At 42.9% G+C, this 112,239-nt stretch overlaps 2 protein-coding genes and 1 non-coding gene across 3 annotated transcripts; 2 read left to right on the top strand and 1 right to left on the bottom strand.

The window, feature by feature from the left end:
• Nucleotides 1–24,809: 24,809 nt before the first annotated feature.
• Nucleotides 24,810–24,916, bottom strand: LOC126008498 (U6 spliceosomal RNA). Its single transcript, XR_007495825.1, has one exon. It is a non-coding gene; the product is annotated as a U6 spliceosomal RNA (small nuclear RNA).
• Nucleotides 24,917–40,781: 15,865 nt separating this feature from the next.
• On the top strand, nt 40,782–41,273 carry LOC126006773 (40S ribosomal protein S15-like). Its single transcript, XM_049772295.1, has one exon. It carries the CDS (start codon nt 40,799–40,801, stop codon nt 41,234–41,236), a length of 438 nt encoding a protein of 145 aa, XP_049628252.1. The 5' UTR covers nt 40,782–40,798; the 3' UTR covers nt 41,237–41,273.
• Nucleotides 41,274–62,721: 21,448 nt separating this feature from the next.
• RRAGD (Ras related GTP binding D) lies at nt 62,722–111,736 on the top strand. The gene is made up of 7 exons (XM_049772262.1): nt 62,722–63,159; nt 83,732–84,027; nt 92,783–92,982; nt 94,236–94,350; nt 96,907–97,049; nt 105,138–105,286; nt 111,573–111,736. Exons 1-7 carry the CDS (start codon nt 63,027–63,029, stop codon nt 111,626–111,628), a joined length of 1,092 nt encoding a protein of 363 aa, XP_049628219.1. The 5' UTR covers nt 62,722–63,026; the 3' UTR covers nt 111,629–111,736.
• The last annotated feature ends 503 nt before the right edge of the window (nt 111,737–112,239 follow it).

Below are 112,239 nucleotides of genomic sequence, written 5' to 3'. Positions count from 1 at the left end.
GGGCATTCTCCATTCACCCCTTGATCTACAGAAGACATTTACAAAACATCCAAGGTTGTATATAACATCACCTGGTGGCATTCCTGTACCAGGAAAGACCCTACAGCTGCTCTGACATCTACTCAAAAGAAACACCCCTTAACACTGAGAAGACAACAAGAACAAAGACCTGCTTACTGGACAGGGCTTGCTGTATTGCCCCTTAATTGTGAGGTTTGTCTATAACATCACCTGGAAGCAATCCTCTACCATGGAAGACCCTACCACTGCTCAGACATCGTCCTGCTCAAAAGAGACTTCCCTTAACACTGAGAAGACTTAACAACAACAACCTGCTTACAGGAAAGGGCTTCCTGCATTGCCCTTTCATGGTGAGGTGAAACGAGAAGGCACTCCACATCATGACTTCAATGTAGGACATGCAGATTCCAGAATCTTTAATACAGAAACATGAGACCAACAACAGAGACTGTGTGAAAAGTGTGTTGGCACTACAGACAATGTCTTGGATCGAACGATAACTTTCCTGAGGCCTAGAGCTGGTCTTATGCCAGGAAACTTCAGGGGTAGGATCTCTTTGTATTTAGGCCAAGGTTATTCCTTTCCATGCCTCTCATATTTTGGTGGGCCTATGCAAACAACAATTACCACTCTAACACCATTTTTACTGTGCTCCTTTGACTCTAATCCTTAAAACGCACCCACTTAAAATTTGAGGTTAACTTAAGCTAATATGCATGTACATGGAAATGTAAAAAATACTATGCCTCTAATGTTTAAGGAGTTACGTAAGTTTGATGGCTTTAGATTGCCTTGTGTGCTGTTAAGAAATATTATAATGTGCTACAATCTGGGGACTTGAGGGACAAAGTAATTGCACATGGATTCTGTTTTATTTATCTTAACTTTCTTTGGTGAAAGTTCAAAGTTAAGATATCAGCAAGGGGACTTCTTCTGATAATTATGCTATGGGTGATTGTCCTTCCACTGTAACTTTACCTTATCCTCTTTCTTTGCATCTTTTGTTCTCATAATTCAAAATAAAAAAATTATTAAAAAAATATCAATGCAGTGGACATAATTCTCTTAATTGTGCAAAGGTGTTTATCAAAGCACAAAAGAGTTAGATAACTTGGGGAACCAGATACTGAAGAGCTTGCCTCACACATAGTTTACCTCGGTTTGATTTCTTATTCCACCTAAGCACTGCCAGCAGTGACCCTTGAGATTAGAGCCAGGAGTAAGCCCTCAGCACAACTTGGGGAAGGAGGCCAGGATGAAGTTCAGTGATAGAGTCTATGACGCCTAGTTTATATGCTTCCCAACACACACACAAACACACACACACACACACACACACACACAAACACACACACACACACACACACACCTGTCCAGCTAAAAGGCAGGGCTTAGGAGTGAATGCAGAGCTAATTCTACGGTCTATGCTCTGTGGGACTATCCTCTCAAAGGATCATTAGTACTCATACAAAACTATTACATCTAGGCTAGAGAAACACGCTTAGCAATAGAGCATATGTGTCACATGAGTGAAGCTCTGGCTTTAATACTCATCATCATCATCATCCCAAGTAATCTTTTTATTGTTGTTGTTTTGGGGCCACACTTGGTGGTACTCGGGATTACTCCTGGCAGACTTGGGGGACCATATGGGATGCTGGAAATCAAACCCAGGTCAGCCACGTGCAAGGCAAATGCCCTCCCCACTGAGCTATCACTCCAGGCCCAGTAATCTTATTTTTAACCTTAATTATTAAGAGATATAGTTATATGATTGGGAAGGTAGCTTAAAAAAACTGGAGTATCTGCTTTGCATGAAGAAGCCCTTGGTTGTACTGTTGGTACCACAAGTTTTCCAGTGCTCTAGGAGCAAACTTTTGAGTATGGCTTGGTAAGTCCCTAAATCAACAATAAAATAAAATTACATCTCTCAATATAGCATTCCATCTAATTTCTGGTGAAGATTAGTAACTGCTTTTTTGGCAAGGAAAGTTTTCTTGTTTTCTTGTAGGACTTTGACACTGCAGTGTCAATTGTGGGATCATACCAAACTAAGATTCACACCACCCCAGGGATCTTTATCTCAGTTACCTGTAAAATAAAAATTCATGGGTTGTGAGATCACCCCAGGCACCATATTTTAAACCTCACACAGCCAGGTCTGAAGAAGCAAGGAAGAGGCAAAGAAATAATACACCAAGGAGTCAGGAAAGGATGATCATGATGTCCAGGGCCTTTTGCCTCATGCTGTCTCCCTTAACCAAAAAGTCAGAACTCTTCTTTCTTTATTACTGGGAAGTTCCAGATATTTACTGAAAGCAGAACAAAAATGTCCCAGGAAGGGAGATGTGGTATTTGAGAGAAATAGGGGAAGGGGGGGATACTAGCCAGTGGGCTTTTACATATCAAAGGAAAAGGAAAAGGTTTAGGGAAGGAGGAACTTGGGGGAACATCTTTGTTTGGGGTTAATAGCTTGGTATCATCTTACAGCTATCATCACCCTCTTCTGCATTCAGCATTCTTTGGATTAGTTTGTTCTCAGAGGGTGGCACCTGCCTCTGTGACCCTCTGACTACAGCAACTATGAATGACCCTATTTCTATACTCTGAAAAGAAAGACATGGAAAAAGATCTCAAGCCAAACACAAAGCCATGAGCAGCTCTGCACGGGCTTTGCACAGGATTAGGGAATTCACAGAGGAAAAAAGCTCAGCTGTATCCTAGTCAGGTGCCCATATCCAACCCCATGACCTTGCCTGGCCTCACTCCACACAACAGGGTTCAGTGCTGCCTGTGAGACACCAAGACTTCAATATCAGTGCAAGATACTATCAGTTCAACACAGAAGAATACTAGAGATGAGAGCTAGAAGAAATGCAGTGAATCCTGTCCTGGCACTTTTTTGGAGAGGAGGCCTCTGACATTGAGGTCCGACTGATTTTTCACAGAGCTGGTGTGGCTGTCTACCCCATATAAACATTTGAATCACCTAGCATCTGGGTTCTACAACCATGAGTGCCTCTATACACTGTCATTTAAAATGTTCCCCTATTATATAACTGAAACCCAATCACAAACAACTTTATAACTGTGTATCTCATGATGACTCAATTTTTAATTTTTTAAATAACTTAATAAAATGCTCCCCTTGGGCTGAAGTGACAGCACAGCAGGTAAGGTATTTGCCTTGCACGTGGCTGACCTGGATTCAATCCCAGTACCACATATGCTTCCCTGAGTCACACCAGGAGTGATCCCTGAGCACAGAGCCCTGAACACCACCAGGTGTAGCCAAAAAACCAAAATGGATTAATTAAAAATAAAACAAAATAAATGGGAGCCTTGGGGAGCCTATGGTACAATGAGTAGGATGCTTGCTTTGTGTGGCTAACCAGAACTTAATTCCTGGCATCTTTCTATGGTCCCCTTTGCCCTCCAAGAGTGATTCGATCCCCTGCGCCCTCCAAGAGTGATTCCTGAGTGAAGAGTGAAGAGTAAGCTTAGAGCAATGCTGGATATGATTCAAAACAAAGTAAATAAAATAAAATGTTCCCAGGGCCAGAGAGATAGCACAGCGGCATTTTCCTTGCAAGCAGCCGATCCAGAACCAAAGGTGGTTGGTTCGAATCCCGGTGTCCCATATGGTCCCCTATACCTGCCAGGAGCTATTTCTGAGCAGACAGCCAAGAGTGACCCCTGAGCACTGCCAGATGTGGCCCAAAAACCAAATAATAATAATAAAAATAAAAAATAAAAAAAATAAAATGTTCTCTTTGGCACTTGCCTTACATGAATCTTGTTCAGTCCCTGAACAGCAAATGGCTCCCCAGAACCACCAGAAGTGATCTCTGAGCTCAGAGTGGGAATAAGCTCTGTGTATAACTTAGTGTGACCTGCAAACTAAAATGAATAAATAAATTAAATTATATGTTCCCCTTTAACTATTTCAAATTTGGGCCCGGAGAGATAGCACAGCAGTGTTTGCCTTGCAAGCAGCCAATCCAGGACCAAAGGTGGTTGGTTTGAATCCCGGTGTCCCATATGGTCCCCCGTGCCTGCCAGGAGCTATTTCTGAGCAGATAGCCAGGAGTAACCCCTGAGCACCGCCGGGTGTGGCCCAAAAACCAAACCAAAAACAAAACAAAACAAACAATTTCAAATTTGAATGAAGTGACACTGTCATCATTATTTGGCAGCCACTGTCCAGTCCATCAATGAGATACAGAAACAGGACCTCAGGCCCAAGGCCACTGAACAACTAGAGCTCAAGCGTCAGGCATTGTACTGTCTACCTGATTATGTTCTTTAGAGCAGGAAAAACTTCAAATGTAAAAGTAGGATTCATACTTAGTGATAGGACTTAAGGATCTAAAACTAAATGAACTTTTTTCAGCCTCATTTTAGGTGATCTACTATGAAAGCATAATTTTTGTTACTATAACTACTTTCAATGTGATAAGAGGGAGACAGCACAAGAGTTAAAGCACCTTAACCATCCCACTCTCCAATTCCTGTTCAAATAGCATTACATTAATTCCCAGGTATTGCCAGAGCCCCTGAGTGTAGCTGGGTAAAGCCCAACATAGCCTCACCCTCAAACAAAAACAAAACAAAATGAAACATGAAACACAAGAGCTAGAACTCCTATACAGCGGGTGGGGCACTTGCATGAGTCCAACACAGGTTCTATTCCCAGAATCCTATATTGTTCCCTCAACCCTGCCAGGAGTGATCCAGGAGCACAGAGCCAGGAGTAAACCCTGAGCATCGCTGGATGTGGCTCTAAAATAACAACAAAAAGATACATTGTGGGGGTCTAAGCAGTGGCCCAAGCAGTAGGGCTTTTGCCTTGCACACACTAACCTAGGACGAACCGAGGTTCGATCCCCCGCATCTCATACGGTTCCCCAAGCCAGGAGCAATTTCTGAGAGCATGAATAACCCCTGAGATCACTGGGTATGGCCCAAAAAGAAAAGAAAAAAATATATTGTGTAGCAAATTCATACAGCAAAGAAAGAATATCTAAAAGGTTTTGGGTAGAGAGCAGGATGGAGTGGAAGAGTGAAAGAGACCATAAACATTGACATTCAGCTCTAGGACAGACATTCAGAACAGTACTGAGTGAAATAGACAGGTTCTACCAAATAAAACCTTTTTTATTCAAGATATTTTTTGCAGCATTAGGAATCCAACTCAGGACCTCCCACACACAAGGCAAGAAAAAGCTCTACCGCAGGACCACATCACCAGCCTTTGATTTAAGACTTTCAAATTTCAAGATTTGCCTCTAATTCAATCTATTATACATTCTGAATGTGGAACCTGAATTTTCATTTAAAATAATGACAATAACAGAGAAATACAATGCCTGTCTCAAAGACAGGCAAAGGATGGGGGAGGAGGAAAATGGGACACATTGGTGGCAAGAAAGTTACTGGCAAAAGGGAGTGGGCATTTGATGGAAGAAACCCAATTGCGAACAAGTTTTGTACCCATGGTGCTTAAATAAAAAAATTACTTTCATCAAAAAAATAAATCAGGGGCCGGAGAGATAGCACAGCAGCATTTGCCTTGCAAGCAGCCAACCCAGGACCTAAGGTGGTTGGTTCGAATCCCAGCATCCCATATGGTCCCCCATGCCTGCCAGGAGCTATTTCTAAGCTGATAGCCAGGAGTAACACCTGAGCACCGAAGGGTGTGGCCCAAAAACCAAAAACCAAAAAAAAAAAAAATCTAGGGGCTGGAGCGGTGGCACAGGGCATAAGGCATCTGCCTTGCGTGTTCCAGTCTAGGACGACCTTGGTTCAATTTCCGGCGTCCCATATGGTCCCCCAAGCCAGGAGTGATTTCTGAGCGTATAGCCAGGAGTAACTAACTCATGAGCATCACTGGGTGGGACCCAAAAAACAAACAAACAAACAAACAAACATCATAAACCAGGGGTCTCAAACTTAATTTACCTGGGGGCCGCAGGAGGCAAAGTTGGGGTGATCCTTGAGTGCAAAGTCAGTAGTAAGCCTTGAACATTGGGGGGTGTGACCCAAAGAACTAAAACAAAACAAAACAAAAAAAGAATCCTCTAGGGCAGTGCCACAAAATGTTGTAAGGCGGGCCGTGAGTTTGAGATCCCTGTAACTCAGTATTTTACATAATGAATATATAAATAATAATATGTCTTTCTAGTTTCTAAAGAACTTGCAAACAATCATGTCAAACACAACATACACAGGACCACATGCAACACCACATGGTCCCGGGAACACCTGAGGAATGACCCCCAAGTACTGAGACAGGAGTAGCCCCTAATCATCACTGGCTATGGCTCCCAAACCAAATGAAGTAAGTATAACAAAGCATAAGCCCTTTCCAAGTATGAAAAGAACAGTTGCCACTTACTGTACAGTTTACAGGTCATAGTAAGGGAACTAATTATAAAAATTCAATGGTGGGTTAGTCATGATTCTTCTAATGGGCTATAATTTTCCCTTCACATCTTCAACTTGTAACACACACAGTGGTCATTCTTTTATGAGTTATACACAGTTGGCTATATCACTCCAGGGAACAAAGAGGGAAGAAAGAGAAGAAAGGGAGGGAAGGGTGAGCAGGATAAAAGAAACACACAGACTAACGGATAAAACTGTCATGCACAAAGTTCACGCAAAATTAAAAACTAACTTGAACCATGCATAAAATCTTGTACCTCGATAAACTTAAGCGTGGGCAAATGTGATTCTGTGTTTCTCCTTACAAATAATCTTTTGTCATTTCACAAAGGTCTCTAACCCAGTGCTTTCCAAATAGACAACTTCTCCTGCAATTGAAGGAAGAACTTGCCAGTCCACATAGTCCAAAGGAGAATACTTTGACAGCAACACAAATTTGGGGGCTTACCTTTGCAGCCTCATTCATAAGTCCGCACAAAGGCAAAGGCAAAGCCAACAAACCTTGGAATCAGTTTTGTAAGCGCCAGGCCAGGAGCTGTTGGAGAGTCCCCCTTGGGCCCCCTAACCATTTACATGTCAATGGTCAGAGCAGAGTTCTTCGGATCCTCCCAGGGAGAGTCCATGCTCCCTTGCATCAGCCAGGCCAGGCTTTGTCGTCCCCGTCCCCCCCCCCCCCCCAGCTCCCCAGCTACTGGCAGGCATTTGGCAAACTTGTTAAAAAGGATTTGTCACCCTTTTCAGAACCCTGAATTTAGGTAAATACATCAGCAATAGTTGGGCAGGCTTTTCAAATTATGCAGAGACACCATGCTGGGAGAGATGAATGTTTTAGATAAGACCCAATAGAATCAGAATTCCAAATGGGGTCGGGTAGAAAAATGAACTGAAAGAAAAAAAGCCTTCAGAGGGAGACAGAGAGAGAAAAAAAAAGTTCATTCTTTCACTTAGACTAGGAGTAAACTATGAGCACCACCAGGTGTGGCCCAAAAGGAAACAAGCAAAAACCAAAATTAATCATTTTAGGGTTCATTATCAGAAAGACAGAACTGTAGGTAAAGAGCTGGGTGAGGAGAGAGTGGATCCTGCCTGAGGAAGAGATGAGGAGGAGAATGGGGATGGAGGATTGGCCATCCTCCTCACAACTAAGTACAAAGAGTTGATTGATTGTGGGGGCTACAGAGAGCAGAACAAAGGATTGATGGTTGGGTTCAGTGAGCCCCGCACGAGTGGGGAGAAATTTTGAATTATGCAAAGATCAGCCTGTCTATGGACAGGAAGTATTCCCACAGGACAGGAGAGGCACATAGAGGGAGCTGCACAGGACTGGCAGAGGATATTTCCATTCTGGTCTCATGGTCAGCTGGTTTCCTACCCTTGGCATCTACTAGAAAACCACCTACATATGGTATCCAGATTTTTAGAGCCACACAGAAAATGAAGTAAAATATTAATTATGAAAAATGACCGAATCGGCAGAATATCGAGAGGAAATATTTATGTTGGGTTGGTGGAGGGTTTCTGCCAGGATGATGTCTTTTATTGTGTTCACAAATGATACAATCATTTTATAAAAGCTGTCCATGACCCACTTATTGTGATTTGAAAATGGCAAGATTGTCTCTCTGGATTCTATTCCCTTCAATTCCTTTTCCTTTAGCTCTTCATTTTCCTAAAAGCTTCTGATTGAAGCTGAGCCACTTACAGCACTTGCATTAGCAAATGTTTTATGGTCAATTGAATTTTGTGAATATTTCATGAGGTAGAATCTCACTGCTTATCTTAGGAGTCAGAAGCAGAAGAGAAAATGTTTTAGGGAGTATTCCTTCGAAGGGCCTGCAGGGGGCTCCACTGCTCCCATCTTAAGAAGGACAATGGCCAAACTTTCCCCAAGGAAACAACAGACTTTCTTGCCTGTGTAAACAGTCTGAGAATTGCTTTGATCCACTCTGCCTTTTTTACTGTTCTATGTACAAAGTGGGCTGTGACACTACTTTATCAAGTCTCATACAGAAGACAAGGGGCTGGAGAGATAGTATAGTGGGTAAAGTGCTTGCCTTGCACACACATACCAACTTGGGTTTGATTCTACCATCCCGTATATCTCTGTATAGTCGTCCCCAGAGAGCTGCAAGAAGTGATCCCTAGGGCCGGAGTAATAAGTGATAAGGCGTTTGCTTTCCACTGGCTGACATAGGATGGACCCAGGTTCAATCCCTGGCATCCCATATGGGTCTCCTGAGAGGAAGAGGAGGAGCAGGAAAAGGAGGAGGAGAAAAAGGAGGAGGAAGAGAAGGAGGAGGAAGAATATGAAGAGGAGGAAGAGGAGGAAAAAGAAAGCTAAGGACACTGGTGGCAGGAAATGTCCACTAGTGAAGAGATCGAGATGGCACAAATGAAAAAATTTCAAAAAGGCATTGTCTCCTAGGAGCAGCTGAGACTCCCTGATTATCCTGTTGGAGACTGATTATCCAAAAGCCCATCCTTAAGATGATTAAAATAAACTCTCCTGGATGGTCCTTTGATCTCAGTGGGTCCTGATGGCACATATCCTGTCATCAGACACCCTCAGGAATTTGGACTGGGGCCAGAGTTTCAGCAACTCTGCACATGCTCTGCATGCAGGAGGCTCAGGATCCCTGCAAAGGTCACTCCATTTTCCCCCTTTACCCCAGCACAGAGCAGGGAATAGTCCGAGTACCACTGTCCCCACTTAATGTGACCACTCCCCAAAAAACAGCTATTCTATTTCATTAAGAAAAGTGCAGCCGGTGAGGTGGCACTAGCCAAGGAAGGACTGGGGTTCGATCCCCTGGCGTCCCATATGGTCCCCCCAAGCCAGGGGCAATTTCTGAGCGCTTAGCCAGGAGTAACCCCTGAGTATCAAACGGGTGTGGCCCGAAAAATCAAAAAAAAAAAAAAAGAAAAAAAGAAAAAGAAAAAGAAAAGAAAAGAAGGGGGGGCAGAGAGATAGCACAGCGATAGGATATTTGCCTTGCTTGCAGCCAACTCAGGACAGACCGAGGTTCGATCCCCCGGCATTCCATATGGTCCTCTGAACCAGGAGCAATTTCTGACTGTAGAGCCAGAAGAAACCCCTGAAACAGAAGAAACAGCCGGGTGTGGTCAAAAAAAAAAAAAAAAGGAAAGAAAAGAATTTGAGCCCGCAGGAGCAATTTCTGAGCACAGAGTTAGGAGTAACCCCTGAGCACTGGCAGGTGTGGCCCCCAAAACAAAAATATAATAAAGAAAAAAGTTTGCATGTGTGTGGAGGGATAGTATAGCAGGTAGGGTGTTTGTCTTTTTTTTTTTTTTTTTCCCTCCCTCCCTCCCTCCTGGGGTGTTTGTCTTATACCTTATACCTTCTACCTGGCTAACCCAATTTTGGTCCCCGGCACCCCATATGGTTCCCAATCCAGTCATATATGGCTGGTATGGTCACCTAAAGACTTTTTAGAAGACTTTCTGCAATAATCCCTGTTTACTGAAGTATTAAGTATAAAAGTGAAAAACTGGAAGCCATCTAAGGTTTCAATGATATAAAAATTTCTCATAAATTGAAATATATACATCCACAGAGCAATCATTCCTGCCCCACACAGGAATTCTCTTCAGAGGCAATCAGAATAGCACAGATACTTTGCCATGGTTCCAATATTTCTACAAATCCCACCTTTCAAGTGATCTGGATACTGACCATTATGAATTCAAATCACAAAACTGTGGGCTTTCCATCCCACAGAATTAGGGCCTATCCACATTAAAAGGTCTTGATCAATATAGAACATAAAGAATTCGACTGACTCTGTGAACTTAAATATAAATACATTGTCCCGTAAAAATTAGGGGCTTGTACACAATGGAATGTTATGCAGCTGTCAGGAGAGATGAAGTCATGAAATTTTCCTATACATGGATGTACACGGAATCTATTATGCTGAGTAAAATCAGTCAGAGAGAGAGAGAGAGAGAGAGAAAAACACAGAATGGTCTCACTCATCTATGGGTTTTAAGAAAAATGAAAGTCATTCTTGCAATAATAATTTTCAGACACAAAAGAGAAAAGAGCTGGAAGTTCCAGCTCACCTCAGGAAGCTCACCACAAAGAGTGATGAGTTTAGTTAGAGAAATAACTACATTTTGAACTGTCCTAATAATGAGAATGTATGAGGGAAATGAAAAGCCTGTCTAGAGTACAGGCGGGGGTCGGGAGGGGAGGAGGGAGATTTGGGACATTGGTGATGGGAATGTTGCACTGGTGATGGGTGGTGTTCTTTACATGACTGAAACCCAAACACAATCATGTATGTAATCAAGGTGTTTAAATAAAATATAAAAAAAAATCGGGGCTTGAAGAAACCCTTGGTATAACAGAAAATATTAATCATAATGTATAATCAGAATGAATGAAAACATTCCAGTCACAAACACAGGCCATAAATCAAACTCTGACAACCATAAATAACTTACCAACTATCTTATATACTCAAAAAGAAAACAAGAGATCCATATTGTGTCTATAATATACTTTGCATTCATATTACAAATATGGAATGATTTCCATTTCTCTTTTAGAGATCTCATGAAGCCTAATAATTTATGATCAACTAATCTGAGTATTAGATTAATTAGTATATTGGTGCTGCCACTTCAATTTGTGTTAATTAAACCATTTCAAGGTGGCCCACTGCAAGTATGAACCAGCTCAAGGTGTTTTAGTTGTTGAAATTTTTTTCTTTGGGCAAAAGAATCTTAGGTCAACCAATCTGAGTTTTACAATCTCAAGATTTCTCACTAATAGATAGCTTTCAAGATGAATACTTTAAAAATATACACAAGAAAAAATATAAACACAAGAATGGGGGGGACCCTGAAATAACACAGCGGCTAAGATATTGCCTTGCATGCTGCTGACCAGACTCAAGCCCCAGCATCCCATTAATTCTTGTACTTTTTTGTGTTGGTGAATGTGAAAGGAGGAATACCCTGCAGTGCTCAGGGGCCTCCTCTGGCCCAATGATGAGGGGCCACATCTGATAGTCCTTAAGAGATCATATTAGGTGCTGGGATTTGAATCTTTGTACCTAAAATCACATGCATGGCAAGTGCCCTATCTCTGTATTATTTCTCCTGCCTACCTATGGTTTTCTTTTGTGTGTGTGTGGAGGGGATGTATTTTGTTTGTTTTGTATTTTTGGGCTACACCCGGTGGAACTCAGGGGTTACTCTTGGCTCTGTGCTCAGAAATCGCTCCTGTTAGGCTCTGGGGACCATATGAGATGCCAGGAATCGAACCTGGGTCTACATCCTGGGTTGGCTGCATGCAAGGCAAACACCCTTCCATTTTGCTATCACTCTGGTCCCAAGTATAAATACTTTTGTGTGTGTGTGTGTGTGTGTGTGTGTGTGTGTGTGTGTGTGTGTGTGTGTGGTTTTTGGGTCACACCTGGCAGCGCTCAGGGGTTATTCCTGGCTCCATGCTCAGAAATTGCTCCTGGCAGGCACGGGGGACCATATGGGGCGCCGGGATTCGAACCGATGACCTCCTGCATGAAAGGCAAACGCCTTACCTCCATGCTATCTCTCCGGCCTCAAGTATAAATACTTTTAAATTCAGAAATTCTATTTCTCTTCAAGAAAAGTAACTTTACTTATTTATTTATTTATTTTTGTTTTTTGGGTCACACCAAGCAGCACTCAGGGGTTACTCCTGGCTCAGAAATTGCTCCTAGCAGGTTCAGGGATGCTGGGATTCGAACCACTGACCTTCTGCATGCAAGGCAAACATCTTACCTCCATGCTATCTTCCAATCCCCTCATTTGTCTTTTTTGTTGTTGTTGAGGAAAAGTAACTTTAAATACAAGATTACAAGATCAAAATGAATAAAAATGTTTACTGAAGCATTAAATGTCAAAGTGAAAAACTGAAAGCCATCTAAGGTTTCAATGATATAGAAAAATCTCATAAATTGAAATATATACATCCAGTTGGCATAAGTTTTCTTTCTAAAGATAATAATGTTAAATTTTATAGTGTGGGACATGCTTGTGATATATTATTAAGATGCAAATTAGCATGCAAAATTAGAACACCAATTTTATTGTTGTTTTGTTTGTTTTTGGGCCACATCCGGTGACACTCATGGGTTACTCCTGGCTATGCACTCAGAAATTACTCCTGGCTTGGGGGACTATATAGGACACTGGGGATGGAACCAACCAATTTCTTTTTAATTTTCATTTTGATGATAATGGCTTACATATCTTTCACAGTAGTATTTTAGGTACATATTAACACTGAATCAGGGGAATACCCATCACCAAATTTGTCCTCCCCCCATCCCCGTTCCCTTTCTGCAATCCATATACTCACCATCACCTCCCCGGGCTGCTAGAGTAGGTGGTCCCCTCTTTGTCTAGCTTACTATTAGTGATCCTATATCTGTTTGGTCCTGGTACCTCCCTTGTTTCCCCCTCTATTTAAGAGGCAGAGCTAGATAAATCGAGTTATGTGGTTTTGCTTGAAGGAAAGAAAAGCAATAGATTGGGGTACAAAATAGGAAAAAAAAAGTCAAATACGCTGAAAATGGGCAGACTCCTTCTAAAGGCTTTCAACCTCAGTTTGGGAGAGGATGTTAAAAAGGTAATTGAAACACCACAATACAGAAAGAAATATCAAATTAAATATCCAGTGAGCACTACAGCAATAAAACAAGCACCACACAATAGTCTCAGTTCTGAAATCAAATCATGCTGGAGTACAAAAAGAAAGAGAAAGATAAGATAAAATAAAATAAAATAATATTGGAGACATCAACTTCAATATCTACACCAAAATAAAGACGTCAAAAAAATCGATCAATCAATAAATAAATATGTGGAAAAATTATTGTTTTGTGCTTTTTTTTTTCTTTTCTTTTTCCCCCTGCATAGGCACAGTAACTATTGGGGATATTATAGAGGGAATTCCCTTGGCCTAGGAGATACAGGGTTTCTCCACCCCTGAAGTATACTGTCATGGTATTAACTATAGACTCCTTGCATGATCATTTACTCTCCCCTCGGTACTTTCGTGGTGTATGGAAGACTTCTGCTTTGTCTTGGATGGTAAAATCAGACCTCTGTATCTAGAGATCTTGGTGACTGTGCAGCTCAAGGAATGGAGCTTATGATGAAGTCTTTCTTTGTGGTTCTAGCAGTTCTGCTTCTGCAGTGCCGTTTTAATTCGTCTTCTGTAGTTGGTGGTCTTGGTCATTATGTTGCTCCTAGGATGGAGCCTGGGATAAAGTCTTCCGTTATGTTTCCGGAAGACCCATTCAGTTACAGGAACCAACCAATTTTTTTAAAATAAAAAATACTCAAGACCATAGAGAAAGTTCAAGAGGAGTGTATGCTTTGCATGCAAGAGGCTTAAATTTGATTAGCCAGGAAGGTCTTGGTGTAGCCCCAAAACATGTATGTGTAAAGATCTATATAGAATACATGCTTATAATGTAAGTTATAATATAACCTATATTATAATAGGTATTTACTTATAAGTAGAAAAATTAGGGAGTCTACTTTTTTCTTCATTTTTACATTATCTTTTTCATAGTGAATATGTATTTGGTTTTTTTGTTTGTTTGTTTTTGGGCCACACCCGGTAATGCTCAGGGGTTACTCCTGGCTATGTGCTCAGAAGTTGCTCCTGGCTTGGGGGACCATATGGGACACCGGGGGATCGAACCGAGGTCCGTCCAAGGCTAGCGCAGGCAAGGCAGGCACCTTACCTTTAGCGCCACCGCCCGGCCCCTGTATTCGGTTTTTTAGCTAAGTTAAACCATGACAACTCATTGAAGTAGATAAAAATATTATCACCATTTTAAATATTACTAGATAAAGTCATGGAGAAGCCAAATAACTTGTCCAAGGTCACACACTAAGATGTCATAGAGTCAGGATTTATCTCAAACTACAGAGTCTAATTTTTTTTTGGTTTTGGGTCACACCAAAAGTGTTACTCCTGGCTATGCACTCAGAAGTCACTCCTGGCAGACTCAGGAGACCATATGGGATGCCCAGGATCAAACCTGGACCCATCCCAGGTTGGCCATGTGCAAAGCAAACAAATATCTTACCACTTTGCTATCACTTCGGCCCCTAAAAAATATAATTAGAATGCCAGATAATTGGGGCCGGAGAGATAGCATGGAGGTAAGGCATTTCATGCCTTTCATGCAGGAGGTCATCGGTTCGAATCCCGGTGTCCCATATGGTCCCCCGTGCCTGCCAGGAGCAATTTCTGAGCCTGGAGCCAGGAATAACCCCTGAGCACTGCCAGGTGTGACCCAAAAACTACAAAAAAAAAAAAAAAAGAATGCCAGATAATTGACAATTGCATGTACTATAGCTTCTTAAAGACAAAAGATATTTGAGGGAGAATTTTGAGTGGGATCAGGGGGGCACGTGATAAAAAGTGGAATTATCTCCTTTCTCACCAAATGCACCCCTCTTCTCACAGTTGTCAGAGCCACAGCCAGCTAAAGGGTGGGAGCCACATCGAGCTTGAGGTGCAGGAGACTCAACCCAGAACATGTCTTCTGCCTGTTGAGCCACATCTCTAGCCGTTACCAGGTTGTCTTTCTTTTGTTTCACATACAGCAGTGGCTTGGGGACTTACTCCTGTCTCTGGGCTCAGGGCTTAGGGGACTATGTGCGGTGCCAGGGATCAAACATATTACAGCTGCATAAAAGGCATGGTTCTACCATTATGCTATGGCTCCTGCCCTAATTTTTAATTCAAAAACACTTTGTAACATGGCCTATTTCTTCCTCTATCACCATTGTGTCTCCTCTAGACACAGGCATAAATTATTAAAATCACATGCTGCAATTGGTAGCATTTCCTGGCCCTTTCCCAGGCCATCACAATTACCTGAGAAAACCTGTATTTCTTCTGGAGGTAGTGGTAGTGCTATTGAACCATACCTTACGAATGCTCAGGCCTTACTCCTGGCTCTATACTTAGGAATCAGTCCTGATAGGGTCCAAGGACTCATATGTGGTGATGGGATTGAATCCATGTCAGCTGCATACAAGGTAAATGCCTTACTCCTATGCTGTCTCTCCAGTCTTAGGAATTTCTTTTCAGCTCCTGAAAACCAAGGTAAGTCCCCCATACAAATCATCTCTCAAGGTCTGTGCAGACATATTAAAATTGAACTATTCAGCATATAATAAAATAATTTCCATTTCACATATAAGCAGAAATTTACAGTTTTTTCTCTAAGGAAGTTATAAAGATGGAACCAATGTTTAGTTTTTGGAAAGGTACAAAGTACAAAAGGCTCTTGTCAGGACTATGGTGTACCACATATGAATAGGCAACAAGATCTCTTCCTGTATCATGTGACATTCTTGCTCTGGCCTCTACACAAAAGCCTGACAGATGTAAGTGCTTGTAGATAGCACTCTGAGCCAACCAGGAGCACCAAGATTTCTGTAAGATTGCACAGATGATCAAATTGCAAGGAACTAAAAAACATCCTCTGTACCTTGAAGAAAAAAAATATTACTAATCACTCTGCAGCAAGCTTCAGCCAACTGTTGTTTAAAAATTGGACACTAGATCAGGTTAAAAAGAAATGAAGTTCCTACTGGTGTAAGTAGGATTTAGACTACTAGATAAAATATCACCAGCAGTGATGAAATTATCTTATTAAAAAACAATGACAGCTTTTAACTTTAGGGACTGGTGATAGATCTCCTCAGTTACAGTTCATAAAGTTGTATTTTAGTCTGTTATCTCAGACTTATTTAAGACAAGCCTCTGAAAAGCTGTAGTCTCCTACCTAAGTGATGAATCATATACTTGTAGCACATAGTAGTGTACGCACATTACAGATCTATAAGTTCATACCGTGGTTTTACAAAAGTGAACTTCATAAACTACTGCCTCATCAATTAAGGACATTAGTTAGTTAGCATGAACTTTCTTAACAGTATTTATTTTATATAAACAAAAACATTACCACCAAATAAACAAATCTTTCACTGGAATCCCCAATGGCCTCAAATAACCAAAACAACTGTAAACTGTTTAATTTCAAAATGTATTACAGTATCACCAGTTGTAATTCAAGTGGCCTCTAAACTTTGCTGAGGCTGCCCTGGTGGCCTTAAGTATTAAACCCTCAGTTTTTCACTATCAAATCAAGCACCACCAGAAGCAGCATGAGGTCCCCAGCATGCTAGATATGACCCCTAATTAAAAAATCACCTCCATGATTGAAGCAACATATTACTGGCCTAAAAAAAACAAAATTATAGACCAATCAACCAGAATATAGAGCCCAGAAATGTATTTTGACAAATCAAAAACACATGAGGGAAGAGGCATTTTCTTTAATAAACAGGACTGTGAGAACTGTTCCCAAGCAGAAAAATAAAACTAGACTCTTATACCATCAAACATCACTTATAAATGAATTAAAAACGATGGAATTTGAGAGATATCACAAGAGTAAAGGTATTTATTTGCCTTGTGTGCAGATAGACCTGGTTCAATCCCTGGCACTGCATATGATGATTTGGTATGCCCCCAAACTGTTGCCCTCTAAATAAAAATAAACATAAAATACTTAAATGTTGGTGTTCATTCTATATAACTATTATGAGGAAAACTAAGCAGGGCTAGAGAGATAACACGGTGGGTAAGGTATTTGTCTTGCACATGGCTGACCTGGATTCGATCTCCAGCATCCCATAAAGTCCCCCGAGCCTTCCAAAAGTAATTTCTGAATGTAGAGCCAGCAGTAACCACTAAATGCCACTGGATGTGGCCCCAAAACAAAACAAAACAAAACAAAAAGGAAAACTAAGGGAAAAATCTTGACATTGGCCTGGGAAATTATTTTATTTGGATATATTCCCAAAAGAACCAGTGACAAAAGCCAAAATAGATAAATGGAATGGCATGAAACTAAAAAATGTCTGTATAGCAAAAGGAAATAATAGTGTGACGAACCAAGCTAGAGATGTGGAGAAAATGTTTTCAAATCATTAAAATATATGCTACTCAAAAACTTAATACCCAAGGAAACAACTCAATTTTAAAAATAACAAAAACACTGAACAGACACATCTCAAAAGCAGATATACAAAAAGCCAAAAGATATATGAAAAGATGTCAACATGGAGAAGGTTCTCTGGAACATTCAGGCATCCCTAGATTCATTAGCAAATTAGTAATAAGTGGCCTAGAGTACCTCCTAGCTGAACAAAAGGTAGTTTGTGCTGTCCTCTGTAAAAACCTGCTGGACTTAATACTAGCTTAATTAAAGACAAATTGAAATCAATAATAAAAAAAAAAGAATTTATAAACAGACAAGGGAACAAAGAAAGAAATGCCAGCCAAGTTTAGTTCAGAATCAAGAGTACTCTCCTTGGGGTCAGAGCGGTGGCACAAGAGGTAGGGCATTTGCCTTGCACGCACTAACCTAGGATGCACCACGATCGATTCCTGGGCGGCCCATATGCACCCCCCCCCAAAGCCAGGAGCGATTTCTGAGCTCATAGCCAGGAGTAACCCCAAGCGACACCTGGTGTGGCCCAAAAAGCAAAAAAAAAAAAAAAAAAAAAAAAAGTGTACTCTCCCAAAGGGCACCCTGATTTGCAATTCTGCTGCTATGAAATTTTGGCCCTTAACCTTTTAATCATTTGGGAAATATGTCTCCTCCAGGTTGGAAACTACTGCATAAAAAATGGTGGTTAGGTAAGAGTTTGAAGCCATTTTCCTGTTCATCTAGAGATGAGTTACACCTCTGCCTTTGGCACCCTCCACCAGGTGTCTAGCAATTTGTACTGATCTACTGATAGGAGAGTCTTATGTCCAGAGGACAGAAGGAAGCAGGAAGTCAATATATCTCTGAATGCCCTCTTAACAAAAAGGAAGGGCAAATCCTACTGAGAATAAGGGAGCATAAATAGAGAACTGGGAGTATGTGGTTTCACAGTCTGTACTCTTCTCTGGCTCAGCAGCATATGTTTTTCACATCTGACAACATCAGTGAACTTTGAACTGGCCTGAGAGACAATGTACTCTGACTTCCGTTCCTCTACAAAAAAACACTTACTCTCTTTTTTGTTTGCTTGTTTTTTGTTTTTTGTTTTTTTTTTAATTTATTTTTTAACCACAACCAGCAGTGCTCAAGGCTTACTACTGGGTGCTACTGTGCTCAGGGGAACATATGCAGTATTGGGGATAGAGTCAGGGTCAGACAGGCACAAGACAAGCACATTACCCACTATAAATGACGCTGGTGAAGTCAGATCCCAAGACGTGGAAGTCCCTGGTAAGGTCAGATCTCAGGCAAGTAGAGTACTTACAAAGAAGCATCCACCAGCCACTTTGGGAGAGTAACTCTTTATATTGTAGACAGGAAATGGATTTTTCCCCTCTGCCCCACCCTGGGAAACAGATATTTATATTAGAGGAAAGTAGGGTGTGGACTCTGTCTCAGCCAATCAAGTAGAATGTGAGAGGGGATTAAAATAGGGTACAAGTTCTGTGTTTAGGGAAGTCAGGGTAAGGGGATTAGGGAAAGCAGGTGTGTGCTCCGGGTGTTAAAACATGATGTGTGCTTAAGGTGATTAACTACAATCCACTATACTATCTCTCCAGCCCTTTATTTTCCTCACTATATCTTAACTATAATATGTTTATGTATATATATATATATATATAGTATGGCAAATGACATATCCATCTATGCTATGACAGTACAATTCCTACAGTACCCCCTGGATGAAGCTTTTTTTTTTTGTTTTTTGTTTTGTTTTGTTTTGTTTTTGGGTCACACCAGCAGCGCTCAGGTTCTTGGCTCCACACTCAGAAATTGCTCCTGGCAGGCTCAGGGACCATAGGGGATGCCGGGATTCGAACCAATGACCTTTTGCATGAAAGGCAAATGCCTTACCTCCATGCTATCTCTCTGATCCCATGGATGAAGTTTTCTAAGAAAAAGCTCAGAGGTGTAATTCCATATCCTGAAAAATCTTCAGAAATCATGAATAAACTTTCCCTTGCTCTGAATATAATCAAAGATGGTCAAGGCTGGAGAGATAGTGCAGTGAACTGCAGCATATGCTCTGCATGCAGAAGGCCTGGGGTCTTTGTTTGCTTTTTGTTTATTTGTTGTGGGGTTTCACCAGGTGGTGCTCAGGGTTTTAATCCAAGCTCTGTACTAAGGAATGACTCCTGGTGGGCTCAGGGGACCATATGGGATAGTGGAGGGTTTGAATCTGGGTGGACCATGTGCAAGGCAAGCACCCTACCAGACATCCTATTGCTCTGTCCCAGAAGGCCTCAATATTATGCCCGTCTTGCAACCTTCATCACAAAAACAGAAGTAGCCCCCTCACTGAAGTAAAGGTGGTGTAGCACAAAAACAAAAAATATGATCATAAAAGAAAGTGAAATTCTTCTAATGGTATCTGCTTGGTTTCTTTCCTCTTTCTACTTCCCTTCTGCCAGATGAAAGTCCCTTTCAACAAAGTCTTCTTGCACTATGTTTCTTCTCTTTGATTTCTATTCCAGGGAAATACAAGAGTTTCCTGGACCACATAACAGCTCAGTTGATAAAGCACCTGCCTAGCAATCATGAGGCCAAGCATTCACAGTCCCACCACCCCCTACTTCCTGTGACCCTTTGGCACTATCTGCAACCCCACAACAGCTCCATAACAGAGATGCAGTTTCTGAAACACCATAGCAAAGAGTGCACAATCCCCAAGAAATGACACAACCACATGTGTAGCCAAGCACCACAACCAAACATGTGATCTCCAAGTACCACCATCAAAACCTGAGAGAAGGTACCGGGGTTGAGGTATGCAGTAGGACCTAGCTTAATCTTATCACCACCACACATCACCAATATGGTCCCTCAAGAACAGAGTTAGCAGTAGGCTCTGCATCCCTGGGTATGCCCAGTTTCAAATAAAAAGTACTACAACCAAATATCTGGGCACTGCTTCTACATGTACAATTCCTTGTTAGCACAAGAACAATAAAAGAAAAATGAAATAGGTGCCAGAGAGATAGCATAGCAGTAGGGCATTTGCCTTGCAAGCAGCCAACCCAGGACTGGCGTTGGTTCAAATCCTGGCATCCCAGGAGCAATTTCTGAGCAAAGAGCCAGGAGTAATACTGAGCACCGCTGAGTGTGGCCCAACAACAACAACAACAACAACAAAAGTAAAAAGAGAAATGAAATAAATGTGAAACATTTGTCAGCAGTAAAGCATAGGCTTGGAAATGCATGAGGTGGCAGATCTGATCCCCAGCACTACAAACAACAAAACCTACCATATGATTCAGCAATTCCATAGGTATTTATTCACAGAATAGGAGATCGATTCAAAAAGATACATGTACTGCTAAATTCATTGCATTGACTATTCACATTAACCAAGACATCAAAAAACCTAACTGTCCATAGCCAGAGGAGTAGAGAAAGGAGAGGCAGTATCGATACTCAGAGGAATAAGACTTGGTTATATACATATAATAAAAGAAAAGATAAAGTCATGTTTTTTGAGACAACGTGAGACTTGAGGTGATTATGCCAACCAAGGTAAGTCAAGGAGGAAAGACAAATACCAAATAACTTCATTCAGAGGTGAAATGAACTAACACAATGAAAACAGCATAGACTAACACCACAATGGTAGTTACCAGAAGTGTAGGAAGGAGGGGAACAGGTGGGGACTCCTCACCCTGGACAGGAACAGGGCCAGGAACTGGCAGAAGGGTTGTTGTGGTATTGGTGACTAGTTTTAGAAGGATGGTGGTGGCTGCAATGTGTGTGCATTTAGCAAGGTGTGAAGCTTCACTATGGGACATAGTATTGTAAATCATTGGCAAATGAAAGAGACAGAGGAAAGAAGGGAGGGAGAAAATGAACAGCATTAGGCAATAGCACAGACTAGAATGTAGGAGCAACCAGAGTCAAAGAGAAATTTTAGCAGCTGGTGAGAATTGAGCAGTGAAGAGTCAATATTCATCCATAGGAGGGGAAGGAAACCCAGATTAGCAATATAATAGTGACACTTGTAAGAAGAAACGACTGTGCCCTGCAAAACCTTGAGAAGATTTGGGATATAGGCAACTCGGTACTGCAGGAGCTACAAACAAGTTGGGTGCCAGAGAGATGGATCAAAGGACTGAACCTAGACTTTAGACTTTGCATGCAGTAGATCTAGGTTTGATTCCTTGCACCTCATGCCCCACCAAGCACCACTGATATTTACTTTCAAACATCACTGTGTGTGGCCCTAAAACAAAATGACAAATTAGGGAGAAATGGAAAGTCTACCATTACACATGGTATCTGTGCCTCACACTCAGATTCATTATGATGCTCAATGCCTAAAACATTTTAACATTAACAGTTTAACATTTAACATTTTAACATTAACATTAACATTAACATTAACATAAGGAGACAGTTCAAAAAGCTAAATGGGAGCCAGAATGATGGTGAAGTGAGGAGGGCTTTTGCCTTATACACAGCTGCCCTGGGTTTGATCCCAGTATCTCATTCAGTCCCCAGAGCACCTCCAGAAGTAATTCCTCAGTGCAGTCACACACTGCTGAGTGTGCCCCCCCCCAAAAAAAAAAAGATGCCAAATGGGTTCAATCATAGTGCTACATAGTCCCTCAAGCACTACCAGCTTGGTCCTTAAGTGTGGAGTCAGGAGTCACCCACTGCTGAGTCTGACCCAAAAAAAGGCAAAAAAAAAAAAAAATGAATTTTTTTTTAATGTTGGAGTGCATGCTTTGGTGTAGGAGTCTAGGTTTGATCCTCAGCATCATCTAGTCTCTGAAGCACACCAGGAGTAACCCAGCACCAAGTCAGCACTTCAGGGTATGACTCCAATCCTCCCATCCAATAGAAACCCATACCTGCAAACATGTGATCAATTCAGGAAATGTAGGCTGGGGGTAGAGGCATGTGCACCTCCTCCTGAAGAAATAACCATGCCACAGATCATTCAAGGGGTCATGGGAAAAAGATTCAAAGCCTCCCCTCGCCAGCACACCAGTGATACCTGATCTGCCTTGGGAGTGGGTCTTCCTGGTAGCTGCAGCTGAATCTAACTGGAGTCATCAAGAGATCAGACTTTGAAGTCCTAGCTAACAATCATTCCTGTCAGGGTTTTTTTGTTTTGATTTGGGGCCACATCCAGTGCGGCTTACTTCTGGCTCTACACTCAGGGACCACTCAGGGATCACTCCTGGTGGTGTTCAGGGAGTTATATGGGATGCCAGGGATTGAACCCAGGCCAGCCAGATGCAAGGCAGATGAGCTACCTACTGTGCTGCTGTTCTTCTTTTATTGGGGGGGGGGGCACACCCAGTGACACTCAGGGGTTATTTCTAACTTTGTATTCAGAAATTGCTCCTGGCAGGCTCGGGGAACCTAATGGAATGCCGGGGATCAAACCTGGGTCAGTTCCAGGTTGGCCTCGTGCAAGGCAAACAACCTACCTCTTTGCTTCCCCTTCCATGGAGCTGAACCTGCTTTGGTTCCAAGCACCACATTACCTCCAACACAGAGCAGAAAGTAGTTTCAGAACATTGTTGGGTGTGTTTCCCCAAAACATAAAGATCAAGTAACATAGAAGGTGAAATTTCTGGGGTGCTGGCTAATAATTGATTTTTCTCTTTTTTGATTTTGGTTTTGGGGCCATACCAGCTCTACTCAGGTCTTACTCCTCTGTGCTCAGGGATCACTCCTGGCAGGCTGGGGAACCATATACAGTGCCAGTATCAAACCAGGTTGACTGTGTAAAGGGCAAATACTTTAAACACTGTACTATCTCTTTGTTCTGGAGATTCTATTTCCTGACCAAAGTGGCAATTAAAGCATTTGCTGTATATTAATTTGCTTGGAAAAAATGTTTCTGGGACTCAAATCCATGGGAGCAGGGGACAGACAAGTCAATGAGGATCAGTCTGAAATCAGGACCAGTAAACACCTTGTCAGAGAAATGCAAAGGAAAGCCTCAAAGTAGGTAAGCAACTTGGCAGCAGGCACAAAGGCTGCTGTCAGCCTGGAAACCAGAGCCTCAGCTTTCCTGGCAGTCCCTTCTGTGCTCCTGGCTTTTGCAGCTGCCAGGATCCCAAGGAGTAGACTTCCCCTAAAGGGTATCTCTATTGTCCCTTCCCAAAAGAGGTCATTCTGTAGCCAGATCTGAAATGCAGAAACCTGGGCTTTTAAAATACATTACTTAATGATAATCAGAAAGAAAAAGACAGAGGAGGCCAACAAGAATCACCAAACTGAATGAACTTCTTCTTCTCCTTTTTTTTTTAATTTTCCTGGTGGAAAGACTAGGCTTTGTATAGAGCAATGAGCCTCCCTGATCTGAGGGCAGCAGAGTATTGAAACTTGATAAATGTCACTTGTTCTGTAGGACAAGCAGTGCTACCATGGATTCATCAGACCTAGCTTACTACAGGCAATACCTAGTCTTCCCTTCTAGATTCAGGATGAGTTACCAGGACCTGCACTGTGCATACCAGCAGGACCCCATCTGCTTAAACAAACAGGCATGGCACACACACACACACACACACACACACACACACACCATCCCCAGGTCAGATGTGAAGCCCAGAGACATGGCTTCACAGGCAGGCAGCAGCAAGATGATCACTTTCATAGTTTCCCCAGAAATATTCCTGGTAGTGGAGAAGACTCTGACAGTGACCTACAAAAGATGCACCTCCAGACTACAAAAGGAACCATAGTAAAGCAGTGCAGAACCCCACCATGAGTAGTGGGCAAAGATTATAACTCTGAAGACTCAATCACTGCTAACCTTCTATATTATCTCTGAAAAGAATTTCAGAGTGAGAGAATAACATTTTCCTCTAATTTAATACTCTAGAGATAGTCTCTGCTGTTGCCTTTTCTAGCTCACATTCTTTGGAATGGCATGGCTTCTCTCTGGTAACTGGTTTAAGGAAAATACTTTCTCGCAAATATATACAGTTTTCCCCAATACTAACAAGTACACCAGACATAATTTGCACACTGACTTCCACCCAATTGAGTAGGCTAGGAAATTCTTAGTGAATACTAAAAATCCCTTCCAATTCATTCTCTTATTTCAGGTAACAAATGACCCTGACAGGCAGGACATTTCAAGAGGATGAGGACAGAGTCACAAGACAAAAAACTGTACCACTATTCTGGGGCAAAAATTCAATACAATGTTTATGTTCTATTTTCAGATGCACAGAATTTTTATCACTTTTAATTCTACCAGTAATTTTTATTTTTTAATTTTTTTCTTAAAATATGGAACACTTCACAAATTTGTGTGTCATCCTTGTGCAGGGGCATTGCTAACCTTCTCTGTATCATTCCAATTTTAGTATATGTGCTGCTGAAGTGAGTACTACCAATCATTTTTAAGAGTGGTTTTAGTTTGATTTTTTTCTTCTTTTTTTATTTTTGTAGTGTACACGCACAGTGTTCAGGAGCTACTTCCAGCTTGGTGCTCAAGAATTAGCCCCAATAGTTCTTGAGGGGCCATGTGATGCTGGGGGTTAAAGTTGGAAATTGTGGGAATCCTGCAGAGTACAAGCATGCTTTTGATCTTTTATCTTTTTCTCTGGCCAAGATTTTAGTAGGTGGAGAACGCCACATCTGGTTCTTCTAAGGAGTTTTTCCTGGCTTTTCACTCAAGAATTACTTCCAGTGGTACTTGGGGGACCATATAGGACACCAGGTATGAAACCCAGGTCAGCCATGTGTAAGGAAATCACCCTACACACTGTATCATCATTTCACTCCCTTAAAAAAGTCTTAAACATGCAATTATTATATCACTACTACATGTGGAATCATGCAATATGAGAGCTCTAATTCAGAGATCCTGTATCAGGGCTCTGAACCATCACCCCTATCTAATGATTTTTTAAAAAAGCTGCAACCAGGGATAAAGAGGTAGTACAGCAGGTAGGGAGCTTGCCTTGTGAATGGCTGACCCAGGTTCAACTGCAGGAACCCCATATGGTCTCCTAAGTACCAAAAGGAGTAATTTCTGAGTGTAGCCAGAAGTAATCCTTGTGCATCACTGGGTATAACTCAAAAACAAACAAATGCTACCTGTTTAGTGATGAATATTATTAGGCTCACTGATGATCATTTTATAAAATAAAGTGACTCATGATATATAATTGAAATATGTTATATCAATTATATCTCAATTTTTTTGTTTTTTTGGGGGGGCCACACCCGGTGACATTAGGGGTTATTCCTGGCTATGTGCTCAGAAATCACTCCTGATTTGGGGGACCATATGGGACGCTGGGTTTGTCCTGGGTCAGCTGCATGCAAGCCCCACCACTGCGCTTTGCTCCAGCCCCTATATCTCAATTTTTAAAAAGAAAAAAATCACCCATGGTCTAAAATAACAAAAAGAATCAATTTTTAGGGAGTAGAGCAGGAATTACACCTGGTTGTACTCATGGCTGACTTCTGGTTCTATGCTCAGGGATTACTCCTGGTGGGAGTAATATATGGGGAGCCATATATAGTCCTGAGGATCAAACCATGGATTTTCACATGCAAAGAAAGTATCCAACCCATTGTACTATCTCTCTAGCCCCAAGAATGTAAGCTTCGGCTGAGAATGAAGCAATGGTAGAGTCATGCCTTGCATTTATGAGGCTCTAAATTTGATTTGCAGCATTATACTTAAAAAATTTAATTAGAAATTAATTTTTTTTTTGGTTTTTGGGCCACACTCGGCGGTGCTCAGGGGTTACTCCTGGCTGTCTGCTCAGAAATAGCTCCTGGCAAGCACGGGGGACCATATGGGACACCGAGATTCGAACCAACCACCTTTGGTCCTGGATCGGCTGCTTGCAAGGCAAATGCCACTGTGCTATCTCTCCGGGCCCCAGAAATTAATTTTTTTTTTTTTTTTTTTTTTGTTTTTTTTTGTTTTTGTTTTTGTTTTTGGGCCACACCCTGTGACGCTCAGGGGTTACTCCTGGCTATGCGCTCAGAAGTTGCTCCTGGCTTCTTGGGGGACCATATGGGGCACCGGGGGATCGAACCGCGGTCCGTCCTAGGCTAGCGCAGGCAAGGCAGGCACCTTACCTCCAGCGCCACCGCCCGGCCCCAGAAATTAATTTTTAAGAAAGAGAAAGTTTTTAAGAAAAAAAGGAAGGAAGGAATAAGGAAGAAAGGAAAGAAGGAAGGAAATAATAAAGGAAGGAAGGAATAAGGAAGAAAGGAAAGAAGGAAGGAAATAATAAAGAAAGGAAGGAAGGAATAAAGAAGGAAGGAAGGATGGGTGAAAAGATGGATGGGTGGAAGGAAAGAAGGTAGGAAAGATGGATGGAAGGAATGAGATGGAAGGAAAGGAAGAAGGATGAATGGAAGGAAGGATGAAAGGAAGGAAGGAATAAAGAAGGAAGGCAAGAAGGGAGGAAGGAAGGAAGGAAGGAAGGAAGGAAGACAAAGAGGGAGGAAGGAAGGAAGGCAAGAAAGGAGGAAGGGAGGAAGGAAGGAACTATAGATAAATAATCTTATGTATTTGGTGGGTGGTAATGCACTAAAGCTATCATATGTGTGGGATGGAGCTTGGCTTCACACCCAGCAATGCTCAGGGCTTAGTCCTGGCTCTGTATTCAGGATCACTACTGGTGGTACTCAGGGAACCATATATAGTGCTGGGGGTCAACTGGTGTCAGTCTCATACAAGGTAAACACCTTAAGCCCTGGATTATCTCTCCATGCTCTAAAACTATGATTTTAGGAGAGATAGCCCAAGAGTTAAGGGGCTTACCTTATATCAAGCTGACCTTGTATGGGTCCCCAGCACCACATACAGTCCCCCGATCCTGACCAGATGCTGTTTATTCCACTACTTCATGAGAAGGTATTCCATCTCTTCAAGCAATGGTGACTATTGAAAGCTGAAAGGAGAGTTCACTTTGAATTTTAGGATATATCAACTGCCCTGGGGCCAAGAAAGCTCACTACTTAAAATAACCCTTTGATAATATCTTACAGGATTAAAAAAAATCCCATTGGGGCCGGGCGGTGGCGCTGAAGGTAAGGTGCCTGCCTTGCCTGCGCTAGCCTTGGACGGACTGCGGTTCGATCCCCCGGTGTCCCATATGGTCCCCCAAGCCAGGAGCAACTTCTGAGCACATAGCCAGGAGTAACCCCTGAGCATTACTGGGTGTGGCCCAAAAACCCAAAAAAAAAAAAAATCCCATTAGCCTATGTTTTGAAATCAGTGTCCCTAGATGTCTCCCAAAAGGAAAGAATCTAATTAACTGTAAGTCCTTCATTGGATGATAAAGTGTTCACTTTACTTACATTCCAACATACAAAATAGCCTGGCTTATATCCAGCCAAACATGCAGATTCTATTTCAGCAGGGTGCCAAAGATGAAAAATATTTAAAAGCATCTGTTCCTCCATGCTAAGGCTTTGCTTGTACATGGCTTCTGCAAAGTACAGATCACAGCGAATACTGGAGGGGTGATTTTCTTTGATTCATCCCTTAAATTTTCATTTTTAGTTTGCTTTTCAATGTTAGGTTTCTTGGGAAGGCCTTTTTCTTTTCCTTACGGTATAAAAATCTAACCGGTGCCAGGATTTTGCTATTAGTCATTACTGGTTTCACAGTTCTTTATTAAGTTTTCAATAGCAAATGGAAGGAAGCAAGGCTTTGTGAGCAAAGCCACTCATTAAGTGTCACATAACCCCAGACAATACAATCTGGAGATTAAGGAAATTATAAACAGTTAAATAGACATCCACTCTGAAAGCAAGTATAAAGTACCAAGAATTAGGTGCTTCCTCTCATGCTAATTCTGTCTGCCATTTCTCCCCCCCCACCCCCACCCCCGTTTTTGGGCCACACCCAGCTGTGTTCAGTGGTCACTCCTGACGCTGCACTCAGAAATCACTCCTGGCAGGCTCAGGGGACCACTGGCATTGTGAAAGCCTTGGTGACAACTTTCTTCCTATCTCCATTGCTATTAGGAAGCAACATCATTCCTAATGTTGCAGGAATGATGGATTTACAGGAGAAGCCCCATACGGTCTCTGGTCTCTTATACATGAGATCAACACTGATGTGATGGGATTAGTCTAGAATTTCCTAGTGGACTCCAGCAGGCAAGGTTACAGATGAGAGAGGGAGACTAGATGTTTATCTCCAGATGGAACTATCCTGGAGAACAAAACCTCAATTGCCACAAGGACTGAGAAAAGTGCATTAGAAATCTAAGGCACTTGTTATACATGCACCTCCTGGAACTTACTGAAACAAAAACTGAGTGAGGGTCAAAAGTTAAATTTTGATAGGTTCCTCAGATGATTCTTACACATGAAAAGTATAAGCCCTTTTCAAGGGCTAGGGAGATAGTACAGCAGGTAAGGCACTTGCTTTGCAGTTGGCCAATCCTCATTTAATCTTAGATACCACTTAGGGTCCCCTGAATAAGGACTGCTGGGAGGGAACCCCCAAGCATCAAGGAAATGGTCCCAAAGCCCCTCTAAACATAAAAATAAATATAAACCCTTTTCACAGAGATTTCATATCCAACGAAGCTATACTAATTCCAAATTCAGTGAAGGGGTTGACAGACTTCTTCTGTGAAACACTTAAGAGAAAATAGACCAGCTGCTGTGGGCCTCACGGACTCTGTGAAAAGTGTGCAATTCTACCAGTGTGTGAAAATAGCCCTAGGCAGAGTGCAGTGAATGAGATAGCGGTGTGTCAGTCTAGCCTTAGGTACAGGTAATGCACACAAGCAATAAATAGGCTTGCTATCATCCACGGCTATATTTTCACCCTGACAGTATATTGCATCTTTTCTTTTCTCCTTTTCTTTTTCTTTCACTTTCTTCCTTTCACTTTTTCTTCCTTTTTCTTTTTTTCTTTTGGTTTTTGGGCCACACCCGGCGGTGCTCAGGGGTTACTCCTACCTGTCTGCTCAGAAATAGTTCCTGGCAGGCACGGGGGACCATATGGGATCGGCTGCTTGCAAGGCAAACGCCACTGTGCTGTCTCTCCGGGCCCTTTTCTTCCTTTTTCTTTCTTCCTTCCTTCTTTCTTCCTTCTTTCTTCCTTCTTTCTTCCTTCTTTCTTCCTTCTTCCTTCCTTCCTTCCTTCCTTCTTTCTCTCTTTCTTTCTTTCTTTCTCTTTCTTTCTTTCTTTCTCTTTCTTTTTCTCTCTTTCTTTCTCTCTCTCTCTCTTTCTTTCTTTCTTTTTTTTTTCTTTCTTTCTTTCTTTCTTTCTTTCTTTCTTTCTTTCTTTCTTTCTTTCTTTCTTTCTTTCTCTTTCTTTCTTTCTTTCTCTCTTTCTTTCTTTCTTCTTTCTTTCTCCTTTCTTTCTTTCTTTCTTTCTTTCTTTCTTTCTTTCTTTCTTTCTTTCTTTCTTTCTTTCTTTCTTTCTTTCTTTCTTTCTTTCTTTCTTTCTTTCTTTCTTTCTTTCTTTATTATTTTCTTCATTCCTTCCTTCCTCCTTCCTTCCTTCTTTCCTTTCCTTTCTTTTCTTTCTCCTTCCTTCCTTTCTCTTTCTTTTTCTTTCTTTTCTTTCCTTTCTTTTCTACCACACCCAACAGTGCTAGGGAGCTACGCCAACCAGTGGTCTCCAATGTCATTCCCAGTACTGATCAGGGGAGCATACAGAGCTGAGAATCAAACCTGGGCCTCCCACTGAGTTATCTTTTTATTGTATCTTTAACATAAACATCATGAAATAGAACCTTTATAAAAATAAAAATTGGGTCTTAGGGGCTAGATGGATTGGACAAGGGTTGAGGTGCTTTCCTTGAATTCAGCTAACCCTAATATGATCCCTGACATATATGATCCTGACATTCAGGAGCAATCCCTGAACACTGAGCCAGGAGTAAAAACCAAGTACCACCAGATGTGCACCAAAACATAAAATGAAACAAAAATTGGGAGTTAAAAGTCATAGAGATGGTACAAGAAATAAAGCCTTTACTTGCCTTATACCCAACTGACCCAATTCAATCCCTAGCACTACATATGGTCCCCTGAGCACTACAAGTGTGACCCCAACCCCCCAGATAAATAACTCTAATTAGAAAAAAAGTGGGCCCGGAGAGATAGCACAGCGGTGTTTGCCTTGCAAACAGCCGATCCAGGACCAAAGGTGGTTGGTTCGAATCCTGGTGTCCCATATGGTCCCCCGTGCCTGCCAGGAGCTATTTCTGAGCAGACAGCCAGGAGTAACCCCTGAGCAATGCCGGGTGTGCCCCCCCCCCCAAAAAAAAAAGAAAAAAGAAAAAAAGTGCTTACAATGTGATTATATTAGTTATTATAACTTTGTTAAAGTTGCCAAATCCTAGTAGCAATAAGTAAATGAAGTATTAGTCTAGTTAGTAGATATTTTATGGTTATAAACCATTTTTCTCCAGCTGGGCAATGGAATTTTTTCATGCGATCTCTTATTCCTCCCTCAAAATGCTCTATTTATAACTGTCAGATGTTGGACAAAGCCTGATGGCACCCTTCTAGGCAGAAACTTAGCAAATATGATAACAGTTCCAAATCACAACTTTAGTTTCCCTTAAGAGCAAGTAAATAAAAGTAATACAGATGTTTTGTAATTTTGTAATACATTCCATGGCAAGAACTGCTTTTATTTGGAGGGAAAAAAGTTTCATGCTAGCTCTTAACCACAGTTTCGAATAGCTTTAAATTGTTACAATAACACTTACAAAGCCAATAAAACAAGCATATTCTTGTTCTCTGGTAATCTTCCCCCATTCCATCTTTCTCAGATGTGCAGCAATTCTCCACATCTGAATTAGATGACTCTGAGCAAATCAAGTAGACTTCATACCCGAATGCACATACACATCTAAATGGCTTCACCCTATTTTTCATCAGCTCACATGGGAATTGTTATAAAGTTTTCACTTGTTTGAAAGTCTTGCCCATACCTTGCCATATAAAAATATAACACTTCACATATGAAGCTTGGAAGTAATAAACAAATTGCATAAAGGCAGTTACACTTAATCAACCAGTTATTTGTCTAAGAGTCCCAGGGCCCATAGTTTAAGAACCCCCATGGGCCGGAGAGATAGCACAACTTGCCGCTTGCAAGGCAAACAGCCAATCCAGGACGAACAGTGGTTCAAATCCCCGCATCCCATATGGTCTCCCATGTCTGCCAGGAGCTATTTCTGAGCACAGAGCCAGGAGTAACTCCTGAGCACCACCAGATGTGGCTCAAAAATAAAAAAAGAAGGGCCTGGAGAGATAGCACAGTGGCGTTTGCCTTGCAAGCAGCCGATCCAGGACCAAAGGTGGTTGGTTCGAACCCCGGTTCCCATATGGTCCCCTGTGCCTGCCAGGAGCTATTTCTGAGCAGACAGCAAGGAGTAACCCCTGAGTAACGCCGGGTGTGGCCCCCAAAAAAATCAAAAAAGAAAAAAAGGACCCCTGTATCTAGACAAGGGTCTAGATATATCTTTGAGTAGCCTCCAAAGATGCTGTATGCACTCCCAAAATAACTTATCTTGGTTTGGAAACAGCTGCCCAGACAAGATCTAATCTCCCAACTTCCTTAAACTAAGCTTGCTCCCGGCCACTGGAATGAAAACGGAAATAACATGTTTCATTTGAAGGGAGCTGGTTCCTTTAGCAAGCCTTCTCATGGGCTCTTCTGTGTTGACACTAAAGACCACACATCTGATGGTAGCATCATTTGATGGAAGGATTACAGTCACTTGAAGGAGGGTAACCAAGTCAGTTGCCTAACCAGGAATATCAGATTAGAGCTATGTATGTGCTACAAACAAATGCTGACTATATGATGCCACTGAGGTGTACCCATATATGTTATATCATTTAGCTTATCTTAATAGAATATATTGAAGAATATTTATATGGATTACTAAAGTATTTCTAGGATAAAAATATTGGTGAACTAGGGGCCGGAGAGATAATATGGAGGTAAGGCATTTGCCTTGCATGCAGAAGGATAGTGGTTCGAATCCTGGCATATAGATATATCCTGGTCCCCCGAGCCTGCCAGGAGCGATTTCTGAGTGTAGAGTCAGGAGTAATCCTGAGCGCTACCAGATGTGACCCAAAAGTCAGTGTGTGTGTGTGTGTGTGTGTGTGTGTGTGTGTGTGTGTGTGTGTGTGTGTGTTTCTGTCTCTGCTCCCTTTCCTGTTTAGCACCAGTTCTGGACCCACAGTGTGCTTGTGCGGGATGTGTGCCTCCAACTCCCTCCTTCTCTCTATCTCTCACCTCCTCCTCACAGTCTCAAACTACTGCCCGTGGTCCACTTAAGTTGATTTTAAAAAAAAAACAACAAAAAACTATAGTCCAGCCCGCCAACGTTCTGAGAAGCAGTTAACTCCCCCCCTCCCCCCCCCCCCCCCGTTTAAAAAGTTTAAGGACCGGGGCCGGAGAGATAGCACAGCGGCGTTTGCCTTGCAAGCAGCCGATCCAGGACCTAAGGTGGTTGGTTCGAATTCCGATGTCCCATATGGTTCCCCGTGCCTGCCAGGAGCGACTTCTGAGCATAGAGCCAGGAGTAACCAACCCCTGAGCGCGGCCGGGTGTGACCCAAAAACTAAAAAAAAAAAAAAAAGTTTAAGGACCGGGGCCAGAGAGATAGTATGGAGGTAAAGCGTTTGCCTTTCATGCAGAAGGATGGTGGTTCAAGTCCCGGCATCCCATATGGTCCCCTGTGCCTGCCTGCCAGGGGCAATTTCTGAGCATGGAGCCAGGAGTAACCCCTGAGCCCTGCTGGGTGTGATCCAAAAAACAAAAACAAAAACAAAAAAACAAAAAACAAAAACAAGACAAAAAAAAAGTTTAAGGACCTAAAATATATCTAGAATATCCCAGTCCTGGATTGAAAGATTTAGAACAGGAGTTAGGGTGCTTGCTTTGCATATGACTGACCTTGGGTTTGATACCCGGCACTATTTGGTGCTGAAATTCTTCCAGGAGTGACGTCTGAGCTCAGAGTCAGCAATCAGTGTGGTCTGCCCACCTCCCAAGTGCCTCTCTCCTTACCCTGAAAATTAATAGAAAGTTCATCCCCATTTTACTGACAAACTGAAGTGTAAAGAGAGTATGTAGATCATAAAAAAATTTACAGTAAAAAGATGGCAAAGCCACACATCAATGCCCATAAAATTGGTTCTGAAACCCTTGACTCACATTTTAGGGTGGGGATCCCCACACCAGGCACTCATTCTTCGGTTTTACTCCACAAAACTGCTTTCCTTCTTGTTGGGTTACACCTTACTGGAAAAAAAAAAAAAAAAAAGATCATCCCTGGTTTCTTCAGATGTTTGTCTACAACTTGGATTTACCCCCAGAGATTCCCTTACTTGTAAACCTGGGTGAATTTACTACTCCACCCAGGGTATCCCTGTAGTCAATAAAAACGGCAGTTCTGGCAGGCATCTTGCTCTCCACATGAGGTAGAAGTCTGCCAGACTATACCCTCAGCCTGGTCTGGATTATTTCTTCCTTGACTCTGATTTAGACTCATTCACTTGGGGTTGAGATCCAGCAGTGGGGTGATTTTACTTCTTAGGAGCAGGAAGACTTGTGTGGTGAGATTCCTTGCTTGAGTGCTTGATTACCTGAACCTGTTCTTAGACCTTTCACTGTGTAGATTATTTCCTGTGTCAATGTTTGCTTCCAGACCCAGATAGTCATTTTGGAGCCTAGGGCTCCCTTTGTACCTTGGCTCACTTTTTTGTTTTGTTCTGATGCTCATGGGCTGCTACCTGAATCAATGCAGGAAAACAACCTGAGCCTCCCAAAGCATGTGCTTAGCCCATTTGAAATCTCCCCTCAGACTCTAAAGCACTTTTTTTGTTTTGTTTTGTTTTGTTTTGATTTGGTTTGGTTTTTGGGTCACACTCAGCAGCAGTACTCAGGGGTTACTCCTGGCTCTTCACTCAGAAATCACTCCTGGCTGGCTCGAGGCACCATATGGAAAGCCAGGATTTGCACCACTGTCAGTCATGGATTGGCTGTGTGCAAGGCAACCGCCCTACCACTGTGCTATCTCTCTGGCCCCTCTGAAGCACTTCTTAACCAAAGGCTTCATCTAAGAATATATTGGGCATATCTAGAATATTCTAATGCATTTACAAACATCTACTCAAGTAATCTTCTCTGGATACTTGAATATTTAACTATAGATATCATATAAATGACATATACTGCTTCTCAGCCACCTGCTAACACTGGACTAAACTCAAAATTTCATAATAGGATTCATAGTTCAATTGGCATTTTCTAAGAAAAACATTATTTAAAATCTTGCATAACAACTGGGAAGATAGCTCAAAGGGTCTTTCTTTTTGTTGGTATTGTTTTATTTGGGGTCCACACCTGGCATACTCAGGGGTTACTTCTGGCTCTGCACTCAGGAATCACTCCTAGGGGGCTCAAGGGACGAGGTGCCATTAATCAAACTAGATAGATTGGTGCAAAGCAAATACCTTACCTGCTGTATACTATTGTATACAAGTGGCTTTTCTTGAGGAGAAACTCAGATTCATTCTCTAGTACCATGTGGTCCCCCAGTCAATACTAGGGAGGGACCCCAAGATTTGAGCTGAGAATAACCTTAAGTACTGCTGAGTGGCCCCCAAAAGAAGAAAATGAGAAGTAGATCAAAAACAAAAACTCCCTGTAAACCATGTTTTGTTATTTGTAATGTAGTTTCCTATTTATCTAATTTTTGTAAACACCAAATCATAAGATTTTGAGTATTATATAAATCCAGTCTAACCCAGGCTCTGATAGAGATCATTCCTGGTAGTGCCTAGGGAAACCCAGGTGGTACTGGTATTAACCTAAGTATCCTGCATGCAACACATCTTTTCAGGCTCAATTTTATTTATTTTTATTTATTTGGGGGGGGGGTCACACCCGGCAGTGCTCAGGAGTTACTCCTGGCTCCATGCTCAGAAATAGCTCCTGGCAGGCACGGGGGACCATATGGGACAGCGGGATTCGGGATTCGAACCGATGACCTTCTGCATGAAAGGCAAAATGCCTTACCTCCATGCTATCTCTCCGGCCCCCAGGCTCAATTTTATAAAGGAAAATAAAACTCTCTCTCTGGGGCTGGAGCGATAACATAGCGGTACAGCATTTGCCTTGCACATGGCTGATCCAGGACAGACCTTGGTTCATCCCCAGCATCCCACATGGTTCTCTGAGCCAGGAGCGATTTCTGAGCACATAACCAGGAGTAATGCCGAGTGTCACAGGGTGTGGCCTCCAAAGCGAAACAAACAAACAAAACATCTTAACATTAGAAACCAAGGTAAACAGAGTGGGGCAGGAGCAATAGTACAGGGGGGAAGGCACTTTAGAGGGAAAAGTGCTTGCCTCACATGTGGCTGACCCAGGGTCCATTCCCCAGCTTCTCATATAATTCCTCGAACACTGCAGGAGTGATTCCTAAGTACAGAGCAGAAGTAACCTCTGAGCACCACCAGTTGCGGCCCCAAAACAAAAAAAATCCAAGCAAAAAATAAAATTTTATCTATTTTGTTTGTTTGTGGTTATTTATGTTTTGTTTTGTTTTTGTTTATTTTTTGTGGTTTTTGGGTCACACCTGGCTCCATGCTCAGAAATTGCTCCTGGCAGGCACGGGGAACCATATGGGACGCCGGGATTCGAACCGATGACCTTCTGCATGAAAGGCAAACGCCTTACCTCCATGCTATCTCTCCGGCCCCAGTTATTTATGTATTTTTGATTGCCAGGGTTTGAATCTATGTCTTCAAAGGGGAAGCCTTTGCTCTGATTCTTAGTGACATCTGTGGTCTGGTGTCTAGCAATATTCATGCCTATTGGGCTGGAGCGATAACACAGCAGATAGGGCATTTGCCTTACACATGACCAAACCCTGTTAGATCCTCAGCATCCCATATGGTCCCCTGTGTACCACCAGGAATGACCCCTGAGCTCAGAGCCAGGAGTAAGCCCGGAGCACTGCTGAGTGGCCCCAAAACAAAGTAATAACAACAACAAAAAACCTTCTAGGGGCCGGAGCGATAGCACAGCAGTAAGCTGTTTGCCTTGCACGCAAGCAATACAGGACAGACAGAAGTTCGAATCCCGGCATCCTATATGGTCCCCTGTGCCTGCCAGGGGCTATTTCTGAGCACAGAGCCAGGAGTAACCCCTGAGCACCGCTGGGTGTGACCCCAAAACAAAACAAAACAAAAAATTCTAAAATACATGCATGATGTGGGTCAAAGAGATAGTACAGTGGTTAACGTGTTTGCTTTGATCATTGGAACCTCATATTGTTCCCCTGAGATTGTCAGAAGTAAGCCCTGAACACAGTCAGGTATGGAAAACCACCCCCCCCCCCCAGCAAAAAAAAAAAAGTAAAGTGCATGCAGGCAAATTACTGTTTTTCCAATTCTTAGGGACTTGAGCAAAGCTTCTAAATTACAGCCTTTAAGCCTTACTGGAAGGCACTGGCCTCTGTACACAGAACACAGACAGAACACACCAATGAGGCTGTGCCATGAAGTCTCATGGTCAGCAAAAGGGCCCCAGGAGATGCCTGTAAGCAGGCACAGAAGCAACTCCTCATGTCTTTTCTTCTCTCTCCTTTTTTTCCTACACTTGGTGATGCTGAGGCTTACTCATGGCATTGCCCAGGGCACTATAATGCAATGTAAAACAAAGAACCCTGGACAGCTGAAGACAAGGTAAATACATAAACCGCTGTACTATCTCTCCAGGCCCCTGTGCTTTTTCTTATACATATATAACTTTGATAGTGTACCTTGTAAGTTAGGTAGAGAAAGAGATGAAGAAAACTTTTAATAAAGTAGAAGTATAACAAGAAATATGAAAAAAAAAAGAGGAGTTTTTCAATGCTGAGATTAAAGCACATAATGTGTGTGTGTGGGGGGAGGGCAGGGCTATAAAAATCCTGTAGGGCATATGTGGCCCCAGCTCTGACACTCTCTCAAAATATCATACTGTCCAGAACACTGTGGACCATGGATAGCCAAAACCTCGGAAGGAAAAACCTCAGAGAATGGGTATCTTCTTTACAGACTTATCTCAAGGGTCTCTAAGAAGCTAAAGGATTTAAGTACAATGCTAATATTAATTTTTTGGTCCACCACAAAGATGTACAGGTTTTCTGGTTTCTTAGAAGAAACCAGTGGTAGCCCAGTGGTAGCGCAAAATCCTCCAGTGTATGAGTCCCGGCATTGATTCTACCACCAGCATCACCACAATAAAAGAAAAACAAAACAAAACAAATAAGGAGCCAGAGAGACAATGCAGGAGATAAGGAGCTTCCCTGCACTGGGCAGATCCTGATTCGAGTCCCAGGCACTGAAAACAGTCCCAAGAACTAGGGATCACTGCTCAGCAGCAAGCTGGGAATGTCCCTGAGTACAATGGGTGTTGCCCCAAAACAAAAACCAAGCAAAGAGATGAAGAAGACAGACTTGCTGCACTCCCAAAACCATAAAGCTGACTTCTGTCTACACCTGAAGCATCTTTGGGGGCTCCAGGGGAAACTTGGGAGTCCATGTGTGAGCCCGTGGTGCCAGATGTGGTGTCAGGCTGTCCACCGGAAAGGAGCTTCAAACCCCTCTGGGGCAAACATTCTCAACCCACATGCAAGCTGCACTCTGGTTGCAAATAATGCCTCCCCCCAACCAACTACTGCGTGAACCCCCAATACCCAAGTGTGGGAGAGGTGGTGTCGGAATGCAGAGGCACTTAGGATCTAGGGAATATAGACAGGAGGCCAAATGCAGCCCAAGCTACAGTGGACCTCAGTGGTAGAGGTTGGGAAGGTGGGAGGGAGGGGGGGTCTGGCAAGGTTAGGGAAAGGCCAGCCCAGAGGCACTGGGGGACAGACAGGACCCCTCCCTTCACACATGCACTGCCCACCATCAAGGTTGAGGCCCCACGACCCTCAACCCCAACTTCTCCAAACTCTTCTGAGTTCACTGCATAAAGCGGAAGGGGGAGGGGGGTGAATAAAAACAAACACACAACAAAGGTGTCCTGCTCCCCACCTCCCAGTGCTCTTTTTTTTTGTAAAAAGAAGGCAGAGGAGAGGCAGAAGGGAAGAGGTGTCGCAAGACTCCCCACTCCCACGGACTTGACTCCCCAAAGGCCCCAGACAGGGAGGGCTCAGAGGGCTGGACGCGCGTCTCTGGCCCTTGCACTCGGGGATCTGGGAGGGCACAGAGGCAGACACACAGCACCCCGACAGAGCCCTGCAGGCCTTGGGGGGCTGGGGGCTGCCCTCGGATTCCAAGTGGCCCGGGGACCGCACGATCAATAGATACCTTGTTTCGCTCAGGACGTCCGCGCGTGGGGGGCAAAGCGTGAGGGTGAGAAGAAGCGAGGGCAAGTGGCTCCTTTGGCTCCGACGGCTCCTGGGCCCCGGGGCTGCCCCGCGCCGCCCCGCGCCGTGCCTGCAGCTTCCCGCACGCCCGAGTCCCCGCAAGTACCTGGGACCGTGTCCTCGCGGCCCAGCGCCCGCCCCGCCAAGCCAAGCCAAGCCAAGCCCGCTACACTTTGGCCACAGCGCCTCCCGGCGGATGGTTCGGGCACTGCCGGGCCCTGCAGGTCCATAGTCAGCTCCCAGGCCCGCTATACCTTGCTCCGTCTCAATTCTGCCCCGTCCCGGTGCCCATCCCGAAGAACGGGAGGAAAGGAGTTCTGCTAGGGCCGGAGAGATAGTGCAGCGGTAGGGCGTTTGCATTGCAGGCAGCCGACCCAGGACCAACGTGGTTCGAATCCCGGCATCCCATAGGGTTCCCTGTGCCTGCTAGGAGCGATTGCTGAGCACAGAGCCAGGAATAACCCCTGAGCGCCGCCAGGTGTGACCCAAAACCGAACAAACAAACAAACAAAAGGAGGTTGCTGTGGAGAAGGACTTTTCCAGCTGGGTTGAAAGAACTTTACCGGTGGGAGAAGGAACACGGCAGGAAAAGCCAGCCCCACCGTGCCAGCTAGTGTTTTCAGTCTTCCGGTAATTCACTTACTAAGGCACAAAGAGAAATAAATGTTCTAGGATCCGCCAAGACATGGGTCTGTGAAAAGAAGCTGGTCACAACCATCCCCTGCGAAAACCCCAAAAAGGCAGTGAGCGTTCCTGATGACAGACTAAAGAGACTTTACAGACCATCCACTCGAGGTAGATTTTACTGTTATTTTCACTTATTTATTTTATTTTATTTTTATTTTTGGTTTTTGGGCCACACCCGGCGGTGCTCAGGGGTTACTCCTGTCTGTCTGCTCAGAAATAGCTCCTGGCAGGCACGGGGGACCATATGGGACACCGGGATTCGAACCAACCACCTTTGGTCCTGGATCGGCTGCTTGCAAGGCAAACACCGCTGTGCTATCTCTCCGGGCCTATTTATTTATTTTAGCATCTGCAAGTTTCCCTCTACATTGTAAATTCTCAACAAGTCAGGACTGACTTAGGACTGGAGAGAACTCAATGGATTGAGCAGAGGCTTTGCACGCCCGAGATACAGGTTCGACTTCAGAGTGGTTCCCTAACACAAAGCTGCGAGTAAACCTTGAGCAGTGCAGGATGTGCCCCCAAATTTAAAATAAAAGGTTTTATTGTTATTATACTAAGTAATGCAGGTGTGAGTGAGGAGTGAGATAGAGCAGCTCTCTCCAAGATTGAGGATTTGAATCCTAGAATGAAGTTTCAGCTTTATCTAAGGGTTAGAACCAGCTGGTTTTATTTACTTAAATATTTTTTAGTTTTAAGGCCAGAACAATAATAGTATAGAGGTAGGAAGCTTGCTCTTGCAAACGGCATATCCCAGTTCCATCAGTGCTACCACATACATCACTCCAGTACCCTAGCCCACTGCCCCAGCCCACCAAGAATGATCCCTGAGCACAGAGACACAAGATACCTGAGATGCTGGCTGTGCAAAAACGATCTTTTAAATTAATTTTATTTTAGTTTCAAGACCACACTCTGCTACGTTCGATGTCTACTTTGCTGTGCTCATGCATGGCATATGCAGCGGACTGTATGTAGTGCCAGAGATTAAGCCAGAGTTGACCACATACTAAGGACTTTCCTCCCTGAGCTATTTCTCAGGTCTGGAACCAATTGATAGCAAATCTGACTTTTCTTACCACATTAGAAATAGGCCTGGTTTCCTTGTGGGGAGGAGGGCAGGAATCATCATTATCTTTTGTACTAAAACTTATTTAGAAAATGAGCTTTCCTTTCCGAAGAGCCGGCAAGATGGCGGAAGTGGAGCAGAAGAAGAAAAGGACCTTCCGCAAGTTCACGTACCGCGGCGTGGACCTAGATCAGCTGCTGGATATGTCCTACGAGCAGCTGATTCAGCTGTACAGCGCCCGGCAGCGTCGGTGCCTAAACCGGGGCCTGCGTGGGAAGCAGCACTCCCTGCTCAAGCGCCTGCGCAAGGCCAAGAAGGAGGCGCCACCCATGGAGAAGCCCGAGGTGGTGAAGACGCACCTGCGTGACATGATCATCCTGCCCGAGATGGTGGGCAGCATGGTGGGAGTGTACAACCGCAAGACCTTCAACCAGGTGGAGATCAAGCCCGAGATGATCGGCCACTACCTGGGCGAGTTCTCCATCACCTACAAGCCTGTCAAGCACGGCCGGCCGGGTATCGGGGCCACCCACTGCTCCCGCTTCATCCCCCTCAAGTAAAGGCCTCAGTGAGGCTGCACATGGGGAAAAAAAAAAACTTATTTAGAAAATGTGAGGGGAGAGAAAGAAGTTGGGCCGGAGAGATAGCAGAGATGGGGCATTTGCCTTGCAAGTGGCTGACCCAGGACCAACAGTGGTTCGAATCCCGGCATCCCATACCTTCCCGGAGTGATTTCTGAGCAGAGAGCCAGGAGTAACCCCTGAGCGCCGCTGGGTGTGGCCCCAAAACAGAGAAAGAAAAAGAGAGAGAGACAGACGAGAGACAGAGAGAGGAAAAAGAAGAAGAAGAGAAGAAGAAGAAAAGAAGAAAGAAGAAGAGAGAAGAAGAAGAAGAAGAAGAAGAGAAGAAGAAGAAAAGAAGAAGAAGAAGAAGAAGAAGAAGAAGAAGAAAAAGAATAAGAAGAGAAGAAGAAGAAGAAGAAGAAGAAGAAGAGAAAGAGGGAGGAAGAGAGAAGATAGAAGAAGAAGAAGAATAAGGAGGAGAGAGAAGAAGAAGAAGAAGAAGAAGAAGAAGAAAGAAAGAAGAAGAAGAAGAAGAAGAAGAAGAAGAAGAAGAAGAAGAAGAAGAAGAAGAAGAAGAAGAAGAAGAAGAAGAAAGAAAAGAAGAAGAAGAAGAAGAAGAAGAAGAAGAGAGAGAAAAAGAGAAGAAGGAGGAGAGAAGAAGAAGGTATAGGAGGAGGAGGAGGAGGAGGAGGAGGAGAAGAAGAAGAAGAAGAAGAAGAAGAAGAAGAAGAAGAAGAAGAAGAAGAAGAAGAAGAGAAGAATAAGAAGAAGTATGTGTTCGAGAGTCATCCCAAGATGGAAATAATCAAGGAAAGATGAGAGAGAGAGAGAGAGAGAGAGAGAGAAGAGTGAGAGAGAGAGAGAGAGAGAGAGAGAGAGAGAGAGAGAGAGAGAAAAGTATGTGTTTGAGTCTTCCCAAGGTGGAAATAAGCAAGGAAAGAACAGAGACAAGCAAGCAAGATACATGTTCAAGGGGTGGTACAGTGGCTTGACTATCTTATGTTTCCACTATCTTTTCCTCCCTCCTTCTGAAAGCAACTTCAAGGCAGGAAAAATACATATTGCTCTTGTCCACACCAGGGAAGGTAAGAGCTTGAAATTCCACATAAACCTTTCCCCTGTACAAATATATAGCTCAAATTTTATTTGGCAGAGTTTGAAACTGCCTTTTTTTTTTTTTTTGGTTTTTGGGCCACACCCAGCGACGCCTCAGGGTTACTCCTGGCTGTCTGCTCAGAAATAGCTCCTGGCAGGCACGGGGGACCATATGGGACACCGGGATTCAAACCAACCACCTTTGGTCCTGGATTGGCTGCTTGCAAGGCAAACGCCGCTGTGCTCTCTCTCCGGGCCCCGAAACTGCTTTTTTGAATTCACTTTGCCTTCTCCAAATTTGTCACACACACTTAAAGCTGTTAGAGTTTATTTCATCTCATTGTCCTGTCCATCAGTAGCTAATAGGTCATCCATCCTTGATTTCTACATGAAACCTCCCACCACGTAAAGGTATGTGACACAGGGCCCATCACTTAGGGAATAGTTTGCGCCAAACCTGCTATACTCAGAGACTACTCTTGCCTGTGTTCAGGGGTCACTCACTTCTAGAGGGGCCTCAGAGGATCATATGCAGCAATGGGATATGTTTTATCTTTCCAGACTGACCCTTTGATATAATCAATTCTTTCTTTTTTTTTTTTTTTTTTTTTTGTTTTTGGGCCACACCCAGTGACGCTCAGGGGTTACTCCTGGCTATGCGCTCAGAAGTCGCTCCTGGCTTGGGGGACCATATGGTGACGCCGGGGGATCGAACCGCGGTCCGTCTCCTAGGCTAGCGCAGGTAAGCAGGCACCTTACCTCGATCGCCCACCGCCCGGCCCCTCAATTCTTTCTTTGACTTTTTCAGAATAAGGAGTTTTCATCTGTATCTTGTTTTCATAAAGTGCCAAAGAAACTGAGTCTGCCACTCTCATAAGGAGGCTTTTATAACACCGACCACCAAGTTGAAATGAAGTGGCGTTTTAAGTTTCATTTGTGGGCAGTCAGAGGCTCACACATCAGTTCTGCTGAAAGGAACAGGAAAACCCAGCAGCTCCTGGGAACTGATAGGCCTGCAGTTGTTCCCAGACTTTGATTAATGAGAATTCCTGGCATGGGGCCTCATGAAGCAAGAGCTTGGGGAGGCCCTTGGAAAGGTCTTGATCACTCAGCTCCAAGTGAATGCAGACTTCCTGGGCAACACATGAAAAGAATCATCGAAACCTCCCTGTCTTAGAGAAGGGCTCCTAGTTGCCAGTTCTGTACCTGCCCCTCTGCCAGAATCACTGCTCCCTCACACATCTCACTACCTTCTTCTCACCTCACGAGAAAGAAATCTGTTCTGGTCCAATAATGTTCACTGTACTGTGAGATCATAACCTGCTGACTTGGAGAGAATACCTTTTTTGTTTGTTTGGTTTTGTTAGTTGGTATTCAGGGCTATGTGCTCCACATTGTTCCCAAGCTGCCTGGAGGCCATGCATGAGATGAAAGGATTGAACCCAGGCTTCCCAGAGTGTGAAGCATGCACTCCAGCCCTTTGAGTCATCTCCCGGGGCCCTCTAGCTAACCTCAATTAATGCACTAGTTAACTGCCTCATCTGCTGCAATCCATCCTTCAGTGCCCGCTGCCATTCTAGTCTCTATCTCTGCCATTTCATGAAATTGTCTTTCCTAAAGTTTCTGCTCAAGAGAAGAGCCATTCCATGGTTATACTCAACCTCTCTCTCTCTCTCTCTGTCCTCTGTCTCTCTCTCTCTCTCTCTCTGTCTCTCTGTCCTGTCTCTCTGTCTCTATGTCTCTCTCCCCCTCCTTTTCTGCCACCCCCTCCTTTTCTGCTACCACCACCCCCACAAATGTTAAATGTTCTGCATGATTCCTATGAACCTGGCTTTTTATTTCAGCAGTCTTGGGTCTCTGGTTCTTTTTAGTTAGTTTGTGTTTGTTTTTCTGCTTGGGGAGGGTTGGGGGTGTGATATACCTGGCGATGCTTAGGGGTTACTCCTAGATCTGCACTAAGGAATCTCTCCTGGTGGTATTTGGGAGATCATATGGGACATTAGGGATCAAACCCAAGATGGTATTGTTCAAAAAAGCCTTGTCTGCTACATTCTCTCTCTAGACCAGTTTGTTTGTTTTTTGTGAGGGCCACACCTTATGTTGTTCAATAGCTATTTTCAACTGCTTTTAGGGATCACTCCTATTGATGCTTGGGGTACCATGCAATACCAGGAATGAAACACAAATCTCTTGCGGGTAAAGCCTGTGCCCTAGCCCTTTAAGCCATCTCAGCATTCTTTTTTTTTTTTTTTTTTCAGCATTCTTTTATTTTTTTTTAGGTTCAGTTATTTAATTTATCCATTGTATAATACTTTATTATAAAAAGATACTGCATATTGTTTACCCAAGCTATATTTGAAGATTATGTGCTTTTCCTAAAATAATGCTACCATGGACTTTATTTGCCCTTCCTTTCTTTTTTCTTCTTTTCTTCCTTTTCCCCTCTTTTTTTTCTTCCTGTTTTTCAACCATACCCAGTAGTGCTCAGGAGCTATTTTAATTTCAGTGATCAGGGAACAATGTACTGCTTAGTATTTTTGGTTTGGAAGTAACCAACAGCAGAGTGATGACACTCCTCACTCAGTGCTCACTGGTCACTCCTATATGCTGCTTGGGGTAACCAGGTGTGCTCAGGAATTGAACCCAGGACTCTTATTGAAAGCACTGTTTCAGCCATTTACATCATCTTGCAAGTACCTGAATGGTCATATTTGTGTACCTATTTTATATTTTATTTTTTTTTATTTTTTATTTTTTTTGTTTTTTTTTGTTTTTGTTTTTGTTTTTTTTTTGGTTTTTGGGCCACACCCAGTAACGCTCAGGGGTTACTCCTGGCTATGTGCTCAGAAGTTGCTCCTGGCTTGGGGGACCATATGGGACACCGGGGGATCGAACCGCGGTCCGTCCAAGGTTAGCGCAGGCAAGGCAGGCACCTTACCTTTAGCGCCACCGCCCTCGGCCCCCCTATTTTATATTTTAAGTTATGTTCCTTATCCTAAAAACATACAAAATTTTTTTTCTTTTTCTTTCTTTCTTTTTTTTTGGTTTTTGGGTCACACCTGGCAGTACTCAGGGGTTATTCCTGGCTCCATGCTCAGAAATTGCTCCTGGCAAGCACGGAAGACCATATGGGACGCCGGGATTTTGAACCAATGGACCTTCTGCATGAAAGGTAAACACCTTACCTCCATGCTATCTTCTCCGGCCCCTCTTTCATTTTTATTTTTGATCCAGACCTCACAATATTCAGAAGATATTCCTGGCTCTGTCTGTGCTCAGGAGTGAGCCCAAAGGGTCATCAGGGGACCATATGTAGTCCTGGGGATTTCAAACTTGAGTTGTGGCTTCTGTAGCCCCATTTGAGGAAGGTGTCTCACCTCCTGTACTGTCTCTCTGTCCTCTTTCTTATGTTTCACATTTAATTTCACATTTCATCTTAAATTCATTTCTTCTCTCATTTTACAATCTTTGAATCTTGTTATAATGGCTTTCTATGTATACATGAGACTGTCTTTAGATGTGCTACTTTATTCTACTTGCTTCCTGAAAGATTTGTGGTTTCATATTAAATCTAGATTCTAATCATAGAAATCATCATGAATTCTTTTTAAAAATCCCCTCATTTTATATTAATGTGTGTGTGTGTGTGTGTGTGTGTGTGTGTGTGTGTGTGTGTTACAATCCGGCAGCACTCAGAGTTACTCCTGGCTCTGCTCTCTGAAATTGCCCCTGGCAGGCTCAGGGGAGCGTATGGGATGCTGGGATTTGAACCACCATCCTTCTGCATGTAAGGCAAACACCCTACCCTCCATGCTATCTCTCCTGCCCCCTTTTATATTAATTTGGAAGGATATATGTATAACCTATGCTCATTACAGTGCTTAGTACAATAGCCAAGTGAGAACAACCCAAATGCTCAACTATCAATGAATGAATCAAGAAGTTATAGTCAGGGGCTGAAGTGATAGCACAGTGGCAGGGTGTGCTTGCCTTGCACATGGCTGATCCAGGATGGATCCGGGTTTGATTCCTGAGCACCACAGGGGTAGCCCTCGAACAAACAAACAAACAAAAGCTATATGGTCTGTTTTACATAATAGAATAGTATGTCGCTCTAAGAAAGGACAAAACCATACAAACTGCTGTGTCAGGATAGAACTAGAGGATATTGTGATTAATAAAGTCAGAAGGAATGATACATATACAGAATGATTTTTCATATGTGAAACTCAAAAATACACAGAAGGAGAATTGACTCACACTGAGTTTGAGGGAGCTGGGGGGTTAAAAAGGGAGGAAGCTATACTGTGGTGGTAAATGGTGGAATTTAATACATGTGAAATCATTATTAACAATATTGTAAATCATAGTATCTCAATTCATAACATAATAAAATATTCTTTCTTGAGCCAAAAGAGATAGAATAGGAGGAAAGGTGCTTACTTGTGGTGAACCCTGCTTTGATCCCTGGCACTACATATGGTCTCCCAAGCACTTCCAGGGTAACTCTTGAGCACAGAGCTAGGAATAGCACCTGAGCACCCAAACATCCCACCAATGATATATAGATGGATAGATAGATGGATAGATATAGATAGACAGACAAATGAACTGACAGATGGACAGATAGATAGAAGTAGTAAAAGAGTGATAGAGTGATTAATAAAAAACTCCCCTCTTTTTTACTGATGCAACAATAATATCTGTGAATATGACTCAGTAGTAGAGCACTGACTTTTCATGTGTGAGGCTCTGGGTTCTATTCCCAGCAGAACAAACAAAATATAACAAAATAACACAAAACTTGGGCCGGAAAGATAGCACAGTAGTAGGGCATTTGTCTTACACGCAGCCGACCCAGGATGAACAGTGGTTCAAATCCCGGCATCCCATATAGTCCCCGAGCCTTCCAGGAGTGATTTCTGAGTACAGAGCCAGCAGTAACCCCTGAGTACAGTGGGGTCTGCCCCACCCCCCAAAAACACCCCCCCAAAAATAACAGAAAACCTTGATTGGTGCAACATTATTTATATGCCATAATTTTGCGTACCATAAGACACACTCCCCTCAAAAAAAGATGGGGACGGGGCCGGAGAGATAGCATGGAGGTAAAGCGTTTGCCTTTCATGCAGGAGGTCATCGGTTCGAATCCCGGCGTCCCATATGGTCCCCCGTGCCTGCCAGGAGCAATTTCTGAGCCTGGAGCCAGGAATAACCCCTGAGCACTGCCTGGTGTGACCCAAAAACCAAAAAAAAAAAAAAAAAAAAAAAAAAAGATGGGGACAAATGTCTGTACGTCCTATAGAGCAAATGCCTCTTGGAGCTGAAGCCTGGGTGCAGGGGAGGAGAGCATATACTAACCACTTGACATCTGCAGTGTTCTGCCCCCCTTTATTGCACAGACATACCACATAGTACAAGTAATCAGGTTAGTGCACTTTCACCATCACATGTAGACCTTTTGTTTAAGATTATTTGATCTCTCTTGTCTCTGAGATACTGTTAAAAATGTCTTTCATTTTCTTAAAGCCCATAGATGAGTGAAACCATTCTGCGTCTTTCTCTCTCCCTCTGACTTACTTCACTCAGCATAATAGATTCCATGTACATCCATGTATAGGAAAATTTCATGACTTCATCTCTCCTGATGGCTGCATAGTATTCCATTGTGTATATGTACCACAGTTTCTTCAGCCACTCATCTGTTGAACTATCATAACAATGTGAATGAATGAGGGAAGTAGAAAGCCTGTCTCGAGTACAGGTGTAGGGGGGGTGGGGAGGGAGGGAGATCTGGGAAATTGGTGGTGGGAATGTTGCACTGGTGAAGGGGGGGGTGTTCTTTACATGACTGTAATCATACAACTATAATCATGTTTGTAATCACGGTATTTAAATAAAGATAAAAAAAAGTGAATGACAAGGTAGAATATCTATAATAGAGACCACATGCTTCACAATATAAAATATTTGCAAGTTGAAAAAAAAGATTATTTGATCACTGCTATGCCTTTTATTTTTTATATTAACAAAAAGTATTTAAAAACTGTTTTTTTTTTTAACTTTTCTGATGTAAAAAAAGTTAGGTTAATGTGTCTTAACCAGCTGTGGGCCAGGTGTATTGTAAATATACTTTGGCCTCGTAGGTTAGTTGTTCTCAGCCATCGTCTCCTGGTAGGTCTCCTGATGTCTCTTGTTTTCCTTGTCTAAAAAACTATGTGTGTCTTATGGTCCGGTGAATCTTATAGAGTGAAAAATATGGTAAGTTTCAGGTGTAGTGCATTATTCAACATCTATTTTCACTATATTCTAATCATCTGCCAAACTATTTGCCATCTACCAAAATACACTTGGCCTTCTTGACCCAATTCACGTATCTCCAGACCCTCTTCCTACTCAGAAACTAAAGACCAAACAGCCCAGTTTAGAAATAGGTCAGAGGGCCTGGAGAGATAGCATAGCGGCGTTTGCCTTGCAAGCAGCCGATTCAGGACCAAAGGTGGTTGGTTCGAATCTCGGTGTCCCATATGGTTCCCCGTGCCTGCCAGAAGCTATTTCTGAGCAACGCCTGAGCACCACCGGGTGTGGCCCAAAAAACCAAAAAAAAAAAAAATAAAAAAAAAAAATAGGTCAGAGAAAAATACAGTGAGTAGGGCATTTTCCTCGAAGGCAGCTGACCCAAGTATGATAACTCATACCACAGATGATCCCTTAAGCTCCCACCTCTGAACACAGAGGCCAGGAGTAACCACTGAGCACTGCCAGATGTGGTCTCTCCCCCCTCCCAATTTTTTTGGTTTTGTTTTTGGGCCACACTCAGGGTGGCTCTGCACTCAGAAATTGCTCCTGGCAGGCTCAGGGGACCATATGGGATGCTGGGAATAGAACCCAGGTCCTTCCCGGGTCAGCCACGTGCAAGGCAAATGCCCTACCATTGTGCTATGTCTCTGACACCCCCCCCCCATTTTAAAATAGATATAAGCAGAGAAGCCAAATAAACGTTTTACCAAAGAAGACATACAGTCCATAGACACATGGAAAGGTACCCGTGATCACTTATTGTCACGGAATTGCAAATCAAATTTCCAATGATTTGTCATCTCATCTTCATCAGAATGACTGTTATTGTGGTCTCAAGTGCAAAAAAAAGAAAAAAAAGAACAGAACTATATATCCAAGTAAAAGTCAACAACATTAGAATCAACTAAACTTTAATAATTTAAACTTAAATGGGCCTGTTGTACTGGCAGGCCAGGGGGCAAAGGATGGTGATATAGGATGCACTCTGGGATCATTGGTGGAGGGAGGTCAACACTGGTGGTAAGAATGGCCCTGATTCACTGATTCAATTATGAAAGATCTTGTAGATCACGATGGTTTCAATGTAAAAAAATTAAAAAAAAAAAGAATGACTGTTTTCAAAAGGACCAGAAACAAGTGTTGTCAAGGAAGTGGAGAAAATCCTTGTACATTGTTGACAGAAATGTAATTTGGGCCCAGAGAGATAGTTCAGTGGGTATTAACTTACCTTACACACAGCCAACTCACATTCTTTCCTCTGCACCACAATGGTTCCTCTAGCACTGCCAGCCCTGTGACCCCTGAGGACAGAGCCAGGAGTAATCACTGAGCATAGTCCCTGTACCCTAAGAAAATAAAATAGAAATACCATATGAGCCAAGTATTCTGCTTCTCCATTCTTACACAAATGATACAAAACTCATTCATTTGAAATGAAATATTTTGAACACCCTTACATTCATTGAAACACTATAGTAGTGCAATAGGAAACAACTTAATAACCCATCATGGATAAGTAATATGTAATATACTATATATATACACAATAGAATATATCATATATATGCTATATATACAATAGGATACTATCGAACTACTTTGTCTTTTATTGTTATTGTTTGTGATTTTGTGCCACACCAGAGATGTTTGGGGGTTACCCCTGTCTCAGTACTCAGGAATTATTCCTGGCCATGCTCAGGGGACATATGGATGCAGGGGATCAAGCCTAGGTGAGCCCCATGCAGGACAAGCTCTCTACATATTGTGCTATCACTTTGGGGACTACACAGCTATTTTAAAAAACAATAAAAAAAATGTCAGTTTTTTGATTTTTGGGTTACACCCAGCAGCGCTCAGGGGTTACTCTTGGCTTTGCGCCCAAAAATCACCCCTGGCAGGCACGGAGGACAATATGGGGATGCCGGGATTCGAACCACGGTTGGTCCTGGGTCAGCCAGTTGCAAGTCAAATGCCCTATTGCTGTGAAAAGCATGTCATTTTTGACACTATGGAAGGAGCTTGAAAGAATTGTGCTAAGTTAAATAAATTTGGAGAAAAACAAATTTTATTTAATTTTTAAAATAATATCTTGGGGGGTGAGAGGAGGAGGGAGAAAAAAATAATATCTTTGGGGGACCAAAGAGATAGCACAGCAGTAGGGCATTTGCCTTGCAAGCAACCTGAGTGTCACCTAATGTGGCCCAAAAAACAAAAACAAAAATAAAATAATATCTTTATTTAAGCACTATGATTACAAACATTATTGTAGTTGGATTTTAGTCATAAAAAGAACACTCCTCTTTTACCCCCTCCCTTTACCAGTGCAACATTCTCACCACCAATACCTTCTCTCCCTAGTCTCTCACCACCTTCCTGTATTTGAGAGAGGCATTCTACTTTTCTTTCATTAACATTGTCATGATAGTTGTTAGTGTAAGTTATTTCTCTAACTGAAATCACCACTCTTTGTGGTGAGCTTCATAGCATGAGCCAGTCCTTCCAGCCCTCATCTTTAGGTCTCTGGGCATTATTATAATAAAGTCTTTTATTGTTGTTATTATCCATAGATGAGTGAAACTATTCTGTGTCTATCTCTCTCCTTCTGATTTATTTCACTCAGCATAATAGTTTCCATGTCCATCTATGTACAGAAAAATTTCATGACTTCATCTCTACTGATGGCTGCATAATATTCCATTCTATATATATACCACAGTTTCTTTAGCCATTCATCAGTTGAAAGGCATCTTGGTTGTTTCCAGATACTGGCTATTGTAAATCATGCTGCAAAGAAAATAGGTGTGCAGAAGGCATTTTTGTATTGTGGTTTTATGTTCATAAGGTATATTGCTAGGAGTGGTATAGCTGGATCATATGGGAGCTCAATTTCTAGTTTTTTGAGGAATCTCCATATTGTTTCCCATAAAGACTGAACTGATTAGACAGCATTCCTACCAGCAGTGAATGAGAGTTCCTTTCTTCCCATATCCCCGCCAGCACTGATTGTCTTTGTTCTTTGTGATGTATGCCAGTCTCTGTAGCATGAGATGATACCTCTTTGTTGTTTTGATTTGCATATCCCTGATGATTAGTGATGTGGAGCATTTTTTTCATGTGCCTTTTGGCCATTTGTATTTCTTCTTTGAGAAAGTGTCTGTTCATTTCTTCTCCCCATTTTTGTATGGGTTAAATGGTTAGGTTTTTTTGTTTTGTTTTGTTTTGGTTTGGTTTGGTTTGGTTTTTGGGTCACATTCAGTGACGCTCAGGGGTTACTTCTGGCTGTGTGCTCAGAAATTGCTCCTAGCGTGGGAGACCATATGGGATGCTGGGGTTCAAACCGAGGTCCATCCTGTCAGCTATGTGAAAAGTAAACGCCCTACCGCTGCGCTATCGCTCCAGCCACAAGGGTTAGACGTTTTTTTTTTCTTGTTAAATTTTATCACTGCCTTGTATATCTTAGATATTAGCCTTGGATTTGATGGGTATTGAATGAATAGTTTCTCCCATTCTGTGGGTGGCTTTTGTATCCTAGTCACTATTTCCTTTGAGGTGCAGAAACTTCTCAGCTTAATATTGTCCTATCTGTTTATCTCTGCTTCCACTTGTTTGGAGAGTGATGTTTCCTCCTTGAAGGTGCCTTTGGTGTTAATGTTGTAGAGTGTTTTACTATATGTTGTTCTATATACTTTATGGTTTTGAACCTGATATCAAGGTCTTTAATTCATTTGGATTTGATCTTTGTGCATGATGTTAGATGGAGATCTGAGTTCACTTTTTAGCATGTGGTTGACCAGTTGTCCCAACACCATCTTGTTGTTTTTTGGCCACACCCGTTTGATGCTCAGGGGTTACTAAGCTAAGCACTCAGAAGTTGCCCCTGGCTTGGGGGGACCATACGCCCAGGGATTGAACCGCGGTCCTTCCTTGGCTAGCGTTTGCAAGGCAGATACCTTACCTCTAGCACCACCTCGCCGGCCCCATCAACACCATCTTGTTGAAGAGACGTTTTTTGCTCCATTTTTTTTTTTTTTTTGGTTTTTGGGCCACACCCCTTTGACGCTCAGGGGTTACTCCTGGCTATGCGCTCAGAAGTCGCTCCTGGCTTGGGGGACCATATGGGACACCGGGGATCGAACCGCGGTCCGTCCTAGGCTAGTGCTGGCAAGGCAGACACCTTACCTTTAGCGCCACCGCCCGGCCCCTTTTGCTCCATTTTTTATTTCTTGCCTCTTTATCAAAGATTAATTGATTGTATGTCTGGGGAACATTCTCTGAATACTCAAGTCTATTCCACTAATCTGAGGGTCTGTCTTTATTCCAATATCATGCTGTTTTAATGACTATTGCTTTGTAATACAATTTTTTGGTTTTAGCCACATCTAGCCATGCTCAGGGGTTACTCCTGGCTCTATGCTCAGAAATTGCTCCTATCAGGCTCGGGGGACCACATGGAATATCGGAATTTGAACCACCATTCTTCTGCATGCAAGGCAAATGCCTTACCTCTATGCTATCTCTCCAGCCCCTGTAATACAATTTTAAGTTGGGGAAAGTGATGCCTCCTATATTTCTTTTCCCAAGGGTTGCTTTAGCTATTGATGGGTATTTATTGTTCCAACTGTATTTCAGGAGTGTTTGATCTACTTATTTAGAGAATGTCATGGGTATCCTTATAGGGATTGCATTAAATCTATACAATGTTTTAGGGAGTATTGCCATTTTAATGATGTTGATCTTCCCAATCCATGAGCAGGGTATGTGTCTCCATTTCCTTGTGTCCTCTTTTATTTCTTGCATCAGGGTTTTGTAGTTTTCTTTGTATAGGTCTTTCACCTCTTTAATTAAGATGATTCCATAAATACTTAGACAGTCTTTAAAGAACAATGATGATGATCAATGAACGCAAAGAAATGATAGGACAGGTAGTTAGCAAAATACAACAAAGTAGGGGCTGGCATGATAGTGCAGTGGTAGGGCATTTGCCTTGCATGCAGCTGACCCAGGATGGACCTTGGTTCAATCCCTGGTGCCCCATATGGTCCCCCAAGCCAGGAGCAATTTCTGAGTGCATAGCCAGGAGTAACCCTGAGTGTCACTGAATGTGGCCCCCCACAAAAATAAAACAATCAAAGTATGAGTTAAAAATTAAAAATAACCGGAGAGATAGCATGAGATAAGGTATTTGACTTTTATGCAGAAGGACAATGGTTCGAATCCCTGCATCTCATATGGTTCCCTGTGCCTGTCAGGGGCGATTTCTGAGCATAGAGCCAGGAGTAACCCCTGAGCACTGCCGGGTGTGACCAAAAAACCAAAAATCAAACAAAAAAAATTAAAAGTAAGGGGCCGGCAAGATAGCATGGAGGTAAGGTGTTTGCCTTCAATGCAGAAGGACGGTGGTTCGAATCCAATCATCCCATATGGTCCCCCGTGCCTGCCAGGGGCAATTTCTGAGTGTAGAGCCAAGAGTAACCCCTGAGCACTGCTGGCTGTGACCCAAAAGACAAAAATCAAAAAAATTTAAAAATAAAAACCCACTAAAACAGAAGTGACAAAAATTAAGAGCATAGTAGGTGATATAAAATATAAACTCAACAAAAGCTCAGGATAATAGCAACTGAGCAAAAGGTCTAGGAATTCCAAGAGGAGAAAGAAACAGCTAGAAAAAAAACTGAAGGTGAAAAATAGTCTGAAAAGAAAGGAACAACATAGCAGAGAACTATGGAATGAGTTCAAAAGGAAAAATATAAGGATCATCAATACTTCTCAGCCGTAAGAAAAGATAAAGTCAGGCAATTTGCAGCTGCATGGAAAAATCTGGGGAGTATCATGCTGAGTGAAGTTATTCAGAGGGAGAGAGACTGACCCAGATGATCTCTTAATATGTAGGATATAAAGAAACATAAAGGTGGAATAATGGAAACCTAAAGACAATAGAAATAGAGAACAGAAACAAAGAACATGAGAACTGATATTTAGTAAAAAAAAAAACAAAAACAAAAACAAGCCCCTTCTTTGGGGAGGGTGAGAGGGAAACTGGGGACATTAGTGGTGGGTTATGTGCATTGGTGAAGGTTGTTGTACATTGTATAACTATAACTCAATAATGAGCAACTTTATTTGTGGAAAAAGGACAACCGTATTATGAACAATCTTGTAACCAGGGTGTTTTAACAAAAAATAAAAAATAAAAAAAATTTGGGCCTGGAGAGATAGCACAGCAGCGTTTGCCTTGCAAGCAGCCGATCCAGGACCAAAGGTGGTTGATTCAAATCCCGGTGTCCCATATGGTCCCCCGTGCCTGCCAGGAGCTATTTCTGAGCAGACAGCCAGGAGTAACCCCTGAGCAATGCCAGGTGTGGCCCAAAAACAAAAACAAAACAAAACAAAAATTTTAAATTTAAATAAGATAAAAGAAAAATGTAAAAGAAAATAGCCCCTTGAGGAGGCTGGAGGATAGGACTGGGGAGAATGGAGATGGAGTAGGTGAGAAATGCTATGATGGAGGAAAATGTTCAACCAGAGGAGGAAGTGGTGCTACTTAGGTGGTAAAGTGTTATGTCTGAAGCTCTACCAGCAACAGTACTGTAAACCACTGTGCAAAACTTTATATGTATATAAAAACTGTACCTCTTGTAAAAGCAGACTGATAGAAGACACATGGGGTGCGAGAGGGATTGTTAAGGGGATTGGTGTTGGGATTGGGATTGAAATATTGTATTCAGTCTGAAGCCTAATTATGAATAACTTTGAAATTTCATGGTAGCTATATAAAAATAAATTTTTTGAATAAAAATATATAAGAATCATCAGAGTTCCTGAAGAATAGGAAAGCAAATGTGATAAAGAAACAATAGTTAAGAAATAATCAAAATCAATAAGAATTCTCCAGTTGAGGAATAAATGCACTAAGTTTCAAGAGGCCAAAGAGTCCCAGAGAAAACAAACCCAACTAGGAAAACTCTAAGACATATTATACACAAAGTGATAAAATACAATGACTGATACAGAATATTGAAAGCGGCAAGATCAAAAAGGAATTTATATACAAAAGAAAACCCTTTAAAATGCAGCAGATTTTCATTGTGTATCCAATGATGACACTACAAGCTGGAAGAGAATGAAGGATATAGTACAAAATCCCAATGAAATGAACACCTCACTAGAATTCTCTATCCAGCTACATTATCATTCAAATTTGAAAGAATGATACAGAGCATCATGGACAGGCAACAATTTAGAGAATTTGTAGCCTTGAAACCAATTTTTCAAGAAACCTTAAAAGAGCTCCTTTGAAGGACAAGGAATAACTTTCCAGTGTGTGGCCTTGAGTATGTCACCCACTAATGGTGCAGAAGTTTGTTTTCTACTAGATTAAGTAAGATTAAAAACATATAGCAATTGGGCTGGAGAGATAGCATGGAAGTAAGGCGTTTGCCTTACCTGCAAAAGATCGGTGGTTTGAGTCCCGGCATCCCATAAGGTCCCCCCTCCCCCCCCCACCCCTGTGCCTACCAGGAGCGATTTCTGAACATAGAGCCAGGAGTAACCCCTGAGTGCTGCTGGGTGTGACCCAAAAACCAAAATAAAATAAAATAAAATAAAAATATATAGCAGTCAATCATCACAAGTTGAGTTTTATTGATTTATTTTTTTGATAATTCTTTTTTTTTTTTTTTTTTTTTTGGTTTTTAGGTCACACCCAGCAGCGCTCAGGGGCTACTCCTGGCTCTACACTCAGAAATTGCCCCGGGGGACCATATGGGATGCCGGAATTTAAAGCACTGTCCTTCTGCATGCAAGGCAAACACCTTACTTCCATGCTATCTCTTAGGCCCTATTTCTGATAATTCTATTTCCCATTTCTTTAAGTTTTATTGGAGTAAGTAATTTGACAAGGGGACAGGCTGGGGAGTGAGAGAGAGAGCTGTGAAGAGAAGGGGACACTGGTGATAGGATTGGAACATTGTATACCTGAAACAACTTTATTATTAACAGTATTGTAAATCAATATATATTTTTTTTGGTTATTGGTTTTTGGGCCACACCCAGCGATACTCAGGGGTTACTCCTGGCTATTTGCTCAGAAATAGCTCCTGGCAGGCACGGGGGACTATATGGGATTCGAACCAAGCACCTGGATCGGCTGCTTGCAAGGCAAACACGACTGTGCTAGCTCTCCGGCCCCATAAATCAATATCTTAATAAAAATTAAACAACAACTACCAGGGGCTGGAGCAATAGCACAGTGAGCAGGTGTTTGCCTTGCACATGGCTGAACTGGGTTCAATCTCTGGCATCCTATATGGTCCCTTGAGTCTGCCAGGAGTAACCCCTGAGCGCAGAGCCAGGTGGAAAATAAAACAAAATAAACAAACAAAAACCATTAGAAATCATATTGTGGGTACTGGAGAGCTAGTAAGCTGGTAAAAGCCTTGCATATGACCAGCCCAAAGTTTTGATCTCCAGCACCTTAAATGGTCCTCTGAGAGTGATCCCTGATCAGAACCAGGAAAGAGCACTGAGCACACATGGGTGTGGCAAACAAACAAAAAACACAACAAGAAACACCCCACAAAACCCTAAAATAAATAAAGAAACAAAACAAGAGGCTATTGTGGGGGCTGGAGAGCTAACTAAAAGCTTTAGTTAACTATCCTGGAAGTCCTGTTGCAATGCTGTTGTGGCAAGAAAGAAAAGTTTTTTTGTGGTAATCCCTTCAAATCTGCTATAGGTGTAGCTTTCAAGACATCAAGTCTTGTCCATCAACTCATTCCTGTTCTTGTAATTCCCAGCTCTTTTTTTTCCTCACTGCAGTGCATCTCAAAAGTTTCATACAAGTAGATAATTTAACTTCTCTTTATTCCTGAAGTCTTCCTCTAAAATATGTCAGGTTTGTGTAACATACGTTATCTCTCTTCCTTCCCTGTTTCTTTTCACTCATTTCATAATCTTATATTAGGCACTTATCAGGTCAACGTACCATGGTTACAAACAATAGCTGAAATGTCTGTGGGCAGCTCAGAGACAAATCCTCACATTGTTGAGATCATTCTCTGACCGAGATTTCGCCAATATAGACTTGAACTTTAGTCCTGAGGGCAACCAACTCACCCTGACAATCTGACTTCCTCAAGGTTTTTGTTTGTTTTGTTTTGTTTTGGGGCCACACACAACGATCTCAAGGGTTATTCCTGGCTCTACGTTCAGAAAACACTCCTGGCAGGCTAGGTGGACGATATGGGATGCACGGGATTGAACCCTGGTCCATCCTAGGTCAGTGGAGTTTGCAAGGCAAAAAGCCCCTACCCCTGTGCTATTGCTCCAGCTCCCAAAAGTTTTTTTGTTTTGTTTTGTTTTTTGTTTGGGCCACACCCGGCGGTGCTCAGGGGTTACGCTTGGCTATTTGCTCAGAAATCGCTCCTGGCAGGCACGGGGGACCAGGTGGGACGCCGGGATTCAAATTACCTTTGGTCCTGGGTCGGCTGCTTGCAAGGCAAACACCCTACCGCTATGCTATCTCTCCGGCCCCCAAGTTTGTTTTTATTTAAATTTAATTTTCTTTATGGGGCCGGAGAGATAGCACAGCAGTAGGGATTTCCCTTGCATGCAGTTGATTCAGGACAGATGATGGTTCGAATCTCGGCATCAATATATGGTTCCCCGTGCCTGCCAGGAACAATTTCTGAGTGCAGAGCCAGGAGTAACCCCTGAGTGTCGCCGGGTGTGAGCCAAGAACCAAATAAATAAATCAATTAATTAAATTAACAAAATTTAATTTTGTTTAAATTCCAAATTAATCTACATAAAACTTTGGGGGGGAGGTTGGGCCACACTGGTGATGCTCAGGAGTTACTCCTGGCTATGCACTCAGAAATCATTCCTGGCTTGGGGGACCATATGGGACTCCGGGGATCAAATCCAGGACTGTCTGTGTGCATGCAAGGCAAAGGCCATAATACCGCTGCGCTATCGCTCCAGCCCCTACATATGACTTTTATTTCTGGGCTGGAAAGATAGCACAGAAGCAGGGCGTTTACCAGGACAGACTGGGGTTCAATTCCCGGCATTCCATATGGTCCTCTAAGACTGCCAGGAGTGATTTCTTTTTTCGGTTTTTGGGTCACACCAGGCCGTTCTCAGGGGCAGGAGCGATTTCTGAGCGCAAAGCCAGGAGTAACCCTGAGTGTCGCCAGTGTGGCCCAAAAACAAGCAACAAAAGCAAAACAAAAAAGAACTTTTATTTTTGAGGCCAGAGAAATAGTATAGGGTAGGGTGCTTGCTTTGAATGTGGATGACCCTGGTTGGATCCTTGGCATCCCATATGGTCCCCCCAGCTGACAGGAGTAATTCTTGAGTGCAGAGCCAGGAACAACCCCTGAGCACCATTGAGTATGGCCCTAAAACAATTTTTTTTTAATTTCTAAGAAGCTTTTCAACATATCCCTTATTTAAACTTTTGTTATTTTGTTTTGGGGCCATACCTAACAGTGCTTGGAATTACTCCTGGCTCTGCACTCAGGAATTACTCCTAGTGGGCTTGGAGGACCATACAGGATAGGGTCTCAATCCCAGGTTAGCTGCCTGCAAAGCAAATGCCCTACCTACTATTCTATTGCTGTGACCCATATCTCTTATTTGAAAGCTGACCATATTAATGACAGCAAGAGAAGATAACAGTGATACTTTGGGTTTTTAGTTCACCTGCGGGGTTGAGTGTTTGGGTCACATTTGGTGATGCTATTTTTTTTCTACTTTGTTTACTCAAACTTTATCAATACTCTACCTTTCTGAAGTGACAGTAAATGATTTTAAATCCTTTTTGTTTGTTTTGTTTTGCTTTTTGTTTTTTGGGCCACACCCTGAGATGCTCAGGGGTTACTCCTGGCTGTCTGCTCAGAAATAGCTCCTGGCAGGCACAGGGGACCATATGGGATGCCGGGATTCGAACCAACCACCTTGGAACCAGTCCTGGATAGGCTGCTTGCAAGGCAAAAGCCGCTGTGCTATCTCTCCGGCCCCATAATCTTTTATTTATTTATTTATTTGGTTTAGGGGCTACAACCCAGCAGCACTCAGGGGTTACTCCTGCAGGCTTGGGATGCTGGGAATTAAACTCAGGTCCATCTTGGATCAACTGCATGCAAGGTAAATCCTACCGCTGTGTTATCTCTCTGGCCCCAAGATTTTAAATCTTTTAAACCTGGATCTCATTCCTCTGTCTACCTTAGGTAAAATGTAATTGAGGATTTGGCTTTTATTGACTTTTGGGGGAATTTGTTCTTTTATTATTCCTTCTACAGTATGGTCCAACTCTGAGCTGTCTTAGATGTGCTTCAGTCCAGTACTGATGTTTGCTCCTCATAGTCTCTCTTCTTGGCAAAGGCAGAGAATCATCAAATACTTTTTTTTTTTGCCTATTTAAAAAAAACTATGCACTGTGGTTTAGAATACTGTTAACAATAGGGCTTTATGCTAGTACAGTCCCTAACCACATCATTCCCCAAAGTCTCCACTTCCCTCCACCACTAACCCAGTGTTCTTTCTCATCTTAACACCCCTCCCTCCACACACACTACTAACCCTCCCATAGGAGGACTTTTGGTTTAAGATTGGCAATCAGCTCAGAAATGTTCTGATTGTCTGGGCTGAACTTGAGCAAGCTTCTAGAACCATTAAGTAGGGCTCTGCGTTTCCAGTTTCCATGCTACTGGATCAGCCCGTCTCAAAGCTGGATCCCAGCTGCTGGATTTGTTGTGGGAAAGCTGAAGTCTTTAAAATAAATCTCTGTCATTCTCCTTGGCTCTTCTCTTAGGTATCACAGAGTGTCCCTTGAGCACTTCCAGGAGTGCTCCCTGAGCAGAGGGTCAGTAGTAAGCCCTGATTTTTGCCAGTGTGGTCCCAAAACTAAAAAAGGAAAGAAAAAGGGGGTGCTGAAGCAATACTATATTTATCTTGTACAGGGCTGATTTGGGTTCAGTCTTTTTTCTTTTTTCTTTTCTTTTCTTTTTTTTTTTTTTTTTTTTTTTTTGGTTTTTGGGCCACACCCGGTGACGCTCAGGGGTTACTCCTAGCTATGAGCTCAGAAGTCGCTCCTGGCTTGGGGGACCATATGGGACACCGGGGATCGAACCGTGGTCCATCCAAGGCTAGCGCAGGCAAGGCAGGCACCTTACCTCTAGTGCCACCGCCCGGCCCCGATTTGGGTTCAGTCAATCTGTGGCATCCCATAAGATCCCCTGAATCTGCCAGGAGTAATTCCTGAGTACAGAGAAAATTATAAATCTGGAACCACACAATGAGGAAGGAAAGAAGGAAGGAAGGAAGGAAGGAAGGAAGGAAGGAAGGAAGGAAGGAAGGAAGGAAGGAAGGAAAAAAGGAGTCAATATATCTTTTATTTGGGGATGGGGTAGAGAGACTTGGAAAATGCCAGCATTTTGGGAGCTATTACTGGTGGTGTTCAGGGGTCCATACTGTGCCAATGGGGATCGCAACATACAAGGCAAGATTTCTACCCCTAGGGTTGCCTCCTGACCCTAGAGGTCAGCTCATTTCTTCCCATGGTGTGTCTGCGTGTTACTCTGGTCCTTTTCTCATCAACTGTTAAGTCCTATTTTATTCCCACTTTCTCTGGAGATGCCTGCACCCTTCCTTTACAACTACTGGTTTCTGGGTTGCAATCTCTGTCACTGTTGCTAATTCACCAAACTCTGCCCACATCCCTATAGATTTTCCTCCTAGGGAAAAAAAATCTTCCGTTAGAGTCTTCACCTGGGGATCACAAAGATCTCTTCAATGAGAAACAGCCGGATCCCCAAGTCCCCACTTCCAGAGGGCCTGTCTCCACCGCAGTCAATACCCTCCATGACTACAGCACTCAGGATGAGTGACAGGTTCTGCTAGATTCAGAGCTTGCCCCGCACGGGAATATTGGCCCCAGAATCTTGGACCCTCACCTCCCGGCCCACCTTAGTCGAGGTCCTGGCAGGGAGCGGGCGCTCAAAAGTCGTTCCCTGCAAGGCAGCACCTTTGGGCGCTCAAAGCCTTGAGCTAACTCTGCTTTCCTCTTCTCCTCCCCCCACACCACCTGCTGAGCTGCTGGCACCTGTAGGATCTGGTTCACCATGCTGGCCAGCTGGTTTATTTATTTGCTTGGCAGAAGGAAGTGCATGCACGTGATTTTTTGCTTTATTTGTCAGCACCCCCGAAAGGGTGGAAATAGTAGAGCTTGTGCTGGAAGGCTGGTGGAGGAATGGCTAGCTTCACCTAGCTTCACCCCTTCACTGCTGTGTGTGAGAACAGTTCCCCCTTTCTCCACCAAAAGGAAAAAAAAAAGGCAAAAAGCCCCACAAAACCTTGGAACGTTTTATTTGGCAATAAGGGATTCCAATCTCGTGGCACCCTCATCTCTCCCCACCCCACGCGTGAGTGTGTTGGACACCTGAGACCTTCCCGAAGGGCCGCGAGAAATGATGATGAAGAAGAAGAAGAACACCAAGAGCGTGCTCTTTCTTTAGAAACACACACTTGAGGATAGGCCTGAAGTGCGGACGGACGCGTAGGATGGGAAACACCGCAGTGGGCTCACACTGGCAGGTAGGTGATGGTCATGGAGCCTGCTCCGCAGCCGCTATATCCCCCGAGTTCTCCCTTAGGGCGGCTATTCCAGCCTCCCAGAAGTGATCTCGGCCGCTCCGGTCCCGATTGGGGGGTGGGGGACGCTGCAACCTCCCGGGTTGCAACCCTGTGCCCGGATTGAGAGCTGGAGGGTGTCTCAGGCGCGTGCAGGGGGCATGGGGCGTTCTCGCTTCTAGCTCACCAAGACTTAGCAGGAACGTTGTGTTGCAGCAGGAGCAGCACCCGTGGTTTTGGCACGCGTGATTGTTTTTGGGTGGGCGCTCGAGGCTGCGTGGAGGAAGCCGGGGCGCCCGCTGCTCCAGCGAGCGAGTGCGTCCTGCGCCCCAATAGCGCGCGCGCGCGCACCCGTGCGGGGAGTGCTTGTGAGTGTGTGTGTGTGTGTGTGTGTGTGTGTGTGTGTGTGTGTGTGTGTGTCAGGTGACTTGGGTCACGCAGTCTTTCTCTCTCTCCCTCTCCCTCTCCCTCCTCGGGGAGGAACTGCCGCGCTTCGGCTCCTTCTCCGCCGGCGGGCGGATGGGCAGGGAGGCTCCGGGGTCTCCGGGTACCGCGGGACCCGGACCTGCACCTGGACGACCCCCCGCCGCCGGCGACGTGCAAGCCCCACCGAGCTCCAGAGCAGAAAAGAATTCATCATAACCATAATAATCAAGTCCCGCTCCGAGATCGGTGGCCGGCCGCAGGTTCGGTTCGGCTAGGTTCGGTCCGGAGGCTCAGCCCCGACCCCATCTCCTCTCCGGGCCAGCCGGTGGGCGCGATGAGCCAGGCGCCGGACAAGCCGCAGCCGGACGACGAGGACGATGACGAGGACGAGCTGGTGGGCTTCTCCGACTACGGGGACGCGCCGGACTCCTCGGACGCCGAGCGGGACAGCGCTGCGGAGGAGGGAGGTGAGCGCGGGACCCCAGCCCTGTGCCTGTGCGTCCTCTCCCTGCGCCCCGGCTCCCTTTCTTCCCTCGGGGTCCTGCCGCCGACTCTGGGGGTACCCAGAGGAGCAGAGTTGCTGGGTGGGGGGCCGGAGACGCTGCAAAACAGGCGCAGCAAAATAGGGTCACCAGGGGGTGCAGGCGGCTCTGGGGTGGGGGAGTATCTGGGGTGGAGGGACCGCGTGCTCTATCCGCATCCCCGCCAGATCGGGACTTGGGGGACGAGGTAGGGGGGGGGGCGGCCGGAGAACCCAGGGACTTCTCCCCAAGCAGCAAGCTGGGGTCAGATGTCTTGGCTAAAATAGGCAACGGGCGGCAGAGTGACTGGCAGGGACGTCGGCAGCTGCGGGTGTCAGTCTCGCCTTGAGTAATCTGGCAATCCGGAGAAGTAATCCGGGGAGAGGTTTCCCCCCCCCCCTCCCCAACTCTTCGGCTGACATGGGGGTGGGAGATGCACCCAGGTGATAATGGAAGTCGCCGAGGGTCCGCCTGTTTCTTTAGGCTGCTCCAGACACACCGTCTGCACGCCGGCCACCGCCCGGGCCATGCAACGCAAACGCGGGCCTGGAAGTGCGCGCGGGGTGAGGGGCGCGAGGCCACTTGGGAAGCCAACTCTGTTTCCTCTTCTCGACTTGGGGTGTAGCAATGGTTCAGCAGTGGCGCTGCGGCCACTGAGGGAGTGTGGGGGGATGGAACGAGGGGGGACTCCTGCATTTAATTTTTGGGACCTAAGAAGAGCTCTATGATAGTTCATAATTTTGGGTTTTATCCCCCCCTCCCCCGCAGCGCCAGGAGCAAGTTCTGCACTGTAAGGTCACTGGAAAGGTCAGTTGGAGGCAGTTTAAAAAAGGACTTGCGTGAAGTATTGTGTGAGGGCCGAAAGTATCTTTGTGACTTGGATCTGAAGGAACCTGATTTCATTCCAACAGATTTCGTTGAATTTACTTTCAATTGCCAATGCAGGGCCTTTCTGGGACGCGCAGTTTGTCTTATTGGCCGGCTCGGCTGGTGGGAGCTCCTTTCAGTGAAAGGGAAGAAAGTGAACTGAGCGTTGAGTTTGAGACTGGCGGCAGTTTTCCTAGAGCCTGCTTTCAGAGAGAATTCCCGATTTGCTTAAACCGGTGTATGCACATGTCTGCGCCTCTCCTACATGCCCGGTAATTGGTCCCACAGTAGAGCATGTGGCCACATTTTTGCAGATAAAGACTTTTAAGTCTTTTGTAGGACTCTCTAGGGTTACCTTTGATAATTAAATCTTTTGGTGGTGGTGTCTTTATTATTCAAATGGCTTTGGCTAGCTCTGCCTAGATTCTTGGGAGGCTTCAGAGAAATTCTGAATGGGGATGTGTTTGCAAGGTATTTGAAATGGTAAAAACATGCAGCAGAACACACGTGTGACATTCCAGATAGAGCAAAGAAAATAAAGAGCTGATATATGAAAAAGAGAAACCCTGTGACTTGAGACTGGCCCGGAGGCCCAAGAGGTTCCAGGAAAAAGCTCTTGCCCTGATTGTTTATTCCACCTTTTTTTTGGGAGCACTTTAACTTTTGTTATCTATTGTGGAGACTTGAAATGTTAGTAAAGTTAATGCTGGGTGGAAGGGGGGGGTTCTGAACATAGAGCTTCCTGAAGAGCCCCTCTCTGGGGTGTTCCATATGGCCTAAGCTAAAGAAGACCCACCAGTCATTTGTCCTTTTTGCTCTAAGTTCAGTAAAAATCCTCTTCCCATTCCATCTTGGGAATCAACTTGGAAGAGTAGGTAAATATTAGAAGTATATTTATGTGACAAGATGAGCAACAAATGGTTATTTGGTCCCCAAGGTGCTACTAAAAATTCTACCTTCTGCTCCAGGGCTTACTGTGTGTCCTTGGTGACCTGAGAAGACTCCATGTTCACAGCTCTGCCTCCTGTGGGTAATAGTCTCAATCAGGAAGTTCACTTTCTCTATTCCCATTGGGGGGGGGGGGGAGCGAGCCAGATTGGGAGTCCTGACTTGCATTCCTTCCTGGTGCCACCAAAGGTCATCTCTATTTTTGATGGGCTGTGGACCTGTTTGGTGTGATAACCCTATGTTATTTTTGGTGAAATTTTTATTTACCCACTATCAAACCTGCGAAGTGTAATGCAGGGGAGGGCGGGCCTTGTTTATTCCAAGAAAGAAAGCTAGCTGAGCTGCCCTTTGAACCACCATGAGTTAAGAGCATGGCCTTTTTCTAATAACCCCTCTCCCTTTCCACCTTCCAAGGAGCTGTGGTTTAGTTGATCCACTCAGTAGAGGCCTGAGCTTTTTCCACGAGGTTCAGAGAAATCTCCTGAGGCAGGGAGGATATGGCTTTGACTAGCTTGAGTAGGTAAATTGCAAAGCAATTTGTCTGAGCTCTATACAAGTCTGTGGATTGAAGACAGCCAGTATGGTTTTCATTTCCCTAGTCTACTAAGGAACTTCTGGCCTTCTTTTTAATTTGAGAGTCTTAGAAGTTTTGCCACATTGTGCTGAGTTTCAGAAAGCTAGTGCAGCTAAAGGTTAGACTTAGATTGTACTTCTCTGGCTTCCAATTCAGATTGTTTTCATTAGTAAGTAGTAGGAGTGTTCTCAGGCACTTTAATTCTGTTCATGACAGATTTGGGCACCTGTCAACATCCCTTTCAGGAATGTCAATTGAGATAAAGAGTGTGTCTCACCTTCACTTTCCACCTCTAGATAAAACTACAGATAGAGAAGGGGGTAATAATAAAGTAAGCTATCAAAAACAATTGCACTGAATATAATAATAATAATAATAATAATAATAATGATAATAATAAATTTTTGGGTAACACCCAGCAGCGCTCAGGGGTTACTCCTAGCTCTACACTCAGAAATTGCTCCTGGCAGGCTCAGGAGACAATATGGGATGCTGGGATTCGAATCACCATCCTTCTGCATGCAAGGCAAATGCCCTACCTCCATGCTATCTCTCTGGGCCTAATAATTATTTTTATTTATTTATTTATTTTTGGAGGAATATACTCAGTATTGCTCAGAGTTTACTTGTGGTTCTGAGCTAGGGTCATTCCTGGTGGGAGTGAGGGACCATAAGTGGTGCCAGGAATGGACTCAGGTTGGCTACGTGCAAGGCAAGAGCCTTCCTCACCTGCTCTATTATAGCTCCAGCTTTTTAAAATGATTATTTTCAGATTTATGGCTTTAATCTGTGGTAAAGTACTGTGCTTTTATTTAGTTATTTTTATTTTTGTTTTTGGGCCATACCTGGCAGTACTCAGGGCTTACTCCTGGCTCTGTGCTCAGGGATCCCTTCTGATAGGAATGCTGGGATGCTAGGAGATTGTGTTTAAGGCAAGCTCCTACCTGCTAGTTTATCACTCTGGCCCCAAGCGGTAAGGAAGGGGGTAAAAGATTTGTATAAGTGCTTAAGGCATTTGCCTTGTGTGTCCCTGTTCAACAAACCCTGCCATACCCAAGTTCCTGTGAACACCATCAGGTCCAATGCCTGAGCTCAGAGCTGGTAGTAGCCTCCAGCACCCATCTCCTCCTTCCAATCCTCAATATAATAAGAATGAAGGCAATGAAAAACTCATTGAACAGTTTTGTCTTGTTTTCCTTTTGGGTTTGAGCCACATCTGGAGGTGGGCATGGGTTACTCTTGACTGTGCTCAGGGATCACTACTGGTGGTGCTCAGGAAATTATAAGGAGTGTAGGATTAAATCTGAGTCAGCCATGTGCAAAGCAAAAGCCTTACCTGCTGTACTATCTCTCTGGTCCCTGAACAGATAGTGTTTACTGTTCCCTCTTCCCCTTCCCTTAGCTGTTGTTACCGTGAATTGACAGGAGTTGTTCACACCTGGCTGTGAGTGGATCATACCTTGGTCATGGGGTTTCCTGAAGCCTGCCCTCTTTCAGCTGTGAGATTTGCACTTATAAGTGAGATCCACATTCTGATTAAGGTGCTCACATAGTGCTTTCCAGAAATTGCACTTGGTTTATGGTGGGAATGGATTGGGTCATACCCTGTGGTGCTCAGGGGAACAAATGTAATGGTGGAATCAGGGCATGCAGAGATCAGCATATGTGTATGTCCAGTGCAGAGACAACCTGTATTGACCATGGTGCTTACACGTCTTTTTCCTGGTAGTGTGTTCTAGGTTTTTGTGATGGCCCTCTTTGTGATGCTCAGATACTTCATATTGCTGTACAACTGGAAGGCATTAGTGGCACTGGGGCTTGTAGAAAGCAGAGCCACAGGGATCATGTTTAGCATGTGTGGAACACCAGGAATAGAACTTCTGACCAGAAAAGGTTATGTAGCAAGTCCTGAAAGTCACTGGAATAGTCCTCTAGGCCTGACAAGATCACATTTAAGCAGAAAGAGAAATTGGTTCTCCCCAGAGATGTTCCCAGTTTTTAGTGGAACCATCTAAACAAGTGGTTCACTTACAGTGCAGCTTAACACGGTCTCATTTTCATACTGGCCTGTGTGCTCTGCATCTCTGAGGAAGTGAGTTTAGGTGGTCACCACTGGAGCACAGAAAGTTCAGGGACATCTGGTGATACTTCCCATTAAGTATTGAGGTGGTTAATTGAGCAGCTAAAATTTATAAATGAGTAAGGTCAATTTTTTGGGAAGTCAGTGCTCAGAAGCTAGTTCTGGCTCTGTGCTTAGGAATCATTTGATGATGACCAAGGGACTATACACAGTGCCAAGTACCAATTAGCGAGTGTCTTAATCTCTGTGCTCAGAGATCACTCCTGGTGGACTTGGATAATCATATATATGGTGGGGATAGAACCTGGGTCGTGGTGTATAAGTCAAGTTCCCTACCTGCTGTACTATCTCTCTTGCCCTAGAGAGCTTATTTTTATATAGATGTTTCATAAACATGTTTCAGTGACTCAGGATAGGATGGAATAGAATCTTGATCCTCTATGCTTTCTAAAATCTCTCCCATTTCAATATTAAAGTGAAATAGGATCAGGTAAAAGATGTCTGACAGAAACAGTAAGTTCTGAGATTCTGGGTACAGACAGGGTGTGGTTCTGAGTTTGGAAAATCCTTTGCTCCTCCCAGGTGACAGTGACTGCCCTCATCCTACCTGACCCTAAACTCCCACAGGATTATGGGAACCATGATTTTTCTTCTTACCACTGCTGACTCTTTCTTGCTCTTTTTTCTTGAGGGATGAATGTTGGGGGTAGGGACATTCATTCCATGGCGGATGTGCCCACATTGTGCTGGAGACAGAACTCAGGTTGCCTTTATGCAAAACATCTGCTCCAATCCTTTGAATTTTCTCTCACTCCTTTGCCTTTTTTTTCCTTGAAATTTTTTCTTCATTACTTTTTATTCTTGTAGTCATTAGCTTTAAAGGGGAAGAAAGCAGCCCTTTTTATTCTCCTTTCTCTAGGAAAGTCTTAAAACTTCCATGTGACAGGACTTTTCTATTTCTGCTGTGATACCCCAAGATAAATAATTCTGTCATTACCTTCTTACACTGTCTCAGGAGTGGGTTGGTTGTCTTCTTTTGAGGCTCTCTGGTGAAAATATCAGCTTGACTTATTGTGTTTGAAATAGATGACTACCTGAAATCAATCTGTATTGTTCTAAAAATGTTTACATTTTGTTGTTATTGTTGTTTTTAAAGTTTTCCCCCCTTGGGTGGGAAAATGGCCTAAAGGGCCAGAGTGAAAATTTACACGCTGAAGACATGGGTTCAATCCCTAGCACCACAGGGTACTTCAAACACAACTAGGAATGGCCTCCATACACTGAGCTAAGAATAGTAATCCCCAAACAGCACCCAGTATGGCTCCCAAATCTGGAAAACAAGTTTATAAGAACATTTTCCTCTTGCAGAAGTATTAGTAAATCTAGTGTCAGTGAGGGGGCTGGATTGATAGCACAGCAGAGAGTTTGCTTTGCATGTGGCTGACCAGGGTTTGATCTCCAGCATCTCATATGATTCCCCGAGCCTGCCAGGAGTGATTTCTGAGTACAGAGCCAGGAGTAACTCCTGAGTGCCACTGGGTGTGAACCCAAAACAAAAATAAGTGAAAACTAAAGAAGTGTCACTGAGGTCAGAAATGTATCTCAGTGGTAGAGCATTTACTTGGCATGTGAAGGCCTGGGTGCAATTCCTGGAAACAAAATAAAAAAATAAAAAGTATTGGGAGCTAGTTGGGCGCTAGAGTAGCCTCTCTGCATATATGAGGCACTGGAATCAGCTTCTAGTACTAAAACAAAACAAAACAAAACAAAACAAAACCCAAATAAGTACAGAAACAACCCCAGAGGACATGGTTATATACCTTAGCATCCTAGCACTTGCTTTGCATGTATAAGGTCCAGGAATCCTCCACCCTTTGAGGATTGAACAAGGTGTACCTCAGAGTGTGTGCTGCCTCCAAATAAGAAATGTACTGGCGGGCCCGGAGAGATAGCATAGCGGCGTTTGCCTTGCAAGCAGCCCATCCAGAACCTAAGGTGGTTGGTTCGAATCCCGGTGTCCCATATGGTCCCCCGTGCTTGCCAGGAGCTATTTCTGAGCAGACAGCCAGGAGTAACCCCTGAGCATCGCCAGGTGTGGCCCAAAAACCAAAAAAAAAAAAAAAAAAGAAAAAAAAAAAGAAATGTACTGGCCAAGAAGCTTAAAGAACTAAGCATATACTTTGCCTGTGGGAGCTCTGGGTTCAATCCATGACATCACATGGTCCCCCAAACACCAATGGGAATGACACCAGCACAGAGCCAGAATTAACCCCTGAAGGATAGGCCCTCCAAACAAAACAAAACAAAAAGTTATTGATTATATATTTTTGAAGATTTTTTTTTGGTGAAAGTCCCTCAAAGCAGTGTACTCAATCCAAATTCAATACAACAATTGATGGAGGATGAGATGTTGCTCAGACCCTGTGCCACTGGTGATGATTTGGATCACTGCAGGGGCCTCTAGACCTGCCCCTAAGAATGTTAAGGACCATTTAATGAATGAACTGTTGTTGGACCATACGCTGCGGTGCTCAGGGCTTACTCCCCTGACTCTGTGCTCAGGGATCATTACTGGCAATGCTCTGGGGGCCATAGTGGGGTGCTGGGAATTTTAGATGTGTGCAAGGCAAGTTTAATCTCTGGCTGTATGCCACCTTTATAGGGAATGAAAAGGGTAGAGGAACACTTCTGGACAACAATTGACATGTTTTTGTTTTTGGGTCACACCCGGTGACGCTCAGGGGTTACTCCTGTCTATGCGCTCAGAAGTCACTCCTGGCTTGGGGGACCATATGGGATGCTGGGGGATCGAACGGCGGTCCGTCCTAGGCTAGCGCTGGCAAGGCAGACACCTTACCTCTAGCGCCACGGCGTCGGCCCCAACAATTGACATCTTGAAGGGCAGTGGAAAAAGAGTTCTTGTGAAGAAGGGAATGGGGACAGCTCTGCAAACTGGGAGTCCGCAAGCAGCAGACCAGGCTTGATCTCTAACAGTCAAGTGCATCCCTAAGCACCGAGCCAGGAGTGCCCCTGAACCCTGATTAATGTGGCAAAAAAAAAAAAAAATCTTATGAGGCCGGAGAGATAGCATGGAGGTAGGGCATTTGCTTTGCATGCAGAAGGATGGTGGTTCGAATCCCGGCATCCCATATGGTCCCCCATATTTTCCAGGAGCAATTTCTGAGAGTAGAGCCAGGAATAACCCCTGAGTGCTGCTGGGTATGACCTAAAAACCAACTCCCCCCCAAAAATCTTATGGAAAACAAGTAATATTTTAGAAAGAGAAATGGGCATGTAGGAGACTAGTTGGGAGATAAAATATTTTGTGGGGGGGAAGTGGAGTTTGGGTCATGTCTGGCAGTATTCAGGAGCAACTTCTATCTCTAATCAGGGCTCACTATTGTCTGGGCTCAGGGGATCATAGACAGTGCATTATTTGCAATATGCAGGCTAAGTGCCTTAACTCCTGTACTGTCTCTCTGCCCCAGAGAGGTGATGGATTTGTGACCATGTCTGGAGGAGGTATCAACTTTCTTCTTTTAGACTTAGTCTCTAATAAGAGACTCAAAGCTGCTTCTGCTAAGCAGGTATATAGCTCAACTGTAGAACACTTATGCTGCATATGTGAGACCCTGTGTTCAATTTTCAGCACCTTAAGAAAATAGTAGAGCTGCTTCTGGAGAAGAGGTCTGTAGCCATTGAGTTCTGCGGGAAGGCTTTGTTTTAGGCACTTAAGGAATTGCAGGAACTCAACAATTTTTGCTTAAAGTCCTTGTAAAAAATAATAGAACCAACCTAGCAGTGTTGGGAGATAGGACCAGAGACTGAGTTGGCAGACTACCTGTGGGGGAGTGTGAGAGGAAGGTGTGGTGTGTAGTGTTGAGGTAGTGCTTTGATGCTGGGGAGAAGTGGATGGCAGGGACAGGATTGAGCTCAAGTCCTCTGACCTGCGAGGCCTATGCTCTGTCCCCACTTGGAGTCATATTCCCAGCCCTTAAGTAACATTTCTGCTACTTTGGCTTATTGTGGATCTGTTCATGGTCTCCACATTGACACCCATCAGGGACATTATCTTGGAAATGAGCATATTAAAGCGTCAGTTTGATTGTGTTGATCTCCCCATAAAATCCTTTGGGATTGCCTCCTGGTTTTCAGAGTATTTGTCACTTCCTCATACCTCATTCATGGGCCTCTCTAGCTGCTAATTTATTCAAAGATAGTTATTGGATGGATGCCACTTCCTTCATTGTATTTTACATTTGTGAGAGCAACAGAATTAGACAAGAAGACAAACCAAAATCGAAAAGAAAAGATCATTTCCAGTAGTGACAAATGCTATTAAGATCAGGTATAACTGGGAGGTAGTTCCAGGTGTTGGAAGTTGCAGTAGTTGAGCTGGAAGTAGTCAGGATCTGAGAGAACCAAAGGGCAGATGAATCAGGACAGGATTAATTATTTTTCCAAGGAGAAGGCATTTGCTCTTATTCTATCTTTTTTGGGGGGTGGGGGTGGGGGTGGGATGGGGTGTTTGGTTCACTCCTGAAGGTATTCAGGGCTTACACCTGGCTTTGTGCTCAGAAATCACTCCTGGTGGGAGTCAGGAAACCACACGTGGGAACTAAATCTGGCCTGGCTGTGTGCAAGGCAAGCACTGTATATGCTTTGTTCTCTCAGATACCCAAGTATTATTTGCAATACTATGGAAGCCATTTTAATACGGCATACAGCTCTCTCTCTCTCTCTCTCTCTCTCTCTCTCTCTCTCTCTCTCTCTCTCTCTCTCTCACTCTCTCTCTCTCTCTCTCTAATTGTCTAATTTTCTTGTATTTCTCCAGTCAATGGCTAAAATCTGAATCTTTTCTTGGTGCTGGAAGCCCCTGGCTCAGCCCTGTCTAGCCCTTGGCAGGCATCCAGGAAGCCTTCATGAAAGGAGAATAAACAGGCCTGACCACTTCATTCTGGTCCCATCTCACTCCTGCAACTTTCTCCAAGGCCCACTGATACTTTTAAAGAGCCCTCTCTATTGTTCCAGTGCCTCTGGGGTTCCTTTCCGATTTTAATTTTAAAGGACAAGCCCTTTTCAAAACAGCTGATGCCTGCTTCCCTGTCTTTCACACTCTCCAGGTTCGTGGAGACCTGAGTGACTGGAATGCTAAGGGAATAGGTACTGAGATGAGCTGCCTAGGAGGTGGGGCTGGGAGCTCCTCTACTAGGTCATTTTTTTCTCTCCCCCTTCCCATGTTCCCAGAGGAAGTGAATTCTCTTAGGACTCCCTGGGGCTGAAGACCTGGAACCCTGAAGGGGAGGGTAGAGAAGACTAGAAGGGAGTTTCTGTCAGTGACTTTTCAGAGATAAGAACACAGTTATTGATTTTCTTGTTTTGCTTTGTTTTCTGGTCACACCCGGCAGTGCTCAGGAGTTACTCCTGGCTCTGCACTCAGAAATTATTTCTGGCAAGCACAGGGGACCAACCATATGGGATGCTGGGATTTGAAATCCCCATCAGTCCTGGATCAGCTACGAGCAAGGCAAATGCCTACTGCTATCTCTCCAGCCCCAATTATTGATTTTTTTTTCCCACTGTGGCCAATGGTAGAAAACTGCTGTGTAGGTTGTAAGAAACCTGAGTTTGGAATCAGAGTGATAGTACATCAGAAGGGTGCATGCCTTGTATGTGGTCAACCCAGATTCAATCCCCAACATACCATATGGTCCCCAGCCCTCCTAGGAGTAATTCCTGAGCCCAGAACAGAAGACCTGAGTACCAACAGGGGTAACCCCCCAAGTTTATTTTTAATAATGGCTTGTTAGTTTTTTTTTTCTTTTTTCTCTTATTTTTGGTTTTTGGGCCACACCAGCAATGCTCATGGGTTATTCCTGTCTCTGCACTCAGAAATTACTCTTGACCATATGGGATGGTCATACAGGTTGCTGAAGATTGAACCTGGGTTGGCCATGCACAAATATGCCTTATTCAATGTGCTCTGCTCTGATTTTAGAATTCTTTTTTTGATTGTTTTGAGGCCACATCAAGTGATGTCCAAGAATTAATTTTGATTCTGCATGCTACAGTTACTCCTAATGGACTCGTAACCGTATGGGTTACTGAGGATGGGACCCAGAGCAGCCTTGTGCATGGCAAGCGCCTTATCTGATGTTATATCTCTCTGGCCCCAGGTTCTTAGAATTCTTTACAATGAGTACACATCCTTTATTAGATATGTGACATGCAAATATTTTCTCAATTTTAATTAATCTTTACATTATAATTACATTCTTATTAATTTTAATAAGGTTTAAGTTATCTCAGGAGAATATTGTAGATAAGAAATCTGAGACCCGAGGATAACAGTTCAGTGGTAGAGTGTGTGCTCAGAGCCCCTTGTGTGCCCCAGCACCACAGAGAAATCTTTGCCTAACACAAGGGCATTCTTAGTTTCCTCTAAAAGTTACATAATTAAAAAAATACCACAAGGGCCCGGAGAGATAGCACAGCGGCGTTTGCCTTGCAAGCAGCCGATCCAGGACCAAAGGTGGTTGGTTCAAATCCCAGTGTCCCATATGGTCCCCCGTGCCTGCCAGGAGCTATTTCTGAGCAGACAGCCAGGAGTAACTCCTGAGCACCGCCGGTGTGACCCCAAAACCAAAAAAACAAACAAACAAAAAAACCCACAAAAAGGTACATATTTTAGACCTTTGATGTATGTATTTATAGATAAATAAATAAATATGGGGCCGGAGAGATAGCATGAAGGTAGGCACTTGCCTTGCATGCAGAAGGACGGTGGTTCCAATCCCGGCATCCCATATGGTCCCCCGAGTCTCCTGGGGTTGATTTTTGAGCATAGAGCCAGGAGTAACCCCTGAGTGTTGCCGGGTGTGACCCAAAAACCAAAATAAATAAATAAATAAATAAATATGACCACACCTGGTCCATGAGATGGACCATGAGATGCCAAAGATCAAATTTAGGATGTGGCATGTGTGTTTTACCATATTATATTTTTAGCCTCAGGATGGTATACTGATTTAAATTTTTTTTTTCTGTTTGGGGGCTAAACATCACAGTGCTCAGGGACCACTCTTGGCATTGCTGGGGGTCAGACTGGGGTTAGCCACATGCAAGAAAAGTGCCTTAACTCTTGTACTATCTCTCCAGTCTCAGGATTTTTTTTTAAGATAGTGATAATTCAACCTTTTTCCTCCTTCTTTATCTTTTTCTGGGAGGAGGTGGGAAAGGGGGCATTGGGCCACATTAGTCAGTGCTCAGGACTTACTCCTGCCTCTGCACTTAGGAATCATGCCTGGCAGCGCTTAGGGGAAGCAGTTAAAAGTATCAGGGATCAAACCTAAATTGTATGTGTGAGGTAAGCACCTTCCCTGCTGTGCTATCTTTCCAGCAAATTTTCAATATGTTTGTGTTAAAAAAAAAAACCAAAACCAAGAACCTCTAGAAAATAGTTTAAAGAAAAATGTGGAATTGAAATCACAATTAATATATTATTTAATATTTTGAAATTTTTTCAGGGAGACTGCATTTTTAAATTTCAAATATATTGTTTGGTTTTATAAGCTAAATTAAAATATTGTATATATTGTTTCTAAATATGTTCCTCATATGTTATATTAAAATTTATTTTAATTTAGGCTCCATGATTTACAAAACTTTTGACAATAGAGTTTCAGTATACAATGCTGAATTTATTTCTTTATGAAACTTACTTTAACTGCTTATGAATGTGTTTCCTGGTTAAAATTAAACCTAAAATTTTTTTCTGGTGTTTTGAAATGATTAATTTTTAAAAATATGTTTTTCTGGGGCTGGAGAGATAGCATGGAAGTAGGGCGTTTGCCTTGCATGCAGAAGGACAGTGTTTCGAATACCGGCAACCCATATGGTCTTCTGAGCCTGCCAGGAGCAATTTCTGAGCATAGAGCCAGGAGTAACCACTGAGCACTGCTGGGTATGACCCAAAAACTAAAAATCAAAAAAAAAAAAAAAAAAAGAAAAAAAGTTTTTCTGGTGCTGGAGAGAGAGCACAGCAATAGCAGTAGGGTGTTTGCCTTGCATGTAGCCAATTCAGGAAGGATGGTGGTTCAAATCCTGGCATCCCATATGGTCCTCCATGCCTGCCAGGAGCGATTTTTGAGCCTGGAGCCAGGAGTAACCCCTGAGCGCCTCTGGGTGTGATCCAAAAAACAAAAAATCAAAAACAAAAAACAAAAACAAAAAATATATGTTTTTCTATAGAAATGTGATGCATGCACATGTGTGTGTTTCTGTATGTATATGGTTCTACGATGGATGGAGGACAGAATCTCACACATGAAAGTAACATGCTCCACCTTTGAGCTGCATTCCTTACTTAAAAGCCATAATGTTCCTTTACTTTTATAAACCTCTTTCCAATATACTTTGTGTTATGTGAAGTTTAGACTCAGCTTTTTTTGTTTTGTTTTGTTTTTGGGTCATACCCGGCGGCGCTCAGGGGTTACTCCTGGCTCTCTGCTCAAAAATTGCTCCTGGCAGGCACAGGGGACCACCTGGGATGTTGAGATTCATTAGTCCTGGGTTGGCTGCTTACAAGGCAAATGCCCTACTGCTGTGCTAGCTCTCTGGCCGCTAGACTCAGCTTTTTAATTATAAAATGGATCTTCATCAGAGTTCAGAGAAATAGTATAGTGGTGAAGGCACTTGCCTTGCACGTGACCAATCCAAGTTCGATCCTTGGCATCCCATATGGTCCCTTGAGTATTGCCAAGGAGCCAGGAGAAACTCCTGAGCACCATCGGGTATGGCCTGAAATAAAAAACAACATAAAAGACTTCAATGCTAATGTTAATTTAATTAAATTGAGCCAGAGAAATAGTACAGAGGGTAAGGTGCTTGTCTTACACAGAATTGACCCTGTTTTCATCTATAGCACTTCACCTGGTCCCTTGAACACTTCCAGGAATGACCCTGGAGTACCTGTCCAGGAGGAAGCCCTGAGCACTGCCAGGTATATCCTTCCCCCCGCCCCCCCCCAAAAAAAGTGGATTTCAGTAACTTTTTTTTTTTTTTTGGTTTTTGGATATTGGTTTTTGGGCCACACCTGGCGGTGCTCAGGGGTTACTCCTGGCTGTCTGCTCAGAAATAGCTCCTGGCAGGCATGGGGGACCATATGGGATGCCAGGATTTGACCCAACCACCTTGGGTCCTGGGTGCTGCTTGCAAGGCAAACACTGCTGTGCTATCTCTCTGGCCCTGATTTCAGTAACTTTTACTGCTTTCCTTTTCTTATTGCATTGTATTTACATTTGGTCAATTTTCTTTCAGGAGATTATCCATAAGTAATTTGAGACCCTGAATGCCTGATCATATATTTGAAAAATAGGATGACTGGCATATAAATCTGGATTGAATGGTATTTTTCCCTTGGGGCTAGAGAGCTAACTCAAAGGGCTCTAGCACATGCTCGACAACCAGGAGGCTAGGTCAGCCTAAGTTGTTCCCTGGGTACTATGAGGGTTGGCCCAAAAATTAGACCCAAAACCCCCCAAAAAAACAAACAACAAAAAAAGATATTTTCTTTTAGTCCTTTAAAGATATTCCTTTTGTGTGACCGGCGAGGTGGCGCTAGAGGTAAGGTGTCTGCCTTGCAAGCGCTAGCTAAGGAAGGACCTCGGTTCGATCCCTTGGCGTCCTATATGGTCCCCCCAAGCCAGGGGCAATTTCTGAGCATTTAGCCAGGAATAACCCCTGAGCATCAAACGGGTGTGGCCCCAAACCCCCCCCCCCAAAAAAAAAAAAGATATTCCTTTTGTGTTCTATGATGTCTGTGTGATTCCTTTGAAGTTAGGAATTTTTCTTTTCTGATCATATTTTTAGGGAGGTGTCGGGTAGATGATTCGTCAGTGCTTACTCCTTGCTACATGCTCAGGGTTACTTCTGGCAGTACTCAGAGGTCAATTCTTCAGCACTGCTAGGGATTGAAATCAGGCTTCTGCTTGCAAAGCGGGACTTAGTTGAATTCCTCTTTGGCCCTCTTTTTATTTTTTTTAACAGTTTCTAGAATTATATTATCATTCTTGATGCTTTGAAATATTACCCAGGTTATTTTAGATGTGGGCTTAGATTGACTAAAATGTCTTTTTGCTTTGCAAATTTTTATTTGGGTTTTATTTTCTCTTAGTTTGGAAAGCTTTATCTATTGACTGGTTAATTACTGTTTTTCTTATATTCTGTATTTTCTCCATTAGATCTTTGACAGATAATGGGACTTTTGAATATTATTTCAGGTGTTTTTTACCTTCACTTCATACTTGGCAGCACTTTGTCCCTTTCTACTGCGTTCTGAGAGGACTTTCTGGTTCACTGGTGCCCCTTCATCTGTGTGTATTTGAATTTTCAGTCCATCTACCTTCTCACTCTTCCCACTCCATTATTTATTTTTTATATATATTTTATTTAAACACCTTGATTACCTACATGATTGTGTTTGGGTTTCAGTCATGTAAAGAACACCACCATCACCAGTGCAACATTCCCATCACCAATGTCCCAAATCTCCCTCCTCCCCACCCAACCCCTGCCTGTACTTTAGACAGGCTTTCTATTTCCCTCATACATCCTCATTATTAGGATAGTTCAGAATGTAGTTATTTCTCTAACTAAACTCAACACTCTTTGTGGTGAGCTTTACGAGGTGAGCTGTAACTTCCAGCCCTTCTCTCTTTTGTGTCTGAAAATTATTATTGCAAGAATGTCTTTCATTTTTCTTAAAACCCATAGATGAGTTATTTATTTATTTATTTATTTATTTTTGTGTTTTTGGGTCACACCTGGCAGCACTCAGGGATTACTCCTGGCTCTATGCTCAGAAATCGCCCCTGGCAGGCATGGGGACCATATGGGATGCTGGGATTTGAACCACCGTTCTTCTGCATGCAAGGCAAACACCTTACCTCCATGCTATCTCTCTGGCCCCTCCATTTTTATTTCTAAAATCTTTAAGCCACTTGCAGTATGTTCTGAAAAAAATTTTTTTTTCTTTTTTTGTTTTTGGGTCATACCAGCTGCGCTCAAGGGTTACTCCTGGCTTTGCGCTCAGAAGTTGCTCCTGACAGGCTCGAGGTACCATATGGGATGCCAAGATTCAAACCAGGGTCAGTCCTGTGTTGGCTGTGTGCAAGGCAAAACCACTGTGCTATCGCTCAGCCCCTGTTCTGAAAGTTTTTTATTCTTATTCTTTTTTTTTTTTTTTTTGTGGTTTTTGGGTCACACCCGGCAGTGCTCAGGGGTTATTCCTGGCTCCAGGCTCAAAAATTGCTCCTGGCAGGCACGGGAGGACCATATATGGGACGCCGGGATTCGAACCGATGACCTCCTGCATGAGAGGCAAACGCCTTACCTCCATGCTATCTCTCCGGCCCCCTTATTCTATGGAAGTTTTTTATTATTATTTTTTATTCTTATTCTATGGAAGTCATACTTTGATCTGTCTCTTGGTATTTTACTTGTAGTTGAATTTTTTCTCTGGTTCCTTCATGAGCTCTGCTTCTTCACACACACCTAACTTTTAATTTGTTGATTGTTTATTGCCTTTCATAATCTTACTTTTTATCAAATGTTTGGCATTTGAGCAAAAGTGTGGAATGGTGATCTTGTTGCTTGTACCTGTCCAGACACTGCAGTGAGAGTTCAGGTAGGTTGGAATGCTTAGTGGGGGGCTGCATAGTACCCCTTTCTTTGTGAGCCTCATCTGCCCTTGGCACATGGCCTTCTCTTGCATACTCATCTTCTGTTATCCACTAATCCCACCTGGAAGATATTCTAGATTCGGTGAGCAAGTGAAATATTAGGTCCACAGGCAATGGGACAAAGAGTGTATCTTCTTGATAATTCATATTCTAATCTGCCAAATAGTGACCATAAGACTGTCTTAATCTCTCTTCTTGTTTGGCCTGCCACCACTGAGGGTGGTATGAGCCACACCCATTAGTGTTCACAGACTATGCCAGGCTGTCTGCTTAGGACTGGCCTGCTGGCATGATGCTAGGGATGGAACCAGGGTTAGCTGTGCCCAAGGGAAAGCTCCGTACCTACTATCCCATCTCTCTAGGCCTGATTTCCTCCATTTGTATTCTCTGTTGCAGAACTCTGCAAGGTATACTCAAGGGTCACAAGTCAAGTTCCTTCTTCAGCCTCATCTGTGAGTTTCTTAGCAGTTTTTGGCTTTTAGCTCAGCTAATATTCAAGTATGAATATGTTTGCATCTATTTGCTAATTGGTTATACCCCTTTACAATGAGTTTTTATTATTATGTGGTACACAATTCTGGTGGTGCTTGGACCCAACTCCAAGGCTCCAAGGACACATTTGGTAGTGCTCAGGGTACAGATGGTAGTGGGATCAAATTCAGGGCCTTACACATAAAAGGCACACATGCTGTGATACTAAGCTTCATATCTAGCCTCCTTTTGTATTATGTTTGGGGAATCAGCATGGGAGGGGAAGATTGCGATATGTTCTCTGTCTAGTGTGTTTGAATAGGAATGTTTCTTTTCCAGTTCATATCTTGCTTTTGTTAATTTTTTTTTTCATAATGGCAGGACTGTTTGTGGGAGGCATATAGTCATTGATGAGGAAGAAACTGGTGACCTTTTGAGTGGTTTGTTTTCATATGAATTCTTCTAGTATTCCCTCAACAGTTTGGTGGAGTGGGTTAAGTTTAAATGGAAAAGTATCTATAATGAGTGAGAATGAAGTGTTGTTTATAGTAGAGTAGCATCTGCATATACCAGCACCTGCATATTTTTTCTTTCTTTAATATTCTACCTGAAATATTTCTTGCTAATTGAAAGAAACATAATGGTATGATAGTATTATGGTGTATATGTATATACACATATATGCATGTATATTATATACATATGTATTAAATGAAAAATATTGAGATGTTCTTAAATGTCATTCTTTTAGTTGTAGGATTTTGGCATAAAAAAGGCTAATTACAAAAGCAAGTGCTTAGAGAGAGAGTATACAGGTCAGGCTCTTTCTCTAGCACCCAATATGATCCCCTGACCATTATGACCACTCAGGACTGATCCCTTAGCACAGAGTCAGTAGTCAGCCCTGAAAATAGCTGGGTGTTGGCCCAAAAGCCAAAAACTTAAAAAAAAAATGAATATTTATTTACCAATCTAAAGAAAGACATAATTCAGAAGGAAGCAAGAATTTTAGAAGAATAATCTCTGTATATTTTTTTCTTTCTATTTTTTTTTTTTTTGATGGTGGTGCTCAGGGGTCACTCCTGGCTCTATGCTCAGAAATCGCTCCTGGCAGGCTTGGGCGACCATAGGGGATGCTGGGATTCAAACCACCTTCCTTCTGCATGCAAGGCAAATGCCCTACCTCCATGCTGTCTCTCTGGCCCTGTATGTTTCTTCTTCTTCTTCTTCTTCTTCTTCTTCTTCTTCTTCTTCTTCTTCTTCTTCTTCTTCTTCTTCTTCTTCTTCTTCTTCTTCTTCTTCTTCTTCTTCTTCTTCTTCTTCTTCTTCTTCTTCTTCTTCCTTCTTCTTCTTCTTCTTTCTTCTTCTTCTTCTTCTTCTTCTTCTTCTTCTTCTTCTTCTTCTTCTTCTTCTTCTTCTTCTTCTTCTTCTTCATTATTTTGGTTTTGGGGTCACAACTGGCAGTGCTCAGGGGTTACTTCTGGCTCTACACTCAGAAATTGCTCCTGGCAAGTTCAGGGGACCATATGGGATGCTGGGATTCGAACCATTGTCCTTCTGCATGCAAGGCAAATGTCCTACCTCCACATTATCTCTCTGGCTCCTCTTTTAATCATTGTTTGTTTTGGGGCTCACACTTGGTAATGCTTAATGTACTTCTGGCTGTACACTCAGGAATCACTTCTGGTTGTGCTCAGGGAACCATATGGGATGTCAGGGATTAAATGAAGGTCAGTCTCAAGCAAAGTGAGTGCTCTACCTGCTATACTATCTCTCTGGCTCCAGGAAAATTTGTTGTTGTTATTTTTGTACCACATTCAGTATTACACATTCAGTAGTACTCCTGCCTCTACATTCAGGAATTACTCCTGGCAGACTTGGGAAACTATGAGATGCCAGGGATCAAACCTGGGTTGGCCGTTAAAAAACAAATGCCCTATCTGTTGTACTATTACTCTGGTCCAAGGTAATTTTTTTTTAATTAGGGGCCACCCACCCCTATTAGTGGAAAGGGATTGCCAGAGCAACCTGGTGATACTAGGAGGCCATGTGACCCATGTCCAGGGATCAAACTCAGAGCCTTGCACTGAAATCTCTTCTGGTTCCTGATTCATCAGTTTCTGGTACTAATGATGAAGTGTATCTTTGTACATGCTTATTGTCTGTAAAATCATCTCATGTTGTGAAATCACCTCGTGCTCCATATTTCCAACCCCAGTTGGATGGGTCTGAAGAAGGGTAGCAGCGAAGAATGAATAAACCAGGCCAATTAGGAGAAAGTCATGGAGTCAGTGGTTTCTGGCCTTGTGGTCTGTTTGCACCAGGCCAAACTGACCTTTCTTTATCCTCCCAATTCAAATTCAACCAGGTGGGGGAGGGTGAAATCTAGGTGAACTTTTACAAATCAAAGGGATAGGTGAAAAGGAAATTGGGGGAGCGCCTTTATTTTGGGTAAAGGCAGGGTGTTACCTTTTGATATCTTCTTTTGGGGGGAATACCCAGCAGTTTCCAAGTCTTCTCTCCTGTGGGCTTGGTGAACTATATGGGATGTGGGAAAATGAACCCCAATCAGCCCCAAACGAGGTTAATGCCACTGTACTATTTCTCCAGCCTCCAGTATGTTATCTTCTTTAGAGAAAAGTCTATTTAGATCCTTTGCCATTTCTATTTTTAGGTCACACTCACCAGTGCTTAGGGGCCACCCATACCTCTATTCTTTTTTTTTTTTGTTTTGTTTTTGTTTTGTTTTTTGTTTGTTTGTTTTTGGGTCACACCCAGCAGTGCTCAGGGGTTACTCCTGGCTCTACGCTCAGAAATCGCTCCTGGCAGGCACAGGGGACCATATGGGATGCCGGGATTTGAACCACCACCGTCCTTCTGCATGCAAGGCAAACACCTTACCTCCATGCTATCTCTCCGGCCCCTCATACCTCTGTTTTTGGGGGTCATTCCCAGCAGTGCTTGGGAGACCATGAAGTGTCACAGATCAAATTTAGGTCTCACAAAGAGTCTAGTTTACTCAGCATGGGCCTCCAAAGTTTGCTGAGTTGTTTTTCTGGTCTCTGCCCAGCTCTTAAAAACTGGACCAAAATTTTTTTTGGATCAGTTTTTATTATTCAGTTTGAAGAATTTTAAAATTTTATTCTGGATATTAGATTCTTGTCACATTGTAAATTTAACTATTTTCTTCAATTTAATGAGCTGTTTTTACTCTCACAATAGTGCCCTTTGACAAAGATTTTGGTTCTGAGAAAAATCCCAAGTTGTTATTCGGGATATTAATTAAATAAGTTGTATGTGGGGCCAGATATGTAGATAGTACAGCATTTAGGGTATTTACCTTGCAGGCAGCTGACTCAGGTCAATCGCTGACATCACATACTGACTCCCAAACATACCAGGAGCAATACCCTGAGAATTGCTGGTTGTGGACACAAATTCTTCCCAAACAAAAGACTCAATAAGCTGTCTGTCCTTAGTGCATATAGATTAAGATGGTTTAGGGAAAGGGTTTGACTCAGAAAGGCTGACATACCCGTCAGCTCTAAGAAATGTCTGAGCTTCTCGCTCCAGATCTTCTGCTTATGATGTGAATGGAACAGTACAGGGCTTCCAGCCTCTGAGAAGTTGTAAGAAGTAGTGAAAGAGCTGTTTTCAGTGTTTGCAGGTGCTCAGAGCTGGCCTCCCAGGAAGTGGGGAGGGAGAGTTAGTATTCTGTCTTTGGGAAAGTCACCTTGGCCACGGAGTCCTCAATCATGTCTAGGTAGAAGTGAAACCTCTTGTCATGAGCCATCGCCAGTGTGACTCACCCTCATTCTTGCCTTGTGGTTTGTGCAGTTCTGGACTTCAGTGACCCCTTCAGCACCGAGGTGAAGCCGAGGATCCTGCTCATGGGCTTGCGGAGGAGCGGAAAGTCGTCGATTCAGAAGGTCGTCTTTCACAAGATGTCGCCCAACGAGACCCTGTTCTTGGAGAGCACCAACAAGATCTGCCGGGAAGATGTGTCCAACAGCTCTTTCGTGAACTTTCAGATCTGGGACTTCCCAGGACAGATTGACTTTTTTGACCCTACCTTTGATTATGAGATGATCTTCCGGGGCACAGGAGCACTAATATTTGTCATTGATTCCCAGGTAAGGGTCTATCCTGTGTCCCCCATGACAAATAGAGGTATAGAGATCTGTGCTTTTCAAAGCTTACCATTTCTTCTGAAGACAGATTTCTACGAGGATTTCTCTTCTGAAATAGAATATTGTTGTTATTACTAGTATACAACAAAGACAACATAACTATAATGTGTTTCTTTTCTTTTCTTTTTCTTTGGGGGGGGGTTAAACCCGGCGGCTCTAAGGGGTTACTCCTGGCTCTGCACTCAGAAATCACTCCTGGCAGGCACAGGGGATCATATGGAATGCCAGGGTTCGAACCACCTCCATCCTGGGTCAGCCACTTGCAAGGCAAACGCCCTTTCTCTGTGCTGTCTCTCTGGCCCCTATAATGAGTTTCTTTAAATATTTTTTCTTACTCTATGCATTTGGTGGTGGGGGTTAGCATCCTATGTGGCAGTGTTCAGTACTTGCTCTTGGCTCTGTGCTCAGGGATTACTTCTGATAGGTTCGGGGACCATCTGAGGTGCCAAGTACCCTACCCACTGCTCTTTGACTCTCTTTTTGTGTTTTTTGGGCTACACCTGGCAGACCTCAGGGGTTACTCCTGACTCTGTGCTCAGAAATCACTTCTGTCATGGATGCCAGGTATTGAACCTGGGTCGGCTATGTGCAAGGCAAATGCTTTGCTTTTTTTTTTTTTTTGCAAGGTAAGGCTGTGCTTACTCTGACCCTTCTTTTAAAAACTTTATTTTCAGGATTGAATTTAGATGAGAATGTTTTTTCTTTTCTTTTTTTTTTGTTTGTTTGTTTTTGTTTGTTTTTTGGGCCATACTTGGTGACACTCAGAGGTTGCTCCTAGCTATATGCTCAGAAATTGCTCCTTGATTGGGGGACCATTTAGAATGCCAGGGATGGATTGAACCAAGGTTCATCCTGGGTCAGTCATGTACAAGGCAAATGCCATACTGCTGCAATATCACTCTGGCCCCCGAGTGTTTTTTTTATTTTTTTAAGAGAATAGAATGAAGAAGGAAAGGCAGATAAGGCTTCTTATGGTATTGGCGGGGTGGAAGTGGTGTCTCCTAAGCCCAGTTCCCACTATTAGGTATTTCTGAGGCTAAATATGAGAGATAAAGTCTCTTAAGATGATGATTATTTTCCTGTCTAACTTCTGTATCTTTCTGAAAAAGACTGGATATTAGTTCTGGTTTGGGGTTTGCCTAGACATAGGAGCCTTTTTTGCATAAAGAAGCAGGTGGAGTAAAGTTCATGGTCACCAGGGAGCAGAAGTGAAGCCTCAGGACCCAGGTATTTGGCTCAGATAATGGCACAAGAGGCTAGACCAGGGCACTGACCTTCATTCACTCAGACTGGTTCACGAGTATTCCTGGGCTTTTAGTCTGAAGCCTCAAGTCTGTCTGTCTCTCTTTCCCTCTCTCTTATCTTTTCTCTTTCCTCTCTCTCCCCTCTCTTTTCTCTCCTCTCTCCTCTTTTTTTTTTCTCTTCACTCATCTTAACTCCTCTCTCTCTCTCCCTCATCGGTCCCAACCCCCCACACCAACCATGCTGCTTGGAAGCTATTCCTGGCTTTGTGTTCCGAAACACAGAGTGTTTGGGGTGGGAGTGGGGGGAGAGGTGGAGGGAATGCTGTGCTGGGAATCAAATCTGAACTTCCTCCAGGGAAAACATGCATTTCAACTCTTTGAGCCATCTCTTTGTCCCCAATAATAAAATTTCCTTTCTGTTTTTGGAGGGGGAAGTATACCTGACTGCTCAGGAATCCTTCCTGGTGGGGTTTGGGAGACCATATAGGATGCTAAGTATTGAACCGAGGTCAGCTGCATGCAAGGCAAGTACTCTACTTGCTGTACTATCCTCTGGCCCTGAAATTTTCAAATTTCCTTTCCAAGAGCTTGCACAGTTCCTTCTTGTGGAGAAGTGGTTGTGTGACTCTATGGCCAGAGCTGTACTTTCTTGCAAAAGTGGGGGCATGCAAAGGGGAGACTCTTAGTCTCTTGCTTAACATGTCCTAACAGCACCTTCCTCCCAGATATCCATACAGAAATACTTGGTCCTGGACGTGTGCCTTGGGTCTAGGGCCTGCAGCCAGTTCATGTTTTCCTAGCTGTCCCCATCATACTGACCTGTTATCTGGCCCATCTGTGGCCTGGCTGTGTCACCTGACTTCCTGCCTCTGATCTGCCAGCACCTAAATTAGGAGTTTGGAACACATGGCTGGGGTATGTCTACACATAGCTGCATGCTGGGGAAGTGGGGTGGGAGGTGTTGCCAGTCTCTTCTCTCTGAGCCCTTGGGTTCTGTTTCAGTAGTTGTTGAATCAGGCAGCAGCCTTCAGAACGCTGCCCATGTGTCAGTAGCTTAGGAACAGATAGTTGATTATTTACAGACAGCTTAGCAAATACTTCTGTGCCACTCTGTGCTTATATAGCAGTTTGCATTTATGGAATTCATATTCCCACTAAAGACAGATCTCTAGTGCTTATAGTATGGCTATAATGTAGCTAAAGGAGGTACATTCACTTATTTTTGTTTATTTAGTTTTGGGTATTAGGTGGTGCTCAGAATGGACCATGCAGGGAATCAAAGCAGGCCTCCCTCATGCAAAGTTCATGCTCTAGCCCTTAGAGCTTTCTTCCCAGACTAGTGTACTTATTTCTAAATTGCATCTATAATTTGACTTAAATTTTATCTGAACTTGAAAAGTGGGATGTCATTTGGGGTTTGGTAAAGGTGGGCTTTTGCTTGTTTTATTTTGTTCCTTATTTGGCTTTGTTTTTAACTGTAAATCAGAATACTTTGTCAATTAGGGTTAGCACAGTATGCAAGGACCTGTTATAAAGGGGGAGGGTCAGGTGAGGGGGCTAGAGGCTAATTTTATTTAGAAAATATAAGGAGAGTCTGATGAGAGAGAAAAAGGCACATTGTAGATTGTTATGCAGATAGTAGAGAATGTGCCCCCTTTTTTCAACTTATTGAGGATTTTTGTTTGTTTGTTTGTTTGTTTGTTTTTGGGTCACACCCAGCGGTGCTCAGGGATTACTCCTGGCTCCGCTCTCAGAAATCACCCCTGGCAGGCACCGGGAACCATACGGGATGCCTGAATTCTGTGTGCAAGGCAAACACCCTACTGCTGTGCTATCTAGCCAGCCCTTCTTGAGGATTTTTTAATTCAACATTTCCTTATCCATAATGACTTTTAAATTATGAATACAATGACTTTTCATCACTAAACTTTTTCGAATTATAGTAATCAGAAATATGAAATGGTGTCTGTAAATTTTGGGTTTGGGATCATACCCAGCAGAACTCTCGACTATTATTGACTCTGTACTCAGTAGTGACCCCTGGTGGTACTCAAGGGACTATGGTGTCAGGGATTTAAAAAAAAATCTTTAATTGAATCACGCAAGATAGATACACAATTACAAAGTTCATGACAGAGTTTCAGTCATACAGTGTACAACACCCTTCACCAGTGCACATTTCCTGCCACCAGCATTCCTAATTTCTCTCCTTCCCTTCCTCTGCTCTTTCCCCTGCCTGCCTCTGTGAGACATTTTTCTTCTCTTTCTCTGTTTTACTTTTAGACACTGGTTTGCAATATTGTATCATTTTATCTTCTTTCAGCACCCAGTTCTTGTCCAGTGATCATTTCCAGCTATGATTGCCATAGTGGGTCCTTCTCTCCCCAACTGCACTACTACTAACTGCACTACTTACAAACAAAAGCCCTGGCTATTTGTGGCAAGCTTCCTCCTGGCTCTCATATCTATTATTTTTGGATATTACTACCATACTATCTTTCTTTTTACACCCCACATATAAGGGCAATTATTCTATCTCTCTCCCTTTGACTCATTTCACTCAGCATAATATTATCCATATACATACATATATCCATGTGTAAATTTCATGACTTCATTTTTCCTAACAGCTGTGTAGATGTACCACTGTTACTTTTTGTTTTATTTTTTTTTGGGGGGGGGACACTCCCAGCAGTGTTTAAGGATTACTCCTGGCTCTATGCTCAGATGTTAATCTTGGCAGGCTCAGGGGGCCATGTGGGATGCCAGGGATTGAACCTATTTGGCCTTGTGCAAGGCAAACTCCCTCCTCGCTGTGCTATCATCTGGCCCAGTACAATTGTTTCTTTATACACTCATCTGTTCTTGGTCACTTGTGCTGTTTCCAGCTTCTAGCTATTGTGAATAGTGCTGTGATGAACACAGGAGCAGATATTTTCTGCATTGTGTCTTTTGGGTTCCTGGGGTATATCCCTAGGAGCAATATTGCTGGATCAAATGGGAACTCAATTTTTAGTTTTTTGAGGAATATCCTAATTGTTTTCCTAAAAGGCTGGACCTGTTGACATTCCCCCCAGCAGTGAATGAGAGTCCCTTTCTCCCTGCATCAGTGCCAGTACTGGTTGTTCTTGTTCTTTTGATGTGAGCAAGTCTCTGTGGTGTGAGATCATATCTCATTGTGTTTTGATTTGCATTGATGATTAGCAATGTGGGTAATTTTTTCATGCTTTTTGGCCATCTGTATTTCTGTATTTCTCCTCTGAGGAAGTTTCTCTTCATCTCCCTATTTTGATTGTACTATAAAGCAGTGGTCATTAAAACAGCGTGGTATTGGAATAAAGACAGACCTCAGATTAATGAAGTAGACTTGAATATCCTGAGACCCACCCTGAGTTATAATTAATAATAAGTCATCTTTGATGAAAGGGCAAAAAATATGAAGTGGAGTAAGGAAAGCCTCTTCAACAAGTGGTGCTGGGAAAACTGGTCAGCTAAAGTGAACTCTGAGCACTGCCGGGTATGACCCAAAAACGAGAGAGAGAGAGAGAGAGAGAGAGAGAGAGAGAGAGAGAGAGAGAGAGAGAGAGAGAGGGAGAGGGGGAGAGGGGGAGAGAGAGAGAGAGGGGGGGGGGAGAGGGGGAGAGGGGGAGAGGGGGAGGGGGGGGAGAGGGGGGAGGGGGGGAGAGGGGGAGAGGGGGAGGGGGGAGGGGAGGGGGGAGGGGAGGGGGAGGGGGGAGGGGGGAGGGGGAGGGGGAGGGGGAGAGGGGAGGGGGGAGAGGGGGAGGGGGGAGGGGGGAGAGGGGAGAGGGGAGAGGGGGAGAATCAACACAATAGAAAACTCACAATTTCCTCTGTTATAATAAACCACAGAAATCCTTTTTCATAATGTCATTCTTTTAGCCCTTAATTGGTTGGTAATGAGACCTTTTTTTTCCTTGCTTTTGTTTTCGGGCCACACCTGGCTGAGCTTGGGGGCTACTTCTGGCTCTGTACTCAAGGAATGTTCCTGGTGGTGCTCAGGGAATTATGCAGAGTCGGAGATTGAACTGGGAGTCTTCTTCATGCAATGCACTCAGCCTGTTGGATTGTATCTCCTATCCCAGTAATCAAATAATGGTTTTCTTTTTGTTGTTGTTGTTGTTTTGGTTTTTTTTTTGAGTCACACCCGGTAGCACTCAGGGGCTACTCCTGACTCTACGCTCAGAAATTGTTTCCGGCAGGCTCAGAGGACCATATGGGATGCCAGGATTCAAACCACTGTACTTCTGCATGCCAGGCAAATGCTTTACCACCATGCTATCTCTCTGGCCCCTGTCTTTTTTTAATCTCTTTATGATTAGACTATATGTATATGTGTATACCTGGCAAGGAATTTGCAGTAACACTTTTAGTCCTCTGACTGTGATGCTTTCTTGAAATTGGCTGTATTTGCTCACATACATATGTATTAAGGCCCCACTTAAGTCACAGACACAATGGTGGTTTTGGGTCTTTTTAAAAAATACAATATACATACAATAAAAGCACTGGTTTTAAGTAGATAGTTCAGTGAATTTGTCAGATATATACATATATCTTATAGTGACTTCATACTTCAGATATGGACTATTTCTACCATCTATGACATTATCTTTGTTCTTTCTCAAATCCCAGCCCAGGCAACTGCTGATATGCTATTCTCTGCTTTTCCTAGAATTTTATATATGTAAAACAGCATGATAATATCTTTAATTTTTGTATGAGAATTAAAAAACATATTATTAAAGAAAGGCTATAAATCATTAATCAAAATCATTAAATTAAGTGACTAGTCAGAAATTAGGATTTGCCTTTATTTACAACTCTTATTTTATTTATATTTGTTTATAGGGAATACTAGCAGTGCTCAGGGTGTTACTCATAGCTTTTTATCAGTGCTTACTTCTGGTGGTGCTTGGTGGGTGGGGTAGGGAGCCATGTAGTAGTACTGGAGATTGAACTGGGTTGGCTTTGTGCAAGGTTAGCACCTAACAACTATGCATTTTCTCTAGTTCTCAACAACTCTGTTTTATTTTTTGGATTTTGGAGCACACCAGAGGTCATATGGAATACTGGAGATGAAACCTGACTCCCCATATGGTTGCTTATAAAGCAAGTAATCTACCTGCTGTACTATTTCTCTGTCCCTTTAACAACTCTTTACTATTATTATTATTATTTATTATTATTATTATTATTTGGTTTTTAGGTCATACCCAGTGACACTTAGGGGTTACTCCTGGCAGGTGCGGGGGACCATATGGAATGCTGGGATTTGAACCATCATTCATCTGCATGCAAGGCAATCGCCCTATCACTACACTATCTCTCCAGACCCTTTTAATAACTCTTTAAAGCATGAACAATAAGAGAGCATTAGACTCTTTATAGCTTCTAGTTAGTATCTTTAATATTTTTATTTATCTTGAGTATGTTTTTATTAATTTAGTTGGGAAAATAGACAAATGCCAGAAACATCCCTATACTCCCATTTTTTAAATGCATTTTTTTTTTTTTTTGGTTTTTGGGTCACACCGGCGGTGCTCAGGGGTTACTCCTGGCTGTGTGCTCAGAAATAGCTCCTGGCAGGCACGGGGGACCATAAGGGACACCGGGATTCGAACCAACCACCTTTGGTCCTGGATGGGCTGCTTGCAAGGCAAACACCGCTGTGCTATCTCTCCGGGCCCTTTTAAATGCATTTCTAAGGATCCATCCAAGTGCCTCACAACTTCTCCTGGTGTTTTTTTTTTTTTTGCAGGGTTGGGGCTTTCTGTATTTCTTCAGATATGTAGTCAAAATGGAGGGTTTGGGCTAGAGAGATAAGAACCAAGAGATTAAACTGAGGTTTGATACCCAGCACTGCATATGATTCCCCAATCTCCGTCAGGAGTGATCCCTGTGGACAGAGTCAGGAGTAAGCCCTGAGCACTTAGGATGTGGTCCCAAACATGAAACTATAATAAAAACAAACTAACAAAACCAGGATAAGAAGTGAAAGTGTTTTAAGCTCTGCTCTGATGAGTTCTTTCTATTGCTATAAAAATGACTTTTTCAACATCCCTGATATTGGCCATAATCAAGAGAGGTGGCAACTCTAGTGCTGTTAGGGGCTGAAAGTGGGTAATGTGGTATTTTTGTTTGTTGGTTTTGGGATCACACCTGGCTGCGCTCAGGGGTTTCTCCTGGCTCTGTGCTCAGAAATCGCTCTTGCAGGCTCGGGGGACCATATGGGATGCCAGGATTTGAACCAGGGTTTGCCCTGTGTTGGCTGTGTGCAAGGCAAATGCCTTATCATTGTGCTATTGCTCTGCCCCGGGTAATGTGTTTTTTTTTTTTTTTTTTTTCTTTTCATGCTCAGAAATCACTCCTGGCAGGCTCAAGGGACCATATGGGATACCAGGATTCGAATTACTGTCCTTCTGCATGAAAGGCAAATGCCTTACCTCTATGCTATCTCTCCGGCCTCCTGGTAATGTTTTTTAATATGGCCAACCAGGGCAGATGCTCATTCTGTCTTCAAAGCTATACAAACAGGCACACAGAGGTGTACTTGAGACTGTTCAGTGTCACTATCTGTCCTGGCACGTTGGGAATCTGCAGAAGGCAGAGACCATCCCCACAATGCACTTTATAAAGTAGTAGGAAGGAGCTATGCACATCTCTGTAGGTTAATAAATAATTAATACCATTGTTAATCATTTAATTATTAATAAAATATTGTATGAGGGACTGGAGAGAAAGTATAGCTAGATGTGCATGGCTGAATCTGGTTCGATCCCTGACACTGCATTTCATCCTCTGAGCAACACCCGTGACCCCTGAATCACTGAATCACACAGCCAGAAATAAGGTCTGACACAGCTGAATGTGGCCCTCAAACAAATAAAAAATATGTAGCTTGATATTTCTGTAAATTTATCTTCAGTTATGTGAATTAGTGATACCTATGTGTTTAGTAATGTCAATGAGAATTTATGCTAAACTTGAGCTAGGTAGTTGCCTCTGAAGGGAAAAGGAGAGGATAAGGGGTAGAATGATGGAAAATGGGAAAGAGCACATGGCCTCAGGTCTACAGTTTCTCTATGTGAATGGAGCATGCACAGATATTCATGGTGGTACTATTATAGTCATTGTTTGCAGGAAGGAGGAAAATAGTATTGTGTTATTTGGAGGCAAAATAATCGGTGTTTTTCAACTAAGAACGCTTGGGATTTGCCAAGGGGCACAGTTGAAAATTCTGTAAGTGGGAGGCCAATAGGGCAGGGAGAGGGGAGAGCAGAGGAAGAAAACAAGGTCAGAAGGGAGCCATGGGTGAAGAAATACTGTCTTACAGCATCCTAACTTCACTGAGTTGGGGCTTAAGAAGGCATTGAGGATTGGCTAGAAGGCTCAGGAAGCCACTCAGACTACTCTAATGGTCCCTTTATTCCTAGGACGATTACATGGAGGCCCTGGCCAGACTTCACCTCACTGTGACCAGGGCCTACAAAGTAAACACCGACATCAACTTCGAGGTATTTATTCATAAAGTGGATGGTCTGTCAGATGACCACAAAATTGAAACCCAAAGAGACATTCACCAGAGGGCAAATGATGACCTTGCAGATGCTGGACTAGAGAAAATTCACCTCAGGTGAGAGTGACCTCAGGTCATGCCAGTGACCACAATAAGTTAGGGGTGAGCATAGGTTTGGAGTCCAAAATGAATGTTGGTTTGGCCTGAGCAGTGAGTCACTTGCTTCTCCTCTTTTGTACTGTTGATGTTGGGGTATTATTTGGGAAAAGCTAGCTTTGCATGTGTTAACTTTATCTTTGGTAAAAGCAATAATATAAAAAACAATTGTAGCAGATGGCCAAAGCTAAGGTTCTTTTATTATATAAAAGAAACCTGCCATAAAACTCCCTGGACCTAATACAGGAAGTTAATTAAGATGGACATTTCTAGTTCTTTTTTGGTGGGGAGACAGTATGTTTTTTGACCACACTCTACAGTGTTCATGAGTCAGCTGATGCAAGGCAAGTGTCTTAACTACTGTGCCCCTGAAGTTTCTATTTCCTGATCAACATGATATTATCTATAATCATAAGTAAAAGGAGAATATTAGAGGTCAGAACAAAGTACAGTGGGTAGAATGCATGCCTTGCAAATGGCTGACCAAAATTTAATCCCTGGCACCCCATATGGTCAATCCCCTGAGCACAGAATCAGGAGTAAGACTTAAAAATGCTGGGTGTGGCCTAAAACCAAACCACAAAAAAAAAAGATGATTATAAAAATAATTCAAATAGAAGAAATACAGAGGATAAAAATTCATGTCTTTCTTTTTAAATGGAGTAGTCTATGCCTCATTTCATTGGTAATTATGAATAGAAAAGTAAAAAGTTAGGCACTTCAATGTTAATAATATGACATACCTCAGAAACTTATATAAATATGACTGGAATGAATCCTTTTACATACTTTAAGGAAACTAACTACACATCACTCTATTTTTAAAAGGATATTTATTTTTGGTAGTACTTAAGAGTTACTACTGGCTCTACTCTAGGATTGCTACCTATCTTCTTGGAGGACCATGTGGTGCCAGGGACTGCTACTGGCTTCCTGCCTGCCAAGCATGTACTTAGTCCTTTGAGCTCACTGACTAATACTACCACACCATTAGCTTCCACGTGCAGTGGAGCTATAGATGAGAAGGGTACATTGCTTGCTTTGGAAGCATTAGGGAACATTGGTTTGAGATATTTTCATTTGGGGGCCATCTTGAGTAGAATTTCAAAGAACGCCAGCATGCATGTGGCGGAGCAGAAGGCAGGTGTTTTGTCACAGCCTAAGCAATCTGCTCCTCAAAGGAAACCATGACAAAATTCCATTTCCTCTTGCAGCTTCTATCTGACGAGCATATACGATCACTCAATATTTGAAGCTTTTAGCAAAGTGGTTCAGAAACTGATTCCTCAACTTCCCACCCTGGAGAATTTGCTAAACATTTTTATCTCAGTAAGTAAATAATATCTCCCTGTTAAACTTGCTTTAGAATTTGAGAGTTAAGTTCCAGGAGTAAAAATAATCTGAATTCTCCTGCTCTATTAGTATTTCAGGGTGACTGAAGTATTATTTCTAAAACACACACACACACATACATACACACACACACACACACACACACACTATGGTGCTGGGGATTAAACTCAGGGCTTCATACATGTAAGGCAAGTGCTTTACCATTGAGATATATCCCTGGCTCCTAAAGTGTTAATTTTGCATTTTTTGTTTTTGGTTTTGTTTTTGGGCCTCACGCAGCTAGGTCCTGAAGATATCATAATTTGGCAAAGGGTATTACTCATACCATCCTGGTGGTGCTCAGGGGTCTCCAGGGATGTCTCTGATGATCAGGGGACCATGTGGCACTGGTGATTCAACTCAGGTTGGCCACCTGTAAGACATCTATGTAAGACAGGGAGATAATCTCCCTGGCTCTGAAAAGTATTTTTTGGTTTTTGGGTTACACTCTGTAATGCTCAGGGATCACACATGGCAGTGCTCAGGAGGACCATATGTATGTCAGGGTCACTCATGCCCAAGGCATTTCAACTCTTGTACCCTAAAAACTTTTTTGGGGGTGTCACACCCAGTGATGCTCAGGGGTTACTCTTGGCTCTGCGCTCAGAAATCGCTCCTGGCAATTTTGAGGGACCATATGGGATGCCGGGAATTGAACCTGGGTTCGTCCTGAGTTGGCCACATGCAAGGCAAACGCCCTACCACTGTGTTATTGCTCTGGCTCCTAAAAACCTATTTTAAATAATATTTTTAGTATGCTCAATATATAAAAACATTAACATAACAACAACAAAACCACTTGATTGAGGCTGGAGTGATCATACAGCATTAGAGTGTTTTGCTTCGGCCTACCTGAGACCGACCCAGGTTTGATCCTTTGTATCCCATATTGTCTTTCAAGCCTGCCAGGAGCAATTTCTGAGTGCAGAGCCAGGAGTAGCCACTGAGCACTGCTGGATGTGTCCCAAAATCCCACCCAAATAAATAATTTTTTCTTTTTTCTTTTCTTTTTTTTTTTTTTTTTGGTATTTGGGCCACACCCGGTGATGCTCAGGGATTACTCCTGGCTATGCACTCAGAAACTGCTCCTAGCTTAGGGGACCACATGGGATGCTGGGAGATTGAATCGTGATTCGTCCTAGGTCAGCATGTGCAAGGCAAATGCCCTACTGCTTGTGCCACTGCTCTGCCCCCTAAATAAATTAATTAAAAATTTTTTTTGACTGATGAGCCTATATGTTTTTGGTTCTAGGCAGGCTTTCAGAGTTGAATTAAAGGCCTATTTATTTTATTTAGATGTATTCTCACTAAACAATTTTGAGTTTATTTAGTTTTTGTTTGTTTGTTTGTTTGTTTTGGCTTTTGGGTCACACCCGGCGGTGCTCAGGGGCTACTCCTGGCTGTCTGCTCAGAAATAGCTCTTGGCAGGCATATGGGACACCGGGATTCGAACCAACCACCTTTGGTCCTGGATCGGCTGCTTGCAAGGCAAATGCCGCTGTGCTATCTCTCCGGGCCCAATATTTAGATTTTTTTATTGACTTTTAAATTTAAAATAAATTTAAAAAGAAATTTTAAATGAAATTTAAAATTTAAAATGTGGCTTAGTGGTAGGATAATGACCATGCCTGGGCTTGATCCCTGACAAGAAAACTATAACTACAATTGTATGGGTTTTTGTTTTGTTTTGTTTTGTTTTTTTGATTTTTTTGGTTTTTGGCCACACTCAGGGGTGCTCAGCGGTTACTCCTGGTTCTGTTTTTTGGGTCACACCCAGCAGCACTCAGGGGTTACTCCTAGCTCTACACTCAGAAATCGCTCCTGGCAGGCTCAGGGGACTGGGGTTACTGGAAATTGAACACAGGTTCATCCTGGGTCAGCATGTGCAAGGCAAATCCCTACTACTGTGCTATCTCTGGCCCTACAATTGTAAAATAACTATTTTATTTTACGTTTTCTCTAAATACAGGTAAATCTCTGGAGTTAGGAAATATTGCCCAATTCATGATAATTAATTTCACTTTATTTTTTTTACCATAATTTTTTTTTTTTTTTTTGGGCCACACTCGGCAGTGCTCAGGGGTTACTTCTGGCTATCTACTCAGAAATAGCTCCTGGCAGGCACGGGGGACCATATGGGATGCCGGGATTCAAACCAACCACCTTAGGTCTTGGATTGGCTGCTTGCAAGGCAAACGCCGCTGTGCTCTCTCCAGCCCTTCACTTTAATTTTTTATGGAAATCTATTATCCAGAAGTTTGTGACAGTAAATTTAATTTTAGCACCTGGATTATTTAAATTTTTTAAGTTTTAGTAACATAAATTGTATTTATATTTTATTTTACTTTATATGGGGATGATTGGAACTATACCCAAGAGGTGTTCAGGGGTTATTCCTGACTGTCAGATTTTATATTGAGGATGGTCTAATATGTTATATAACCATGATATGGTATGACCTCAGGTGTAAGGCATCATTTACTTTTGTTTCAGAATTCTGGAATTGAAAAAGCATTTCTATTTGATGTGGTCAGTAAAATTTATATTGCAACCGATAGTACCCCTGTGGATATGCAAACTTATGAGCTCTGCTGTGATATGATCGATGTTGTTATTGACATCTCTTGTATCTATGGGTAAGTAAAACAATATTGAGGGCATACCTGGCAGTGTTCAGTGTACAGGGGCTATTCTCAGCTTTGTTTTGGGGGGTGCTCTCAGAAATTTTCAGGGAATTGTACAGTGCTGAGTGAACTGTGTGCAAGTTAAGAGCCCTACCCACTATAGTAAGTAAAACATTATCTTAAAGGTTATAGGGACCGGAGAGATAGCATGGAGGGAAGGCATTTGCTTTTCATGCAGAAGGTCATCGGTTCGAATCCCGGCATCCCATATGGTCCCCCGAGCCTGCCAGGAGTGATTTCTGAGCGTAGAGTCAGCTGTAACCCCTGAGCACTGCCGGGTGTGACCCCAAAACCAAAGGTTATAATGAAACCATACATCTCTTTCAATATCATTTGGCATAAAAAATTATTATTGGGTAATTATGCTAATAATATTGTATACATTTATTATCCATTTTTCCTTGACACTGTAATTGCTATTCCAACTCCAGAGATGGAGAACATGGAATTGAGAGTGGTGAAGTTTTTAATCCCTGCTCAGTAAAACAAGGAATTGGAATTTGAACTCAAGTCTGATTCTTGACCTCATATCATACTGCAATCTACACTCAAGAGAGATTAATAGGGTCCTTAAACTCGAAGTGAATAGTTCATAGTGACTACAGTTCTATTATATTTATTAAGGAAAATAGCTGCTGGGTTTGTTTTTGAAATATACTTTTGATTGTCTTCTCTTATGGGAAGTAGAGTATTATAAAATTTAGTGAATAGTGTTGTATATTTATTATGGTCTTAAATTCTTAGTAAACAGAACTTTCTGTATGCTTTATATAAAACAAGCACAGAAGAGAGAAAATTGTTTTATCAGGCAAAAACAATTCTAGTTTGCCTTATGACATCATATTATATATTTTATCTTGAATTTTATTTCATTTTATATTTTGGTTTTGAAACTATACTGTGTGGTGTTTAGGACTTATTCATGGCTCTGTGCTCAGTGATCACTCCTGGCAGGCTCAGGGGACCACATAGGGCACTAGAGCTCAAACCCAGGTCAGTAACATGCAAAACAAGTATCCAATCCACCATACTATTGCTTCAGTCTTAGATTGGACTAGAGCCTCTTTGAGGCTTTTTTTGTTTTTCTTCTTTACTCACATCATGGATGAACACAATTTAAACAGCTTCTTCTGTCACCTTCTTCAAGATATAGTCTCACCATTTCTATCTCACTCTCTAGAAAACCTTGAAAAACTTAGTTGACTCTGTTCTAATTTGTATTTGTCCATGACCTCTTTCATTAAATAGAGCAGGAGTACAGAACTGTCTGGAAGATAAAACATCATTAGGTAGCTAGACCAAGTAATTGTGACTGCCACAAATATTTTTGTTTGTCTTCTTATTGTTATTTATTCAACACTGCCATCTGTCTTTAGCAATAGATCCTTCCCCCTAAGATGACAGCTCTGCAGTATTATGTTGTTGTTTTTCAGGATGACCTTGAAATAGTCCTTGAAGCTGAATGCAAGTTGATTATAGTCTAGATTGCTTTCATACTTCGATACAAGGAAGAACACAATTAATCTGGACCATACTTAACAATATTGAGTTCTCCTTGTGCCATATGGTAATTAGGCATAAGTGGTAGGTTGTTCAAATAAATGTTCATCAGTTATTCTTACCCAGGGAAAACAAACGTGAGGAAGGAGGAGCCCAGAGCTGGATCCTTCTGCAGACTGTTTTTCTTTCCTGGAGGACAGTGTTCCCAGTAATTCCCTGGGAGCAATAAGAACCAGTCTGATGCAGCTCAACCAGCCTCAACCAGGTTTCATGAATGGAAATGAGTAAAACGTGGTTGTGGTAGTTATTAAACTCCATCAATTTCTTATAGAGCTTTTCAATTTATTTTCTAATTTGTACAATGTTTATTTTTTTATGATTATGAAAAATACATGCTCACAATAGAAGTTATATAAAAGTTTAAAAAGAAAATGAAAAGAACCTTGTCTCTACCTAGAAAGTGTCACGATTACTATTTCTGTTTTGTTTTTGTAAGTTGGTTCACATGCAAAGCATGCATTCAGCCTCAGCCTCCTGAGCTATATCTTTGGCCTCACATGTAAATATTTTTGGTTTGTTTGTTGTGTATTTGTGTGTGTGTGTGTGTGTGTGTGTGTGTGTGTGTGTATGTGTGTGTGTGTGTGTGTACATCTAGTGGTGCTCAGGGGTTATCCTGGCTCTTCATTCAGAAATCACTCCTGGAAGGTTCAGGGACCTGATAGGATGCCAGGATAAAACCTGAGTCAGTCATGTGCAAGGCAAACACCCTACTGTTGTGCTATTGCTTCAGCCCCACAAGTTAAGTATTTTTGTCTTTGGTTTTGGTTTTTGGGTCATACCTGGCAGTGCTCAGGGATTACTCCTGGCTCTACACTCAGGAATTGCCCCCAGGCAGGTTCGGGGGACCATATGGGATTCCGGGATTCGAACCACCATCCTTCTGCATGGAAGGCAAATGCTTTACCTCCATGCTATCTCTCCGGCCTCCCCACAAGTAAAATTTTAATTTTCTTATTCTCAAGGTATTACTTAAAAATAAGAGATATTAAGACTAAAAGAAGGATTAAATAGTGTAAAGTAAATTATGTTAAAGTATTTCTAGTACCTGAAATTGATAACTTCTTAAAGATTTATCTTTAGGGCTGCATGTAGGGTACTTTTCTTACATGTGAACGACCTGGGTTTGATCTCCAGCATTCCATATGGTCCTTTGAGTGCCACTGGGAGTGATCCCTGAGCACAGAGCCAGTCGTAAATCCCGAGTACTGGCTGTGTTACCCAAATACCATCCTCCAGGAATGAAAAATTTAAATGCTCTCAAAACTAAAGCCTACATTTGCTTTAAAATACTATAACTGGGACCAAAGCAGTGGCACAGTGGTAGGGCATTTGCTTTACGTGTGGCTGACCTAGGGCAGACCTCCATTCGATCCACTGGTGTCCCACATGGTCCCCTGAGCCAGGAGCAATTTCTGAGTGCAGAGCCAGGAGGAATCCCTGAGCATCACCAGGTGTGGCCCAAAAACAAAATAAATAAATAAATAAAATACTATAACTGGATCTGATAAGGTAATTCATTGGTGAGCACATGCCTGTTAGATATGGGACTCTGAATTGGCCCCAAGCATTGCCTTTCGAGCCCTTGGTTCTGGTGTTCTGTAAGTACCTGATGCTTAATCAAGCATCTCCAAGGGTAGGAATAAAATAAAATCTCTGTAATCAAGATATAATATCTCTATACTAAAAGCTTTAATTTTGTTAAATTTGGTTTGCTATTATATCTCCGTGTGATATTTACGTGATGAAAAGCATGTACTAGCCAGAGAATGGAATAGTGGAGCCTTGCATGTAGCTCATTGAAGGTCTTGTCCCTGACACCACATTGGGTCCCCAGAGCACCTCCAGGAGTGATCTCTGAGTACAGAGGCAGGATTGTGCTTAGGGATCAATCAGTGAGCTCCACCCCCTGAACACCACCAGAGGTGTCCCCAAAACTGAAAAAGAAAGAAAGAAAAAAAAAAAAGGCAAAATTGTGCAACTTGACAGATGAAGCTCTGAGTTCCTGGTTCTTTCCTTATCAACTTTGACCAAGTCATCTTGTTTCTTCCATCCACACTTGTATGCACCTAATTTAGAGGATTTTTTGTGTATGTGTGTGTGGTTTGTGAGCCACACAGGACTATGTGGTGCTAGATATTGAACCCAGATCTCTTGCATGCTGAGCTATTATCTCTCCAGCCTGCTTAGAGGATTCTTACTCTAGCCAAATAGATAATGCATGGTAAGAACTGAAACATTTTTTTCTTTTCTTTTTTTTTTAATTCTTTATTTAAGCACCATGATTACAAACATGATTGTAGTTGAATTTTATTTTTTTGTTTTTGTTTTTGTTTTTGGGTCACACCCGGCAGCGCTCAGGGATTACTCCTGACTCTATGCTCAGAAATCACCCCTGGCAGGCTCAGGGGACCATATGGGATGCCGGGATTCAAACCACCGTCCTTCCACATGCAAGGCAAACACCTTACTGCTGTGCTATCTCTCAAGCCCCGTAGTTGAGTTTCAGCTATAAACAGAACACCCCACTTCACCATTCCCATTGCAACATTCCCACCCCCAATGCCCCCCCTTCCCATCCCCTGCCTGTATTCGTGACAGAATACATTTTTTTTAATTCAGTAAGCTGTGTTAAAAAATAATTCAGTAGGGGGCCGGAGAGATAGCATGGAGGTAAGGCGTTTGCCTTTCATGCAGAAGGACGGTAGTTTGAATCCTGGCATCCCATATGGTCCCCCATGCCTGCCAGGGCATTTCTGAGCATGGAGCCAGGAGTAACCCCTGAGCACTGCCGGGTGTGACCCAAACCCCCCCCCCCCAAATACAATAGTAAAGAACTGAAAATTGAACCCATCACACAGTAAATGCTTAATAAACACTGGCTTCTCTTATATAAGTGATAATAAGTTTTAACACCACTTGAATCACTATAGAATTTTTTGTTTGTTTGTTTGTTATTTTGGGTCTCACCTGGCAGTGCTCAGGAGTTATTCCTGGCTTTGCACTCAGAAATCGTTCCTGCAAGCTTGGAGGATCATATGGGATGCTGGAAATAGAACCAGGGATCGTCTGGGGTTGGCCGCATGTGAGGCAAATGCCCTACTGCTGTGCCATCACTCTGGCCCCAAATCACTGTAGTATTAATAAAATTTAGCATAGTTCCTATTAAATCACATTCATGGTCAATTGCTTGCAAATGTGGATAATCACATGGAAGTGTTAAATGTGCACAAGGAGATGGGGGTAGTTCAACGATGGAGTAAGTGTTTTATCTTATGGAGCTCAGGGTTCCATCCTACCACTCACCACATAGTCTTCTGAGCATGATGCTGGAAATTGCCTCTAAGCAGTCTGAGTGTGGCCTCCCTAAAATGTTTATTATTGTTCAAATGAAGAGAAAGGGAGGTAGTAGGCCTTTGTCTATATGAGAATAAGAATCACAGTTGATCAAGTCTATCACTGTCTTAGAAGGTCCAATTTGAAGCATTAAGGTCATAGTTAATGATAGCAGTGATAGCAGGTAACATGTATGTGTATTTGATATGTTGTCAGTGCTGTACCAGTGCTGCCTTTGCACTGTTTAACTACATTGGGAAACTCTGAAGCAATTGCTGTGAGTATATGGACGAAGAAATGATTGCTCAAAGAAGTTGCTCCACTTGCCCACGTTCACATAGTAAGAGAGGACGATTACTACTATATAGTAATAGTGGATTCATTCAAACACAAGCCCCTGCAGGCCATGTACCTTTTTCTCAGTAGGACCAGCACACTTATTCTTTCTATTTTGAAAGCATTTCAAATCTGTAGAAACTGTATAAGGTGGTTATTAATTTTTCTGTACCCTTTACTGGAATTTATTGATTTTTTAAATCCATTTACAGTGTTTGCTCACTCTTTCTATCTCTTTCTTTCTTTCTTTCTTTCTTTCTTTCTTTCTTTCTTTCTTTCTTTCTTTCTTTCTTTCTTTCTTTCTTTCTTTCTTTCTTTCTTTCTTTCTTTCTTTCTTTCTTTCTTTCTTTCTTTCTTTTCTTCCTTCCTTCCCTTCCTTCCTTCCTTCCTTCCTTCCTTCCTTCCTTCCTTCCTTCCTCCCTCCCTCCCTCCCCCCCCCTCTTTCTTTCTTTCTTTCTTTCTTCTTTCTTTCTTTCTTTCTTTCTTTCTTTCTTTCTTTCTTTCTTTCTTTCTTTCTTTCTTTCTTTCTTTCTTTCTTTCTTTCTTTCTTTCTTTCTTTCTTTCTTTCTTTCTTTCTTTCTTTCTTTCTTTCTTTCTTTCTGTTGTTGTTTTTGTTTTGTTTTGTTTTGTTTTTGGTCACACGTGTCAGGGCTCAGGGGTTCTTCCTGGCTCTACACTCAGAAATCACTCCTGGGAGGCTCAGGGGACCATATCGGATGCTGGAATTCAACCACTGTCCTTCTGCATGCAAAGTAAATGCCCTACCTTCATGCTATCTCTCCGGCTCCTGTTTGCTCTCTTCTAACCCAAATAACAAGGTTTTGTTGTTTGATTTTGGGGTCATACCCTACAATGCTCAGGGTTTACACTCAGAAATCATTCTGGCAGGCTTGGGGGGATCATATGGAATGCAGAGGATCAAACCTGGGTAGGCTACATGCAAGGCCAGCACCTACCTGCTGTATTATTGTTCTAACTCACATATCTTTTCTTACCCTAGCTATTTGAATATCTGTGTCTTAAGAACATGGTTTCTTTGGGAGGGGGCAGCACACCCAGAAGTGCTTGAGATTTACTCTTGGTTTTATGCTCAATGATTACTCCTGACAAGCAGGCTCAGTGACCACATGTGCTGCTCAGTCACACATGCTCAAGGAAGTGCCCTACTTTCTTTTTTTTTTTTTTTTTTGAACAATATAAAGTAATATATTTTTTTTATCTTTTTAATGGTAAATCTTTATTATCATATAATTAGATTATAAGTTATATACAGTTATGGTTTCTTAAATTTTATTTTATTTTTTGGCCACTTATTTTGATGTTGGGGCTTACTACTGGCTCTATTGCTCAAAAATCATTTCTGGCAATGCTCAGGGTACAGTATGCAATGCCAAGGACTGAACTCAATTTGACTGTGTGCAAGGCAAACACCCAATCTGCTGTACTATTCTCCAGTCCTAGGGACTATTTTTTTTTTCAAGAGCTAAGGTTTATTGAAAGGGGGCTAGTTTTTATAGATAAGCAAAATACGAAAGTAACAGTCAGTACTTTTCCATGGTGTCTATAGAAAAGTAGGGGGGTCGTACAGGACGGACTTTCCAGTTTTACAGCATACCCTTAGATCATACAGACATTCTTTCACAATGGTAGCTTAACAGGATGTGATCTATATCTTATCAACTCAGGAGGTTTATTGGAGCATCTTGTGACTATTGCTAACTGAACTATGTGGCTGTTCTTTCCTTTAGGCCCATGGGGGAAATGCCACAGTACAGCCTGTCAGGTACGGAGGCCTTTGGTTTCTCAGGCATCAGAGACTTCATTTTGCTCTCTAAGTCTTATGGCTTCCAACAATTCCCCCGTTTCTCTAAAATAGACAAAAGAAGAGGATGGGTGGGGTGCCTGTCTTAGGTTACTTGACGTGCCTCCAGGTTTGGACATGACAAGGTAAATTCCGAATTGTTCTGGCCAGAAAAGGGTATTAGTAGGTCATGTTTGACCCCAAACACTGGTGCCAAGCTATCCCCGTCTTAAGCAGGAAGTGCCCTACTTTCTGTATAACACACCAACCCCCAAAACAGGTCTCTCAGAGGATCATGACTTAATTCTCAGGCGACCACCTTGAGCTACTGTACTAAATCACTAAATATATAGTTGATACTCGAGATCTTAGCAGTGGTTCCAATGCTTTGTTGTACACTTTTAGTTTATTCCCTGATCCAGAATTCAGCATCTGGGATCTGGGCATCGTGGTCATTCACCAGATGGTGTAAAAATGGGAAACCCCAAAAGTCATAGAGGGAAAGAGAGCAATCCTCTCTTTCACTTGTGATCTCCAGGGGTCAGTAGTAACTGATTGCTGCAGCAGCCACTGATTGCTTCAAATAAAAGTGTGTTCTACTAAGTAAAGCTTTGTCATTGCATATTTCTGAGCTCTTTGAGAAATATGTGAAGGGTTTATCCTTTGTCTTAGTGACCATTATATTCTGTACTAAAGCTGGTCTTTGGTTTTTTGTTTAGTTTAGTTTAGTTTTTTTGTTTTGTTTTGTTTTTTCGGCCACACCTGTTTGAAGCTCAGGGGTTACTCCTGGCTAAGTGCTCAGAAATTGCCCCTGGCTTGAGGGGACCATATGGGACACTGGGGGATCGAACCGTGGTCCTTTCATGGCTAGCGCTTGCAAGGCAGACACCTTACCTCTAGCACCTCCTCACAGGCCCCTAAAACTGGTCTTTGGAAGAAGGAGAGGGAGGTTTACAATTTCCAGTTTCCTCTAGGTGGTCAAATATGTTTTTGTTTCTGTTTCCATTTAGTCTCAAAGAAGATGGAGCCGGGACCCCCTATGACAAGGAATCGACAGCCATTATAAAACTGAATAACACAACAGTTCTTTATTTGAAGGAGGTGACTAAGTTCCTGGCTCTGGTTTGCTTTGTCCGAGAGGAGAGCTTTGAAAGAAAAGGTACTGGTTCTGGTGTGATTTAAAGCAGCCTTGCTGCTTAGGGCTCCTTACCATAGGCCAGAACTCTTTCACATAGGACCAGACTTTTGCCATATGAAACAGCCTCTCCTCTGTGTTGGGGAATATGGTCGTAGCCTCTCCCTGTAGGGATTCCGACATTAATGCCAGTGAAGAGAGGTGCTGGGGGCACTGGTGCCAAGCTGCAAAGTTTCTTATGGGGGACAACTTCAGGCTCACAGTAAGAACAAGCTCTCCCACATCCCCCATCTCTCCAGATTTCTAGAGCTGCTCCTCCACAATGGGGTGGGGTGGAATGATAGTCTGAGGACACAGAAGTATCCTCGGGTACATTGGAAAGAGGTCTGTGCTTTCTGAATATTTGCTTAAAAAGTCGATGTCTGGGTCCGGAGAGATAGCACAGCGGCGTTTGCCTTGCAAGCAGCCGATGTAGGACCAAAGGTGGTTGGTTCGAATCCCGGTGTCCCATATGATCCCCGTGCCTGCCAGGAGCTATTTCTGAGCAGACAGCCAGGAGTAACCCCTGGTGTGGGTGCTGGGTGTGGCCCAAAAACAAAACAAAACAAAACAAAAGTCAATGTCCAGGGAGGCCCTGAGTGGCCTTATTTGCTTTATGTCTGAAAGAGGGTGGTAAGCCAAATAAAGTTGGAAACCTCTGCCCTGGGCAGTTTAAGGCAGGAAGGGAGGGGTGTGATAGGCTCATGCTTTATTAAAACTGAACCATGGGGGCCGGAGAGATAGCATGGAGGTAAGGCATTTGCCTTTCATGCAGGAGGTCATCGGTTCGAATCCCGGCGTCCCATATGGTCCCCTGTGCCTGCCAGGAGCAATTTCTGAGCCTGGAGCCAGGAATAACCCCTGAGCACTGCCGGGTGTGACCCAAAAACCACAAAAAAAAAAAAAAAAAAAAAAAAAACTGAACCATGTTCTGCTCTTAACACCTTAGAACACCGGAACAGTATATGATACCCCAAAGACAAAGTGCATGAATGTGCTTAGTGAACATCATCGTGTATCTTTTGCAGTGAAATTTAATTTCAAAGCAAAAACATCATAAAATCAGCCTCATTCGATCTATTTAAATTGGGAAGTGACAACCTATCAACAAATTCAGAGATGCTGGGTAGCAACTCATTGATATGATTGGTATAACAAATTAGTAATATGATTTACCAATGTGTTAGGGGGACAATTTCCCAACAAAGTAGCCTGCTTTCCCTTATTAACTAGATATATTCATAAAAAAAAAAAGTTTTTTTGTTTTTTTGTTTTTTTTGAGGGAGGAGAATGGCATACTCAGTTGTACTTTGGGGCTTATTTCTGGCTCTATGCTCAGGGATCACTTCTGAAGGGACTGGGAAGCCAAGGTTAGTGGGAGGGTAAGGGGGTCTGAACTCAGATTAGCTACATGCACGATTTCTTCCTCCATCCCTAAAAACACATTTTTTAAAAAAAGTAAAAAACATGGGGCTGGAGCTATTGTACAGAGAGTAGGGTGTTTGCTTTGCCTGTGACCGACCAACCAGATCTGATCCTAACCATTACGTATGGCCCCTTGAGCCTGCCAGGAATAATCCCTGTGCTCAGAGCCAGAAATAAGTCCTGAGCACTTCTGGGTGTGGCCCAATAAACAAAACAAAACAAAACAAAAATTAAAAGAAGATAAAGGGTTATTAGGGGGTAGTGGTGTCAGGTGCTGAGCTGGAAGCCCGAGCCCAGGTGGAGAAGGAGAAGGGAGGAGCCAGGAGTTCCCTGCAGGCTGGAAAGGGAAGAGAAACTATTGAGGTAAATGAACTAGGATGAGATATCAATGCTGAGAAGGTACTTAGCAGTTGCTCTCTTTCATTTTTTCTGGGGAAGGGGGTGGGCATTCATGTCCGTCCTCAAAGCTTCTCCTGACACTGCACTCAGGGATCCCTCTTTTACCCAAACCCCAAAAATAGACCTTACCACCATTGAATGGAAGGCAGAATTAAGGAGATCTGGGTTTCCTTGTATAGAATCAGTTGTATATATTGTTGTAAACTATTGAACACACATAGATTTTTCTCCTTGTTTATTAAAAATTTTTACATAGGGGCCCGGAGAGATAGCACAGCGGCGTTTGCCTTGCAAGCAGCCGATCCAGGACCAAAGGTGGTTGGTTCGAATCCCGGTGTCCCATATGGTCCCCCGTGCCTGCCAGGAGCTATTTCTGAGTAGATAGCCAGGAGTAACCCCTGAGCACTGCCGGTGTGACCCAAAAACCAAAAAAAAAAAAAAATTTTTTTTTACATAGTACTGGGAAATGAATTTTGGGCTTTATGCATACAAGGCATACACTTTACCATTAAGCTACATACCAGCCCTCATACATGAGTTTCCTTCCTTCCTTCCTTCCTTCCTTCCTTCCTTCCTTCCTTCCTTCCTTCCTTCCTTCCTTCCTTTCTCTTTCTTTCCTTCCTTCCTTTTCTTCCTTTCGTTTTTGGGTCACACCTGGTGGTGCTCAGGGGTTATTCCTGTTGGGCTTGTGGGACCATATGGGATTCTGGAGATCAAATCCAGGTCAGCTGTGTGCAAGGCAAACACTCTTCCTGCTGTATTATCACTCCAGCCTTACATACATTTTTCTTTATTAACGATAGCTCCAGAAGTTGTAATTGGTGGTTAATATCCAAATTGAGTTTGCAAGCTAAGGAAAATAAAAGTAATACAAGTAATATAACTACAGGACCAGAACAATAGTACAGTGAGTAGGGAACTTGCTTTGCATGCAGAGAACCTGTGTTCAATCCCCAATACCTATAAGTTCCCTAGAGCATGGCTGGATGTGTACCCAAAACAAATGAAATAGTATACTACAGCTCCCAAACTATCTAATGTTACAGTAAGTTCTATAATTTGGATATATTTGAGGATGCTTTTCTAGTTTAAACTGATTGTCATTTTTTCCACAGAGGCCATACCACATGAACACATGGTGTTCAACCCAGTGCTGATGGCAGTACTCAAAGGCCATTGGGGCCATACCTGGCATCAGTTGGGATATTTTTAGGGTCTGATGGTGCTGAGGAGGAGGGTCTTGTGATACAGGAGATGGAACTCAAGGCCTCATGTCTGCTGGGCTCATCATCTACCACTTGAGTGATCTCACTGAACTGATTTTCAATTTAATACTCTTTTTTTTTTTGGATCACACCTGGCAGTGCTCAGGGGTTACTCCTGGCTCCATGCTCAGAAATCGCTCCTGGCAGGCTTGGGGGACCATATGGGATGCTGGGATTCGAACCAATGACCTTTTGCAAGAAAGGCAAATGCCTTACCTCCATGCTGTCTCTCTGGCCCCACTCTTTTTTTTTAAATCTCTTATGGCAACTAGGGTAATAACTTTGGTACACTACTATTACCTGAACTTTATTCTAATTTCCCAGTTTTTTGTTTTCTTTTCAGAAATGCCCATTTTTCTTGTTCTGATCCCAAATTTATTTTTATTTTGTCCTTTCTCCAATCTGTGAAAGTCACATTTTTCACAACGATGTCTGTCACTTTTGAAGGATACTGATCATTTTGTAGAGTGATCCACCAACTAGGCTTGCAGATATTTTCATACAACTGGAATGAGATTCTGTGTGTCTGAGCCACAGACTTACTCCTGAGAGCCAGCTTGGATTCCATGAGGGCTGTATTATCCAACTCTTTCCACTGGAAAGTTACTATATTTCCTTTTGAGGTTAATAATTAACTTTCAAAGTGGCACATGATCTGTTTCTCTTCACACTTCTTCTGGCTAAAATTAGCGTTAATCCCTGGTCTTGGAAGTTTAAACAGAAATATGTGCATCTTTGTTCATGGATTATTAATTGACTTAGGCGGATCAAACTGCTGAGATAGACACGATCTTGTAGTATTAATTAAAGCCTAGTTTTCGAAACTTAGGTGTTAGGACTTATGAAGGGGCCAATACCCAGCAGAACTTGACTTTTATGGGCTGGTGATCGCTCTAGTCTGTTTAGGCTAGACCCAGTAGGAGAGGACATATGGTAATTGTAAGCTCATTTCAGGGCCTCATTCTTCTTCTTTATTTATAAATTTTTAACTCGCAATCACCATGAAATACGTTACAAGTTGTTCATGTTTTAATTTTTTTGTTTGTTTGTTTTGGACCACACCCATTTAATGCTCAGGGGTTACTCCTGGCTAAGCGCTCAGAAATTGCCCCTGGCTTGGGGGGACCATATGGGACGCCGGGGGATAGAACTTCGGTCCTTCCTTGGCTAGCGCTTGCAAGGCAGACACCTTACCTCTAGTGCCACCTCACCAGCCCATCATGTTTTAATTTTAATCATGAAATGTTCCAACACCCGTTTCTTCGCCAGTTCACATTTCTTACCACCAATGTCCTGTTTCTTCCCCCTTCTCTCCCCTCTCTCTTTCTCTGTAGCTCTCTGTCTCTCTATCTCTGTCTCTCTGTCTCTTTCTCACACACACACACACACACACACACACACACATACACACACACACACACACACACACCCCTACACACCTGCCTGCCTCTATGGAAGACATTTTACATCTCCTTTTTTTCTCTTTAGGCACTGTGGTTTGCTATATTGTTACTGAATAGGACATCATGAATATCACTTTATCCCCTTTCAGCACCTAGCTATTATCCAGAGTGATCATTTCTAACTCTCATTGTCATAATGGGCCCTTCCCTACCCTAACTGCAATTCCTTGCTCTTTGTGGCAAGCTTTCTAACATGGACCAGTCTGCCTAGCCCTCATCTCTGTTGTCTTTGAATATTATTGCCATACTATCACACAAACGAGTGTGATCATTTTATGCCTATCTCAGGGCTTCATTCTTGCTAGGCAGTGGCATGTGCTCTATCACCTTGAGCTATCAATTTTGCTTTTTTTGTGGGGGCATACCTGACAGTGTTCATGGATTATTTTTTTTTGCTCTGCATTTAGGAATTCCTCCTGGTAGTATGTGGGGGACCATATGGAATGCCAGGGATAGAACCCAGATTAACCATGTGCAAAGCAAACATCCTACTTGTTGTGCTATTTCTTTGGCCCCTTTAAGTGTCAGTTTTTTTTTCACATTAAACAAAAGTTTATTATTATATATTATAACGGATGTACAAATGAAAAAGACAATGAAATAATGTCTAATGTTATGCCTCTGAAATGTCCTATACCCCCCCCAAAAAAGCAGACTGGGACCAGAGCAACATGAAACTGGTAAACATGTTCTAGCTATCATCATATATAGTACCCTGAACATCACCAGGAATGTTCCCTGAGCAAGAGTAATGAGTAAATCTTTTAAAGTGCCAGGTTTGATGTAATCTCTGAAGACTTACAGCAACCAGTGCCCACCAGGACTGAGCTCTGTGAAGGAGCCCTGAGAACATTCATGGTCATGGAACATTCATGATCATGGAGCCAAAACAACTGGTCCAAGAAACATTCTTTAGATGTTATGCACCAAGCAGGCCCATTTTGCAGGGACCAAACATACAAGGTCAGATATGTATGTGTGTATATGTGTGTGCATGCATGTCCATGTATACACATATACATGTATGAATCTACAGTTGTCAAAACAATAAGGAAACTGTATGATCTCTAAGTGTGACTTTAATATAATCTCTGAAGGATATAAATAAATAAATAAATAAATAGAAAACATTAAGGGGAGGGATTGGCCTCTGCAATGATTGGGGGGACACATAGTACAGGGTTAGAATCTAGTTAATGCTCATGTTTCAACCCTTTGACCTATCTCTTCAGGCAATCAGGCATTTTAAAAAGTCCATATTAAACGTGAATTTAAAAATTTTTTATTTTATTGAAACAACTGTGATCTACAGAATCCTTCATAGTTGAATTTTAGATATACAATGCAAACATGTAATTGCCTTATTTGTATTTTCTTGATAAAAATGGTCTCCTCTGGCTTGAGAGAATCTTAGCCTTGTATGCTGCTGACCTGGCACTCACCTCGAGTACAGAGCCAGGAATAGTCCTGAGTACTACTGGGTGTACCTACCCTCTAAAAAAATATGTGTTATATATTTTAGAGAAATACATAACTAAGAAAGTAGGTATTTCCAATCTGTGAATCCTAGAGGTCAGCACAAACCCAGCTTAGCTGGCAGACCTGCTCAGAGCTATGGGCTTTGTGGTTGAATCGCTCTTCTCCTGCCCCCTGCTGGCAAGTTCTGATATGCACAGAATGGAAAGGTGACATTCTTAATGCTTTTGTTTCCATCTTCAGGGCTTATAGACTACAATTTCCATTGCTTTCGGAAGGCCATCCATGAAGTTTTTTGATGAGTGAGATGAAAGTGGTGAAATCTCGGAAGATTCAGAATCGACTGCAAAAGGAAAAAGGAGCCACTCCGTAATGGGACCCCGAGGGTGCTGCTGTAGGTGAGGTCAGAGCAGATCAGGACCACTTAAGGCCTCCACACAGGGGTGCAGCAGGAAAAGCACTGGGCCTGGAATATATAATCAGATTCATTGTTTTAAAAAAAAAATCCCTATAGCCCTCTTGATCTTTCCTTTTCTTCAATAAGTCAGCCCTTTGAAGTGAAAAATTTGTATATTCACAATTATGTGAAATCCGCTGTAATTTCATGACACAAATGTAACTTTTATGGTCTATTGTCAGAAAAATCCTTGTGCAAACTGCCAGGACTGTATATATTTTGCACTTTTTCATGTTCTTTTTTTCTCATTGAACTAAATTTTGATAAAACCACTTTTCTAAGCTCTTTTCTGTACTTTATGTCAAGACCAGGCCTACTATAGTCCATATCCTTTTGGCAATCAAAAAATGATGCATTGACATAACTGGAGATTCATAAACTGGAGATCTTTGCTATCAGTTGTTGAAAAACTCATTTTTTTGGTGGTGCGAAAAAAGACTTTAGGAGCAATAA

Source organism: Suncus etruscus, chromosome 4 (assembly GCF_024139225.1).
Source record: "Suncus etruscus isolate mSunEtr1 chromosome 4, mSunEtr1.pri.cur, whole genome shotgun sequence".
NCBI lineage: Eukaryota > Metazoa > Chordata > Mammalia > Eulipotyphla > Soricidae > Suncus > Suncus etruscus.
Note: the sequence above shows the minus strand (reverse complement) of the source record. Positions and strands in the feature narration are given on the sequence as shown.

Excerpts from the sequence above, each read along its gene's own strand:
- LOC126006773 (XM_049772295.1), top strand. The coding sequence starts at position 40,799 with ATGGCGGAAGTGGAGCAGAAGAAGAAAAGGACCTTCCGCAAGTTCACG.
- RRAGD (XM_049772262.1), top strand. The coding sequence starts at position 63,027 with ATGAGCCAGGCGCCGGACAAGCCGCAGCCGGACGACGAGGACGATGAC. Across the intron at positions 92,983-94,235 it reads CTAGAGAAAATTCACCTCAG|CTTCTATCTGACGAGCATAT; the intron begins GTGAGAGTGACC and ends TTCCTCTTGCAG. Across the intron at positions 105,287-111,572 it reads GGAGAGCTTTGAAAGAAAAG|GGCTTATAGACTACAATTTC; the intron begins GTACTGGTTCTG and ends TTCCATCTTCAG.